A 143,782-nucleotide genomic window follows, 5' to 3' on the forward strand; every position below is an offset into this window, starting at 1 on the left:
CGTGAGGAATTTCTATCTTCTTTTTATTCGAGTCCTAGTATTTTGATAAGATCAGCCCACCCTTATATCGAGATACGGTTCGGGAATCAGTCAGAAGATCTGTGGTCTAGTATTGAAGATCATCACGTGGAGAAGGCGCAAGCAATCGTCGATTCTTTGGAGAATCAAATCGGTAACTCTAAACCGTAGGATTCATGTTTTAGGATTTACTTTTTTTGAGCATGAATTATTTGCGTTCTAGCATGCAATTATCTGTTTAACATGTGAATTGATTAATCCCATAATCGGTCAAATAGATCTTTATCTGATTTATTTGTTTTGTACAAGTCTTCCGCTGTGCAAGGGGCACCAAACCCCAGCACTGGCAGATGTCAGGCTTGATTTGTCACAGAATAATAAACTGAATAGTGTGGCATATGCATATGTACATGAAATTGTTTCTAATATTTGTTGGTTATTGTTATATATATATTGGTCAAAGAATATATTGATATCTGGGATGCGAAATTAAAGGTAAGGTTTATATACACTGAGTAGTGGCTCATATAAACCACTAATATTTTTCAGGAATAAGATATTAGTATACCTTTTGGGTTGACGTGAGTCATTGGAACTCCACATGTTATCAGGATCGGCGGCTGACGCATTGTGGCAACCTTCTCGTCCGCATTATTTTTGCATGTAGATAAAAGTATTAGTATATAGAGTGGTGAGATGGTCTCACTACTGATCAGAATGTTCTGAAATATGTACTTGATGAATGTTGGTTTTTGAAATTATATAATACGTGGATTGCTTATTTTAAAATTTGAATTTATTTACTATAAGTAGTCACGACAGATAGGGTTGGGTGTGACAATTATGGGACAAGGAGAATATATTGTTTAAATATATGTAATCTACGATATATACTCTACTGTCTCCACGAATAGTGATATGGGGCAGACATTACTTAAATGCATAACTAGGAAAAAAATGAATTTAGTTCACTATAAGATCGATTTAGTTCACTATAAAGATCTTTTAATTCACAACCCGAATTTAAAAACACGGAATTAATCAAAACATCATTACAGTGAACTATATATTTTACGGAGTAAATACTTCACTATAAATTATACTCTAGTAAACTAAAATTATTAACTAAATTTGTGTCATGTAGTTATGTATTTAATATCAGTTATACTTCGATAATCTCCTTATACTCCATTAGTTAAAAATTAAACTTTTGAATTTTCAATTTAGACAATTCCTGATAAAATTAATAATTAATTAAATTAAATAGTATTAAATTAATCAATAGATTATCATTAATTTAATTATTTTAGTAGTATAAATTTGACATTGAACATAAGTTTCAAAATGTCGTCTGAAGGCGCATCGCCTCCATCTTCAACTCGAGAGAATTCGGAATAAGGGATTGATTTCGCTGACTTCTCGAAATTTAGGATTAAATTCGCTGACCTTTCGTAATTTGGGATCGTGGCATGCGTATTCTTTAAAACAAGAGATTTCTGATTTTTTCTCCTTTTTCTCTTCTTTTTTAATATTATCCCCCTCCCTCCATTTATCAATTTCCTAAATCACCCCTCAAATATTTTACCTAAATTCTATAAAATTTGTCGTCTCTACAAAATGTGAACAATTGCCTAAATTTGCCTAAATTTGCCGTCTCTACAATATGTATACAAAATTTGTCGTCTCTATAAAATGTGTACAAAATTTGCCATGCTCTACAAAATATTTTACGTGAACTTTAGTCTTTTAAATAATAATTTTGTTCAAGACAATTATCAATTACCATAGCAATCCATAAACATGTATTTATCATATACCATCCAGAAACATCATGTATTTACTTATGAGGATTCTTTTTAAAAAAATCCGAAAAAGTAACCATTAAAACTCCTCCTCTGTGATTACTTCCACAAAACAAACAAATATGTATGTATGTATGTATATTACATATACAGACACATATGTATATGTATTTTTGATTCCTTACAGATTCACGCTGCTTTGAGTTGGAGAGACGGAAGAGGAGGGTGGAGGCGCTGTGAAGGAGGGTGGAGAAGAGAAGCGCTTGGAACAGAAAAAAGGCGGGTGTTTGAAAAAAACGGCGCTGATATTCTAAAATATAGGTATAATATTTGAGGGCTGATTTTGTAGAATTTAGGTAAAATATTTGAGGAGTGATTTAGTCAATTGATAAATGGAGGGAGGGAGATAATATTAAAAAAGAATAGAAAATTGGGAAAAAATCAGAAATCCCTTGTTCTAAAAAATACGCATGCCACGATCCCAAATTACGAAAGGTCAGCGAATTTAATCCTAAATTTCGAGAGGTCAGTGAAATCAATCCTTTATTACGAATTCTCTCCTTCAACTCGAACTCTCTTCCACTAATATAGTACTCTGTGATTGTGAATTTTACCATATGAATAAAGTTAGAATGAGCTTTTTACGTTTGCAGTGAATTTGGAGAGATCTTTTGACCCCCCTTGAGCTACAATCACTAAAAATGGCATAATTACGAATAAATTGAGAAATCTCCACTGCCAGAAATATGTTGCCATTTTAATTTTCAGCCTTCCATTTATCATCCCCACACGATGGCGACTCCGGCCGTGGAAGGCGTAGTAGTGCCGGCGCTGCGGGCGGTGCTTCACCGTGTCCGAATCGCGGCGGAGAGATCCGGCCGCCGCGCCGATGATGTAAGGGTGGTTGCAGTGAGCAAGACCAAACCTCTGTCCCTCATTGACCAACTCTACGCCGTCGGCCATAGATGTTTCGGCGAAAACTATGTCCAGGAAATTATCGAAAAAGCCCCTCAGGTTCATCTCTTTATCTTCAACATACATATAGATTGTGATGTTTGATGATAATTAACGCGTGTTTTATCTGATGATAGCTGCCTGAAGACATTGAGTGGCATTTCGTCGGCCATTTGCAGAGCAACAAAGCGAAAGCGCTGCTGAGTATGACATATTAGCTATGCATAAGTTCGATTATTGTTATTGAGATTGCTTTAATTGAGTTGAATGCCTTATTTTATGTGAAGCTGCTGTTCCCCATCTGGCCATGGTTCAGGGCGTTGACACTGAGAAGGTATAAAAGCAATTAGTTCAGTTGAATAATAAACTTTTGTGATGATATAGTATTTCCTTGAACTCAAGTAAAATAGTTTCATGTGTTCCAGTTTGCATAAATTTCAATTACGAAGAGAGCTTCTGTAAGATTTGCATTGATGTTTCAATGAGATTTTTGATATAAACATTGTTTACCAGCTAAGTTTTGGCATTGTAATCTATAAGTCTAACTCACACCCATTTTGCTTCCTTTTACTATTATCTTAAGTTTTTGAAAAGTTTGCTGAAATGTGGTATGCAAAGAAGAAGATAGAGGAAAAAGTGCTATGTGATGTCTAATCTGATACTCATATGTTGTTGGATTTACGTCTTTCTGCTTGTTCTCCTTTCAAAACTGTAGTACCGTGCAAATTTTGTGCTCTAAATTAGATATGAGTTTTGGTACAGATACAAGGTTTAATTCAGTTTGAGGAACACTAATGGTGTTTAATCTAATAAACAGGTTGCCAATAATCTTGATCGTGTAGTTTCGAGTATTGGAAGGAAGCCCCTGAAGGTCATGGTTCAAGTCAACACAAGCGGAGAAGCATGTGAGTGATGAAATCATCAATTTCAAATTGATGGAATGATTAGTTTGATCTGGGGGGAAATATTGGGCAATTTTGAATTGTTTAAGATGGGTGGGAACTCCCTTTAAGCTGATCTATCATCAGGGAAGAAATCCACCAGAATGAACTATTTGCTTTCTTACCAAGTTTGAGGAGAGGCTCTTTGATGAGTTAGACGATTCAGGAGATACTTAGAGAATGCTATAGCTACAGTTTGAACGAGTCCATTAGCTACCTAAGATGTCTCGTCCAATGAATTAGTTGGTAATGGAAATGTGATAGAAAAAGTGAACGAAAAGCGTAATAAGAACAAAAAGCAAAGTTCCCACTGATGGTATACGTAGTGTAAACGAGCTCTAAGATCACATCAATTCAAGTTTAGTAGCTGACTGTCAACATACCTGTTCGAAAGTCGAAACAATAATAATATACTGTATGTGGCAAGTTGGATGTGCCATTATCATCTGTAACTTGCTTCTAATTATTTAGGCATGCCAGATAATATTAAACAATTTGAGAAAGCTACTCTGTTTTGTTAATCTAAATTTAAGATACCATAAATCTTGGTATATTATTAATGCTTTCATGGACACTGATTCTTTTCTCAATGGATTATGCAGCAAAATCCGGTCTAAATCCATCCGAATGTGTAGAATTTGTGAAGCATGTGAGGCTAGGCTGCCCAAATCTCGTTTTTTCTGGATTAATGACGATTGGGATGCCAGACTACACATCAACCCCTGAGAACTTCAAGGTAATATCATTGTTAATTTCGTTTTGATCTTTTATCAGGCATAAATTTCAATTTTTGCACTTGTGTATCATCATACTTTCTTGTCATCAAATTGATATCAAAGCCTAGATAGTGCTATGCACAACCACTGTTTTATATTTCCTTTAGAGATAAGCGATTTATCTCTAATTTCCTCAGTAGTTTTATGGCATTGATGTCATAGGTTGTTTCACAAATATATATATATGTCTTGATAAGCAGTCATACTCTTTAACATTTTTTTTCTCTTTTTGTGAGTACTCATCTAGAATTCTAATGGATGAGTACCTTCGCAATGCATCAGACTTTATTGAACTGTAGAGCTGAGGTATGCAAAGCCCTTGAAATCACGGAATCCCAGTGTGAGTTATCAATGGGCATGTCTGGTGACTTTGAGCAAGCGGTAAGTTCTGCATTCCACTTTTGATGAGTTGCATACTTATTAGTTTTATAATGACTATTTTTCATAATGTTTGTGGAACTAGATTTTGTTTAGAGATCAAGTGGCTATATTGATATCATATAAGATAAATTTGTTATGTAGTTTAGGATAAACTTGCATACCAGCTTCTACATCTTAAACAGGGCAATGTGTTGATACTTGCTATTCACCTCATTGTCACATTTTAATTATTTTATCATAGTAAACTATAATACTACTATCATTTTTTCTAATAGACCAGGAATAATATGAAATAAATAACAAGGTAAAGTATATTGTAGACTTGCTGATTTGGCAAGCCAGCTTGCAACAGGGTTAGGGCTTAGGACCAATAATTTCTGGCTCAAAGAAAATCGAGCTCGAATTGGCCAAACTATATAGATCAACAAGCTGACGTGATTCACTCGATTGACATCCATGCTAAACTAAATAGTCTAGTTTTACAATTCTTCTTGGAGAGACTGCTAATCATGCTGCTTGTTGAAACTAAACATAGTTCTATTCTTCTAGATAGAGCAGGTTATTATAAGACAAATGTTATATGGATTGCTGCTGCATTGGTCAATTAACTATCTTTGTCTGCTTGCAGATTGAAATGGGTAGTACTAGCGTGAGAATCGGAACAACCATATTTGGGCCAAGGGATTACTCAAAGAAGTAATGCACTTGTTTCTTGGGTAAGCAAAGAGTTGATCTCTTACTTGATTCACTCATATTGATATTGATGTCATCCCAGCAATATACTCATGTTCCTAATCATATCTACTTATGGATGAACAACTTATTGTAGATAATGTCATATATATGGGATGGTGTATTCATTTGTTATTTGATCGTTGGCTCCATATATGTATTCATTTGTTATTTGATCGTTGGCTCCACATATTTTTTTTTTCATTTTTGTTTGAACACATGGTCACTTTATGATTTTAGTTAGAATAGTATGGATTAATTTGATTGTTTCTAACTCCTGAACATTATGAATTTGTTCCATTTTACTCAAATTCGGCGGAGTCATTTAAATGTAACCGTGATTTTAGTTGAATCAGTAACTTAAGCCCTTTAATTAAACCTTGGTCAAAATATTTGTGTCCTAAATATATGACCATTTATGAGTTTTTATAAAGTTATTCTTACTAGCTTTAAGCCCTAGACACTTTGATGATTTGATCTAATTTATTGACAAAAATTGACTGGGCCGTTTAATTTTAACAGTGCTAGAGTTTTATGATGTGGGGTTTTTAAAGCCCATTGCCCAATCTTCAAAACTCGTACGGCCATTAAATCGCAAGTTGGTCGTGAATCTAGTGCGCGTGAATTCGCGCATACGATGACCTTTGTCTTCAAATTTCATTACACTTCAACTAAATAATTATATACTCCTATTCCATAGTAATTGAGGCGTTTCTTTTCGGCATGGAGATTAAGAAATATTGTGTTAGGTGAGTTAAGTAAAGAGAGAGTAAAGTGGAAAATGAAAAAGATAGAGAGATAAAGAGAGAATAAAGTAATTGAGAATAAAGTAGATGTGAAAAAAGAGAAATTTCGAAATATGGGATTAATTTCGCTGACCTTTCGAAATATAGGATTCAATTCGCGGACCTTTCGTAATAAGGGATCGGCATGCCAATTTTTCAGAATGAAGATTTTATTCTTTTTTCTCTTTTTTTTCCTTCTTTTTTTTAATTAAATCCCTCACAAAATGTATGAATTGACCATAATATCCCACATAAGATTTCTTTTTGTAATCGGGGTTTTCAGCTTCCCTTGGCCAATTGTTAATCTTGATAATGAAACCCCAATTTTGAACCTCAAGCTCGCCCATAACATCCTCTCCTTCGCCTTCTCTCTCCCCTTCATTCCCCACCCTCATCTTATTATTGTATGTATTTGTTTGTGCCTATAAACTATATATTGTTGTTATTTATCTGCATATACATATATTATTGTTTTTTGCTTAAGCAGCATAAAGAAACTGAGCAACAACACTATATCCTTACATATCAGTAGGGTTAGTTTTCAAATTCGAAATCTACTTAATTACTATCTAATTGTTAATATTACTTGATGTTGTGGAAAGTAGAAATACTCACTTGATTCTTGGCTTGGAAAGGCAAACGTGAGTTTGGGGGAACTGGGGAGATATGTTAAATTTAATAAATGGGTAGTTTGGTCAATATATATATTTTGTGAGGAAAATAATTAAAAAAGAAGATGAAAAAACAAAAATCCCTCGTTCTGAAAAATTCGCATGCCTCGATCCCATATTACGAAAGGTCCGCGAATTGAATCCTAAATTCCGAAATGTCAGCGAAATGAATCCCATATTCCGAAATTTCTTGTGAAAAAATGTGTTAATTTTACTAAAAAGGAAAATGACTCTATTACTATGGAACGTACAAAAATGATAAAATGACTCTATTACTATGAAACGGAGGGAGTATTATTTTTTTTTAAAATTATAAATTTTTATTGACTTTTTAGATAATATTACTCCCTCCGTCCCACAAAGATTGTCCCATTTTTTCATTTTCGTCCGTCCCACAAAGTTTGTCCCATTTCCTTTTTACCATTTTTGGTAGTGGACCTCATATTCTACTAACTTATTCATACTCACATTTTATTATAAAACTAATACTTTAAAAGTAGGACCCACATCCCACCAACTTTTTCAACTCACTTTTCATTATATTTCTTAAAACCCGTGCCGGGTCAAAGTGGGACTATCTTTGTAGGACGGAGGGAGTATTATTTAATTAATTTTGTGGAGAAACACCATCGCATATTCGCATGCATGAATTCAGGTTTCACCACCAAAATTCTCAGTCGTCGTGTGATTTCATGGTTGGACATGTGAGACATTCCTAACCTAAGGTTTCGTTGCTCTTCGTGGTCGACATCGGCTCACAGTCAATATTAAACAGCTCCATCAATTTTTGTATTAAGAAGAATATAATTTATAATAAACGGAGAATATTATTTATGTCACGTTTACTTATGAATCTTAACACTACAAATATATAATTTTATTTAATGTTCGAAAAACTTGTAATTTTTCTTACACAAAATACCATTTTTTTTTTGCATATCTTAGGAAATCCACAATATGTACCTCTCGTCGTACCTCTAACTTCTACCACATAATTATTCCTCTCAATTTTTGCGTTGATCACAACTCCTACAACCCAATCATACCTCTCCTCATACATTTACTCCAATAATTTTTAATTTATTTCTCATTTTTATACTATCATCCACTTTACAAACTAAATAAATTCATAAATAATAAAATTATTTCATTAAAAATTATAAAGTGAACTATGTTGTATTCATAAATTTTAAAAATTACAGATAAAAAAAATTAAAATTTCTAAAAATTACATTAAGTACACTAAAACTACACAATTTATATTTCTATTTTTTTTTAATTAAAAAGCTATTTAAATAAATTATTTATAACATACTTTTGAACTTAAATTTAAATAATCCTTGCGACGTGGAATGGGTGCCACAACATAAGTCCCTATCCGTGCTGCACCCCCATCCCCCTTCCCGTTACCCCACCTGGCGTCGCCCCCTCTCACGCCCTGCAATGGGTCGAACCGCACCCCACAATTCCAATGGTGTCCCTCTCATATCACGTTATTGATGCCCTTATGAACTTATTTATTAGAGGGAACATCTTTATAAGTCCACGAACTTTGTCAAAGTATTATTTTAGGTCCGTAAACTTTGAAAATATCATTTTAGGACCATCAACTATGGGTTAATATCATTTGAGGTCTTTTGAATTTTTTTGGGACGAAAATGCCCTTAAGACCTTCAAAGGTCAATTCGGACAATTCTTTCGCCAATCATCTTGCGTCAGAGACATAGAATCCAACAATTTTTAACGGCAAATTTTTATATTTAAATTCAATTTAGATGTTAATTGATCTCCATTTTAAAATTCATCTCCGAATGACAATCCAAATTAATAGCTATCTAATTTCAAAACAAATAAACTAAATAGAATTCACTCATCACCTATAGCAAGTTATTAAAATGCAGTTTAGATTGAAAAAATAAAATAAAGTATCAAGTCCCTATTCACTATCATTAAATAATTAGTCATCTAATAGTTGAAAAACTAACACATATTTTTTATGGCATATTTTAATTATATTTAAATTCAATTTGGATGGTAACTGAATTAAATTAGAAAAAAATTGTTGAACTCTAGGTCTTTGACGCAAGATGAGTAGCGAAAGAATTGTCCAAATTGTCATTTGAAGGCCTTAAGGGCATTTTCGTCCGGAAAAAGTTCAAAACACCTCAAATGATATTAACTTGTAGTTCACGGACCTAAAATGATATTTTCAAAGTTCACGGACCTAAAATGATACTTTGCCCAAGTTCGTGGACCTAAAAAGATGTTCCCTCTATTTATTATTTATCAGTTGAAAGTAAACTTTGTGGGTTTTTTCATAATCTTCAAAATTGATGTCTAAATATATGAATGTTAAATATAGTGTGGTCTAAAATTTTCTACGATCTCAATTTACTAATTGAAAATTTAAAGTTTGATTATTAGTGATTCAAATGATGTCATTTTGATTGTCAACTCATCATGTCATTTATTTTGATGTTACAACGTCCATTTTAGGTGCCAACCGTGCCATGCCCATATTTGGATGTCGTTTATTAAGTCATCTATTTTGGTGTCACATCATCTATTTTCGGTGTCATGACATTTTTTGATTTGTCATTTTAGATTGCTCACAAAAAATGTAGGTATTTGATCTTATCAGCATGACCTGGGTCCATCAATGCAAATGAGGTCGTTTGTATCCCACTGATAGCCATCCGCTTTAAAAGAGCAACCAAATCTATGTGCACTCATCCATTGTTTTAATTTTGGTCAGTTTGAAATGATTTAATAAATGATACACTTAGTGTTCTATTTGTCGTTGATAAATTACTAAAATGTTCTTGACCCCATATTCACGTACATTTCTCTTTTATTATCGCAATCATAGTTCGCGCTCATTTTTTTTCGTGAATTACATAATCTCGTCATATCATAGCACACAACACTTGTACTAATTCAGTAGTAACTATTAAAACATCGGAGAAGTGGTATGTCAGTACCTCTGTTTCATTTGGTGAATAATGCTAGAGTGAGATAGCTGTAAATTTGACATGATCTATTAGAAATTATCCGAGAACTCTCAAATAAATTTATGGGATAGTGGGCTAAAATGATCAATGATCCTACTCACCATTTAGGCTTGTTCGCATACAAATGTACATAATATATTTAAAAATGGATATCAATTATTAGCTTCATCCACACAAAAAAAATACTCTATATTTTTCCATTTTGCTCCAATCACTAAAATTAGTTTCTACTCCGTATTTATTTATAATGCAACACACTTTATTAATTTTGCTTTAAAATTTGTGTTGTCTATTATTCAAACTGTTTTTTTCGTATGAATGTAAAGTAAAAATTGATGATCAGAGAAATATGAGTATTTAAGTATTTAACCTAGCACAATTATAAATATATAACTTAAATTATTAAATCTATTACGGCTAGGATTTTCGAACCTATTAAAATTTGTGACAAAGACTATTTATTGAGGATTCGACCCTCCATTACAAGCGCCAAACCACACCACCGCCGTTTAAGCCTTCCAATTTCCATCACCGTCTCTCTCCCCTCTCTTTCTCTCAGAAGGAAGCCGGAACAAAAACATATGTCGAACTTACATCCGTCGCTCAATTACATGAAAGCCGCTCCGTTCGAGGTGCCCGCCACCTCTTCCGCCGCTGCTAACAATGACCGGAATGTTCCATCAGTCGAACAGCTTGTACTTGACCTCTGCAACCCCGATCTCCGCGAAAACGCTCTTCTCGAACTCTCCAAGGTCTTCTCATTCTTCCTCTACTTTATTATTTCTGTTTCGCTTACTGTTTAATTGTTTAGGTTTTGAAGTTTCTGAGTGAGGGAAATCGATATCGATGTTGCGAAATGATTAGGAATCACACGAGTTAGTTCAATTGAAAACTATGAGAAATTGGAAAATCGACGCTCTAACAGCAAAATAATGCTTTCATTTCGAACTATTTAATCATTTATTTCTCTGAATACAGCCGGCTATCCTTTGTGTTATTGTTCATGATCCACAAAGTTGTATTCACCGGGATTTAGTTATCAGCCGTTCATTGTTTTGATTTTTGTTGGTTGTTTTATGTCTTATCGATTTTTCTGGCAACTATTCTAGTAGAAGAGGGAGCTGTTTCAGGATTTGGCTCCGTTGCTGTGGAACTCCTTTGGTACACTTGCTGCTCTTCTACAGGTGTGTCTCTAACACCAGCCAATTTCTACGGTGTCTTCTGTATGTAATTTAAGTAAATTTAGTCAATCATCTTATGTCTCAAAGTGGTTGTAAACATATATATTGCCTGCCTTTTCCAGTTATGTTGTGTATTTACTACTATTATGTTTTACAAGTTTAACTGATTTGTTCTGGAAACAAAACTGTAAAACACTGGGGTTTCCGAGCAATAAAAAATGCTACGAATCTGAAGTGAAGATCTCCTTTATGAAAATCACTGATTCATTGCATTTGCAGAGCCTGCTATATGCAATAGAACCAATTTGTACTAGGTCCAAATACTAATTTGTTCCCAATTTTCTTTATATTTGAATATGGGGATATTTCCTCTGAATGTATGTTTCATCTGGGGTGGAATGTTTATGACTTAGCTTCATATTTGGATAAGAAAATTTGAAAGTTTCAGTATGTTGTTGAGTTTATAATTTAGTAATGTTTGTTTTCTTTTCTTTGGTAATATAACCTGTTCATTTCCCCCATTTTTTTTCTCATGATGTATCTCGTTTCGTTTTTCATATCCATCACCTTTGCTTTAGGCATTCTAGTCCGACATCTTTCATTATTGCAGCTGTCCTTTTCAATGTGTTTTTTTGGACCTCCCACAGGAAATAGTTTCTATTTACCCAGTGTTATCTCCACCAACTCTAACTCCTGGGCAGTCAAACAGGGTTTGCAATGCACTCGCCCTTCTTCAGGTGATATTTTCTCTATATTCTAAATAATTTTTCTGGCTGTACTCAACTAACCATTATTCTCGCCCCTGCCAAATGGTTGCAGAAATATATAATTATGTCCATAGAAAGTTCTGATGAATTTGTGAATACAATTTGTGAATACAAAAGAAGAGTATCACTCCTTTTATGTCTAGTGGTTAATGTGCGTATTTTACTTGTTGCAGTGTGTGGCCTCACATCCAGATACAAGAATGGTGTTCCTCAAAGGTAATATCCCATTTCACATTTGGTTAACATAATCCTCCTTGACAATCCTTCCAGATCCCAATTCAGTAAAAGTGATGCCACTTATTTTTACAATCCCCTTTCGTTGTTTGGTATCCGCATGGGCTAGGATCTGAGCCTATACTATGTGTAGATTAATATGTAATGTTTCTAGTTCTACATTAGGGTGAATGAGTACAGAAGAGGTAAATAGCATTGCCTGTGAACTGATTATTTTGTTGGGCAGTGGTTATTATGCCCATCACTTTTTGGTTTTCTCTGCAGCAGATTGCTTCTGGTGAATGACTATGATATTTTGCTATGTACTTTTGTCCTTAGTCTTTAATTCTTTCTTATTCACTTATTCTTATTATTTACCTTGTATAATCAAGGTATATGTAACTCTTACTATTCTAAATATACATATGGATGGCTGCTCAGTACATCTAAATGGATCTTTCCTTGATGCCTTTTCTGTTGCAGCTCACATTCCTCTGTACCTGTATCCTTTTCTTAATACCACCAGCAAAACTCGCCCTTTTGAGTACTTGAGGCTTACAAGTCTAGGAGTCATTGGTGCTCTGGTGAAGGTATTTCTAATTCTTATTCAGCAATGTAATTTCCTAAATTATGTTTTCTTGCCTTGGTTGCTTAATTCTGCTCCATGCTAATATCACTCCTATGTGTCCATAAAATAAGATCGCTCTATTTCTATTCATTATTTTAGTTGCATAGTCACTAGAAAGAGTAACAATTTCCATAATAGAAATAATAGTCTACGGACTTTTTTCCTCTTATAGTTGTATTTCAGTGTGTTCAGATTTTTCGCTTTGCACGATAATAGAATTAATTGTAGTATACTATTAAAAAAACCAATTACTTGTTGATAGGAAATAGGGTACTACTCATTACATGTTTCCTTTTTAATATCCTCTACTGTCTTCTTCACATCCTAACACATGAGTGTCTGTTTCTAATCTTTTACCAGGTTGATGACACTGACGTTATCAGTTTCCTTCTGTATACTGAAATAATTCCCTTGTGCTTGCGGACAATGGAGATGGGAAGTGAACTATCAAAAACAGTTGAGTTCCTCGAAGCTTTTGGTAACATAATATGTAGGCATCTTTTGTTTTATATGCTCTCATGGCTTGTTTTGTGGACCATGAAATCATTAGATTTTCTGTTTCAGCACTGTTGGTTGCCGTTTGCTTTTGAGGATTAGCCTAGATAGATATAAAAAAGTATAGGGTAATCCCTGTTTCCTATAAGATGGATTGGAACTTTAAGATACCCAAACCCTTGATAATTTCTTTCATTGCAGCTAATTTTTCTTGATCCATAACCCATTGAAAGTGTATGATGGGATAAATTCCAGTAACGAGGTTAAAAATACTCAACCATGTATCATATCAATCATGAAACTAAATGCCCTCTTGGAGATATCTTTTATTGGTCAGTGGATCCTATTTGAATATGAGGGTTTTATTTGCAGGTAGCAACATTTATTGTGCAGAAAATTTTACTTGATGACGTGGGATTGGAATACATATGCGCTACAGCAGAGCGATTCTTTGCTGTAGCTGGGATTCTGTCAAACATGATTATTGCACTTGCTGAACAGCCTTCTGCTCGGCTGTTAAAGCACATCATCAGGTGCTTTCTTCGTTTGTCTGAAAATCTAAGGTTGGTCAACAGTGTGGTTTGGTTACTCAACTCTCTTCAGTCAGATTTGTGCACACCTATACCAATGATTACCATCATTTCTGCAGAGCTTGTGAAGCACTCAAGAATTGTATGCCTGAAATGCTCAAAGATGGAACATTTAGCAACTGCCTTCTTGTGGGTGTAACTATTCCTCATTTTGAGGTCAAAATTCTTTATTTTGATTGATTGATGAATGATCATAATGTTGTATTCTCCAGGAAGATGTAACTACGAGAAGGTGGTTACAACAATTGCTTCATAATGTGCTAGGGCCTCGGGTAGCCATTCAAGCAGGAGGTGGATTTGATATCGTCAATCATGGCTAGATCTAGTTTACTCACCGCTCGTGTGCTTAGCTACAGAGTTACAGGCAGTTTTTGATGATTTGCAGGCAGCTCTTGCTTTGCCTCATACTACAGTACAACCGATTTTTGCTATAATAATACCGGAGAAGTGTCGCTTTGACTAGGAAGTTCGGGTTTAATCTTCGGAGATATCGTCGACCCGTCGTCTTTTGATATTGTTAGTAATGATATATATCTAGAAGACAAATATTGTACCAGATATATAGGGAATGTTGTCTTGTTGTTTTCCTGAAATCATCGTTATAATATAATAGAAACCTCCATTTGGTATCATAGAATTGGAGTTGTGGAAGCAATTTTTTCCAATTCTATGTTTGGTACTGCAGAATACTCCTTGAAATTGGAATTGAATTACAAATCCGATTGTAACTCCTCTAAATTCTATAATTTCAATTCCATATAGAATTGGAATCTTCACACTAAACACACAAGTCACACACACAAATCACATACAGACACAACACACACATACAAACACCCCCCTCCCCTCCCCTCAACCCACACCCCTACACAGAGTCACAAAGTACACGCACACTGTGCAGTCCATGTTACATAAGCAATATGAACAACTAGAAACCATAATGGGAATCACTGCTTGCCCTCAAGCTCTGAACTCCTCAATCACATACAACCCATAACATACCCAAAGAACACAACTTTAGAAGCTAAGACTAACTCAAATTAGATTCATAGTCGAAACCCAACTAGCTATAAAGTAAAATAAGGTAAAATGGGAGAGCTTAGCTAGAAGGAGAGGAGAGTGAACGAGTGTGTGTTGTTTAGTAGGAGAAATTACTGCCACCGATTCCTCCGCCAAAACCACCCGCACCGCCTGCACCATCGAGTCCCTGCCCACTCCTTGGTGCCCCGCCCACATCCACTTTTTATTCCCAATAGAAACTCCAATCAACAAAACCTCTGCCACTAGCTTTTCATTGTAAAACCACTCCAGCAGCCATTCCTCCTACCCACATTCCCTCACGACCCCGTCGAAATCATGGCCAGCAGACTGATTGCAATCTCCTTAAATTGAGTCGAACTAAACTTGGCCATGCACCCAAAACACTTATACACCACAAAATTCGCCTTCTTCGAATCGAGCCACACCACGCATGCGCCCACATCAACACTAGGCTTCTTTCCTCTCTCTCCTCCATCAGCATCAGTGCAGAGCAAAAGAGAGCCTATGTTCCATGCTCATCCTCCCCGAAATATTCCTGTAATGATTAGTGTAGTCGGGCTCAAGCTCGTAGGAGCTATTCATCATGACGCCGTAACAACCCCCCATTTCCTTCATCCTTTCGGGCATCCTTGTTACTGCAGTGGTGGCTGGCACTAATGGCCTTGTGAATTGTTTGAATATTCATATGCTAATTTTTCCTTAATTGGCGTATGATTTTATGATAAAAATATGTAGTAAATTAACATTGTTAGCAAAATGTATTAAACTGAAATCATAATATTACTTGTATCATTTATGTTTAACTTGAAATGCGTAATAATACACATATGATTTATGTTAACTTGAATTTTTTTTTGTATTAGAGTGAAATATTTATGAAATTTTTTGTTCTCCATGTATGGTTTCCCTACAAAAATATCATAATTTTTAAAATTAATTAGTCACTTCATCTTCTTCAACTAGGTTTCTAACCCTAGTCAGTTCTCTGTTAACCGTCACTTCCAAACTGACAATAGAGAGTTGGAGATTGATTTCGTCCAGATTGCTTATGATAAGAGATGTAATCAATTCAAAACCGTAAAATTTTATGCTTCTTCTCACGAAATTTCCATACGATCATTTTGATTTTCTGAAACCTAAGGCAGTATAGCATAAAACGAGATGGAGGCGATGGACATGGATGAGGTTGAAGAAATATCGGACGTTGAAGCATCGGTAGGGGCAGTGGAGAATCTCCTCGGTTATTGTTTCAAGCAGAAGAAGCTTCTGGAAGAGGCCTTGACTCACTCCTCGTGTTCCGATTCCGCCTCCTATCAGCGCCTCGAGTTCGTCGGCGACGCCGCTCTTGGCTTGGCCGTCGCCAACTTCGTTTACCTTTACTATCCCGGCCTCGACCCCGGGAAACTCTCGCTCCTACGCTCCGCCAACACCAGCACTGAGAAGCTTGCGCGCGTCGCCGTCCGCCACCGCCTCTATAAGTACGTACGCCGCAACGCCGCTGTCATTGATGAAAGGGTATCTGCTTCAATTCATTTTTTTCATACTACTCAATTCGCCCCTATTTCTCCCGTTTGTGGCGTTGCTTTCGATTAGGCTTTTACTTTCTGATCCCAATTTTGGTTGTACTTTATTTTTTTTAACCAATAATTGATGTTTATAAAGACAAATGAATGCCTATTGCCAAGTTTGAAGAGAATTTATACAGTGGCATAGTTTGATTCTAGGGGTGTGCAGTGGAAAGAATAGTAATTGATGGCATAATTTGGAGAGAATTTATTCAGTGGCATAATTTGACCGACTCTAGAGGTGTGCAGTGGAAAAAATGTAGTAGTAATTGATTGATATGTCAATGTGTTTGATGGTGAAGTTGGCTTTTGTTATCTAATAAGCACTTTTGAGTCGTGTCAGGGATTAGTGATGGTTAAATGTTCATCAAGTGTATCATTCACTTTCGATTAATTTTGCTGTTATTCATCACTGAAGACGCCTGATCAAGTGCTTCTTAGTAGTAGGCTGAGACAACTCGTTCACTTCACTTTCAACTCTGTCAAGGTCATGTTCAATTTAGGCCCATGTTTTATGTAAGATAATTCATAGTGGCACTACAAGGCAAGGAAGAAAGGGAGATATATATAGGGGTTGTCAAATTTATGCAGTTGCCTGGTTTGTTATTAGAGTTGTCCATTAGAATATGAAGCTAAGCACTCGCACAGTTTCAACTTTGTCAAGATCATTTTCTTTTATGCATATGTTTTAGGTAAGAGAATTTGTAATGGCACTATAAGGGAAGGAAGAAGTAGAGATATATAGGGGTTTTGTCAAATTTCTGCAGTGTCCTGGTTTTTTATTAGAGTTGTCCAGTGGAATATGAAGTAACTGATGCATATTTCAATTTGTGCTACTGTGCTTCATGGATTTGCTGGAGTTGATAAGGTGAAGCTGACTTGGTTATCTGATAAGCACTTTTCAGCAACTCTTGGGTTCTATGGTGGATAAATGTCCATTAAGTGTATGGTGCACTCTTGGTGAGTATTGCAATTACTGTTCACTCAAGATACGTGCTCAATAGGTCGGGGGTTTAAGTCACCAACGGCCATTGGGTGAATAGGGAACCATTATTGATCATTAAAAAAGGCTGAGCCTACTTGTTCACTTTCAACTCTATCAAGTCCTCATTGTTTTATGCATATGTTTCAGGTTACAGAATTTGTAAGGGCCGTAGAAGAGGAGAAGGAATTAGAGATATATGGGGGTTTGGTCAAAGCACCGAAATTTCTTGCGGATATTGTGGAGTCAGTGGTAGCTGCTTTGTATATTGATTGCAATTTTGATTTACATATTACATGGAAGGTTAATTACTTAATTCATATGCGTTTTCTTATGTTGTGTTGTGTCTTTTCCCTTTTCCCATAAGCGCGATTGCCTGTTTGCTAGCGGAATATGAAAAAGACTGCGCCTATGGCTAATTCCTAACAAAATAGGAGGTCTTTTCATTATTAAATAAAGAAGCAATCTGTTTACAAAGTGACCTCAAGAAAAAAAAGTCTTAGCTTGATTTGGTTATATGATTTCTTCCATGTTGTTTCAGATCTTTAGACATCTTCTAGAACCCATTGTAACGCTAAATGATCTGGAGCAACAACCACAACCTGTAACTATGCTCTTTGCGCTATACCAAAAGGATGGAAACCAGGTTCGTATAAGTTACGAGAAGAAAGGAGAGAAAATATTTGCTACTGTTACCGTCAATGGGGAGTTTATTGCCTCTGCTTCTTCCGAGCATAGAGAACTGGCAAAGCTCCTTGCTGCAAAGGATGCTCTTGAAAAGCTGTCTCAGAGATCTTACAACCAATTGAAGGATACCATATTCGATCATATCAGTATGGATGGTGAAATTGAAGAAGCAAAACAGAAGCTGCATGAGCTGTGTGGCAAGAAGAAATGGTCAAAACCAAACTACAAGTAAGCATTTTTCCCATTATTAAGAAATTTGTGTTACTCTAACTATGCTATCATACCCATTTCTTGCTTTTCCAATTTTTATCTGTGAAAGGAAGTAGTTTCTACTTTTAAAATGTAGTGTTCTCCACATATATAACTCTAGGCCTGAACCACATTCAAAGTTCAACGACACATCTCGCTCATCGTTGCTTTACTGATTTGCCAAAGTGCTGTTTTGCAATTCATTGTAAAACATATCCCATATCATAGCCTAAAGATAGAGCTATTTTTCATAAATGTTGAAAAATTGTGACAAGTTATGCAAAGATCTTTGACCCTGCCAATCATGTGCAGAATCATTAAAGAAGCCCGTGTTGCTAATCAGAAGAGATTCACATGCTCTGTTGAAATTGATTTATCAATGGGTTCACTTGTGATGGAGGGGGAAGAGAAGCCAAGAATGAGAGAGGCAGAGAGCTCAGCAGCTTCAGCAATGCTCTTCGGTCTTAAAAACTCAGACTTTATATGATTATTATTATCATGTCCTAAACCTAGGATAGTGTATTTTATTGAAACAGCTAACCACAATAGGAATTAGAGTAGTACTATCAAATTCTTGAGAATCAAGTATTTGAAGGATACTACTTTATTTTGTACATGCACCTAGTTTTGATTGTTGAGAAGTAATCGACTCTGGATTAGACAACAATTATTGTACTATCATTTATTGGGCTAAATTTTATAAATGGGGTGTTCTGCAAAAATCGTTCCACCAATAGGTAGTTTTTTTTTTTTTTTTTTTTTTTTTTTCCTGGAAATGGGTGATACGCATTCTAAGAATGCGCATTTGAAATACGCATTCTTATGCGCAACTAAGCTGAATCGGCAGTCAATCAGAAAAGTCAAAATTCAAACTAAATACGCATTCTTAGAATGCGTATTTCAAATGCGCATTCTTAGAATGCGTATCTCACTTGAATTAAATAAGAACAGAATCGGGCAGAAGCATTCTGCCCTCTGCGCGAACTCCAGCCTCCTTGCCCGCGAATCCCTTCCAAGAATGCCACATTTTCGTCCGATTCTTGCATAAATCGCCCAAATTCATCTAATTGTTTCTCCCTCAAGGTAAGTTACGTGTTTTCTTCTTAATTTAGCATTATATCCATAGTTTATGGTGAAAATTGTGATTCTAGGGTTTGTGGCTAATTTTTTTTTTTTTAAGTTGTTGGTATAAATTGTATGTTCAATGTGTGTTATTAAATACTAAGATTTGGTAAGTAGTGTCTTTTGAATTGTTAATTTGTAAGATTTGGTATATAGTTTATTTTTAATTATTTAAATTTTGAGATAAAGTTGTGTATGTATTGCAGGATTATGAACACAGAATCTATTTGTGTCCTTTTATATTGGGATGGAAGAATAGTACAAATTGGAGGAATTGGTTTGTCTTATGAGCCACCCGTGGCAAATGCATATCTTGTCTTAGATGAGTTTGTTCCATATAATGAGTTGGTTAGCAGAATATGTGATTGCATTGGAATCAATGTGAGTGAGTATATGATTAGTTTGACATGGAAACGTGCAATTCAAGTGGGTAATGGATATCACTTTGTGGGCGTTCGACTTTGCGATGCATATATGAGGAATATGTTTGCAACAGCTATTCAATCAGGTCAAATTGAGTTATTTGTTGACTACCAAGCTAATTTAGCACAACAACGTACTCCACATACGGTCGTTGTCTATCAATCTAGAAGGGGACATCGACAAGTTCAAGATAGAGTACAATATGATGATGAGCCATCTGGACATAATGAAGTTAGTCACGATCCGGCTAATGTTGGGGATGATGGGCATGGTTTTGGGGATGATGGGCCTGGCTTTGGGGAGGGTGGGTCTCGTTTTGGAGATGTGGGACTATCTCCCCATAATGAAGTTAGTGACGATTCTGAATTTGAAGACCTTGTGTCAGAAAAATCAACAACCCCACCTGAATTGAGTGAAGAATCAGAAACAAACCAAGATGCATCCGACAATGAGACATTGAATGTGCCTCGTAGATACGTCCCAGTAGTCCCACCAAGTGAGCAGGAGTATGAGCATCCAGGGTTATCTTATTTTCGTACTCTACCGACGACAGAAGGTAATTACTATGAAAGTAACCATGATGATTCCGAATCTAGCAGTTGGTTTTGGGATGAGAAGAATCCTACACGAATTGGGTTAGGAACCAAATTTGATACCAAGCTACAATTGAAGACTGCTGTTACTTTGTGGCATTTGGAGTCATCCACAAAAGAATACTACGTGGTGGAAAGTAAACCAACAAAGTGGAATGTGGAATGCAAAACTCTGAAGCCACCCAAAGAGTCGGAGAGCACGAGCTCAAATAGGAGACGACACAATCAAACAGGTTGTATTTGGAAACTTCGAGCAACATTGAGGAAGCACGACCGCAAATGGGAAATCAGACAATGGACTGATAGACACACTTGTGTAGGTAATCCCAACTCCAGGGACCACGCCAACGTCTCATCAGATATGGTGGCTTTGTGTGTTAAGCATCATATTCTAAAGGACCACGGGTATACGCCTAATTCCATTATTGAGGATGTGAAGCAAAAGTATCATGTTGAAATATCCTACAAGAAAGCATGGTATGCCCGGAGGATGGCTATAGAGCTTGCTTTTGGTGGATGGGAGTCATCATTCGAAGATTTGCCTAGTTATATGATTGAGTTGCAGAAGCGCACCCGTGGAACAATTGTTGAGTGGCATCATGATGAACGACATAGTACTGAGACACGAAAGTTTTTCAAGTATGTATTTTGGGCATTCGGGCCGTGTGTGGAAGCTTTTCAGCTTTGCAAGCCAGTGCTAGCAGTTGACGGAACTCATTTGCGGGGCAGACTCAAAGGTAAACTTCTTTGCGCTGTTGGATTTGATGCAAACAAGAAGTGTTTACCTGTTGCTTATGCAATTGTTGATAATGAAACAAGTGATAGTTGGAATTGGTTTATGAAGTTAATCAAACTTCATGTTATGAAAGGCGATAGAGATGTTTGCATTATATCTGATAGACACACAGGAATGTTGAATGCAATGGAGTCTGATATATGGGAACAACCACCCCGAGGAATACACCGATTTTGCTTAGTACATGTACGAAAAAATGTGTTGCAGCATCACAAGGGTGTGAGGGTGAAGGGTCTAGTGTGGAAAATGGGGATAGCCACAAAGGTGAGAAAATATTTCAGGAAAAGACGCCACCTAGGGAATGTTAGTCCAGAGGCAGTTGAGTACCTTGGGCGTATTGATGCAGAGCAATGGACAATGGCATACGACAAAGGTCGTAGATGGGGTGAAGCCACGACGAACATGGTGGAGGCATATATAACAACGTCTTGAAAGGAGCCAGAGATCTACCTATTAGGGCTTGTATCGATTTGACATTCTAGAGAACAATTAAATGGTTTCAGACAAGATCAACAGAAGCGACACAATGCCAAACTGAGTTGAGCCCATGGGCGCATGACAAATTGAATGATAATGATGCAAGAGGCCGAAAACATGTGGTAAGACGAGTCAACACCCATGCGGGCAGATATGATGTCTTATCCGAGGCACGATCCAAAGGGAAGGGTGGAAACTCTTATGAGGTCAAGTATTTGAGAAAAATGTGTAGTTGTGGGAAATGGCAGATGTGGAGGTTGCCTTGTTCTCACGCTGCGGCAGTTGCTAGAGATCGAGGAGATAACATTCTACGCCTTGTGAGTAAGAACTATTTGAAGTCAAATTGAGTGAAACAGTATTCTTTTGGTTTTCGTTCACTTAGGCACCAGGACTACTGGGAGATACCACCATGGACATTGGAGTGTTCAGTGGGGCAATTTGTTCCTCGTTCTCGCGGTCAGTATAGAAAAGCAAGAATACAGAACCAGATGGACGAAAATGAACCTGATCAACCCAGGCGACAGAGGAGTTGCAAGATCTGTAGACAAGTAGGGCATGACAGGCATAACTGCACAACGGGGAGCACTGTGTGATTGTTTGTGGTTTGTAGCTGGACATTATTGACTACTATTTTGATTTAGTTGGACATTATTTACTACTATTTTGATTTGGCTTGTAGTTGGACATTATTTACTATCATTTGATGTTGTTGGTTTGTAACTTACATTATTCCACACGGTGTCGTACCAGCATACTTAACCCTATCAACAATCTCGGGACGAATATTGGGTATCCTCTCCCAAGCCCACATCTGTAGAAGGGCCAAAGGGCCACCGATATTCTTCTGCTTTTGACACGAAGCATCACAAATGTAGTGATATAAAGTGGCAAGCGCTGCTGCACCCCAACTAAGTTGTGAACACTGATTCTCGTCATCTAGTAATAGAATGTGGTGGAAGGGAATTTTTCTCCCCGAAGTGTCTGGGAGGATCAAACAACCTAGTAGGAGTAGCACAAATATACGTGCATGCTGCATGTAATAATGCTCGGGTAGATCGTCGTCAAGACGGTGTCTAACAACATCCTTCAGTGTAGTGGCATTAAATCCCCCCAACTTCAATTCAGCCTGACTAGGTTCTATACCCAAAAGCGACAAACACGTATCCACCCAGTTCTCTCTCGTGCGGTTCACTTGTGAAAGGATAACTGGTTCACCATCGACCCTTAAACCCCAAAGCATCTCGATATCTTGGAGGGTCACTGTAGCTTCACCAACTGGAAGGTGAAACGTGTGTGTCTCGGGACACCACCTCTCAATCAATGCCCCAATAAGTGAAGCGTCCAACATCTTCGGCTTTCCACAACGGTACACGCCACCAAAACCCATCCGCTCTATATGCCCCAACACTCGGTCATGCATTGGAGCTTGAAAAATGTTATTATCCAATTTGCATGGTTGGAAGGTGTCGGTATCATTCCCAGAGATTATGCTTTCAGTTATGTGATGCGGTTGCAAGTAAAGTACGCTCGGATCTTCGGGACCACAATACAAAGGATACTCTCCAGTTGATGATGATGCCATTGCTATATATACATTAATTAAATTTGGTCAGCATTGCACTAAGCTAACTATACGAAATAATGAAGTAATGAAGATAAAAAAGAACTTGAACATGCACAAAGACAAAGTTATCAAGTGTCAAGTTATTGTCATTGAACAACTGTTTCAAGAACAAAGAGTCACCAAAGCACTCTACTAATAGTACCCACATTTAATTTTTACAGTAAAAACAACAATAGTCCTATTAAAATTATGTTGGAACATAATGAAATATGAAGACCATGTGGATTGAAAGGATAAATTTGATCTTTGTTGCGTGGTATACTGCTTTTGATTATCTAGTCTGAAACAACTAGGAAGCCACCTATATACAATGAGAGATTTGCAAAATTGCATGCCATTAATTTTTACTCTTTTCAATTCCACCATTAATTTCAATGCAAAATTGTAAAACTGCAAACAATTAAATCCAAAAATTGTTTTTTTTTACTGTTTCCAATTCCACCATCAATTTCATGTATGAAGTGAACTAGCTTCAATTGACATACACATTCTAACGAAGCTTCATCATCAACTTCACAATGCACAATAAAGACAATTACAAATTTAATCTCACAATGCACACATTATTGTTTCAATTCTTCCAAAAAAAAAAAAACCAATTCCAAAAAAAACAAACCCTAGGCAAAGGGGAAACAGGGATAGAGAGAGAGGTACCGTGGGTGGAGGGGGAACGTCGGCGGCGGCAGGTGTGAGCGGCAGCGACGACAGTTCGACGCGCCGAGTTATGCAGAAGAAGCAGTGCCCGATTCTGTTCTGGAATGCCCAATTTAATTCAAGTGAGATACGCATTCTAAGAATGCGTATTTAGTTTGAATTTTGACTTTTCTGGTTGACTGCCGATTCAACTTAGTTGCGCATTCTAAGAATGCGCATTTGAAATACGCATACGAATTCTTAGAATGCGTATTTCAAATGCGCATTCTTAGAATGCGTATCACCCATTTCCAGAAACAAAAAAAAAACCTACCTATTGGTGGAACGATTTTTGCAGAACACCCCATTTATTGTACAGGTTAAGTTTTTGAAGTATTATCATTCTTTTTTACATTTCATATTTTATTCATGAAATTCATATAGTAAAAAAAATAGAAACATAATATAAAGAGTGAAATAATTAATGAAGTTCATTTATTGTACATCTTAAATTCTTGAAGTATTATTTTCGTTTTTTTATTTGGTGAAAAAATAAGTACTTTTGTAACCCATTTCAACACATTATTAGTACGATTAATCCAAAGAATAAAATATTAAAAGGGTAAATTAGTCTTCATTAATTTCATATGAAGACAATAAAACACAAATATATATAAAGAGTGAAATAAATATATTATTATATCAAAATAAAAAATACATAAAAATGTGACTTTTCATGATAAATTTTTTTCTCAACATTCTCTCTCCTTAATATTTCTATCATTCTCTCTCCTTATTTTAATATCCAATTATTTTCTCTCTATACTATTATTATAAACCTCGTCTAAAATCTCATGGTATTTATGAAAATGGTAGTACAGGATCGGATAATACAGCTGAACCGATCAAATCATTGGACCGAACTAAATGACTAATTTTTAATCATCAATTTAACTGATATATGTTTAGTTATTGATTAAACGATAATAAAAAACTAGTTGAGCATCCCTATATATAATCACAGAAAGTTGAAAATATCAACACAAAAATTTAGTACAATTACCTAAAGATAGGACTAAATTTGTTTAAAAGCTAATCTATATATATAAAAGAGGAGATGTTACAAAAAATTCCATTTTAGATTAAAAAATATAATTTAATTATAATTGTTTTCAATTTCAGCCAGCTGTAAATGTAGTTAATGGCAGTTTCATTTTAATTAAATGAACACAAACATGCAATAAAGTTGAAATGAATGTGGTACGTTCTTACTACTATTTATCCATACATTTTATGCATAATTGTATAATAATTACACAAAAAAGAATTAATTACACAAAAATCGATTCCCATCGTTATTGTGCATTAAATAAATGTCATATAATCATCTCAGTTAATATATTTTGGTTCACAAATGTTCACACTCTTAACATCCTAAAACAGAAGCTAATAATGATTATTTCATTATATAAGCTTTAATTTTAAGGAATTTGAAATGGTAATTACAAAAAAAGTATATTTATTTTTAAGGTGATATCCGAAGCCATTATAATTTTTAATAAAATTAGAAAAATGAAAATGTTTTATTTATTTGTGTGATAACTAGAAAAATGAAAAGATTTGATTTATATAAGTATCCACATATTAAATTACGTCTAATAAAGTGTACAAAGAAATTAAGAAAAAATTAAAAAAGATCTCTTGTGGAAATAATGACATGTGTAGTGGAGAATGATCATGGGGGTGGTTTAGATAGACGCATAATTGTATATTAGTTACATAAAAAATTATGTATTAATTACACAAAAATTGATTCCCATCGTTATTGTGAATGAAATAAATGTGTTGCACTCATTCCAAACGTCCATATGTTTTGGTTCAGAAACGTTCACGCTCTTAACATTCCAAAACAGAAGTCGATTAAATCAAGGGATATTGGTATCTAAAATCATAAACTTTGCTCAAATTTTGGTATTTTCCATAAACTTTAAAATTGGTCTAAAAAATCATAAACTTTACATTTTGTTTGTTATTTCCCATGACGGCTCAATCACCGTATCCAACCAACTTCCTTGCATTTTTTTATCCTACCCGTCACACTAATCAACGTGATTTTCTACATAGCTTTTTTATCCTACTTATCGCGAATTTTAAAAGTAATCTAAAATATTATAAACATTTCACGATTGCCACGTATAATAAGATTTTTGCCGAAGATTTCTTATTTAGGCTGCCATGGAAAATAACAAACAAAATGTAAAGTTTGTGATTTTTTAGACCAATTTCAAAGTTCATGGGAAATACCAAAATATGAGCAAAGTTCATGATTTTAGAGACCAATTTTCCTTAAATCATTATATACTCGGGTTTTAAATTTAGGGAGTTTGAAACGGTAATTCAAAAAAAATATAATATTTACTTTTAAGGTGATATCTGAATTACAAGGTGATTTTTTCTTATGATAGAGTAATCAGTAATGTAACTATGTAAGTAGCTAGTACTCCCTCCGTCTCAAATTTATAGTCACATTTAATTATGACACGGGTTTTAAGGAATTGGTGGAGTTTGTAATTAATGAAGTGAGATTGTGGAATGTGTAATAAATGAAGTGAGTTAGTTGAAGGTGAGTCCTTTTTTGACTTTTTGGTTTTTTATTTTTGTTTTAGTTTATTTTAATGTAGATAATAACATTTTGATGTAATTTTGATGAACAATGGGGTAAAATTATATGACTAAATATGGAAAATTCTAAATGTGACTCTAAATGTGGGATGAACTTTTATGGCAAAATGTGACTATAAAACTGGGACGGAAGGAGCATGTATTATTGTAACCTTTTTGAGAGCTTGCAAAGATAATTAATTATTTCTTAAAAAAACAAATTACTTCCAACACTAATACTAAGTGTTAATGTAAAAGTACTTTTACTTTTTAAACTTAAAGGTTTCTTTAATATTATCATAAATGAGGCAAGTGAAAGGTTGTGGAATCGAATTCTAGTTCTTATTCTTGGACTATAAATATATAACATGTGGTAGGTATAACGATGACCGACGTTCGGTAGTTTTGTGGATCTCTTGTGAAGACGAGACGTATGTGAGGACAATGTGCGTGAATTTGGGACTATTTCTGGGTGTGGGAGCGCATATATGCAACCAAGTAGTAGTTTTTATAAGCAAATCGAGATTCGATTTCAATGTTAATGAATGTCGAATTGAATTAATATTTTAATACTAATTGATAAGTACGTAGGAGCTCTGTAGGATAGGAAATGTGATTTGTATGTAAATTAAAATGATTATCAAATTATCGGATTTTGATTAAAATATTTATGAATAACGAGTATATATATATATATATTATAAAATATTGAATATTGTTTCGAATATTATAATTCTATTTTTATTTAAATGCAAATATATGTGGAGTTTCGTAGTGATAGGTTGAGGATAATGGGTGAGAAGTAACTATGCACAATGTGATGTGATGTGATGTGATGGATGCACGATGAGTGTGCAATAGCTACAGAGTCGAGAGCTACCTCAAGCAGGTGATTATGCCCTTAGATATTATTTTGACCAGCCGTGAATGCAATTTGTTATAGGATGAAGCTCACGATTCCAAGGTTATTTTGATTTAAAAATGGTGTCGAGTTGGAATGGATGTAGTGTTCAACCTAGATAATATTGGAGTATGCTTTTATGTACTCCCTCAATCTCTTAAATTTTCTCATATTTGACCAGATACGAATTTTAAAAAATGTAATGGAAAGTGAGTTGAAAAAGTTAATGGAATGTAAGTACTAATTTTAAATATTAATTTTATAATAAAATGTGAGTTAGATTGAGTTAGTGGAATATGATATCTATTATAAAAAAATGGTAAAAATGAAATATGGTAAATTTTATGAAACGGATAGAAATAAAAATATGTGACAAATTTTCAATAACATAGAAAATAATCAAATTGTAAATATGTTTATTGTGATAAATTAACAGCTAAAAAACGAAATCGATTCTATCATTACTTTTATTTTTATCAATAAGACCCAATATGTATAGATAGCTCACGCAGACATGGCCCATGACTGTGTAAAGAATATCACATTCGAAATCCATAAAAAATTGGTATTATTAAAGAGGTATCAGCCAAACCATTTAATATACTCCATAAAAAACTATAAATATGTATATAAAGAATAATAATGATAAGTCATATTGTATTTATTATGGAAATATTGAGTAACTTTCATGTAAAAAGATTTACTTTATTACTCTTTTCAATTAAATTAAATATTTTTGAAATTCACAATATTTAAGCCTAGATTGACAAATCTGGTGACTATTAAGTAATAATTAGTCATTATTTAAATGCTAATTATTTTTAGTTACGATTCTAACTTATTATGCATATTATATGCAATTTTTATTAACATGAGCTATATAATTGATGCGCATTTATGTGGTAATTGTTGGATAAATATCTTTAAATATGCCCTAAATATGTTCACGTTGATATGCATCAGTCGTTACTTAATTAAATCGACATGTATTTTTGCTTATATCAAATTAATTGAATATAAATTTATCTCTATTTATATAAATATATAAATCTCAAATCCATAAAAACATACTCTTGATTTCGAAAATAACTTTAAAATCAAATTACATAAATATCATTCAAATATTAACGACATACCTTAATTTCCATAAAAAAAAATAAATCAGATTCATCTATTTTTAATCAAACAAAATCTTACCATATACTGTAAAAAGGAAATTAACCAAAAATAATCATAGATTTTAAATTTAAATAGCGTCTCCATCTCCTTCTTCAACAAGGTTGAAAAAAGCATAACAGAATTGAAACAGTCAAATCGAGTCTTCTCTGATCACTGCAACTTTCCAAACCGACAATTGAGAATCGGAGATCGGATTTCGTAATTGGAAATCTGTTCTAATCTGATTCGACTTCTTCCCTAAAAACCATATTTTTATGCGTCTTCTCACGAAATTTGCATACCTATTAAAGCCTATGAAAATTTTGATTTTCTGAAACCTAATTGAAGGCAATGGAGGCGACCGGATACGGTGAGGTTGAAGAAATATCGAACATTGATGCATCGGTAGGGGCGGTGGAGAATCTCCTCGGTTATTGTTTCAAGCAGAAGAAGCTTCTGGAAGAGGCCTTGACTCACTCCTCGTGTTCCGATTCCGCCTCCTATCAGCGCCTCGAGTTCGTCGGCGACGCCGCTCTTGGCTTGGCCGTCTCCAATTTCGTTTACCTCCACTATCCCGGCCTCGATCCCGGGAGGCTCTCGCTCCTGCGCGCCGCCAACATCAGCACCGAGAAGCTTGCGCGCGTCGCCGTCCGCCACCGCCTCTATAAATACGTACGCCACAACGTTGCTGTGCTTGAAGAAAAGGTATCTGCTTCAATTCAATTTCTGTAACTGCTCAATTCTCCCCTGTTTCTACCGTTTACGGCGTCGATTTCGTTTAGGCTTTTTCTTTCTGATTCCAATTTCTGATTACAATACTGAGTGTATGATGCACTTTTGATGAATATTTCTGTTACTGTTCACTCGAGATGTGTGCTCAATAGGGAGCCATTATTGATCAAGTTTTGAAAAAAATCTGAGCCTACTTGTTCACTTTCAACTCTATCAAGTCCTTAATGTTTTATTCCTATGTTTCAGGTTAATGATTTTGTGAAAGCAGTACAAGAGGAGGGGGAATTAGAGATATATGGAGGATTGGTCAAAGCCCCGAAAATTCTTGCGGATATTGTGGAGTCAGTGGCAGCTGCTTTGTATGTTGATTGCAATTTTGATTTACATACTACATGGAAGGTTAATTTGTTTCTTCCTTTTCTACTCTGTTGAATATGATTAGTACTAGAATTAATGGCCAAGTAGGAGGTCTTTTTGTTTTAAATATGAGAAGCAATCTGTTTACAACATGTTCTCAACCAAAAAAATGTCTTAGCTTGATTTGGTTATAAGTTTTCTTCCATGTTTTTCAGATCTTTAGACATCTTCTGGAACCCATTGTAATGCTAAATGATCTGGAGCAGCAACCACAACCTGTAACTATGCTCTTTCAGTTATGCCAAAAGGATGGAAACCTGGTTGATATAAGTTACAGGAGGAAAGGAGAGAAAACATTTGCTACTGTTACCATCAATCGGGAGTTTATTGCCTCTGCTTCTTCTGAGCAAAGAGAAATGGCAAAGCTCCTTGCTGCGAAGGCTGCTCTTGAAAAGCTGTCTCATAAATCTTGCAACCCATTGAAGGATACCATATTCAACCAACTCAATATGGATGGTGAAATTGAAGAAGCAAAACAGAAGCTGTATGAGGTGTGTGGCAAGAAGAAATGGCCGAAACCAAACTACAAGTAAGCATTTTTACCATTTTTAAGAACTTTGTGTTATTCTAACTATGCTATTTACAGAGTCTGGATAGAAGTTTTACATCCTTCATCATACCCATTTCTTGCTTTTCCAATTTTTGCTGTGAAAGGAAGTAGTTTCTGCTTTTAAACTGTGGCGATCCCCACATATATTTGGTTCATTGCATGATAATTCTACATTTTAACCACATCTAAAGTTCAATGACACATATCGCTCGCCATTGCTTTACTGTTTCGCTGAAGTGCTGTTCGGCAATTCATTGTAAAACAAATCCCATATGATATCCTAAAGATAGAGCTATTTCTCATAATTGTCTTTAACTTTCCAATGTTGAAAAATTGTGACAAGTTATGTATAGATCTTTGACACTTCCAAGCATGTGCAGAATCCTTAAAGAAGGCGGCGTTGCTCATCAGAAGATATTTACATGCTCGGTTGAAATTGAAATATCAAAAGGTATACTTGTGATGGAGGGGAAAGAGAAGCCAAGAGTGAGAGAGGCAGAGAACTCAGCAGCTTCAGTAATGCTCTTCGGTCTTAGAAACTCAAACTATGTATGATTATGTCCTAAACCTAGGATAGGTGTATTTAGTGAAACAGCTCACCACAATAGGGATTATAGTTGCACTATCAAATTCTTGAGAATCAAGAATTTGACAAAGCCATGGAAATACTTTATTCTCAAGAATTTGACAAGGCAATGAGGATACTTTATTTTTTACTTTCACCTAGTCTTGATTGTTTAGAAGAGTTAATTGACTCTTGATTGTTGACACAATTAATCAATTTCATTTATTATACAGGTTAAGTATTTGAGTATTATATTCCTTTTTTATGGTAAAATTTTTGTACCCCAATTCAACACATTATTATTGTTAACCCAAAAAATGAAATCTTACTGTATAAGGGTGACTTTTAGACATTTCATATTATATTCATTAATTTCATATAAAGTCAATAAAATACTATAAAGAGTGAAATAAATATATCATCATTCAAAATAAATAAATTAATAAAAATGTGATTCTTCATGATAAATTTATCTCTCACTATACTACACTAACGCATGGATAAAAGGTTAGACACCGTTGTAACTAATGGCAACTTGAAAGTTCACGTGATCTTAACAATGAAACGCAATTTAGTCGATAAGATATTTTCCTCCTATCCAATAGACCAGTGATCTGAGTCATTACTAAAGTAAAAGGAAAATTATTATTGATTTTAAGCCATGATCTAGTCTTCCATCTTGAACACGTTTGCATCTTAGATTTTAATTACTCAGTGCAAACATAGTAATTAATTATTGAATAATATGCATTTTTGTATGGTACTGTATCAAATTCCACATTCATGACCATTCACGATAAAAACGTGAATAACTAATCAAGAAAATTATATTTAAGAAAAATAACTTAAAAAGGAAAATGCATGTTGTTACACAACCACAATTGCGTGCATTAATGGGTAATGTAAGGATTAGTGATTGCTTTTCTTGGCCCCTTATTAAATTATCTTTCATAAATCTAACGATTAGCACATAAAACAATTTAGCAGAATAACCTTAAAAAGCTTACGTCAATTATTATTAACATAATGTGACAGCTTAGCCACCGCATTAAAATAGTTGAATACCATGCTCTTGATTATGACATTGGAGTTCAAAACATTTACTAGAATCTAAGAACATTTTTTAATTGATAAACTAAGTAGATAGTAGTACTATGTTTAATTAGAGATCTTTTAGCTTTCTTTGACTGAATTGTATGTTTCGAATTATATTTCTATATCGAATTTAATAAATATCAAAAGTAGTGAATTCACCTGCAAAATTTGATTAATCCGAAACAATACTAAGCGCTTCAACAATGGTCGACCTAAATCGAGCAAGATTGATCTTCACATTTTGTTGATCAATAAAAACAGCTCTGGCAGTCATGTAGCCACCGTCTCGGTACACGGATCCCGGATCGGTCACCACCGAGCTATTCCGGCCGTATAGCTTCACCAGCGAGCTCTCTTCCTCCTCAATCTTGTACCGCAGGTGGTGCAGCCCCATCGCCCGGGCCGTGTCTCCAAACATCACCTTCGAAATCCACTCTGTCCCGAGCGGCTCCACTTGCACGACCACGCCTCCCTTTGCCATGAACACGTCGTTTGCTAGCCCGGCCCCGTGCACGCCCACGATCACGCTGCACGAGTTCACTAGCCGCGCCATCCGTGTCAGATTCGACGCCACTTTCGACCCCCTCACCACCACCACCTCAAACCCTACCTCTTGCATCACGGTGATCATCTCGTCTTCGTTGAGGAACTTCCTCGATTTCGTGCGCGACAGAAGAAGTAGCCTCGGTCTAGAGATTTCCGAGACGTGGGAATACGTTAGACTGAAGATCTCACGGAGGAAAAGCTTGAATTCTGGCATTCCGTACCCTCCTGGGATGTCCGTGGAGTTCACCTGGGATGGAGCCAGGAATTAAACTCAAGAGGGGCAAAAATGTCATAAGCAAATAATTCGAAGAATTGAGAAGGGACATTTAAAAAAAATTCAAATAAATGTGCAAATTTGAAGAAAAATTAGTATAGATGCAAATTTATGAGTGGGGCATTTGCCCCATTAAGAGCCATGTGGCTCCATCCTTGCCTTCAGTATGCCGTGGTATTTCAGCCCGACTACTGAGGCAGGGAAGCAGTGGACGGCGGTGGCATTCGCGGCCGGATTGATCACCTCGTGGGCCGTGAGACGAGTTAGGATGGCGTTGTATTTGGCGACGAAGGAGGGCTTGTAGTCCTCGACGACGAAAGCCACGCGCGTCTGGAAGTGGCGCGTGGTGATGTAGAGGGGGATGATGATCTCGCTCATTTCGTGGTACGTGTTTCCGATGTAGCCGGAGGAAAACACCACGGCGGGGACGCGGTGGCGGAAATCGCACGGCGGAGGAGCTGTGGCGTTGCTGTACTGGATTATCCGGACAGGGGAGATTTCGTTCACGGCGTATCCCTGCCACGGGTAGGGACGGACCACCGTCTCGTTTTCCCACTCGTCGTCGGACGGAACGTAGACCGTCATGTTTCCGGTCTCAATTAGTACGGGTTTAGTCGATACGCAGTGGACGGAGTGGAAGGCTCTGTGGCAGGCAAAGCCTGTATCGTCAAGCTTCCTCCGATCCTCCCCTGTTTTAAAACAGAGCAATTCTTCTTAAAAAATGCAAAAAACAGAGCAATTCTTCTTATAACTGTTGAAGATGCACATACCTCTGACTAGTCTTACTAAATGGAAATTGATGAATTCCTTGTCGTCTACTGTCTTCATCGCAGATCTTACGCCGGAAAAGTTCTGCATCCCTACCATTTGGAGAGAAATTTGATGAGTGATTGAAGAGGAAAATGATAAAAAGGTGAAGATTGTTACATTGATGGAAGGTAATTCTGTTTCCCCAGAGGAAATCGGCACCGACACAGAGAAACGGCAAGGAAAGTAGTAAAAGGAAGGGAGTGACACCAAAAACCATCTTCTTCTGATCTTTCTCCAGCTTCATAGCTGTAAGAGATGATGAACTGAAGACTGAAATGAAACAGTAGTGAGATTAAGGTTTTAGCTTATTAATTAATACTAGTATTATTATTTGTTGGTTTTAGCATATAATAACTCATCCTAAAATATTTTACCAGTACTATTCCGTCTCATAATAATAGATCTCACTATCCACCAATAATAATGTGAGTCCTATATTACTTTAATTCTTGTGCCATTTCAAGTGCATATATTTTTACGGAACAACGGAGTATTAGGAAAACTGGGTAATGTGGAATGTCAAGTTTGAGAATTATTAACCTTAATAAATGTTCAAGAAACTAAAAAAGTTGCAACCAAACTGTAACAAGCAGTGTTTGTCACGCCTAGTACTGAATTAATGCACATGGCGTTTGAGTTGTTAGTCGAAGACCAGATCTACTATGTGTTGTGAATCAAGGAAAATCAATACTTGGAGTAGACCTATCCAAGGTTTACCGAACCGACGGTTAAAACTGAAACCGTAACCGCCGATTACGGTTCCGAACCGAAACTGTGAGAATTTACTCGAACTGAAACCGTCGATTTTTGAACCGTGGTTTGGTTCAGGTTCAAAATTTTTCAAACCAAAACTGTGCCGGAACCGCCGGTTCCGGGCGGTTTCAAACCAGAACCGCAAAAAACCCCCGAAAAACTGTGAAATCAAGCCGGAACCGCAAAAAACCGGTGGTTCAGAACCGTGAAAAACCGTCGGTTCGAAACCGAAATCGAAACCGACGGTTTTGGAACCGTAACCGCGAAACACCCTCACGGTTCGGTTCCGGTTCAACAATTTTCAAAATCGGAACCGGCGGTTCCGAACCGTAACCGTCGGTTCCTGAACCGTGGGCACCTCTAACTTGGAGGAATAGACATCGACATGATTTAATTATTACTATTATTATTAGAAGTATTAATAGTAGTATCAATTTTATATGCAAAAGCAAGCAAGTGATGAAAGCCCCAACTTTTTATTTTACGTTTTCTTCGTTTACTAGCATAGTTCAAGTGCATTTGCTCGCACGCAAGAATATCTTACTTTAGCTCCATAGTTGCTTTATTTATGATATACTACTATATTTTTTGAATTAGGATAGTTTATGTGATCAGTGATCCCCATACTTGAACATCACTCGCATATAGTTGATGTTGTTATAATTTGTTTATTTTGTATATGCATTATGATTCTAATATATCATTGACATCAATAATTCTATAAATTATTTACAAATGGAAGCTTGATTTGTTCATTTTCTATTTAACAAATTGAGTTGATTTTATGTAATTTATAGTAAAATTTATAATATTAATAAGAATTTTAAGGTTATTAAAAAAATGAAATGTATAACATAAAACAAATTAAATTAAAATGAACTGAGAAACCATCTCTAACCATACAACAAATCTCATTTTTGGCATTGAACACTTCTTCAATCCAAATTCATTTTTGAGATTTTCTATGGAACAATATCAAATATGGATGTGTATTGCAGTGCAAAATTTTAAGAGGTAAAAAATAGATGAATACGAAATATTCTTATAGTTTTGTGTTTGGTGTAAAATATTTTTTAAGATAACATACATTTATAAATAGATTTGAATTTAGTGTAAATGGTCGGAGATGACATAATTATCAAATAAGTTATACTCCTACAACATAAACACCTAACTAACATAAACACAAAGTTTATTTTCATTTACACTATGGTAATAATTCATCAGTTTAGCTAAAGAAAGATTAAAGTAAAAGTAAATTAGTTAGGAAAAGGAAAAAGTTCAATCTTCAATGACCCATAGGTGCTTATTTTTGACTGCTCAATGTCTAAAAAAAAGGGTGAAACATAGAATTATTTGCATGTAAATACATAAATATGTATTTTTTCTTATTATTTTTTGGGGTAACTGCTTTTAAAGTCATCAACTTTCCATGAATTCCGATTTTTCCCACAAACTTTAAAAAGTTCGTGTAATGTCACGAACTTTATTGTCGGTTGCCATTTTCCCATGTCAGGTTTTCCAGTCTGATTCAAACTGTTCGTTTACTATTAAGACAATGTCTAAATTCTTTTTCTTACTATCGTTATCTTCGTCTTTGAAATAGCTTCGCGTGGGTACCTTGTACACCTCAATCGGAACTCGGATGAAGAAGTTATGGCCATTTGATGAAGGCTGCGACCTTTGTGCGACCTTGTACCATCATAATGGCCATAACTTCTTCATCCGAGTTCTGATTGAGGCGTACAAGGTACCCACGCGAAACTATTTCAAAGACGAAGATAATGATAGTAAGATAAAAGAATTTGGACATTGTCTTAATAGGAAACGAACAGTTTGAATCAGACTGGAAAACCTGACATGGGAAAATAGCAACCGACAATAAAGTTCGTGACATTACATGAACTTTTTAAAGTTCGTGGGAAAAACCGGAATTCATGGAAAGTTGGTGACTTTAAAAGCAGTTACCCCTTATTTTTTTCCAAACTTTTATTTTTAAGGCTGACATTGATTACATAGGCTATATTACTATCTATATAATGAAACACGGCAAGACAATATGGCAGATTATTTATTTGGAAATATATAAACATTCGACATTTTATGATTTATTTTTAATATTTTTTGAATTTGAAAATACATGAACTCTGAACTTTTTATGATTCATTTCTGAAACTATCATGATGGCGCATTTTATTTTCAGTCCATGTACTCCTTAACTGTCCGGGTTTACCCTTCTCAAAATCTGACATGGAAAACGTTGAACTATTTAGGACAGCTTGACGATATCTTTCTCCTTTAAGAACATTACTCAACCTCTCTGCTAAGAATTTCCTCGTATCTGCTAAGAATTTCCTCGTATCTCTGTTGATGAACTCAGGAAAACCTGTTCCGTTCTGAATTCCACTTCTGTACGATCTTGTAGACTGAGAACGAGGTAAATTCATCCCCTCTGTGAATTGTATGAATTCGCTCATTTAAAATCTACTTAAACATAGGTACATTTGCCAACATTTTATTTTTTTATTTTGTCATTTAATTGGGAATTATATAAAACACAGTGATATTGTGCCTATTACTTTCTCGTTCTATTTTCTATTCTTTACTCAAACAACAAACTTTGTGAACTAAACAAATTACTATTACAATATCTATTTTTGCCTCCCATTCCCAATATGATCGACAACAAGAAAGCAATTTGTCAACCTTATGATTGAAGAATCAATATCAATATCAATAAATTAAACTCGGATTTAACTTGAAATTAAGAATGATAGTTTCCTCTTGGCCTAAGCCAAACTAAATGCTAACTTCAAGATGTATTTCCCCTTCAATGATTTGGGGTATATATACTTGAGACTCCTACTTCAACTACAAATGGAAAAACAAGAGGAAATAATTAATTAAATACAACTCCCTACTAAACAAAATATCTAGACATCCAAATCTTCTTGGATATGTGCTTCGTCCTCTTCATGCTTATCTCGTTCTTCCTTCTAGGAATTTGATTACTCTCCCACACACACCCTCATTGGATTAGACACTTGTTCTAGTGTTGCACATCACTCGGTTAGGTCACGTAACTATCAAACACTTTACACTCTATACTCAACAAAAGTGTGCCTCACACTAAAATTCACTCTACTTTTCATACTCGATGCATGCACGAATGAGAATTTTTAAAATGTCAATTATTTTGCATTCGACGGATTCAGTTACAAACAATAATTTCTTAACTTTAGTTGGCCCACAATTTTGATTGGAGCTATTAAGTGAACAACTTATATAAATACATGCATGCTGTACGTAAATTTTGTCAAAAACAAAGTTAGATTATTAATTAAAAATCCCAAGCAAAAATATTTCTCCAAAGGTCCACATGTTAGATTTTCATCTTAATGAATCTTTATATAAATCTACATATCAACTTCTAATATTCAATCAACAATCACCTTCATGTTAAATAAATAAGAAACAAAATCGAATCACATACACAAGCGATTGACGATGAAAAACGATGTTGGGACTTGATGATTTTCCTAAACCAAAATCTCTTGATTTCTTTAGGAACTATATTAGATGGTTGAAAATCAATGCGTATATGATTTTAGTGTGTTAGGAACCAAAGTCCTACTTTCTAATTTTTGGTATTTGTTTTTTATAAAACTATAGTATAATATAATTGTCTAAGACTAATAGAATATGAGTTTGTTATCATTCAATGCCTAAATCAAGATTACAACAAAGCATCCAATATAATTACTACACTATAAATAAGTCATAAGTTGATTAGAAGTAGTATAATTTTCCAACATCAGCTCCAACCAGTTCTTTTCCATTTCCCCTTCTTCTTTTGGATAACCTCCTCCTTTTTGTAGCCCTCCATTCCTCACTCCCACCTCTATATATATGTACCCTCCCTATTTCTTGCTTCCCTACTAAATCAGCATTCATATATAGAAAACAACTCTTCCATCAAATACACAGAACAATTTCTCATCTTCTCCTTCAAATGGGATCCTTAGAATTATACAAGGTGCTTCATTCATTCACCTTATACTCTCTCTCATGTTAACTCTCATTTTATTTAATTTGTAGGCTAAAAAATTGAAGGAAGAAGAATACACAGGTGATGGAAGTGTTGATTTTGATGGACAGCCGGCTATTCGAGACCGAACTGGGAAATGGTCTGCTGGGACCATCATACTATGTAAGTCTGCCTCTTCTATGAAATCCTGATAGAGTTTAAGTCCAAGTCATCAACAGAGGATATGTTACATTTTTAGTAAGTTGATTTGATGAGTTGTTGTGAGACATTTTGGTGACAAATTTTGTTATTGAATTTGAAATGTAGTGAATCAAGGCCTAGCAACACTAGCATTTTACGGTGTGGAAGTGAATCTGGTGCTGTTTCTAACAAGAGTGCTGCAGCAAGACAATGCCGAAGCAGCCAACACCGTTAGCAAATGGACCGGCACTGTCTACATCTTCTCTCTACTTGGTGCTTTCCTTAGTGACTCTTATTGGGGAAGATACAAAACTTGTGCCATCTTTCAAGCAATCTTTGTAATTGTAAGTTTCACTCTCTCTATTTATTTTCCTCTCTCAGTGTCTAGGCATCACATGATCATAAACATGTATAACTACCATTTTATTCAAGCAGGGTCTAGTGCTCTTGTCACTATCCACACAGGTGTTCTTCCTCAAACCCGGGGGCTGTGGGGACGAGACGACCAAATGCAACATGCATTCCAGTTGGGAGCTGAGGCTCTTCTACTTCTCTATATACATGGTGGCTCTTGGCAACGGCGGCTACCAGCCTAACACAGCCACATTTGGTGCTGATCAATTCGACAAAGGGGATCCGAAAGAGGGCTATTCCAAAGCGGCCTTTTTCAGCTACTTCTACCTTGCATTGAACATTGGCGAACTCTTCTCCAACACTATATTGCTATACTTCGAAGACGAAGGCCTGTGGGCCCTCGGGTTCTGGGCCTCCACCGCCTCTGCCACCCTCGCCCTGCTCCTCTTCCTCGGAGGCACCAAGCGCTACCGCCATTTCAAGCCCAGCGGCAACCCCCTCTCCCGCATTTCCCAAGTCTTGGTTGCCGCCATCAAGAAGTGCAGCGTGAGGATCCCACCGGACGAGGACGCTGCCAACTTGTACGAACCCGAGGGATCCAAGAACGGAGCCCGAAAGATGCTCCACACGCAGGGGATCAAGTAAGTGTGTTACACTTCAATTCAAGTCAAATACAGACTTATACAGTGGTTTCAGTTCTCTCTTTATAACATGAATTTGCGTTGCAGATTCTTGGACAGGGCAGCATTTGTGACAGCGCAGGACGAGGAGGAGCTGAAGAAGAGCGAGCACAAGAACAACCCGTGGCGGCTCTGCTCCATCTCCCAAGTGGAGGAGGTGAAGTGTATACTGAGGCTTCTCCCCATCTGGCTCTGCACCATCATCTACTCCGTCGTGTTCACGCAGATGGCCTCCATCTTCGTTGAGCAGGGCGATGCCATGAACACGCAGATCTCCACCTTCCGGATCCCAGCTGCCAGCATATCATGCTTCAACCTCCTCAGCGTGGCCCTCTTCATAGTCCTGTACAGGAGGGTGGTGGACCCAGCCGTGCGCTTGGTGAGGAAGGACTCCAAGGGGCTTACGGAGCTACAACGGATGGGGATCGGGCTGGTGATCGCGGTGATGGCGATGGTGTCTGCAGGGATAGTGGAGTGGTACAGGCTGAAATACGCGAGGAGAGATTGTAAGCAGTGCCAGGGTTCGAGCACGCTGAGCATATTGTGGCAGGTGCCGCAATACGGGCTGATAGGGGCGTCGGAGGTGTTCATGTACGTAGGGCAGCTGGAGTTCTTCAACGCACAGGCACCAGAGGGGCTGAAGAGCTTCGGGAGCGCGCTGTGCATGACGTCGATATCGCTGGGGAATTACGTGAGCAGCTTGCTGGTGTCGATAGTGATGAAGATATCGACGGAGGACAACGTGCCCGGGTGGATACCGGGGAACCTCAACAGGGGGCATCTGGATAGGTTCTACTTTTTGCTGGCCGGGCTGACGGCGGTAGATCTCGTGATATATGTGGGCTGCGCGTCGTGGTACAAGAACATCAAGTTTAGAGGGGAAGAAGAAGATGATGAAGAGGATTATGATGAGGTGTGAGTAGCTAATCCTCAATCGTTGGATGTGAAACCTACTTAACATTAAAAGTGAATTGAGACTCTTATTATCGGACGGACATAAATAAGAAAACAAAACTCCTAATCGCAAACTAAACCGCAACGGGAAGACAAGACTCCTAATCACGAGCAACCATAATGTATGATATATACAAATATTAAAATTATATGAATTTGTATTTATTTAATCAAATACATATGTTCATGGGGGTGCACTATAATGACCACCATAGATAACAACATAGACAAACAATTTGTGATACATAGGCAAACAATTCGGCATATGGTTGCACTACAGTGACACCATAGTTAAAATGACAATCTAGACAAGCAATCTGTAATACATCGACAAACATTTTGTAATACATAAGCCTTGACTATTTAGCTTAGAAAAAAATAAAATAAAATCCTAAAAATTTGTGTATTAATAAAAACAATATCTTCTTGTATTAAATATCCCCTCCGTCCCACTAGAAAACAATCATTTTATAATTTATCATCATAATACTAGTATACTTTTTTTAGCCCAATGATGAGAACACTAATAGAAAACACCCAAAATTGTGCACCCCTTATGAAACTATGATACGCCTTACATATTCTGGGTCGACAAAGGAAGCTTTGTATAAATGAAATGAAGAAAATTCAACCATTCCTAAAAAAATAATTAATGTTGAACGAGGCTCATGGCCATAGCCATAGTGTGCCTAAACTTGTCAATACTAATATTGACATTTTGTCCATTAAGGTACACTTCCCTTCCTATATGAAGGGGAAATGCACCCGTTGGGTCCGTGATAGCCTTATGGCTTCGCGACCCAAATATCTTCAAGAGCGAGCTCTCTTCCGGCTCGATCTTATATCTCAAGTAATGCACACCCATCCCCCGAGCCGGATCACCGTAGTAATTGGCCGCCGCCCATTCCAACCCGATCAAGTCCACTTGCACCATCACTGCCCCATCGGGGAGGAACACCTCGTTCGTGAGGCCGGCCCCGTGCGCCCCCACGAACACGCTGCACGAGTTTATCATGCGCGAGAACAAGTTGATGTTCGACACGGTTTTCGCTCTCGCCACCACTACTACCCTAAACCCTAAATCCTCCATCATAGCCACAACTTGCTCTTCGTTGATGATCCTCCTCGTCGTCGTCCGCGACAAAAGCATCACCGCCGGCCTCTCGATCTGTGACACGTGGCTGTACTTGAGTTCCAGCGATTCCCGGAGAAACCGCCGGAACATCGGCGTGGTGAGCCCCTTTGGAATCTCATTAGCATTAATTGATAAATGGCCGTGAAACTTAAGCCCGACCACCACCGCCGGAAAGCAATGGACGCTCCGATCGGCGGCGGGGTTCAGGATCGGATGCGACGAGAGGCGATTGAGGATTTTTCCGTATTTCGCGACGAACGAAGGTCTGTAATCCTCCATGATGAAGAGCACGCTCGAGTTGAATAGTTTGGCAGTGATAAACAGAGGGATGATGATTTCGTTGATCTCGTGGAAGACGTTGCCGGCGAATCCGCTGGAGGAGAACACCACGGCGGGGACGCTGTGCCTGTGATCGCAAATCGACGGCGTAGTGTTGCCGCCGTGGATGATCTTCACCGGAGTCACTTTTCTCAGGAGAATTTCATCCTCCTGCCTCGCGTAGGGACGGAGCGACGTCTCCTGCGCGGGACCGTCGGAGGGGATTGAGACGGTCATGGTTGCGGTGTCGATTTGGGATGGTCGGGTTGTGACGCAGTGCTTTGAGTGTATCTGTGCATCGCAGGAGAAGCCGGTGGCTCTGAAATTGCTCTGTTCTTCCCCTGTTTTAGAGAAAAAATCAAATCAAATCTGTGAGTTATAATTTTTAAAGCTGGTGAATAACTAATTTAGGGAGAGACCTTGAACTAATCTGGAGAGGAGAAAATCCAGAGAATTGAAGCTCACTTGAACAGTTTTGTTGGAGTGTGGAGATTGATAGGATTTGCGATCAATTTTGAGAAGATTAGGTTGTTGAAGTTGAATATTGTTGCTCCATATAATTTCAAAGTAGAACAGAGGAATTGCAAGCAAGAAGATCCATGGAGTTAGACGCGAAACCACCTTCTTCTCCATTCTCAATTCACGAATCATGACTACTTGCCGAAGACGCAAGAATTAGAAAATGTGCGAATGATGTATAAGTGCAACGCTACTTTTCCATTACAATGTCACAAGAACATAATAGTAAGGGCCAACAATATCATACTAACGTGAGTTCGGGTACAGGAAGAATCCACAAAAGGGTAGAATAGGCGGCTGATGAGATGTTGCTTTCGTTTTTGCCCTTAATTTGCAGTTTGTTATTCTTTCAAATTATTATCCATCTTATTAATTCGAAGGTAGATATATGAGACTTTTCGTTGTTAAATATTGATCGACGTATTATGACATTTATGCATGGAATCACTTTTTTCAAACTATTGATTTATTTGTAGTTATGCGCAGTTTGAACATACCAAACATGACATGAGTTAAAATGACAATCCCTCTTAAAATAATACCATACCACCATTCTTAGCTAATCATTTGTAAACGTGGACGAATAATCAGCTGCCATGTGACAATCATAAAAAATTCGCAAGGGTAAATTTACGTGGACTGCAACATCCAATACTCTAGACTGCAAGGTGACGCGGCCTGCAATATTGTTGTTTAGCGTTTATACTATTGCAGTCTAGCATATATAATATTGCAGTCTAACGTGGTGTCACAGTATCATTTTGAGAGTGTTGTCATTTTAACACGTTACTATCAAACATAGTTCTTTATTAGTTTGATGAATATTCTTATAATTTATGCGTAACACCAAAACCGCTGCACATATATTCGTACCTGGAAATGCTAATCTACAAATGAATATTGTTAAGAGTTTCATTGTCGAAATTAAGCGCTAGCGTGTACAAACGTTAAACATTAAACATTGAAATGGACAAATTAAATTTTTATTATGGCTTTGACAAGACAACTATGAAATTCATGTTTTTTATTGATATCTGAAAAAAAATTTAAAGATTGTGTTCGGCTCGAATTCGTAACCTTTCACCTCTTGTATTAATATTCTACCACTATACCAACACACAACATCCAGATTCTTCAATTTTCAATTTATTGTGCTTGACATATTAAGGTAGAAAAAAAAGTCATTATTCAACAGTTTTCAAATTAATAAAAGGACCCAATTTTCTATTGTATTTCGAATGTATCGAACTATTCGAAAAGAAGTTGAAGTCTAATTCGACAACAGCCGCATCATCCAAAGTAAGGTGCCGCCTGCTGTGAATTTTTTATGCGAAACTAATTAACAAGTGAATTTGACTGACTCATTTCTCCTAATTTTTGTTCATCACCCTTATTGCTTTTCTTCGTCTCTAATACCAATAATTCATCATCTTGACAATATACTTTGATGGCAACTGCTATTCGATATTACTGTTAATTGAATGATAAAGTGTACGATTACAAAGTTAAAGATAACAGATAATTTCGTTGGATTAATATGGGAGTAGTCAAGTAAGCTACACGTTTCCTTAATTTGCAATCTATTTGTAGGGATGAGGTCAAGTATGTGAATCTACTTTTCCCAAAGTTGAAGCCAAGTGATTCTTGATATTACTTGGTACTAGTATACTCGTATTATCTCTTTAGTTGTGACAACTAAGTTATCAAACAGAAGCATAGCACTAGGTATGAGACGTCATACATCCTAACAATCCGCTAGAGAAAAAAAAATGAGTACTCCCTCCGTCCCGGATAATTTGTGCCACTTTTCCATTTTGATTTTTCCCACATAATTTGTCCCATTTCACTTTTACCATTTTTGGTAGTGGACCCCATATTCCACTAACTCATTCCAACTCATATTTTATTATAAAACTAATATATAAAAGTAGGATACACATTCCACTAACTTTTTCAACTCATTTTTCATTACATTTCTTAAAACCCATGCATGGTCAAAGTGAGACGAATTATCCAGGACGGAGGGAGTAATTTTTAACAAATTAACTTTAATTAAATAAAAATAGTAAAAATGTGACTTTCAAGATGGTGAAAATAAGGGCAAGATTCCTTTTTTATAGCTTTGAGATTCTTCTTCATTAAAAAGCAGACATATATAAATCTAAGGAGGTGATTGGTTGATAATAGACAATGGGAGGAGATGAAATATATATTAGTAAGTTGGTTTAGGGCGAAAATGACAATATTTTTTAATTTTCGGGGCGATGTCAAGGGAAAGGGAGGGGGTGGACATGGTAATCTTACATCCGGATAAGAGGAAATTAGTAGTATGGAGGGAGCGACCGCCCCCTCTTGCCCCCAGATCAAATCAGTGATAATAGACTCGTTCATCCATAATCAAATCATCAAATGGTCAAGAATTCGATCCTTACATTTGGTACGGACCATTAAATCAACTATTACATTTTGCAAGTTTTTTATAAATCAGTACGAGAATAATAGTAATTGCATCGCTGATGAATACCCTTAATCTAATGGCAAAAAAAGCCACATTAAATCATTGATGATCCCTCTTTTTCTAGATATCCATCAATCAATAATTTAAATAATTAAACTGTATTCAATGGAGTATAAGTAAAGTCAAATTTTAGATTAATGGAGGCTTTAATTCCATCTATAATTCGTATACTGTATACAACCTTTGCAAATTGCACCATCGATTAGTGCATGTCAATTTAAACTAATTACTAATTGGTAGTATATAAATTAGCTGACAATAAATATAGTACAGACAGTAGTGGCGGACGCAGGATTTCAACTTTAGGGTCCAATTTACTATTAATAGTTGTACAGTATTTTTCGATATTTGCCTCACCGCAAATAGTTGTGGCATGTTTGGTAGCAAGTTAGAGATAATAGATAAATAAGGAGTAACAAATTATAAAATGATGGTGACAATATCTCCTTTTGTCCCACCAAATGTAAAAACATTTGTTTTTCGACACGTGATTTTATTTAGTGTTATTTTATAAGAAGTAAGAAATAATAAAATAAGAGAGAGAAAAATATTGAGATAGTGTTGTTTCCATATTAATATGGAGTAATAAATAAGGTCAATTTTTTTATTGCAAAGTGTGTGCGAAACAAAAAAAATGAAGTGTGTACACGAGATTTTATTTATTTTTATTTTATAAGTTAAGTAAAGAAATAATAAAGCATGTGAGAGATCATTTTATTAGGGAGGAGTAATAAATAAGGAGATTTTTTTTATTGCCAAGTGTACTAAATTAGTACTCATTTCGTTCCTTCATAGTTGAATCAATTTTCCATTATGAGAAGTTTTCTATAGTTGAGTTATTTTTTAATTTTAGAAAGTTCCCTTATAGTTGAGTCATTTCCATATATAATAGTACTAATAATTAATATTTTTTTTCACCCTTATTTTGCTCTCTTTTATTTTTTTCTCTCTACTTTTTTTCTTTCTCTTACTTTCTTTTTTATCTATCTACTTAACACATAAAACATCTTTTTTTAAAACTCCATATTTAAAAATTCCGCCCGAACTATGAGGGAACAGACAGGGTAGACAGATAGAGTACTTAGAGTTTGGAAAAACAGAATGACCCAGTATCACAATCCAAGATAAATGTGGCCTACGTGGAAAAAGAAAATAGGCGGCCCAATTTAGTAAGAGCATTCCAAAACCCAAAACCTAGTGGTTGGTCATGGAGGAAAATCTCCTTTCTCCCATGTCGCCATTGCTGTACAACTCCTGCCTCTTCTTCTCCGGTTCCGACGTTAAGCAGCACCATGTCCTAGAATTTCATCTTCTCATGCCGCCACCGTTGACTGGTGTCGTGACCTCGCCCCCTCCCTCAATAATTGATTAGCAAACAATAAAATATAAATAATGGGAGGTGATCAAATAAAAATTCTAAATATTGTACAAACTCAAAACTATGATCTGGACCATTGAAAAATGTCAACAGATCACAACAAAGCATCAACAGAAAAATGTCAACAAAATTTCAACGGTAGTCAATGATTGATGCTGTGTTGATACTTTGTTGACATTAAAATCTTGAAATTTTACATTGTGTTGATATTATATTGAAACTGAGTTGAAGCTGTGTTGAGAAGTTTTGAGTTTGTACAATATATAAGTTTGCATTTTATCACTGCCCTATAAATAATACTATAATTAATTATTTTTTATTTGAGCACCACTCCTGTTTGGGCGCACATTTAGTACTGTTTATTTTGATTATAGTTAGTTTGATTTTAATTTTTAATACATTAAAAATTATTATTAAAATTTTTAATTTTACAAAAATTCATAAAAAGTCAAAGCTCGATTAATTAATCAATAACATAAATTTCGATGGGATGAAGGGAGTATAAGTGATACTCCCTCCGTCCCCGATTAATAGTCACATCTTGATTGGGCACGAGTTTTAAGAAATGTAAAAAAAAGTTGGTTGAAAAAGTCAGTGGAATGTGAAACCTATTTTTTTATATTAGTTTTATAATAAATGTGAGTGAATTGAGTTAGTGGAATATGAGACCTACTTACTATTTGTGGTAAAAATAAAGTGTGACTCTTAATTAAGGACGAAGTGAAATGGAAAAGTGTGACTCTTAGTCGGGGACGGAGGAAATACTGCTTTTTTGAATTAATGGGGTTGTCAAGTAAGCTACACGTTTCCATAAATTCATTCAATTTGTTGGGATAAAGTCATGTATGTGAATGTACTTTTCCCAAAGTTGAAGTAAATAGTGATTCTCATTTTGATAGGTATATACTCCCTTCGTCCCACTTAAAATGAAACATTTAGGAATCGGCACGAGATTTTATTTAGTGTTGTTTTGTGAGTTGATGAGGAGAGAGTAAAGTAAGAGAGATGAAAAAGTAGAGATAGAGTTGTTTCTATTTTAGGAAACGTTTCATTTTTATTGGGACAAAAAAAAGGAAAATGTTTCATTTTTAATGGGACAGAGGGAGTATTATTTAATTAGTATTGATAACTGAGTTATCAAACAAAAATTTACATATGGCACAAGGTATGAGATGGCAAACATTCTAACAATCGTTTGGAGAGACAAACAACAACAGTTACTAGACGAGTAATTTTAACTACAGTAGTTAATTTCAATCAAGTAAAAAGACCATTTAAAAATATGACTTTCAAGATGGCGAAAAATAAGAGCAACAATTCCTTTTTATGTTATTGAAGAATAAATTTCTAAGAGGCTTTGAGATTCTTTTCATTAAAAAGCAGCCCTCAACATTTATTACGAGCTAAAATATAAGTAATGGAGTATTATTAACAAGGATGCATATTAGTCTACTTATCCCTCTTTTTCTTCATGTAACCCATCAATTAATAGTGCAATTTATAAAGTAAAGTCAAATTTTAAATGTTTTTCATCTGGATACTACTTGGGACATGGTCCTCTTTAGGAACGTGATTAAATGAAAACCCTAAATATTGTATAAATTCAAAACTATGATCTGGACCATTGAAAAATGTCAACAGATTAAAAAAAAGCATCAACAGAAAAATGTCAATAGAATTTCAACGGTAGTCAATGATTGATGCTGTATTGATATTATGTTGATACTGTTTTGACATTAAAATCTTGAAATTTTACACTGTGTTGATATTGTATTGAAACAGTGTCGAAGAGTTTTGAGTTTGTACCATATATAAGTTTGCATTTTATCACTACCCGTCATCTTTATAACATTATACATAAGTTAATTATGATTATAGAACACCCACAAAATATAATTCGCCTGTAGTTTTAAATGAATTTCTTAAACTTCAATTACTACTATTTCAAATTCTCATATTTATTCGGTGTAACAAATTCAATCAACAATTAATCGTACATGAGAGATTTAAAAAATGTACTGTAGTAGGCCTAACCTCAAATCACGTGATTACCGTCAGAAATCGGTACACTATTGCGTTGAAGACGGAGTATTTTAGTTCAAAAAAATAATAAAAAAAACACGAAAATCAAAGATCATCAAAGTTTGTGTTGGATTAAACAATAGACACAGAACATTCATTTTGTGATTTAAGTGTTAAACTTCTAATTAGTCAAATACAGATGGAGAAGAGTAGGAGAAGGCTAAAGCTATGCAGTGCAGCCCCACTAACAGCCTCACTAATCATCCTTTTCCTAATTCTTCATTTTTATGGTGCAAATATTGTCTCATTTTATCAATGTACGTTGTGTTAATTTCCTTAATTTCTGTAAATCCGCATGTTTAATTCCTCAATTTATAGATGATTAACCAAGTCGTTTGGAAATGACAGGGTCAACAAGATCTCAATTTGAAGACCAAAACTCATTCAATTCACTCATTGCAAGACTCGTTAGAGGTTTGTGGAATCCATTTATCAAAACATTCACCGCTACTTATCTAGTTCGAAGAGTCTTGTGTCAGACAGTCTGATTTTGGTTTGTCGTATACCAGGAGAAGATCGGAGAAAGCTGCAAACGACAGGCTACGCTTGTGATGTCACCGAAAACTCCCTGGTTTGTGTAACAAACCACGGAGTAAGAATCAAGACCAACAAGGATATTATTGCGTACACTGAAAACTCCGGGCGAGAAGCGAGCAGCATGAAGCCGTACGCTCTGCAGAAAGATAAGTACCTTCTACAGTGGATAACGCCAGTAAAGATATTACATGGGGCCAAAAACCCGCCCGCCTGCCATTACAACCACACTGTCCCCGCAGTGATCTTCTCGTCCGGCATATTGGGGAACATATTCCACGAATTCAACGACATTATCATCCCCCTTTTCATCACAACCAGCCATTTCAAATCCGAGGTCCTCTTCATCTTAGAGGACTATGATGCCTGGTTTGTCACCAAGTTCAGCAAGATCCTGTCGCGCCTGTCTCGTTACCATGTGATGAATCCGGCTGCTAATGCAACCGTCCATTGCTTCCCAGGAATGATCCTGGGGCTCAGGTACCACGACAATCTGGCCCTGAACCCCGGGGACATCCCTGGAGGGTACTCCATGCGCGACTTCAGGCAGTTTCTTGCAACAGCATACAGCCTGAAGTTCGCGCATGTTTCCCAGGTGATTGCAGAAGAGCCAACGGTGATGCTGCTATCGCGCGAGAAAACTAGGAAGTTTTTAAATGAAGATGAGATTGTTAGCATGATCCAAGGACTCGGGTTCAGGGTTGTGGTGGCCCGAACCAAGGATGCCATGAATCTTGATGAGTTCGGGAACATGATAAATTCGTGCGCTGTGCTGGTGGGCGCTCATGGGGCCGGGCTTACGAACGAGCTCTTCTTGCCTGCAGGGGCCGTGATGGTGCAAGTGGAGCCGGTGGGAGTAGAGTGGGCGGCTTCGAAATATTATGGCGACCCGGCTGGGGCAATGGGCGTGCACTACCTGCGTTACAAGATCGAACCGGAGGAGAGCTCATTGGTGGAGTTGTACGGGCGGAATGATTCGGTCATCACGGACCCGGAAAGTTTCTATGGCATGGGTTATCGGCTTGCTCGGTCTGTGTATCTTGAGCAGCAGGATATAAGGGTTAATGTAGCAAGATTTAGAAACACAATGGTTCAGGCACTTGAGCTTGTTACAAAATGAAATGGAATTGAGTATTGTTCTTATTGCTTTGTCAAATATTTTATTCCAAGGAATTTGAGGTTACAATTTAATCCCTGTTTTAATGTTCAAGAAGGGAAGTACTTTATCGGTAAATACAATCATGCATAGATAATTTACTTTCCTTATTAGGAATTGAACCAAATTTATTTGTTTTGTTGAGTAGCAACTTAATTACTACACTACAACTAAATCTTTATACTCCCTCCTCCAACCACTATTTAAAATGTTTTTTTTACTTGGCACGAGTTTTAATAAATTATTTGACTTTGTTAAAAAAAAAAGTAAAAAAGAAAAGATTAAAATTTGAGACCCATCTAAAGTAGTATTCCCTCCATATGTTGAAATGATCTCCTTTCATTTTTGATTTGTCTCATCCAACATGATCCAGTACTAAAAAAGAAACATATTTCTCTTACTTTATTCCCCCTCTTATTTTACTCTTTCTATTTCACGTACAAAATAAAGTTAGGATTTAGTTCCGTGCCAACAAAGGAGGTCATCTTCCTTCAAACAAAGAAAGTATTAGTTTTTGTATTAGATTATAAGGATAAAAATTAATGATATATGGAGATCGCATACTAAAATTGAAATAAAGTAAATACTTATATAAATCGTGAAAAATTCAAATACAATCATGATATTTTAATGCTCAGATATTTAGGCTCCATGAATGGTTCAGGCCTTCGGGGTTTAGCTTCTCCCTCACGATCCCCTAAATCCGCCATAAATAGGGCTGAGTAGTTTTATACTATTATTAATTTTATATTAGTCAATTAATTAAGTTGAATTCAATCGAAAGAACTTATTAGTCTAATGGGCGTCGTAGTCGTAATACTTATTTATATCCCTAACCTAGGCTACCATAAAATGTAACTAGTGGGGCCGATCTCTATTTATATTAATTAGGATATTAGACTCTCTTTTACATATTGGAAAATAACTAATAAAAAAAACTAATATGTAGCTTATTATTGTATTCGACTCTCTATCTATTACTCCCTCCGTCCCGGTTAAGATGACACATTGCTTAGCCGGCACGAGATTTTTAGAGTTATTGATTAAAGTGTTTAATCAAAAAGAGAGAAGATGGGTGTAAGTATTAAAGTAGAGAGATAAAGAAAGATGTATATTTTAATAGGAGTGAGAAAAAGTGGTTGAGTGTATTAATTGGAGAGAGAAAGTTACCAAAAAAGGAAATGTGTCATCTTAGTTGGGACAAACTAAAAAGGGAACGTGTCATCTTAAGCGGGACGGAGAGAGTACATTAATTAAAATAATACTAAAATAAATGGATTAGCCCGGAACGTAGTCTTGAAATTGTTATGGAGCCTTCCTCGCACGACGGGCTTGGGCTGATACCCATTGGGCCCACACGCATTCTCATTTGGGTCATCCTCTGTGGACGGATCAGTTCTTATAGTCGTACTTGTATGAATTGTGGTCTCCTCTGAATCCCTGTGCCTTGGTTCATCATGATCAGTTATCTTAGTTGTTTTCGTATTTGATATTCAAAAATAAAATAAACATTTATGGGATAATTTGAATAAATGACTTTCTATTTTTTGATATATGCGAATAATTTAGTACTCTCAATCTGTCCCAAGATAGTTCGAGTTTTATTTTTTTGGATTGTCTAAAGAACGTTGAGTCAATTTTACTCTCTTTAATTTAACATATCAATTTTTTCAATCTTGTGTTAAAAAAATGCCTCAACTAGACAGAAGGAGTGTTATAGTTTTGAAGCAAGTATAATGGAGCATTCATCGAGTGAGACGCCAGTATGAATTAAAAATAAAGAGTTTTATTCTACTAAGAATCACATGATTTGCGGATGAATGATGTTAGATTGATTCTGTACATTGTGTCCTAAGTAAACTCAAATTACTACTCTGTCCCACTTTAATTGTCCTAATTTACCTAATATAAGTGTTCTATTTTAGAAGTTTCGATTAAAATATTTTATAAATAATAATATGCTCTATATTCCACTCACATTTTTAATTTAATTTAATTAATAGAGATTTAAGGATTTGATTAGTATGCATTTGATTTTACAGAATAATCCGTTAGGTTGCATGCTACGTGTTAGTTGTTACACTTTTATTTGAGGTTCATTTAGTGACGGATCCAAGATTTTAATCAAGCCGGTGTTGATATTTAATAAAAGTAATAAAAAGTGAAAATATAATAATAATAGTATTAATAATGTAATAAAAAAGATATTTGATGCTACGTGTAATGTCAATAAAATTTTTATGACACACTAGATAACTTTTTTTTCCAACGAGTCGTCATGTTTGTACAATTTGAAGAATAGTGTCATTTAAAAAAAATATTGAATATTATTCTTGCAACACTTGCAACATTAATTCTTTGTTGGTTCACGGTTGCATTTAGAATTTTAATACTGCTATTATTTGGAGAATTTGAAATTGAATATTTTTTTAAATTTTTTGAGAAAATATCAATAAATAAATGTAATCAATAATTATAAGATTTCCGAAAATAATTTGAAACTAATATGTGGTCTTAAATTGTTAATTTGCCAAGAAAGTAAGAAAATAATTTTATAGTCAATTTTATTATTAATTTATTATATTTTGATTTGATTTATGCATTATAAGATTATGCCAATTAAATTTAGAAAACTGAAACTGATAATTTAGACTTTCAAGGGCTTTATTATACATATACCAAAAAACTAAAAATATATAAAAGCCCAATCACTAAAAATACTAATGGCCCAAAATTAAATAGCCCTAATTGATTCTCCTTCCTCCAATCTTCAAATTAAATAGCCCTGCTGGAGCAGTGGCTTGGCCCTATGTAGATCCATAGTTGGCCGCTCATTAGTTATAGCTTGCAACAATTAATTTTATATTTTAATTATTTATATAATAGTACGCTCTATTTGCTTTATAATTCAAAGTAGTGTTGTATTTTATTTTCTCCTAATGTAAGTCTTCAAAGCTATAATTATGGAGTATTTTAAAAGTAATTTTGAGTGTATTGAGTATTTATTTATTTATTTTAAATGAGGTAGAGCAACGTTTAGTATTATAGACATAAAATAAAAACTCTTCAATTCATTGCATTAACTAATAGAAACGCAAATTATAAAGCGGATTGTTATTGAATTTAATTTTTTTTAATGACATCCTGTTGAGTCTAGGAAAAATATTTTAGGAACTATACAACATTTGGTTTCTAACATTTCTTTAATTTGATTTGGATTGTTTTTATTATGATGTATTAATCTTCAATTAATTTAATTATAATTAATCTTTCCAATTGTATATTGTTGAAACTTAGAATTTAAACTGTAGAATCCCAAGTTGGCATTAATATTACTATAAACATTTCATCGTTTATTATACTATAAATATATTCACATCCGAAATTATTTGGGAATTAACTCCATAAATATGTCCCAAGGATTATTCAAATCCTACTATACAACTTCGATAACTTTTTAATTTTTAGATACAAAACTTATAAGTAGCTTCTAGAATTGATTGAGAATTAAATTCATAAATATGTCCAAATGAATTTTCAAATCTTATTGATATTAACGGATTTTGCACTATTTTAAAATTATTATTTGGCCCGTTTTAAGTGTCAAATTTGCATTACATGTCCATTATTTGCATATTTTATCCATTTTGGTATTTTGACGTATTTTGTGAGAAATGTGTAAAATATCGCTGAAAAAGAGTATAAAAAGGTGAAAATTCGAAAGCAGAAGCTGAAGGCCAACCCAGCGGCCCCCTGCACCCAATGCAGAGGTCGCTGCAATGATTCCATAGCGTTTTGGAGCGTCCAGCGGCCCGCTAACTGGGAAATCGCGGCGCACGATAGCTGTATTCAAACTCAATTTTCTGGCGATTTTGAAATCCGATCAGGGCATTCTAAATATCATTCTCTTCGTCTTCGAAAGTGCTTCGCTTTGGTACCAAGATAACCTCAATCGAAGTTTTATGGAGAAAGTTATGGCCGTTATACCAAAGTCGCGCAAAGCTGTCAACTGCAGTGTAGGCGGAAATTTAAAGAAGGAAATAAGATATTACCTTGTGAAGCCAAATCTTTTCCTTCTACTATGGGGAACGAAAATTCCATCTTTCCTATTGCTTGGAGGAGACTTTTTTACCAAATTTAAATCATTCTCAAGCCTATATATACCCCATAACCTAATTCATATAATTCATCCTTCCATAGCCCCTAAAAAGGGGAGCTTTCATAGCTTCTCCTCCAACCCTAATCTTTCATCCTTCAGCTTTTTGTCAATTAATTCAATAGCATAAATTTGAGAGTTCTTCATTATACAAGGGGTTGAAGAAAGAATCAAGAGAAATAGGAAGGTGACTAATCAGAGGTTGATGAATTTGGAAAGAAACACCGACCTTTTAGAGCAAGGATTGGCAAGTCGTTGCACAAGTAGGAGAATTGAAATACAATATGTGGATTTTGGCCACTACAATAGGGAGGAAAGAAAAAGTGAAGGAATCAACTGACCCCTCTCCAGCCGTTGATCATCCTCAGCGGTCCGCTACACATCTTCACAGCGGTCCGCCAGGAACTTCACAGCCAGCTGAGCCTGACTCGGACACAGATGCTGAGCAACCACCAGCGGCCGCTGCACCACTTTGTAGCGTTCCGCTTCCTGAAAGTCAGTCCCCAGAATTGCAGTTTCCTTACACTGATACCATGCCTCCCCATGAAGATGAAGAAGATGAAACAAACAAAACTGTGGTTAATTTTTTCAAACCCTCTCTCTCTATAATGTTAATTCCTTTTATTGCTGACAAATCTGATTTTGGTGAGGATTTACAATTAAGTCATGCATGGAGGAAAAGTTGGAGCAAAACCGAAAATCCCAAGTTCAAGGTAAGAAGTTGTCCAAAATATTTGTGGTACAATTTGTGTGGGTTTAATCTTATGTGTCCATTGTCACATTCCGTGTTCACAAAATCTTCTGCTGCAACACTTGATAAGCTTCGTAGAGCGTGAGTGAGATATAAAGTTCCATGTTGATTGCTTTCTAGTTTTTGTTAGTTTTCTAGGTTAGTAGTAGTTTTTATTTTTATTTTTTAGTACCCTTCGTTTTAAATTTTCCTTTTTATTATTATAAAAAAAAATTATTATTAAATCTATTTTGGTTTATTTACGTTAAAAAAAACATATTCTGGAGCTGGGTTAGTGAGTTGTTTGCAGCGGCCCGCCGAAAGAAGAGCAGTAAGGACATACCATCCACGGCGGTCCGCTTAACTGCAGTCAGCGACCGCTAAAGCGTGTTAGATGCGAGATTTTCACATAAGGTATGTTTCTTCCTTCTTTCTTCCGTTCTTTTTCTTTCTTACCCTAGCATCCACTTCCCATCTCTCTTTAAATTCTATTTCTCCATATTATTCACACACCCACACTCCAAATTCACATCACTCAATTAAATTCTTTGGATTCTACCAAATTGTTCTTGTGCTCAACCGTCAACCAACGCAAGGTACGTTCTTCTTGTAATTTTTGAGCTTTGATCTTGAATTCTTTCATTGGATGACTTTGTTGTTGGTATATATTTTGGTAGTTTAGATTAGAGTTTGATGGGGGATGATATACTTTTGATCATTTGCTGGTGAATTTGTGAGTTAGATTTATTGGAATTAATTATTGTTGGGTGTACTTGAATTAGCTTCTCGTTGTGGATGAAATTTGAATACCCCGTTGATTTAATTGTTGATACGCATAGTTCATGTTTATAGCATTGTGAGGCTATTTTATCTTGCATGACTTGTGTATATGTTTGAGCTTATATTGTTTTGCATGATCTTGATCTATTGTTGAAAATTCTTGTAATTTAGTGGGGGATAGAGATCTTGATGGGGGATGATTTTTTAATCAAGGTAGATTACTCGGTCTTGCATGTGATTATTTTTATACCTTGATTTGGTTAAAGTTTGGGGGATTGCCAAATATTATGTGTTGTATCCTACTACAATTTTCTTCATTCTACGCTCACATTGCGAATTTGTAGGTACAAAGGCATCCCAAAGGAATTCCTAAGATGGGGGATAACTCATGAGCTTCAAAGAACGTCAAGCTAAAGAATAAAAACAAACGCTTGTTGGGAGACAACCCAACGCATTTTCTTTAAGTTTTTAAAGCTGTTTTTGGTTTATTTCTCGTTTTTAAGTTGATTGAAATATTCACAGGTTCTGGACCATTCCTAGCGACCGCTGCAGAGCTCGCAGCGGTCCACTGGCCACTAACTGGAACGATCTGACATGTTTGCAGCGACTGCTGAGGTCCACCTAGCGACCGCTGCCCAAATACAGTTTCCAGCGCGAATTTTCGGTTTTCTTTGAATTTTCCCCCGTTCAGCCCCTACGCGAAAATTTTCAAGGTATCTTTATTTGCTTTCATAGTTTACTCACCTCCCTACCGACTCTGTACACTTTGTGTAAAATAAGTTTGGGGGGATGAAGTGGTGGACCGTGAGTTTAGGGTTTTTGTTTTAGGTTTTTAGTTTAAGTTTTTTTTTTTGTTTAAAAACCCGAAGGTGATTTTCTTGTAAAATATGTCATGGACTTAGCATGAAGAACTTAGAAACACGCATGCTTGGGGACACGTTAGACCGAGTTGCCGATGATATTTAATTCCGTCCATGGTTGAGTATGGATTGACGTTTTGATTTGCTGGTTTGGTAAAAAGGTGCATAATTAGTGAATTGCTTGTTCGCCTTGAATTATGCTTATACCTTGTGAGATTTGAGTCTAATTTCTTTCTTGTGTGATTTATCTGCATTCATGATGTTTCTACAACTTGCTATTAGTTTGCCTAAGTTTACATAGTGTTTAAGTTGATAAGGGAAGATGTTAGACCATCTTTTCTAGCCTGCTTTTTATCCAAAATTTTTTGACCCTCTCAAAAATTTCATAATTTTTCCCTTTTAGAAACAATTTTGAGCCTTTAAGCCTATTCTTTGAAGGCCAAAATAAACACTACAAAAAATCGCTTTTTACTGGCGGAAATATCCGCCACTAAATAGCATTTTTCCGTCACTAAAGGAGTTAGTGGCGGATTTAGTGGCGGAACAGAACCGCGGCAATATATTCGCCGCTAAAATATCAGTGGCGGGAAATTTTCCGCCACTGCCATGTATTGGCGGATTACACACGGAAAATTGTCCGCCAGAGACATTCTGCCACTAATTAGTGGCGGATTCGGGGCACCATTATCAGTGGCGGAAACTGTTTCCGCCACTGTTCCGCCACTGTTCGGCCACTACATACACTGCTAAATAGTGGCAGAATGCATTCGCCACTAAATTTTTTCACAGATTTTGATTATATTTATTTTGTTATTTTTCCACCCAATTACGATAATTTTTCAACAAATCGATACATTTTTCATAGTAAAAACAACAATAGATACACCATTACTCATATATTACTTTAACACCAACGTTTAATAATATTGAGCATCAATGCAAATTTTAAAACTTAGTGGTGCAAATTCTAATAACAAAATAGTGATGCATGTAGCTTTGGAGTCTACAAAATAGTGGGGTTTTGGCAAATTTATTATCTACAATGTTGTTCCTTCCCAGTCCCATGAACTTCGTCTCTTCCTTTCCAAATCTTGGATCAAAATTATCTGTTCATCTTTAAGCCACCTCCTGAAGCCAGACACATACATTAGCATAAAAACTAGTGTTTGCCAATGATATTAAAGGGTAATTAACCTAAACTTGAATATTTTCGCAAATTAGCTCCATCATAAATCAAACCTAAGAATCCTACAGAGAGCTAGACAAATTCCAACATATTAATCCAACATATTAATCAACCAAAAATCCAACATATTAACTTATATTCCGCCAGTATTACTAGCGGACTTTTTCTGCCACTAATATCCGCTACTAATATAGACATTTTTTGTAGTGAAATGAGGACAATTCCTTGGGTTAGTATAGTTTTTGTTGTCTTTTGCAAATGAATTGGAGAGATAAGGAGGAAAGTATAAAAAATAGTGTGCTTAAATGTAAAGAAATGCAAGTTGTGAAATAGAAAAATTCAAAATATGTACTTGATCTAGAAAGGATGTTTATGAAAAGAAAAGAAAAGAAAAAGTGTGAAAGGTTGTGAAAAGAGACAAGAAAAGAAAAATAAAAGGATTGCAAAGTGAGTTGAAGGAGAAAAATTAAGTGTTAGAAGTGTCTTGAGTTTATTAGAAAAGTGGAGTTTATTTTACTTTGCTTAGGATTTTTATGTTTAAGTCACTTTGTAGCCAAATATTCCTCACCTACCAAAGAGCATACATTACAACAAAAAATAAAGATCTTTTCGGACTTTTGATGCTTAATCACATTGTAGTAGAGGAGGGATTAGACTTTGAGCAAGCCTATGGTAAACTTTGCATGGTGCATGATTTGAGTGCTATACACTTTACCTTTATACACTTTCAGAGTGAGAGAAAGAACACTTCCCATCTTTGGAAGTTTGCCACATGTGAATGAAAGTGCACTAATAAGTCTTGATTGATTTGATTGCATTAATTCATGCTTAATCTATTGTTTTATCCTTTGAGGCAATTACGACGTCTAGTCCTTGTGCATTTCGTGCGTCTATATTTCTGTCTTTATTATTTGTTTGAGGACAAGCAAATATTCAAGTTTGGGGGAGTTGATACGCTCGGATTTTGCACGATTTTAAGGCCATAGTTGGTCCATTTTGAGTGTCAAAGTTGCATTACATGTCCATTATTTGCATATTTTATGCATTTTGGTATTTTGACGTGTTTTGTGAGAAATTTGCAAAATAGCGCTGAAAAAGAGCATAAAAAGGTGAAAATTCGAAAGCAGGAGCTGAAGGACAACCCAGCGGCCCGTTGCACCCAATGCAGCGGTCGCTGCAACGTTTCCAGAGCATTCTGGAGCCGTCCAGCGGCCCGATGGGCCCTTGACAGCGGCAAGCTGGGAAAATGCGGCGCACGACAACTGTGTTCAAACTCAATTTTCCGGCGATCCTGATTTCCGATCAGTGCGTACTACATGTCATTCTCTTCGTCTTCGAAAAAGCTTCTCGTTGGTACCAAGATCACCTCAATCGAAGTTCTATGGAGAAGGTTATGGCCGTTCTACCAAAGTCGCGCAAAGCTGTCAACTACAGTCTAGGCGGAAATTTAAAGAAGGAAATAAGATATTACCTTGTGAAGCCAAATCTTTTCCTTCTACTGTGGGGAACGAAAATTCCATCTTTCCTATTGCTTGGCAGAAACTTTTTACCAAATTTAAATCCTTCTCGTGCCTATATATACCCTATAACCTAATTCATAGAATTCATCCTTCCGTAGCCCCCAAAAGGGGAGCTTTTATAGCTCCTCCTCCAACCCTAATCTTTAACCCTTCAGCTTTTTTCCAATTAATTCCATAACCTAAATTTGAGAGTTTTTCATTGTGCAAGAGGTTGAAGAAGGAATCGAGAGAAGATCAAGGCTACAAGGATTCAACCTTTTGGTTTTATTTGCTTTAGTTCTTATTTTCTTTATGACTTCCCTACAACTCTGTGTTTTTAGCTTATTCTTTCATGTGTAACTAAATTCATAGGATTTTAGGGATGTGTTAGTAACTTTTATTGGTTTATACAATTCCATGTTCTATTTAATATCCGTTTTGTTTTTACTTCGTTCCTTCCCTAAGTTGTTCCGTAATACTTCATGCTTGAGTGACACATTCGATGAAGATTTAATATAACTTGCTACTTAATCGTGAGAGGAGGTTGGCGAGTTAGATCCATTTAGTAGACACTACAGTTAGCTTCCCTTAAAACGACACTGTTAATTGAGAGTGAGGACTTTTCAAGGGTACTAGGAGCTTGTAGGAGTTACGGATCTAGGATTGACAACCCTAGTGTTAGTGATCTACGCTTGTACTGCATGTGCATAAATTATGTGACTCGTTCTATCGAAGTATAAACTGTGTTAGGGTATTGTAGTTGGAATTTGTATAACCATAATTGTGAACGCACATTCCTAGAATTCTCTTATCTCTCAACTTTATCATTGTGATTTAATTGCAATTAGTTGTTTACTTGCTTTTAATTATTTTTATTTTCAAAAATCCAAAAATTCTCTTGTTTCTCTAGATAGTATTTGACGCTTAGGGTTCGTTTGGTTCATTTTATGGGATTTTCCTAAGGAACCCGATTACTCCTTTTTGCAGTGATTATTGATAACTAATACTCCCTCCGTTCCATAAAAGTTGAGACAAAACTTTTGGGTATGGAGATTAAGAATTTATATTAAATAAATAGGAGAGATGAAAAAAGTAGGAAAGATAAGAGAGAGTAAAGTAAATGATGGAATAAAGTAAGAGTGATTAGATGTTTGTCTTTTGTTAAAAAGGGAAATGACTCAACTTTGTTGGGACGGACTAAAAAGGAATACGACTCAACTTTTATGGAACGGAGGGATTACATCTTATACTGGCGTTTGGTAGACTATGTTTTCCCTCTTAATCCTTCATTTGGTAGGCTGTGACATTTTACAGCAAAATGAGAATAAATATTGTGAAGACCAATTTGTCCCTACTTTTTCGACTCAAATGTCTCCTACACCCTTCGTCCTCCTTGCTAGACCTGAACATTGGCGCGGATTGGTTTCCACTTTGGCGCCATCTTCTCCCCTTCCCACCACATAAGCAGATTTAGAGGTCGCTGATGCCGTCGGTGGGGGGGGTTTGGAAGCAGATTAGGAGAAATACCATTACCGGAGATTTGAGAAATACCTCTATTTTTCTCAAGAATCTGGTCAAGAATTAATCGAGCTGAAACTGAAAACAATATTTCTTCTACTTGTTAGCACTCACCACCTCCGCCTCAATAGCATCCTCCGCTGCCCTCCGTGTACATATCTCAAACAAATAAGAAATTGCATTATGAACAATGCATCAAACGTCAATACACAGTATCCAATCTGATGCTACATGAGATGAACTGCAGGAGAGGGGAAACGAATTGGTAACACCCAAATAAATAGAAGCAAATTATCAAACACTTGGTATGCATAATTCTGAAGAAATCCTTACACATCAAATCTCTGCCTAACTCTTCTCAAAATACCCTCCACATCTTCATTCACAGCGGCAATCAGCTTATCCAAAACCAGCAAATTGATTAATTGATACTATGCTCAGTTGAAACAACATCATTACCGAATTAATTGATTCTCCTTTAATTAATGAGATTAATTCGAATTTTACCTGTGGAGTGTGTACGGAGCGCGATTGCGATTGCGTTTTCGGCGGTGGTGGCGTCTCGACTGGAGGAGGAGGAGGAGGGGAAGCTTAAGTCGTTGAGGGCAATTCGGGCACAAAGCTACAAAACACGAAATCGGAGAAACCGAGAATAAATTATACCACAAGTTTCCTCCGATAGTGAAATGCAAGAAATACCGAATCTATTACCTATTTCACTGAGATCCGAGAATTTTGTGCCGGATCCTCAGATAAAATCGAGCCCTACCAAACAGCAGAGAAGATGGGAAACGGAGACATTTTATGGGCTTTTACCAGGTTTTATGACTTTGTAAGAGCTACCAAACACACTCTTAGTACATAATAGTCAGTTACAATTATATTCCTCATGTTCGATATCCCGGTACTGACCTTTAGCTATACCAAATCTACCCTTTATACTTGCAGGTATTTTGAGTGCTAATAAAAAGTGCATCACTTACTATAATTAAAAATTATTAAACAATTAACTTTAAGATTGGTCTTTTTTTAAGGTTTAAATTATAAAATATTTTTGAAATAATAAATAAATAATGGGTCTAAAATTATAAATGTATTTAATGAAAAATGTATGCAATAATGTATACAAAATTAGAAGTTCAGTATAATTTTTGTACAGAGTTTGCATAAAATAATTATATTATATAATCATAGTATTGATAAATGTGCATAAATATAGAAAAAAATATAAATATAGTAAGTTTGAAAATAACTTCTATACATATCCATATTTTTTGATAAATGGTGTATTACCAAATCTTAAATTAAATTATTAATATTTTTCTCCATTAAACATTAAATTGTATTAATAGTTTCTTTGTTTTTTCCATTAAACATTAAATTGTATCCTCCGTTCTACCATAGACATAGTTGAGGGGTTTTCTTTTGGCACAAAATTCAAGAAAAAAATGTTTATTGTGTTAGATGGAGGGCCGGAAGATAAAAGTAAGAGAGAGAAAAAGTAGAAAAAATAAATAAAGTAGAAAGATCAAAGTAAGAGAGAGAATGAAGTTGGAAGGGAAATGTGAGTTAATTATTTCCATTAAGGGAAACAACTCAACTATGAATAAACTTTTCAAAATTAAAAAAATGATTCAACTATGAAGAATCTTTCTAAAAGGTAAAAATGACTCAATTATGGTAAAATAGATGGAGTAATTGACATGTATTTTATGTGCAATTTTTAGTTTTGAAACTTATTTAATTATATGTCCTACAATATTTTGCTATTTCGGGATGTTTTCATGATTTAAAATCTTATTCACCTCTTTCCGTTCTACTATATACCCCACATTCACCTTATGCTCTACACTTACATTCTATTATAATATCAAATATATAAAAGTGACATCCATATTCCACTAACTTATTTTCCTATGATTCTTCCTAAATTCAATTAATTTCTTAAAATTTGTGTTGAGTCAAAATGAGACTACAAATGTCACGACCACCCTTTCTAGGGTTAATAAATATGGGAGGTCGCGACCAATGGGAAGGGAGAATTTTCTAGGGTTTCAATAAAGAGTTTGACAAAGATAATTAATATTCAAATGTCGAGGGAAAAATCATAGTAAATGCTTAGGTTTTAAATCCAAGGTCAACAATTATCATCATTTATAATTCAAGAGTAAAAGGGTTCAAAACATAGTTGTGAAAAATAGTACTCCCTCCGTCCCACATAATTTTACACACTTTGACCCGGCACGAATTTTAAGAAATGTAATGGAAAGTGAATTGAAATAGTTGGTGGGATGTGGGTCCTACTTTTAAAATATTAGTTTTATAATAAATTGTGAGTAGGAATGAGTTAGTGGAATATGAGGTCCACTACAAAAAATGGTAAAAGTGAAATGGGTAAAATTATGTGGGACGACCCAAAATGGAATAATGGGTAAAATTATGTGGGACGGAGGGAGTATTATCTCAGCGGAAGCATCCAAGAGTAAGAGTGACGCTGTGTATGAAGACACGACGACCCTCGGAGTTCAAAATAAAATCCAACAATAATTCAGGTTCGACTCAACACCATCTCAAGCTCGTCGCCGCTCAAAATGCACAAAAGGGAAACATATGCATGGCTGAGTACTATAAAATACTCAGTGGACTCATGCTGAAAACAATTTATCAAAATATTTATTTTTATTTTTATCATGCCATTGTTAGGTCACCATCGGGGTTTTAGCTTTTGAAAGGCCCGAGGCACCAAAATATTCCATTGTTCAAAATCACGACTGCGCAGTCATTTTCCCATAGACGTTTACCATATCTGCTCATACATGACTTGGAATGTGGCCACAAACCAAGTCACTAGACCGACCAACTCGTACGCTGACACACGGTCTACCATAGGTGTATACTAATCCAAGTAGGGTTTGCCATTTAAATAATAAGTGGCAAAGTCATTTCAGATAGACACGTTAAAACAAAAATTATGGCATGATAAACAATTTGCATTTCATTCCCATCAAAAAAATAGTTAGGACATTGTCCTTATTTAAAAAGAGAGCCCACCTCGATCGTTTAATCCGAAATATATTCTTTCCCTTGCGATCACAATTCATTTACAAGATATCACCCTTATAGTTTAAAATAACAAATAAATCAACACAAGCAATCAAATAATTAACTAAGATGCATGCATCCTTAGGCTTCTATTACTTTATCAATAAGATTATAATTTTTCTATTTAGAAACTTGGTTTATTTTGATAATTTCAGCCGCCCAAAGAATTAAAACATCGGCCCAACTCAAAAGTCATAAACTCCCATTTCCAAAACACACGCATGTACTTCCATTTTATTTTAAAACAAACACCAAAAGTTTGGCCCAATATCTAATTAAATACTCCCTCCGTCCCCAATTAAAAGTTACACTTTTCCATTTTGGTCTGTCCCCAATTAAGAATCACACTTTATTTTTACCATAAATAGTAAGTAGGTCCCACGTTCCACTAACTCAATTCACTCACATTTTATTATAAAATCAATATAAAAAAATGAGTCTCACGTTTCACTAACTTTTTCAACCAACTTTTCTTTATATTTCTTAACACTCGTGTCCGGTCTAAGTGTGACTCTTAATCGGGAACGGATGGAGTAGTCAAAATCCAAGGAGATTAAAAGAATTTAAAAAGGACACAATTTACTCCTATTTTACATACAAACACATATACGCCCTTTTCACTTTAAAATATTTAAATAAAAAGAAAAGAAATTTAAAGATGAAGAACACATATTACACTTCTCAAATGAAAATCCTTCTCCATCTCTCACCTTTCTTCCCCAATTTGGGACTCAATCATACACCCTCCAGAAAGAAATTTCTGCCGGCTCTCTCTCAAAATTAACACACCAAAAGCTACGGAAATTAAAGCTCCGTCGCCCAGCACCAAATCGAAGGGTCACCGCCGCTGTGGTGTTCGCACTGTCCAGATCGGCGGGTCCCCCGAAGCAGCCCCGGTTAACCCCGCCGATAAGTTCTAAAATTGATTTCGTGAATTAAAGTTTGATTCTTTAATTCAGTTTGCCTCGATTCATTGGAACAGATTATAGAGTGGTGGAAACGGTAGGGAGATGGTGTAAAAAGAGTAATTTATTTCAAAATTAAATTGGGATTTGACTGATTTTTAATTGGAAATATTTTCTTTCAGATTATGGGAGAGGAGAAAGGCGTGATGATGAAAGAGGAGAAATCTTTCAGATTGCGTGATGATGAAAGAGGAGAAATCTTTGCAGATTTTTATTTATTTAATTTATTGTACCCATCTTGGAATTGAGTCAAATAAATATTCTTCACGAAAATGAATTATATATATTAAAAAATTAATTCCGTCAACACACCTTCAAACCCTAAATCAAATTAGGTCACAAGAATAGCAAATAACCAAAATTTACTCGTCAATTAATTCACGGACGCCACGGCGTTCAAAGCATTAAATGCAAAAATTTTAGAATTCGAAAATTATGATTCAAAAAGTGGGGTGATACAACAAAGGTTTCTCATGATTAGTATATACAAAATGTCAACTTGTATGCGTGATGCGTGCAAAGAGCAACTTTAAATTTTGATCCTCCCAACTAATTTAAAGATTACGCCTATTATACAAAGTTATAGAATGTGGAGTATCTCAATTCCACGCAGCTAGCTTCCCTTATATAAGTGTTGGGGACGATCGGTTTTAGTAAATACATTAGTGAGAGAGAGAGAGAGATGGAGATAGAAAGTAGGGTAATATCGATAGAGACTATCACACCATCTTCTCCAACTCCAAAATCTCTTCAAAAACACCAACTTTCCTTTATTGATCAAGGTATACCTCAATCACTCATTCACTTGGTCTACTTCTACCCACCAAATCCCAAATGTTCCAATTCCGAAAAATCAAAGCAACTAAAGAAATCCCTATCAGAGGTCCTCACCATATACTACCCCCTCGCCGGCCGCATCGTCGGAAACCTCTACGTGGACTGCAACGACGCCGGAATCCCCTTCTCCGAGGCCATAGCCGACTGCGACCTCTCGCAAGTCATCACCACCCGGAACCCTACAAATTTGAAGAAGTTTCTACCTTTGACAACGGATAAGCTTTGCCTGGCCTTTCAAGCCACCTATTTTCGCTGCGGCGGCATGACCGTGGGGATCAGCCTCACACACAAGATCGCCGACGGGATATCTTTTGTGTTGTTCGTCAACACCTGGTCCGCCGTGGCGAGAGGCGTTTGCGGTGGCATGTCGCTCCCGAAATTCGACACGGCCACCTATGCCCCTCCACTGGAAATCCTGAATAACTTCCAGTCCCCTTCTGCAAGAGTATCGGAGGAAGAGGTCACCACCACCTGTACCTTCACGTTCTCGGCGCCAGAGATCGCTGCTCTCCAGGAAAGGTACACAGCGGGGGGAGGGCGTCGTCCGAGCCGGGTCGAGGCACTATCGGCTTTTATATGGACCTCCTACGTGTCGGCAGTCGGCATTACATCGGATCAGGGTCACACCTGCATGGTGTATAATGCGGTAGACTTGAGGAGCCGGGCCGACCCGCCTCTGTCCGTACACCAGTTCGGTAACTTGGTTTCATCTTCAAAGGTGGAGGCGGTGCCCGGGGACAGCGGCGTCCAGCTTGTACGGAAGATGAGGGAAGCTTTGAAGGCGGTGGATGCAGGGTTCGTGGCTGGGCTGAAGAAGAGGGAGATGCAGTTGGAAGTGCTGAGCACTGAAGCCAGTAGAGCCGCCGCGGTGGATACATTCTTCTTCTCAAGTCTGTGCAGGTTTCCTTTTTATGAAGCGGACTATGGGTGGGGAACACCCGACCGGGTCATCAGGTTTGGCATGGCCGTCAAGAATCTGGTCTATTTTATGGATACAAAGAGTGGGGGTGGAATTGAGGCACTCATTAAGTTGACCAAACCAGATATGGACAAGCTTGAACCTCTTTTAATGTTAATGACTAAAGACTGAGTTGTTGTAATCTTCAAATTTCATATACTCCTATATTGCATGTGGTGTGGGAAATCACAATTGTATTGCACTTTATTATACGGTTGTCATTTTCCATGCATATTGTGACCGGATATTATTATTCTTATATACTCATTTCATCTATATCAATAAATATCTTATTTGGACTCGAGGAGTCTTATGAAAATGTAGCAAGATTTAGAAAGACAATGGTTCAGGCACTTGAGCTTGTTACAAAATGAAATAAAATTGAGTATTGTTTTCTCAAATATTTTATTCTCAGGAATTTGATGTTACAATTTGATTCCTTTTTTAATGCTCAAAAAGGGACGCACTTGTATCTGTGAATACAATCATGCATAAATAAAAAACCACACGAAAACCAAAGATCATCAAAGTTTGTGCTGGATTAAAGAACATTCATTTTGAGATTTAAGTGTTAAACTTCTAATTAGTCAATACATATGGAGAAGACTCAGAGGAGTAGGAGAGGGCTGAAGCTATGCAGTGCAGCCTCACTAATCATCCTTCTCCTAATTCTTGATTTTTATGGTCCAAATATTGTCTCCTTTTATCAATGTACGTTGTGTTTGCTTAATTTCTGTAAATCCACATGTTTATTTCCTCAATTTGTAGATGATTAACCAAGTCGTTTGGAACTGAAAGGGTCAACAAGATCTCAATTTGAAGACCAAAAACACATTCAATTCACACATTGCAAGACTCGTTAGAGGTTTGTGGAATTCATTCATCAAAACATTCACCGCTACTTATCTAGTAGTTCGGAGAGTCTTGTATCAGACAGTCTGATTTTGGTTTGTCGTATACAAGGAGAGAACGGAGAAAGATAGAAGCGACAGGCTATGCTTGTGATGTCACCGAAAACTCCCTGGTTTGTGTATCAAACCACGGAGTAAGAATCGAGACCAACAAGAATATTATCGTCTACACTGAAAACTCCGGGCGAGACGCGAGCAGCACGAAGCCGTACGCTCTGCAGAAAGACAAGTACCTTCTACAGTGGATAACGCCAGTAAAGATATTACACGGGGCCAAAGACCCGCCCGCCTGCCATTACAACAACACTGTCCCTGCAGTGATCTTCTCGTCCGGCATACTGGGGAACATATTCCACGAATTCAACGACATTATCATCCCCCTTTTCATCACAACCAGCCATTTCAAATCCGAGGTCCTCTTCATCCTGGAGGACCACGATGCTTGGTTTGTCACCAAGTTCAGCAAGATCCTGTCGCGCCTGTCTCATTACCGGGTGATGAATCCGGCTGCTAACGCAACCGTCCATTGCTTCCCAGGAATGATCCTGGGGATCAGGTACCACGACAATCTGGCCCTGAACCCCAGGGACATCCTTGGAGGGTACTCCATGCGCAACTTCAGGCAGTTTCTTGCAGCAGCATACAACCTGAATTTCGCGCATGTTTCCCAGGTGGTTGTAAAACAACCAATGGTGATGCTGCTATCGCGCGAGAAAACTAGGAAGTTTATAAATGAAGACGAGATTGTTAGCATGATCCAAGGACTCGGGTTCAGGGTTGTGGTGGCCCGAACCAAGGATGCCTTGAATCTTGATAAGTTCGGGAACAAGATTAATTCGTGCGCTGTGCTAGTGGTCTCTCATGGAGCCGGGCTTACTAATGAGCTGTTCTTACCTATAGGGGCCGTGATGGTGCAAGTGGAGCCGGTGGGAGTAGAGTGGGCGGCTTCGAAATATTTTGGCGACCCGGATGGGGCAATGGGCGTGCACTACCTGCGTTACAAGATCGAACCGGAGGAGAGCTCATTGGTGGAGTTGTATGGGCGGAATGATTCGGACATCACAGACCCGGAAAGTTTCTATGGCATGGGTTATCGGCTTGCTCGGTTTGAGCAGCAGGATATAAGAGTCAATGTAGCAAGATTTAGAAACACAATGGTTCAGGCACTTGAGCTTGTTACAAAATGAAATGGAATTGAGTATTGTTTTCTCAAATATTTTATTCTCAGGAATTTGATGTTACAATTTAATTCATGTTTAAATGTTCAAGAAGGGAAGCACTTGTGTCGGTGAATACAATCATGCATAGATAATGTACTCTTCTTAGGAATTGAACCAACGACAATTTACTCTCCTTAGGAATTGTACCAAATTTTTGTTTTAGTGAGTAGCAACTTAATTACTAGACATACGTCCAGATATTTAGGCTCCGTGAATGGTTCGGGGTGATCCCCTAAATCCGCCATAAATAAGGCTGTGTAGTTTCATACTATTAATTTTATAATAGAGTCAATTAATTAAGTTGAATTCAACTGAAAGAAGTAAGTCTAATGGACGACGTGGTCGTAATATCTCATATTCATATCCCTAACCTAGGCTACCATAAAATGTAACTAGTGGGGCCTATCCCTATTTATATATTATCTAGGATCATATGGTTGTTTCAACACTCTTTTGTATATATCTCAAAAAGAACTAACAAAAAAAACTCGACATATAGCTTATAGTTCCGCTCAAATATCTACTTATTAAATTAATTAAAATAATAAAATAAATGGGTTAGCCCGAAACAAAGTCTTGAAATCGATATGGGGCCTTCCTCGCTCGACGGGGCTTGGGCTCATAGCCATAGGGCCTGTGCACATTCTCTTTTGGGTCGTCCTTTATAGTATCATGTGGATTAGTTATTGACTTATTGTAGTCGCACTTGTATGAACCGTGGTCTCCTCCTAATCTTCGTGCCCTGGCTCCTCGTGATCGGTTATCGTAGTTGTCTCCGTATCAGATATTAAAAAAAAAATTAATCAACATTTATGGGATAATTTTAATAATTTAGTACTCCATCTGTCCCAAGATAGTTGAGTTTATTTTTTTGGGGTTGTTTAAAGGTAGTTGAGTTGTATTTTTTTTAGATTGTCTCAAGGTAGCTCTCTAACTTTACTCTCTCCAATTTAACATTTTATTAAAAATAAAGAGTTTTACTTTAACTAAGAATCACATGATTTGCGGATGAATGATGTTAGATTGATTCTTGATTGCTAACAAACATTGTGTCCTAAAAGTAAACTTAAATTAAGTATAAATATCACCCCATAACTAAAATTCCCCACCTAATCACAACATGTTGCGTGTCGCAGCCTAGTAAAAATTAAAACATGCACTTCAGCATATTGTCCTATATAGAATGTCAAACTTTTATGCGTGCATGAACCAACGTTGTACTTTGTCCCTCCTGACCTATTCAAGGATTACATTTTTTTTGTTAAAAGTTGCATAATTTCAGTGTAGTTGAATTTTAAGTACAGTGTAGCTAGCTTCCCTTTATAAGTACTGGGAATAAAGAAAATAGAGAGATTAAGAGAAGCAATGGATATAGAAAGTAGGGTAATCTCATAGAGACTCTCACACCATCTACTCCAACTCCAAAATATCAGCAAAAATACCAACTTTCATTTCTTGATCAAGGCATTCATCCATCATTCAGTCCCTTTGTCTACTTCTACTCATCAAAATCAAATCCCAAATTTTCAAACTCAGATAAATCAAACCTAATAAAGAAATCCCTATCGGATGTCCTCTCCATATACTACCCCCTAGCCGGCCGCATCGTTGGCAACCTCTACGTCGACTGCAATGACGCTGGCATTCCTTTCTCCGAAGCCGAAGCAGACTGCGATCTCTCGCACTCGCAAGTCATCGCCAACCAAAACCCTAAAAATTTGAAGAAATTCTACCTTTTAAAACGGATGATTCCAAAGAACTTTGCTTGGCGGTTCGAACCACGTATTTCCGGTGCGGTGGCCTGGCCGTTGGGATCCTCCTGTCACACAAGATCGCCGACGCTGTATCTTTTATCTTGTTCGTGAACGCCTGGTCCGCCATCGCCAGAAACAGCGGCGGTGGCGTGTCACTGCCCAAGTTCGACACGGCCACCTATGTTCCGCCGCTGGACATCCTAATCAACCTCCAACTAACTTCAGGATTAGTGGAGGAAGACAACGCAGCCAGAGTCTTTGTGTTTTCAGCTTCGGAGATCTCAGCTCTCCAGGAAAGGTGATAGAAAATAAAAGATGCAAAGAATCCCTTTGTAGCTTATTAGTATTTCTTTTTTGGTTATCCCACTATAGCTTTATTATTTCTTTTTTCGGCAAAAAATAATTTATTTTATTCGTTCTACTTTATTCTCTATTCATCTTTTTGCCTCCTTCATTATTTCTTAAATTACATACCGAAATGAAACACCTCTATTATAGAGGGATGTAGGGAGTACATAATATTATATCCCTCCGTCCCGCTTTAGCAGTCTCATTGACTTTTTTGCCCTCTTTTTGTAAAAATAATAAAAAATAGTTAAAGTTGAGAAATGGTAAAATAAGAGAGACAATAATGTAGATAAGACTCTTCTCTATTTTATTCTCTCTTTTAATTTACCATTTCTCCTCTTTAACTATTTTTATCATTTTTATAAAAAGAGGGCAGAAAAGTTAATGAAACTGGACGGAGGGAGTACTTCCAATGTGCCACTATATGTGACACCTTTATTTTGGGTACAAGTTTTTAGACCACCTTCAACCATACACCAAATCTCATTTTTGTATAAAAAGTTCTCCAACCATGCATCATATCCAAGCCCCTTTTTAGGGTTTTTAATGAAACGACACCAAATTTAGAGTAAACGCCAGAAATGAGTAGCTACTGCAAAAAATTATTGCATATCCGTCCTTATTATTTTGAGATGTTGAATTAACCAATATTCCCATATTTTGTAGTACATTTTAATTTTACTTTTTGTGTTAATGGTACATCTAATTTTAATTTTTTTTGCCATTAATTTGTTTTTTTTTTCAAGAGGTTAGTGTTGTAGTAAATATGTTTACACATAATTTTTTCTTGTGAATAATACACAACTTTCGGGTTTTGAATTTTATCTATTTATTTTATTTCTATCGTGATATGGTTTATGTAGTTGCGATTTTGAATTTTATTATAGTATGTTTAGTGTATTTTGTATAGTATAATTTTTAAAATATGAAGTACTCCCTCCGTTCCCTCATAGTTGAGGTGGAACTTTTCGGTATGGAGTTTAAGAAATGAATGTTGAGTGTGTTAAATATATAGATAAAAAAGCAAGAAAGAGAAAAAAGTAGAGAAAATAAAGTAAAAAGTAAATAAAGTAGAGAGAATAAAGTAAGAGAGAGTAAAGTAAGAGATGGGAAAAAATTACTATAAATGGAAATGACTCAACTATGAGTGAACTTCCCAAAATAAAAAAATGACTCAACTAAGAAGGAACGGAGGGAGTATATTTCATACTTATATATTAATAAGAAAATTTTGCATAATTATTTAATTTATATAAAATTATTAATAAAATACTCTGATATTAATATGTAGTTAAATAAGTACTATATAAGTATAATTGGAAAAGTATAAAAAGTATGTAAAAATGGAATACTTTTTTGGGTTTGAGTTTGGTGTAAATGGTTGGAGATGAATAGTAATGTCCAATGGTCAAATGAAAAGAGAATAGAGTAGATTTGAAGAAAAAGTAGAGAGAAAACGGAGGAGTGAGGACAGAGTACGAGAGAGATTGTTGTTTTTTTCCATAAATAAAACGCTTTGCTTATAGTGGCATGAACAAAAAAGAAATATTACGTCTCATTTACGGTGAAACAAATCAACTCTGTTACATCCAACTCTTTATATGGAGTTCAACTCTATTAATACGGAAATAAATAATCTATTTTTAATTGGTTTAGCATTTTATTCCATTCAATCACACGTATTTTCTTCATTCCAACAAAAGGTACACCGCCGGCGGGCATCGTCCAAGCCGGGTTGAGGCACTATCGGCTTTTACATGGGGACTGTACATAGGAATTAGATCCGACCCGGGTAAGATCTGCGTAGTGCATAATGCGGTAAACTTACGGAACCGGGCCGACCCGCCTCTATCCCAATACCAGTTCGGTAACTTGGTTGTATCTTCGAGGTTGGAGGCGGCAGCTGGGGTGGGCGGTGCTGAGCTTATTTGGAAGGTGCGTGAAGCCTTGAAGGCGGTCGATGCCGGGTACGTGGGTCGGCTGAAGAAGAGGGAGATGCAATTGAAACTGATAAAGGCTGGAGCTGGTAAATCCATGGTGGATAGATTCTTCTTCTCAAGTCTCTGCAAGTTTCCTTTATACGAAGCGGATTTTGGGTGGGGTAGACCCGACCGGGTCATGTTTGGTGGATTTCCTTACAAGAATTTGGCAACATTTATGGATACAAGGTGTGGGGGAGGGATAGAGACGTTGATTCAGTTGACCAAACAAGATATGGACAAACTTGAAGCTCATTTCTTGTTAAGGAGTTATTTGTAAACAAAAACTAAAAAGATGAATTTATTATGGTCACATATCATAATTCATGTCCCATAATAATAGACATATTTTGTTATTTTTATCCTTCCCTTAAAGATTGATGATTCTAAATTGGAAATTTTTTTCTTTCTAATAATATGGACTTCACTAATATTAGTACTGTGAACACCCTTCTACTAAGAATAGTTTCACTATCTTTATTAATTTTTTCAATGACACATTAAAATCAGACTATTTTTATAAGAAAGAAGGAGCAATATTCCATTTATTTCACAACTATACATGTATACCATAGGAAATGATAAATTGTACGTCCTGGTATATCAATTACAAACTTTCTTAAGTTGCTAACTCATCAATGTAGTGCATTAAAAATGTTAATACAATGACATTAACATGTCAACACATAATTTTGTTGACATTTCAATATACTATGTTGACATCTTGTGTAGATATTTTAATGTTATCGTATTGACATTTTTAATACACTGTATTGATGAGTTACCAATTAAGAAAGTTAGCAAAATGTACATCATTTAGTGTTGGACGGATATAATATTTATAAGGGTCCTGTTAGGTAGAGATTTTTGGGCCTAATTGAGAACTAAGATGCATTTTCAGCCACTCATTCATAATTTTCGCGCGATGCCAACTACGGAGACATTATGTCAACTAGGGGGCATAATTGTCATTTTCGCACGATGTCAACTACAAAGATATTATGTCAACTACGATGTCAACAACAAACGTTATTTATGTCAACTATTATGTCAACATCAGCATTTTACAAATAATTAATGTCAATGACAAATATTTTCATGTCAACAACCTATATTATTTATGTCAACAACAACGTTTTACATATTATATATGTAGATATATGTATGTAGTTGACATGGATTATATATGTAATTGACATGAATTGTACACATAATTGACATTATATTAGTTGACATTATATGTGTGTAGTTTACATGAATTGTATATGTAGTTGACAGATTATATATGCAGTTGACATTATATGTGCGTAGTTGACATTAAAAAAGGGAGATAGCTAAATCTTGAATATAACTCTTAGCAACTAATTCCCAACTGGGGAATATCACCAAACACCTAAAGTGCATTATGATTAAACTTGATTTCCCAATCCAGCTCACATCCAACACAATTGATAACCCAAACACTAAAACTTCCAATTCCATAAACGAATCAATAATTAAGCTTGCAAAAAGTTCAAATCTCATAACAAAAGCAAATTTTGAAAAATCAATCTCTCAAGTCAGTTCACATCCAACACATTATTCACACATAGTAATCAGAAGAGATTGTTTGATCACCGTTAAAGTAGTACTAGTATTCATTGCAATCACACACATTATGAGAATGAGAAACCGTAGCAACTAGAGAGAGAAAGTACCAGAGATTCCAACAAGCTTGCAAAGCGACTGCCATTTCAGTCAGTTGCGAAATTAACCGATTCATTTTGAAAATTCACACCAAGATGGAGACGGAGACCAGGTCTGATTGGTTGAGGGTAGGAGAATCACGCTGGCGACACAACGATGGAGAGAGAAATTGACGAAGGAAATAGGGAAAGCGAGAAAAGTTAGGGCGGCTATGAGTAATCGAGGCAGTAATCAACGACGTCGGGGCGGCCCTGGCAAGGGGCTGACGGCTTCAGCGGATTTGACGACGACGACGAATGGGAGGGGAGAAGTTGCTGTTCTTTGTTTTCAATTGGGGTTTGTTTTCATTTGTTTTCAATTGAAATTACCGTTATGCCCTTTTATAATTAATTAATCCTAAAATAAATTCTATGTGGCGAATTCTGGACCACTCATTTAATAAAAATGAGTGACTGATAATGCATTTTAGTTCTGAATTAGGCCCCAAAAATCTCAATTGATCACAACCCTATATATATCACATATTTATTAATTCAATTTGTTATTCCGATAAATTTGTAATATATCAAACCAAGCCAAAAATTAATACTCCTATTTTGTTTGAAATATAAAAACAAGCTATCCTAAATGTCAAAAAATCAAAAATTAAGTTCAACGATGTATTAGATCGAAATACATTTATAAAAAGGGGTATTAGAATAAAAACTAAGTTAGTTGTTGTAATTTTATTATTTGGTTTTTAATTTGATGTTGTGTATTTTAAATAGTAAGTGATTCAATTTTTTTTTTAATTTGATGTTATTATATACTAGTAACCAGTGGCAGATCCAACATTTCCAATCTTGGAGTGCGATAAAAAGTTATAACGATTTAGAATTCCAAAATTTAACCGATGTTTTAATAATTTTATAGCTTTTTCCGATAATAAGTTTCATTATATATTAAAATGAGAATATTTATAGTATTATATAAATGATTTATTTGAAGTTTAGCAAAATATATATTATTTTTATGAAGAAATCATATTTTCAATTTTCTAAGTAAAATTTAGTCATTTTTCAAAATAGAAAAAATAAAAGTTTAAAAACTTTGGCAAGAGTAAAATATTTAAAAATATATTAAATAAATTAAATTATTTTACAAATGATTGAAAAATTATAAAGATAAAATAAATGTATGATAAGGGAATCAAACCATGTTTATAAGAAAAAAAATAAATTAATTAATTAGAAGTTTTTGAGTGTATAATAACAAAAAGATAAACAAAATTAAATGCATTCAAAACATTAAAATACTTTACAAGACAAAAGATGAAAAATTTAATTCATTAGCAAAAGTATCGTATGATAGAAGAGAGAAAAAAGACACTAAATAAAATAAGAGGTGAAGGAGGCATCCCGTGGGATTCGAACCTGGGTCACCAGCATAGCAAGGTACTCCCTCCGTCTTCGAATAAGAGTTACCAATTTCCATTTTAGTCCGTCCCCAATTAAGAGTAGCACTTCACTTTTACCATAAATGGTAAGTAGGTCCCACATTCCACTAACTCATTTCACTCCCATTTTATTATAAAATCAATATAAAAAAGTGGATTCCACATCCCACTAACTTTTTCAACCAACTTTTCTTTACATTTCTTAAAGCCCGTGCCCGGTCAAAGTGCTACTCCTAATAAGAGACGGATGGAGTAATATGTTTACCACCGCACTACTACTACTAGCATTTTGTTTTGCGCCCAGACTCGTACCAATCTGTCCTCATGCTCATGCTAGTAACATAAATTAGATCCGCTCATGCTAGTAACATAAATTAGATGAATCCAATTAAATATAATAAGATAATAGTTAAATAAAATCATGTAATTATTTTATTTCTCAAAACCAAACTCTGTCCATTAACTTTTCAAACATTAACTTTTCAAATAGTAATGAGTTAATGAACCAAATCATGTACTCCATTTCTTTTCAAATAGTAATGAGTTAATGAACCAAATCATGTACTCATTTTAAATTGGGTCATTTGACCAAATTAATCAAAAGTCAAAACCCATTTAAAAGCAGGGCCCAATTGTACAAAACCTAAAAACGGTGTCGTATCTTCTTTCTTCCTCCCATCTGCAATTTTTCCCTTTCTTCTTCGCCGATGCAAGTTTTGTTTCTCTCTAATCTCAAAATACAACAAAAATTTAAATATAAATGGGTCCAGTGCCGCCGTGCCGGCTAAGCCCCCGCTGGACCAGTGGCTTGGCCAACACTATCTCCGTCCCTGCATAACTAGAATACTAATAGGAATTAAGTAGCTTAGAGCATCCCCATCCATACTCTTAAATAAGAGCACTGAGGTGGGCCCAGACCCACTTTTACTCCTTGTCCTTAGGCAAGAGCACAACACCCAAGCTCAAGAGTCCCACCATTCTATTATTCAATTTAAATATTTCAATTACTAAAAACATTTCTACAGTATAAAAATACATTAAAATATAAAAATTACATAATTAAAATCCTCAAAATTAAAAATTACATAATTAAATATCTAAAATTAAAAATATATAATTAAAATCCTAGAAAATAAAAAAATACATAATTAAAATCCTACAAATTAAAAAATACATAATTAAAGACTAAAAAATACCTCCGTGGAAGACTAGTCATCTATTCCCAATGTTCTTCGGAGACACCGTATAATTGGGTAAATTGAAAAATAAATTAAAAGTGTGTAGAAAAAGGATATAATTTATTGGGAAGTGAAAAATTATTATTATTTATTTAAAAACGATTTTTTTAATTAATTTCGATTTTTAAAAAAAAAATAGAAAAAAACAAAATCTATGTCGTTGGCCAATCGCAGCTAGCCACGTAAGTCTGCTCAGCGGCAAAGACGTGCTCTTATTTAAGAGCACCGCCCTACCGCTGGCAAGGACGAACAACGTGCATTGGTGAGCAGCGGCGTCCTTGCCGCTGGCAAGGACGGACAACCCTACCAATGTCGATGCTCTTATTATATCATAAAACATGAAATATCGTAAGTTTAGAGACGAAATAGAATATTAAAATCCAATAATAATGGAAGAAATCATATATTGAGAATCCAATAATCTGTTCACCATAGAATTAGGAATTAAGTTACTTGCCATATCATAAAACGTAACGTGAAGGGCATAAATTTAGGAAGAGCAAAAAACTGACTGAAATACACCAATTATAACCATCCCCTATATATTTCAATTTTTTTAATAGGTTTTGGATGGTGATGTGGCATAATCATGACCATCAATTTCACCGATTGGGTGGACGAAAATGGTAGGGTGTTATATTTCCAAAATGTAATATTTTTGAAATACATCCCTCGATATACATATCCATATTTTTTAATAAATGGAATATTACCAAAACTTGAATTAAATTATTAATATTTTTTTCCATTAAACGTTAAATTGTATTAATAGTTTGCTTTTTTCATTAAACATTAAATTGTATCCTCCGTTGGCCATGGAGTTGAGGTGTTTCTTGTTGACACAAAATTCAAGAAAAAATGTGTATTGTATTAGATGGAGGGAGAGAAAAATAAGAGAAAGAAAAAGTAGAAAAAATAAATAAAGTAGAAAGATCAAATTAAGGGAGAGAATGAAGTTAATTATTTCCATTTAGGGAAATGACTCAGAATAAACTTTTCAAAATAAAATAAATGACTCAACTAAGAAGAAACTTCCTAAAAGGAAAAAGTGACTCAACTATGGTAGAATGGATGTAGTAATTGACATGTATGTTGTGTGCAACTTTTAGTTTTGAAACTTATTTAATTATATATTTTTTACTTGAATAATAAAATCGTGTATATATTTTTGAGTTTCAAACTTGATATACTACCACTGTTCTTACTTCACAAATGTGAATTCACAATTTCAAATTAATTAGTATGGATAGAATATTAATTTGCACGGATGTGATAGTAGTGTACATAAAAAGTAAAAACCATAAATCCCAACTTTTATAAAGGGGAGATATCTAGAATGGGATGAGAATAAGTAGATTAACAATCTGGCTGTTTTAATTTTTAAAGTGGCACGCATATAAGTTGACGTTTGTATTGAATAATATACAAAGATAGAGGAATTAGTTTATATTAAGAAAAGTTGAAAAGCGAACGTGTGAGGCACGATTATTTTTTAAGTTGGACCATATATAGAAAGGCAATTATTAATTTTTAATTAAGAAGAGTTGAGATATTACTTACAATAGTTAATTTCTAAATTGGATGTTTTAATTTTAATTAAGAAGAGGGCGTGCGAGGCGAGATTATAATTATATGGAATAAATCTAAGTTGTCTAGAACAATTAAAACCAATTTTTTTTTTAAAGTTGGACCATATATAGAAAGGCAATTATTAATTTTTAATTAAGAAGAGTTGAGATATTACAATAGTTAATTTCTAAATTGGATGTTTTAATTTTAACTAAGAAGAGAGCGTGCGAGGCGAGATTATAATTATATGGAATAAATCTAGGTTGTCTAGAACAATTAAAACCAAAAGAAAATAATATTGATATATACACTTCTATCATATGGAGATGTCAATCTTTTCTTTTTTCTTTGTCCCACTCAATATATCCACTCAAGATGTCTATCTGGATTTATTCCATATAATTATAATCTTGTATCGCACGTTCTCTGTCCGTGAAACAATGTCCTACAGTATTTTGCTATTCCGGGATGTTCGTGATTTAAAATCTTATTCACCTCTTTCCGTTCTACTATAGATCCTGTCATTCACCTAATGCATTACACTCACATTCTATTATAACTAGTATCTCTCCCGTGCGTTGCACGGCTTACTCAAAAATAAAATTGTATACAATTACAATAAAAAACAAAAAAATAAAATAGCTTCTCATATTATCTTATAGATTATTTTTAATAATATTGAAAATTAAGTATAGTATTTATATCCAATAATTTCATTAATTGAAATTGATTAACAATAGACCATTAATCAGCTCCATTTATAAAAAACAATTGATCAGAATTCAACCAAGAAATGAAAAATATAGAAAATGGATTCCAGAATCGCCTATGCTTACGCGGCTCTACGCCACCACCCATCGGCTTCCATCTATCTCCAAAAGCCTCCATCTTCTCCGCTCATCGTCTCAAGCACTTTAGTGATTAGTCGTCCTGCGTCAACATCATCTTCTCCATCAAGCCAGCTTGCCCCATCTGTATGTGAATGCAAACACAAGTTTGTGTTTATATTGGTGAAATTCGTAATCCGCAAGAGTTCATGATTATGAAATTTCACAAAAATACTCACCAAATTCAAATCAAATCGTCAAGGTGAATGCTTCCATGATTTCAAAATTTGACTGGTTAAGTTATGGTAGGTCGTAGATCATTGAGAAAGTTGAATTCCATTTCCATGGTGTCAACTTTCTTCCTCTGGTAAGAACACAGACAATAAATATTAGTAACATAATAATCGCATAAAAAATGTACCTATAAAAGGAAAAAACAAATAATTGAATCTACTAATTCTCTATATGTAAGAACCCTATAGCAAAAACCATACAAAAGCAATTTTTTTTTGAGAAAATTTGGTGGTACAATAGGAGAAGGTGGTGAATAATCGAGTTACAAACAGACAAATGACCTATATTTATAGCCATGGATTTAAATTGGATTATTAATTCTGCATATGTAACTGCACTAACGTGAAATGGTGCAATAAATAAATTAATTGTTAGGAAAGTAATAGTAATTAAATAAAAAATTGTCATATGAAATCTTAAAAGTAATATAACATTGACTCATGGTTCACGATTTTACATGAATGATGATTTATATCAATATTGATTATACATTTAATTATTCACAAATGAAGATAATTTAATTGGTTTATAAATCTAAATATTTTCCATACTAATATGCGGTTACAATACTCCATGGCCATGGAACGGTTACAATTTACATGATTAATAATCTATATGAATTTGATGCAAGATTAAGATATATATTTAATTTTTATTGATTTCCCCCACCACAACAGTCGGTTACATCCTTTTTAGTTATAATGAGCAGTTACAAAAAACAAATTGATGGGAAAATTTTATAATATTTATAATTATCACCCAAAATTTATAAATATTTAAATTTATACCCAAAACTTATAAAATTTAAAATTAAGGCCAAAACTCGCCTTTTATATATGTATAGATATCAATATAGTATAAGATCAAAGTAAGAGAAAGATTGAAGTTGGAAAGGAAATGGTTAATTATTTCCATCTAAGGAAATGACTCAACTATGAATGAACTTCTAAAAAAAAATGACTCAATCATGAAGGGTCTTTCTAAAATGGAAAAAATGATTCCATTTTGGTAGAATGGATGGAGTAATTCACATGTATTTTGTGTGCAATTTTTAGTTTTAAAACTTATTTAACTATATACTTTTACTTGTATAGTACTCCTTCCATCCCTCAAATTTTGTTACATTTTCTCATTTTCATCCGGCCCATAAAACTTGTCACCATTTCACTTTTTACCAGTAGTGGATCCCACTCCACTAACCTATTCCCACACACATTTATTATAAAACTAATACTTTAAAATTAGGACCCACATCCTACCAAATTTTTCAACCCACTTTCAATTACATTTCTTAAAACTTCTGTCCGGTCAAACTATGACAATTAAGGGACGGAGGAAGTAATAAATTGTTATTGTGTATATATTTGTGAGTTTCAAACATGATTTACTACCACCATTCTTACATCACAAATGTCAATTCACAATTTCAAATAAATTTCTTAAAACTTATGTCCGGTCAAACTATGACAATTAAGGGACGGAGGAAAGTAATAAATTGTTATTGTGTATATATTTGTGAGTTTCAAACATGATTTACTACCACCATTCTTACATCACAAATGTCAATTCACAATTTCAAATTAATTAGTATGAATAGAATATTAATTGGATCGTGTAAAACACGGATGTGATACCAGTGTACGTAAAAAGTAAAAACCATAAATCCCAACATTTATATGAATAATATACAAAGATAGAGGAATAAATTTATATTAAGAAAAGTTGAAAAGCGAACGTGTGAGGCGTGATTATTTTTTAAGTTGGATATATAATGAAATGCACCATTAATTTTAAATTAAGAAGAGTTGAGATATTATAATAGTTAATTTCTAAATTGGATGTTTTAATTTTAATTAAGAAGAGAGCGTGGGATGCGAGATTATAATTATATGGAATAAATCCAGGTTGTCTAGAACAATTAAAACTAAAAGAAACTATTGATATATATACTCCATCACATGGAGATGTCAATTTTTTTTTTCCGTCCCACTCAACATGTCTACTTTTTACGTCTAGAAACAAATTTCTGTCTCTTCATTAAAATATTCAATCACTTTTTTCATTCTACTTTATCATACTCACCTACTTATCTAAAATCTCGTTCTATTCAAGAATGTGGACTTCTTGAATGATACGGAGAGAGTAGTAATTATTAAAATTATGCATCGTAATACTCCCTCCGGTCTTCATTAAATTTCCCACATTTTCTTATTCAGAGGGTCCCTTATAAAGTCTCATTTCACTTTTACCATTTTAAAAGTGGATTCTACATTCCGCTAACTCATTTTCACTCATATTTCATTATAAAGCTAATATAAAAAAGTAGTACCCACATTCCACTAACAAAATCAATTATTTTTTTTAAATCGTACTGGTCAAATATGTGACATTTAAAGAAGGTCGGAGGGAATAACGAAAATAATACTTCTGTTGTCCCAAGTAAGTAGGAGCACAACTTTTGGACTCGTAGATTAAGGAATTGTGTTTAGTAGATTAAAATAAAAATAAAAACAAAATAAAATAAATAGGAGAGAGGAATAAAGTAAAAAAAATAAGAAAAAAATAAAGTGGATGATGAAATAAAATAACAATAACTTAGTTGGAACGGATGGAGTACTAATTTTGTCTGAAAAATAAACAATATCTATATATTGGGATGTCAGTGCAGCCTGCTAAATTTAGAGGGTTAAGGTTGGAAATTTCTAGCCCGATAAATTTATAACTGGATTAGCCCGCAACCCAAACAGGGCAAACCCGAAGGGCTGACCTGAAAACTTGATAAAATGTCTATTGCTTTGTTTGTTATACTTTTAATTGACACTTCATGATTATTTTTATAATATAAATAACTAAACAAAATAACCTTTATTTTTGTACTCAAATATGCATATCAGTCCCTCTGTACCACAATAAGAGTTACATTTTGTCATTTCAGTTCGTCCCACAATAAGAATCTTACTCCCATTGTTCCAAAAGAGTGAACATTTGGTTCGGCATGAGTTTTAATACATGATTAGAAAAGTAAGAGAGAGATAGAAAGAAAATTTTTTAAAGTATTGTTAGTGAAGAGGGTCCCACTTCACTAGAGAGAAAGAAGTTTCTAAAATTAGAAATTTCATACTTTTCAGAGATGGTCTAAAAAGGAAATAGTTCATACTTTTCAGGGAGGAAGAGAGTATTTCACTTTTTCATAAATGGTAAGTAGGACTCACATTCCATTAATTCACTTTACTCACATTTATTATAAAATAAATATAAAAAAGTGGATCCCATATTCCACGAACATTTCCAACTCACTATTCTCATATTTCTCGAAACCCTTGCCCACACCAAATATGACTCCTATTGTTAGGGCTGGGTTGATACGGTATATTGTCTCAAAATTTTTTTATCGCTATTGTATCGAAAATATCGATATGAAAGAATTTTATATCGTTACCGTATCAAAAGTTTCAGTATACCGAAATATCAGTATGGATAATATCTATATTGTTACCGTTTCGAAATTCCGGTATATCATACTGAATTTCGGTGTACTGTTCTAAACAGTATATCAAAATTAAATGGATATCTATTTATAATTTTAGGGTTTCAAATAAATATTTTTTTGAATATAAAAAAAAATTAATTGGATATCTATTTATGACTGTAAACTTTTAATCTTAGAAATTAAATTATATTATTATTATTATAACGGTATAAACGGTATGTATCGATAATGCAATACGTATTGATTTTCGATATATTTCGGTACACCGATAATATCGTTATATGTTGTATATTCGATATAAAACGGTATACTGCGGTATAAGAAAATTCATGCCGTTATTGTATCAAAAACTTACGATTCGGTATTGTATCGTACTGAAAATTTCGGTATACCGAAAATTCGATATTTTGTGATTATTTTTAGTACAATACGATCGATATACCATTTTTTCAGTATATTTACCCAGCCTTACCTATTGTTAGACCCATGGAGTATATGTTAATATTTAAAGATAATAATAGATAAATAAATTAGAAACTTCAAATTCACTAGAAAACTATTTAAATTTATAAACATGCTTTAAAAAATTTTGAAATACGTTTATGTTTTATTTTATTTAAACAGATCGTAAATTTAGTCTTTGATCATGTTTGAGTTTAAGCCTATATCTCAATTTTATCATGATTAAATGTTTTACATCTCAATTTTATCATTATTAAATGTTTTTCATCATTATGTATTTGATTGATCATATGTTAATTTTATCGGCAGTCACCCGATCTTTTAGGGCTACGGTAGAACTTTTATAACATGATTAGCCCACACCAATTGACCCGCAATCCGAGTAGAATTGGTCTGAAACCCGTTGGAGTAACCCGATTTACATCCCTATTATATATCTTCAAGCTCGTAACTAAAAGTGTGTATAATATTGTAATGGTACATTACTATTTTTTTACTCCCTCTATCCATGAAATAATGTCCTACAACATTTTGCTATTTCAGAATGTTTGTGATTTAAAATCTTATTCACCTCTTTCCGTTCTATTATAGATCCTTTCATTCACCTAATGCATTGCACTCACATTCTATTATAATATCAATATAAGTATAAAAATGACATCCATACAAAATCTTATTCACCTCTTTCCTATGATTCTTCCTAAATTCAATTAATTTCTTTAAACTCGTGTTGATTCAAAACGAGACTATAAATGTTTCCCATGATTAGTATATACAAAATGTCAACTTGTATGCGTGCAAAGAGCAACTTTAAATTTTGATCCTCCCAACTAATTTAAAGACCACGCAGCTAGCTTCCCTTATATAAGTGTTGGGGACGATCGGTTTTAGTAAATACATAAGTGAGAGAGAGAGAGAGATGGAGATAGAAAGTAGGGTAATATCGATAGAGACTATCACACCATCTTCTTCAACTCCAAAATCTCTTCAAAAATACCAATTCTCATTTTTTGATCAAATAGCGATTCCATCATTGGTTCACGTGGTCTACTTGTACCCATCGAATCCCAAAATTTCCAATTCCGAAAAATCAAAGCAACTAAAGAAATCCCTATCAGAGGTCCTCACCATATACTACCCCCTCGCCGGCCGCATCGGCGGAAATCTCTACGTCGACTGCAACGACGCTGGAATACCCTTCTCCGAGGCCGAAGCCGACTGCGACCTCTCGGAAGTCATCACCACCCGAAACCCTATAAATTTGAAGAAGAAGTTTCTACCTTTGACAACGGATAATGATCTTTGCCTGGCCGTTCAAGCCACCTATCTCCGCTGCGGCGGCCTCGCCGTGGGGATCAGCATCACACACAAGATCGCCGACGGGATATCTATTATCTTGTTCGTCAACACCTGGTCCGCCCTAGCGAGAGACGCGCCGGCGTCGCTGGTGAAGTTGGACTCGGCCACCTATGCTCCGCCGCTGGACATTATTCTCGAGTCCCCTTGTGCAAGACTATTGGACGAAGAGGTGACCGCCAGTAACTTGTTGTTCTCGGCGCCAGAGATCGCTGCTCTCCAGGAAAGGTACACCGCGGGGGGAGGGCGTCGTCCGAGCCGGGTCGAGGCACTAACGGCTTTTATATGGACCTCCTACGTGTCGGCAGTCGGCATTAGGGGTCACACCTGCATAGTGTCCAATGCGGTAAGCTTGAGGAGCCGGGCCGACCCGCCTCTGTCCGCCCACCAGTTCGGTAACTTTGTTGTTCCTTCCACGGTGGAGGCGGTGCCCGGGGACAGCGGCGTCCAGCTTATACGGAAGATGAGGGAAGCTTTGAAGGCGGTCGATGCCGAGTTCGTGGCTGGGCTGAAGAAGAGGGAGATGCAGTTGGAAGTGCTGAGCTCTGAAGCCAGCAGAGCTGCCGCGGTGGATACATTCTTCTTCTCGAGTCTGTGCAGGTTTCCTTATTACGAAGCTGACTATGGGTGGGGAACACCCGACCGGGTCATCAGGTTTGGCATGGCCGTCAAGAATGCGGTCTATTTTATGGATACAAAGAGTGGGGGTGGAATTGAGGCACTCATTAAGATGACCAAACCAGATATGGACAAGCTTGAACCTCTTTTAATGTTAAAGAGTGAGTTGCTGTAATGTTCTAATTTCATATGTATTGCATGTGGTGGGGGAAATCACAATTGTGTTGCACTAGTTTGTAATGTTAAAGCGTGAGTTGTAATGTTCAAATTTCATATATATATTGCATGTGGTGTGGGAAATCACAATTGTATTGCACTTGTTTGTTACCAACTCTTTGTACTTAATTGTGTACTCATTTCATCCATATCAATAAATTTCTTATTTAAACTCTAGGAGTTTTATGAAAATATAAACGAAATTAGATACAAATTAAAGTTAACTATTCAAATAGTAATGTAGATTTCTTAACTCATACACAAAATAGTAATGTAGATTATGTATTTTTTGACCAAAAAATTATTTTAGTTAGTTACCAAAATTTGTGTACATTTATAGGCAATCAAATTAATAGTATTAAATAAATAGATGGATCTCCTACACTATAAGGTGATTTTTACCACATGAATCCCGTGGTTTGCATCCAGCTATATGGAACCCATGATTTTTACCAATTTAACCTTAGTTTTGAGTTTTCATATGTTCAATATAGATGTGCAAGTAGATACATATAGTTAATATATATATGTAAAAAATGAATTTCTATTTTAGCATTTCAGTTTGTTCCATGATAAAAGAAGTGGCTTATACTCTCCCGTCCCATAATAAGAATCACATTTTAGCATTTTAATTTGTTCCACAATAAGAATCACATTTTATTTTACCATAAGGCCATGTTTGGTTGGCGGGAAAGTAAAGTTTGCAAGAAAAATGATTCCTGGGAAAATGAATCCCGAGAATATGATTCCTAGTAACTTTACTTTCCTGTGTTTGGAAAATATCAAGATTTTAAATTTATATTTAATTTAAACACCAAACTAAAAATATAGTTATTATTATTTTATTTAAAAAAATAATAATATTGTAAAAATTTTAATAAATTATTAATTATAAATAATAATAATTATATTATTATACTTATTATTATGATAAATAGTTTAAATATGGATTATCCATAGTTATAATTATGATAATTTTAATTATAGTTATTTATTATAGTGAAATTAAGTATATGATTTATAATTTTAAATTATTTTTAAAACATTGTCATTAATAATAATAATAATAATAATAATAATAATAATAATAATAATAATAACTATACTGTGTTGCTTAAATATGTAAGAATCCTAGAACTGAGAAAAAGAATACCTAAGAAAAGTTAGGATTTAAAATCCTAGAAAGTTGTATAAACTTTCTTTGTTCTCGGATTCTGATTTCTTTTCCAGTTTGATTAAAAACCGAAACAAACACAGAAATATAAAATTTAAGGAATCATATTACTTTCCTAGACAAAATCCTGGCAACCAAACATGACCATGATAAATAGGTTCAAATTCCACATTTCACTAACTTAATTTACTCACATTTTATTATTAAACTAATATAAAAAAGTAGACCACGTATTCTACTGACATTCTCCTTCACAAGTGTATGCTAGTTTCCTTCTTTATGAAACGGATTTTGTGTGGGGCAAACCTGATCGGGTCATGAATGGCGGGTTTCCTTTAAAACATGTGGCATATTTTATCGCTACAAAGAATAGGGGTGGAAATAGAGTTGTTGATTCAGTAGACCAAATCAGATAATTGACAAACTTGTTAGGAATAAAAAGATGAATTTACTATCATGTGAATTGATAATTGTACTTGTTTGTATTGTTCCAATTCTCAGCTTGTCAAGTAGATCCTATCATTTACATTATATCTTTATTTCAAAGTCATGTATCACATTTACGATGATCATATTAAAATAAATATATAGTGGAGTACTCAATTAATTCTAAGTATGAGTACATGTCATCTCCTATTCATTATACATCTATCCAATGTTTTAAAAATTGGATCGGCCGGCGAACCGACATCGTTACTGATTCACTGGTCGAACCATTAATTGAACCGAAATACTGTTTATATATATATATATATATATATATATAGGGGTGTATTCAGATTAATGTGCATAAAACTGTTAAAAACTAAAACTAATCTAATCCATTGATTCTTGTCATCTAATGGTATTTATTTGTGCCACATGGAATTAATTTAAACATTAAAAAAAACGAAAAGGGTAGTAAAGTAAGTTAACATTTTGAGTAGTTATTCTCATTCCATAATTCACGCCTATCGTGATTTAGTAGTTATTTTGCATTGATTTGTTTTCCTTTCTCAATTTTAAATATTTTAGTTAACTATCTTATTGATTTTGCTGCATCTTTATACACAAATATTGTTTAAATTAAGCATATTTTCGTCATTAGCTTGAATGTGTCGAATATCATATAATAATGTACGTAATTGTATAATAATGTACGAAAATGATATAATAATGTACGTAAGAAGTAGTTCAATGTTTTGCAGCACGTTGAATCCATACCATTTGGGTTTAACAATCCATTGGGCTAGGTTGTAGTATCGGCTCACTAAAAAAACCTTCACCAAGGGTAGGGAGATAAATCCTTTCACATTGGATTTAGTAATCCATTGGGCTAGGGCATATTACCAATGCTTGTTTACAATTTCTGTTTTTATTGTTGTTTCTGATGTACGTAACCGGTTCAATAATGTACGAAAGCGGTATAATAATGCACGTACGAACTAGTTTAATGTCTTGCAGCACGTTGAATCTATACCATTGGGATTTAGCAATCCATTGGACTAGGTTGTATTACCGATTCACTAACGAAACATTCACCAAGGGTATAGAAATAAATCATTTCCCCTAGGGTTTAGTAATCCATCGGGCTAGGGCATATAACCAACGCTTGTCTATAATTTATGTTTTTATTGTTTGTTTTTATTACGTAAACGATGTAATAATACGAAAACGTTATAATAATGTACGTAAGAAGTAGTTTAATGTCTTGCAGCACGTTCAATCCATACCATTGGGGTTTAGCAATCCATTAGGCTAGGTTGTAGTACCGACTCACTAAGGAAACATTCACCAAGGGTAGGGAAATAAATCATTTCCACAAGGGTTTAGTAACCCATTGGGCTAATATTACCAACGCTTGTTTATAATTTCTGTTTTTATTGTTTGTTTTTTATGTACGTAAACGGAATAATAATGTACGAAAACGTTATAATAATGTACGTAAGAAGTATTTTAATGTCGTCTTGTAATGTATGAACCCTACACATTAATGTACAATTACTACTACACCAAACAATAAATAATTGAAACCTATGAGAACGACTCTAACTCCTTGCCAGTAGTGAACGTTGTGCTACTGGTTGGTACGACACCCTAGCCCATAGACTACTTAACCCTTGGGGAATGGATATAACTTCTGCTCATCATCAAACAAATTTTAATCTACATTACTCAGTAGGTGACATATACATTAAAATATAATTTTTGTACATGACATACGACAACACAATAATAATGTAGCACATCTTTGAAAATCTTTAATGTCAGTCGTTGCACTAATACAATGGGCATGTCGTTGGCCATGACGTCCTCGTAATCGATTCTTGCACTCGTTGAACCTATTCAGAAACACATACAATGCAATATCAATTAATGTACATCTATGGCTAAATAATATAATGGAACATGATGTACATATGTAACTAAATGATGTAACATAACATGATGCATAAAATCAGGCTTAATTGATGTATAAAACTATCTAAATGATGTTTCTAAATCATATACAAGTATACATGTGTAATGTAGAATTTTACACACTAATGTACATATTTTTTGTATACAAAATATGTATATAACGTCTAATATATCATGTCATTTTATAACAAAAAAAAAACACAAATGATGTAACATCAAAGTGAAATAATGTACCAATTTTTGGGAATAATGTATACAACCTGAAAATAATGTACAACATCAGAATGAAGTGATAATGAACAATTTTCGAATCAATGTTGAACAAAAGAAAAAAAAAACGCCAAAAATCTACGAAATCAAAACGAAAATTGCAGAAAAACACTAACTACCAGCAGCCCAATCATGAGTAGCGAAATCAAGATTCACGGAACAAGCGGCAGACTGAAAATCGAGAAATTGAGTGAGTGATTAGAGTGAAAATTACCTGCTTTCGTTGTCTACAGAAAATTCTGGACGATTGTTCGTTCGTCGTCACAAAAAAAAATCATAAACCGACGAGATATCAGAGACTACGGCCTACTGTGTATTTCACTTCGTCTTGACGGCGCCAAATGGAGGAGAAAACTGTTTTTCTTCGCGAATTTAGGGCGGCTAGGGTTTTGGTGGAGAGTAGAATTGAGGGAGACGTGAGAGATGAAATGGGGGAGAGAGAATGATGTCAATTGATATTAAGAATCAGAATCATAATTTATGCTGAAATCATGGAGCTGCAATTTTAAAACTGAATTATATAATTGTTTATCCACTTTTGCCCTTTGATGTACGAAACTAGTATCATAATGTACCGATTGACATTTAATTAAAGCCATTAGATTAATAAATCCAAAGGATTATATTAGTCCTATGTTTTATACTAGGGGATGATAAGGAGGGTAATGTTATATATATATATATATATATATATATATATATATATATATATATTCTTGACTAAATTAATGCTAATCAAGACATTATTGTATATAATTATCTCAATTTCTTAATAGCAACACATCAATAGGAAACATATATACTGGTCAATAATAAAAATGATATTCACTCCGTCCCGGAGTATTAGACTCACTTCTTTTGGGCACATGATTTAAGGAATTGATATTTAAATAGTTAAAGTGGAGAGAGTAACGTATGAAAGAGGGAAAAAGTAGGGGAGAGAAGAGAGAAAAAAGTAGGTGAAGAATAAAATAAGATAAATGCTTTTTGCTAAAAAAGGAAATGAGTCTAATATGTTGGGACATCCCAAAAAGGAAAGTTGGTCTAATACCTTGGGACGGAGGGAGTAATAAATAGTTAAAGTGGAGAAATAGTAAAGTAAGAGAGAGAATAATGTAAAGAAAAGTTTTCTCTACATTATTCTCTCTCTTACTTTACTATTTCTCCACTTTAACTATTTATTATCATTTTTATAAAACGGGTGCAGAAATGGAAGTGTAACTCCTAATGTAACACCCCAAGTTTTCGTGTAAAGATTTTGGAGTATAAAAAAAAAAATTGGACAAAGAGACAGATTGGAAATAAAGTGCAAAGAATTTTATATTTCAAGGATAAAAGTAAAGGCTATACTTCTATTGGATAAATACTTGGAGGAATCAAATACAAGTAGTACATGCTTACAAGAGAAGATTTCCTACATACATACATTTTAGAAGAAAGAAATTCAAAGCTACTATTCTAGGACTTTCAAGTCTACAATTGGGATATTAGCTACTTTGGGAAAGAGATAATAGAGATGACATGAGATAGATCTTCCTCCATCCTTCTCGATTCCACCTCCACAAGCTCCAAGAATGCCTCCATGTACCTACAAAGTTTACACCAAATTGGGGTTAGAAATTTACACACAAGTAAAGAGGGAGGGAAGCACAAGCTAAATAAGAGATGGAGCAAGTAGGTGAATAGTGCGGCTAAAAGAGCTACAAGATAGAGCACGAGGTAAGCCAATTTTTGTCACCACTTCATCTAACATCAAAAGAGATTCAAGACAAAGAAGGCATAGGAGAAAGAGCTCCTACACAAGCCCAAAAGTAGAAGATGAGACAAACTCTCATCTCCCCGTCGATCAAGGCCGAGTAATCAGCCACCATCACCAAAACGGCAAGAATCTCACAATCATCAAGCTCGAAAGTGAGAGAGCTAGCAAGCCCAAAATAGGAGCCTTTGGCTCCAAGTCTCAAACCTAGCTTCCAATAGCTTAGCACTATATAGGAGCCATCTCCCTCACCTCCTCCACCATCACTTTCATCATCACAATTCCACACAACACCATAGGGAGAGCAGCGAAGGAGGAGGGAGAGGGGCAGCGAGTGGTGACGGCAAGGACAACCACCACCGAGGAGGATTCAACTACGTTAAGGTAATCCCAACAACCTCAACAACCATCTCCATCGCATCATGTAGATCAACCACAATAGATAGCCAAGAACTTAGAATCATAGCAGCTCTAAATGAAACTTAGAAACATAACTCATAACAATAACAGCTATTCCAGTAGCTACATTCTTTCTCGAATCCCTCTCAAATGCAAATAGACTCCCCATATTAAGTGATGAATCAACAATAACAGTCTGCCCAAGATCAAAGCTTTAGTAATTCTAAACTAAAAAGGGGCTAAGGGATTGGGGACTTAGCTTTGGAGTGAGGAGTACTCGGCAGAGCTGCCGGCGATGGTCGAGCGGCGACGGAAACACCGGAGAACCGAGAAGAGCGGCGGCTCTGCTCGTTGAGCAGCCGGGATGAGGTCGGCGCCGCTGGACGCCGAAAGGAAAGAGAGCAGCGTGCGTGGCGGACTTCGGCAGCCGCGATGACGTGCCTGCCGTCGCGAGTGGGAGGCGACGGAGGCGTGAGCGACGGACGGGCAGCGACGAGCTCCGGGAGGCCCGGCTGAACGGAGACGCTGCTGGAGCAGCAGAGTAAGGCGGCGGCTGGTGTCGGCGCCGTCGAGGGAAGGTCGAGAAAGGGCTGGGGTCGCTGCCTCGTGGAGGGCTCGACGGCGAGAACCGATGCAGAGCGCTGGCAGCAGCGACGGAGAGCCGGCGACGCAGAGGAGCGGCGGACGGCGAGTGACGTCGGCAGCGGCAGTGCTGTGAGCTCGCCGAGTGACAGAGAGAGAAGCGTGACGGAGGGCGTACGCGTCGGCGGGACCCTGAGATCCCCGTCGAAAAGCGGCGATTTCGCCGGAGAGGGAAAAGCTGCCGCCTTTGACTTTGAATTTATGGATTTGTTTTGGAGATAAGAGATAGAGAGAAAGAAAAGGGAAGAAGGAGATTCAGCGGAGGAGTGGACAAACTCTGGCGAAGCCGGAGATGGCGATCCGCCGGAGAGGTCGCGAGGGAGGAGGGAGAACCGCCGCTGTTCTCGTCTCATTCGAGAATCCCTAATCTGGAAATTTGAGAGATAGGAATGTGAGAAGGGAGAAGTCACGATGGAGGAGATGAGTAAATGGGTCTCTGCTTTGGGCCTAAGGCAAATTAAGTGGCTGGATGAAATTTAAATCAATTGGGCTAAGCCCCATAGGAATTTATTTGAGAGTATATTTTTGTGATGGGCTATTTTAGCTTGGGCCTGCATGAATTAAATGGAGTGATGGGGAATTACTTTTTAATTAGTGGGCCAATGGATTTACTGTTTGGGCCGAGAACTCTTAATTTTGGACTTAAGAAGTTATTTGTTGGATGTGATTAATTTAAGGACTTGAGTTGGAGCTCAATTGATTAATTCCCGAATAATTTGCTAAGTTTCCGAAGATAGAAGATATTTAACTGCGAGATGCAAAGGGCCGACCGGCGTCGCCCCGCAACGCCTCGGACGGCCGCTAAGGAAATAGGAGGAAAGAGAGACGACGTTCTCGAGCCACGAAAATAATTAAGTTTAATAAAGAAGTGCTATTAATTAAATTTCCCGATTTAATTAATATGCGAGTTTCTAAAAATTTCCTAGAAGTGAACGAAGGATAAGAGAATTAATTAGGGGCATGCATTCCTATAAGTATGAGAACTTCTTGAGTCTTATTAGTACGTTGTTTGCTTTCAAAAGGCTATATCTGCGAGTAAAGACGGAGTGAGGAAAAATCAATTTAAGGAGTTTTAAGCGAACGAGGTGGGCTTTCTATTTAAGATACGATTGTTGCCTTCATGTTTAAAGTATGGTTTTTATGAAGAGTGCCAAGGTGATATGAAAAGTACAGTTTATGTTTACAGTTTCATGAACAATATTTTATGATGAGTGCTATTTACATCAAGTGAAAGTGATGTTATTTATTTTATGTGACATTATGTGTTGCTTTACGGGTGCTTGTGAACTGTCAGCCTTCGTTGATATTTTGTTCGGCTTTGACCGATAGAAATGAGTTTAGTCGAAAATGTTTATGAGGAAAGGAAGTTTTTGAAAGTTATGTCAAGCCATGTCTTGTTTCGAACTTTGCCTATCTGATTGTCTAGCAAGGGCGATGTCCCTACTAGACCAGGAGTTTGTGAATTTATTTCACCAGGAGTTGTGAATTAGTTTCACCAGGAGTTTGTGAATTCGTTTCACCAGGAGTTGTGAATTAGTTTCACCAGGAGTTTGTGAATTCATTTCACCAGGAAGTTTTTGAAAGTTATGTCAAGCCATGTCTTGTTTTAAACTTTGCCTATCTGATTGTCTAGCAAGGGCGATGTCCCTACTAGACCAGGAGTTTGTGAATTAGTTTCACCAGGAGTTTGTGAATTCGTTTCACCAGGACTTGTGAATTAGTTTCACCAGGAGTTTGTGAATTCGTTTCACCAGGAGTTGTGAATTAGTTTCACCAGGAGTTTGTGAATTGGTTTCACCAGGAGTTGTGAATTGGTTTCACCAGGAGTTGTGAATTTGTTTCACCAGGAGTTTGTGAATTTATTTCACCAGGAGTTGTGACTTCGTTTCACCAGGAGTTAGTTCAGATATGACATAAGTTCCAGGAAAATAGAACAGCAGATCGCTTTTGATAATGACAAGGAAAATGATTTAGTTTTCTCGGATCTTTTACTTAAAATCCCGAGTTTACTTAGGAGTGGTTTGACAAAATCAGTTTTTAGTGAAATATATTTCGGCACGTGTCCACTGAGTACACCAAGTACTCAGTCCTGCATATGTTTTAAAAATGTGCAGGTTGAGCAGTGATGACGGCGGGCGGTGTTGAGCATAGACGATGAAGATCATTCGATAGAATAGTACTTGGATGCGTCGTGTCTCCATACACGATGTCATCTGCTCTTGACTCTTCCGCTGCAATGTAAAAGTCGAGATTTCATTCTCTTGTACCATGCACTCTGAATTTTATATATATTCCAAGTTATTTCAGTTCAAGTTCAGGTGTGCCACAGTTTTCCCCTTTCTTCCCCGCTTCTTTCATCCTCCCCTAGTCACGGTCAATCGGGCTTTCTATCCTTAGAAAGTGCGGTCGTGACACCTAATGGGGGACGGAGGGATTACTAATTAGGGGACGTCCCATTTAAATCAATATACTAAACTGATAGCTAATTAATTAGGGAAAAATGTGTCTTACCAAGTTAATGTATTATATTAAAAATCCAATTTTATTTAGATTCTATCACATGTCACACATGTGAGACATAAAAGTTACATTCTCCCACTTGGGAAACATGTGGGACACAAAGTTTTCGATTCTCTCACTTGTCACACATGACAGAGCCACAGTAAAATAGAAATAATGAACATAAGGTGCGCATAATATTGGACTTTATAAATACTTTCATCATTGACAAACATAAGTATTATATTAGTGAGACTACTAATGTGGGTCGCTGATGCACTTTTTATTAGCACTAAATAAACCTGCAAGTATACAGAGTATATATAGTATAGCTAAAAGTCAGTACCAGATATCAAACACGGGGAATAGAATCACAGACTGTCTACCTTCTACTAAGCTTCTTTCACTATTTGGAGAAACGAGAGTTTTGAAAATTTTGAAAACAAGAAAAATTTGAAAGCAATAAAACAACTAATTTCAACAAATTAAAGAGGTAAAAATATGAGAGATAAGAGAATTTCAGGGATGTGCGTTCACAGTTATGGTTATACAACTTCCAACTACAATACACTAGCACAGTTTATACTTCGATAGAACGAGTCACATAAATTATGGCCATGTCACTAGGGTTATAAATCCTAGATTCGTAACTCCTAAAAGCTCCTAAGACCCTTGAAAAGTCCTCACTCTCAATTAACAGTGACGTTTTAAGGGAAGCTAATTGTAGTGCATACTAAGTGGATCTAACTCGTCAACCTCCTCTCACGATTATGTAGCAAGTTATGTAAAATCTTCATCGAATGTGTCACTCAAACATGAAGTATTACAGAACAACTTAGGGAAGAAACGAAGTAAAAACAAAACGGATATTAAATAGAAAACGGAATTGTATAACCAAAGTCGTTACTAACACATCCCTAGAATCCTATGAGTTTAGTTACACATAATTGAATAAGCTATAAACATAGAATGTAGGGAAAACAAAGTGAACATAAGAACTAAAACAATAAAACCCAAAGGTTGAATCCTTGTAGCTTTGATCTTCTCTTGATTCCTTCTTCAACCTCTTGCACAATGAAGAACTCTCTCAATTTTATGCTCTAGAATTATGAGGCAAAAAGAAGATCCTAATGATAAACTGTGCTAGGGTATTGTAGTTGGAACTTGTATAACCATAACTGTGAACGCACATCCCTGAAATTCTCTTATCTCTCATATCATCTTTTAGCCAATTAAATCCATAGCATAAATTTGAGAGTTCTTCATTGTGCAAGGGGTTGGAGAAAGAAGCAAGAGATCATCAAAGAGCTACAAGGATTTAACCTTTGGGTTTTATTTGCTTTAGCACTTATGTTCATTTTGTCTTCACTTCAATCTATGTTTTTAGCTTATTCATTTATGTTTAACTAAATTTATAGGATTCTTAGGATGTGTTAGTAACGACTCTGGTTATACAATTTCGTTTTCTATTCAATATCCATTTTATTTTTACTTCGTTTCTTCCCTAAGTTGTTCCGTAATACTTCATGTTTGAGTGACACATTCTGTGATGATTTAATATAACTTGCCACATAATCGTGAGAGATGTTGGTGAGTTAGATCCACTTAGTAGACACTACAATTAGCTTCCCTTAAAACGGAACTGTTAATTGAGAGTGAGGACTTTTCAAGGGTCTTAGGAGCTTTTAGAAGTTATGGATCTAGGATTGACAACCCTAGAGTTAGTAATCTATGCTTGTACCGCATGGGCATAAATTATGTGACTCGTTCTATTGAAGTATAAACTGTGATAGGGTATTGTAGTTGGAATTTGTATACCATAACTGTGAACGCACATCCCTAGAATTTTCTTATCTCTCATACTTTATCTTTTTTATTTAATTGCATTTAGTTGTTTACTTGCTTTTAATTGTTTTTATTTTCAAAAATCCAAAATTCTCTTGTTTCTCTAGATAGTATTTGACGCTTAGTACATAATAGTTAGTTGCAATTATATTCCCCGTGTTTGATATCCGATACTGATCTTTTGCTATACTAGATCTATCATGTATACTTGCAGGTATTTTTAGAGCTAATAAAAAGTGCATCAACTACTAATAACAATCTTTTGATTCCCAACTTCTTTACTCTACAACCTGTAGCCCTTCACTCCATCTTGATATCCCAAGAAAATGCACTTTAAAGCTCTTGCTTCAAGATTTCCTTGCTTTATGTGAGTGAAAGCTCTATAACAAAAAATTCTCAATCTCTGATAGCCTTCATGATTACCATACCATCTGTTATCTGCAGTGTCATGCTTTATGGCTGAACTGGGACATTTGTTGATCAGCTTTGCAGCAGTGTAAATTGCCTCTGCCTAGAACCTCTTAGGGACCCCTGATATGAGCATCATGCACCTTACTCTTTCTAGCAAGGTCCTATTCTTACGCTCTGCTGTCCCATTTTGCTGTGGATTCCCTGGTGCAGTCATATGCCTCTTTATTCCTTTCATCTTGCAGAAAGCGTCAAAGTCATTTGATAAGAACTCCAGCCCATTGTCTGTTCTTAGGCATTTTAAACCATACCCTCTTTCAACTTTTATAGCTCTGCACCATGTTTTAAACTTATCAAAAGTTTATGATTTTTCCTTAGTATCCAGACCCAGACGTTCATGCTAAAATCATCTATTATACTTAGAAAATATCTTCCACCCCCTATAGAATTATATGGACTATGGCCCCAAAGATCACTATGGCAGTAATCTAGTGGTCTTTTGGAGCTATGTTTTCGTGATCCACATGGTAACTTCTTTCTCTTTCTTAGCAAACAAGATTCACACAACTTTATTGTTGTTTCCTGATCATTACAGTTGAAAACCCCTTTCTTTATCAATTCTCTAAATCCTTCTCACCAACATGCCCCAATCTTTTAAACCATAGATTCAAGCTATCATCGGCAGTTACACAAGAGCTCCCAACAATAACTAGAGCTTCAAGACAATATAGTCTATTTCTTCTAGAGGTTGTTATAACAGTAGCATTGCCAATCATAACTTTCATACACCCATTTATTTAAACACAAAGGAACATCCAACTCTGACATACCAAGAGATATTAGATTTCTCTTTATGGTGGGTATATATCTAACTCAAGTCAACAATGCAACAGAGCCATCATATACTTTAAAACAAATATTTCCAATTCCCTTAATAGCACATACCTGATTGTTGCCCAATAATACAAATCCATCAGCTTCAATGAGACCTTCAAACCATGCCTTGTGAGAACATATGTGAAAAGAACACCCGAAATCCATGATCCAGGAATCTGCTATTTTCTTCTCTGTCTCATTCATGATTCGAGCAACCTCCACATTAGCTGTACAATCAGCCGTATTCAGATCATGTCCCATACTAGTGCGTTTCTGAAGCTCCTTTCGCCTTCAAAACGCAGTGAACTTCTACCAGAGTGATAGCTTTCTCCCTTCCATACAAGATGGCATCCTTTAGATGATCAAAGGATTTGGGAAGTGCATTCAAAAGTAGTATCGCCTTGTCTTCATCTTCAATGTTTTCAAGATCGTCGGTTGCCTTATTGAACTCATCAAGTTGCTCTTCGACCGGCTTCAATTCATTGAATCTATACGAGTACAGGCGTTGCTTCATGTAGAGACGATTGGCGAGGGCCTCTAACTTAGCCAACATCTGCAGCGGTTGTCTCCTTCGTGACCTCCATCGGCACTTTATCTCCAAGACACATAACAATGGCACTATGCGCCTTTTCAAACATCTGTCGCTTCTTGGCCGAAACTTTCTCATCTTTATGGTATCAAAATTGTGGCATCTCTAACATGGTGGGTCATTAATCGAGTTTGGGGTGTTACATTAAGATCGATATTTTAAGGTTTGGTACTTTTGGGTTTAGGTGTAGGGATTAGGTCACCATCCATTTTGTTTATATTAAATTATGAAATATTTTTAAAATAATAAATAAATCATTATATGGGTCTAAAATTATAAATGTATTTTAATAAAAATTGTACTTCTTCCGTCCCGGCCTTAGCTAGATATTTCTATTTAGGCACAAGAATTTAGGTAGTGGTGTTTAGTGAATTAAATTATTAATAATAAAGTAATAGAGAGAGTAAAATAAGCAAGAGAAAGAGAGAGGCTAAACTAAAAAGAGAAAGAGATAATAAAGTAAGAGAGATGATAAAGTAAGAGAGATAAAAGGATAACGTAGGAGAGAAGAGTGAGTTGATTGTTGCCAAATACTATGAACATCTCATTTAGGTTGTGTGTGAGGTTATTTGTTGAGAATTTAGTTTATTTCAACAAATAACCTCACTTACGAAGAAAGTAATTGACATGTGTTGCAATTTTAGTTTCGACCTATTTAATTATATATCTTTATTTGTATAATAAATTGTTATCGCGTATATATTTGTAAGTTTCAAACTTGATATATCACCATTACTCTTAATTTGAATTCTCAATTTCAAATTAATTTGTGTGAATAGAAAATTAATTGGATCTTGCATATGTGAACAAGTATACATAAAAATTAAAAACCATATTCCCAACATCTATAAAGGGGAGATATGTAGATTAGGATGAGAATAAGTAGATTAACAATCTGGCTATTTTAATTATAAAAAAATGGAATCATATAAGTTGACGTTTCGTATTGAATAATATACCACGATAGAGTAATAATTTAATTAAGAAAAGTTGAGGAGCGAACGTGTGAGGTGCGTGATTATTTTTTAAGTTGGACAATGCATCATTAATTTTTAATTAAGAAGAGTTGACATATTACAATTAAGACGAGAACGTCTGATGATGCGAGATTATAATTATATGGTGTAAATCCAGGTTGTCTGGAACAATTAACACCAAAAGAAAATATTGATATACTAGTTATTAAAATTATGCATCTTGATGTAAATTCTCCATTAAATGTCTCATATTTTCTTATTTGAATACACAGATAAATGTCTCATTTTAATTTTATCATTTTTTATAGTGAACTCTATATTTCACTAAGTTATTATCATTCACATTTTATTATAAAATATATATACAAAAGTATAACCTACGTTCTTCTAACTTTTTCTATTAACAAAGTCAATTAATTTTTCAAAAACCGTACCAGTTAATTGTGAGACATTTAAAGCAGGCCGTAGGGAGTAATAAAAATAATACTTCCATTGTCTCAACTAAGTTAGAGCATAACTTTTGAGTACGAAGATTAAAAAATTGTGATTATTGGTAAATGAAAATATAATAAAGAGAAGAATAAAATAATACTTCCTCCATTCCATAATAATAGAGTTATTTTGCCATTTTGGTATGTTCCATAGTAGTAGAGTCATTTCCCATTTTAGTAAAAGTCAACACTTTTCTTTCCATTTACTTTGCTCTCTCTTACTTTATTCTATCTTCATCTCTCTACCATTTTCTTTTACTTAACTCACTTAACACGAGTTTTCTTAATCTCTGTGCCGGAAAGAAATGCCTCCATTACTATGGAACGGAGGGAGTACAAAGTACACCCGTCTCATTCAAGATGGTCACCTTTCTTTTTTTGTTTGTCCCAATCAAGATGGTCACTTTCTAATTTTGAAAATAACCTCCGCTCTCATCTCTCCTCATTAAAATATTGAACTACTTTTTTCCTCTCTATTTTATTCCACCCAACAACACTTCCTAAAATCCCGTCTCACTCAAAAATGTGGCCATCTTGAATGGGATGGATGAGTAAGAAAGAGTAAAGTTGTTATGACAAATAGGGCAGTTGTGAATCGAGAAACAAAAGAACGTAAATAGACACAGAATTTACGTGGTTCACCAATGTTGTGTTGGCTACGTCCACGGGAAAGAATGAAGAACAAATTGTATTATGACTGCAGTTTTCAGATACAGATTGCAGAATTATGAGCTCTACTCTCATATATATATGCACACATTAGACAGACTGAGCCTAGAAAACATAATCTTATCCCAATTAGGAAACCTAATCCTATACAAATTCAAGGCATATTAACAAAAGTATATGATGAAATAAAATAACACTAACTTAGTTGGAATGGATGGAGTAATAATTTTGTCTGACAAATAAACAAGCCATATATATAGGGATGTCAGTGCAGCCTGCAACTCGTAGGCTGGCCCGAATAGCCAGCTACATTTAGGGGGTTAGGGTTGGAAATTTCTAGCCCAATAAAATTGTAACCCGATCAGCCCGCAACTGAATAGGACTAACCCGAATAGCTGGCCCGAAAACCTGATAAAATTTTCAGTGTTTTGTTTGTTTGACTCCTAATTGACATTTCATTGATTATTTTTATAATATAAATAACTAAAAAATAATCTTTATTTTGGTACTTAAATATACACATTACTCCCTCTGTACCACAATAAGAGTCATATTTTTCCCTTTCATTCCATCCTACGATAAGAATCATACCATCTTTTATCATAAATGGTAACTAGGTTCCATTTTATATTAACTCACTTCACTCACATTTTATTATAAAATCAATATAAAAAAGTGATGTCCATATTTCACTAATTTTTTTTCTCATGATTCTTTCTAAAGTTAAACAATTTCTTAAAATTTGTGTCGAATCAAAATTAGACATAGTTGGTGGGAATAGTATATATGACTATCCAATACAAAATGACAACTTGTATTCGTGCAAAGAGCAACTTCAAATTTTGATCCTCCCAACTAATTTGAAGATTGCATATACAAAGTCATAAAATGTGGATTTGTAGAGTACTAGTATATATAGTTGAGTTTTTATCACAATTCACGCAGCTCGGTTTTAGTAAATACATAGTGTACGTATAAGTGGGAGAGAGAGAGATGGAAATAGAAAGTAGGCTAATCTCGATAGAGACTATCACACCATCTTCTCCAACTCCAAAATCTCTTCAAAAACACCAACTTTCATTTTTTGATCAAACTACGCTTCCCTCATTCAGTCACTTTGTCTACTTGTACTCATCAAATCCCAAATTTTCCAATTCCCGAAAATCAAAGCAGCTAAAGAAATCCCTATCAGAGGCCCTCTCCATATACTACCCCCTCGCCGGCCGAATCGTCGGAAACCTCTACGTCGACTGCAACGACGCCGGAATCCCCTTCTCGGAGGCCGAAGCCGACTGCGACCTCCGGCAAGTCATAACCACCCAAAACCGTACAAATTTGAAGAAGTTTCTACCTTTGACAACGGATGATCTTTGCCTGGCCGTTCAAGCCACCTATCTCCGCTGCGGCGGCCTCGCCGTGGGGATCAGCCTCGCACACAAGATCTCCGACGCGTTATCTTTTGTCTTGTTCGTCAACACCTGGTCCGCCCTCGCGAGAGACGGTGGTGCGCCGGCGCCGCTCGTGAAGTTGGACACGGCCACCTATGCTCCGCCGCTGGACATTCTCCAGTCCCCTTCTGCAAAACTATTGGAGGAAGAGGTCACCGCCAGTACCTTCTTGTTCTCGGCCCCAGAGATCGCTGCTCTCCAGGAAAGGTACACCGCGGCGGGAGGGCATCGTCCGAGCCGGGTCGAGGCACTATCGGCTTTTATATGGACCTCCTACGTGTCGGCAGTCGGCGTTAGGTCCGACCAGGGTTACACCTGCGTAGTGTACAATTCGATAAACTTGAGGAGCCGGGCCCACCCGCCTCTGTCCGTACACCAGTTCGGTAACTTGATTGTTCCTTCCACGGTGGAGGCGGTGCCCGGGGACAGCGGCGTCCAGCTTATACGGAAGATGAGGGAAGCTTCGATGGCGGTCAATGCCGGGTACGTGGCTGGGCTGAAGAAGAGGGAGATGCAGTTGGAAGTGCTGCGCAATACAAGTAGAGCCGCGGTGGATAGATTCTTCTTCTCAAGTGTGTGCAGGATTCCTTTGTATGAAGCGGACTTTGGGTGGGGAACACCCGACCGGGTCATCAACGTTGGCATGCCTGTCAAGAATGTGGTATATTTTATGGATACAAAGAGTGGGGGTGGAATTGAGACAAAAATTCAGTTGACCAAAGCAGATATGGAAAAACTTGAAGCTCTTCTGATGATAAAGAGTAAGTTGTAATGTTAAAATTTCATAACTACTACTATTATATACTCTCTCCGTCCTATTAAATATGCAGTGTTTGGGTATCGACACAAGTTTTTATATAGTGTTGTTTTGTGAGTTAAGAAGAGAGAGTAAAGTAAGAGAGATGAAAAAGTAGAGATAGAGATGTTTTCATTTTAGAAAACGTTTCATTTTTAATGGAATAAACAAAAAAGGAAAACGTTTCATTTCTAATGGAACAGGAGGAGTATATTGCATGTGGTGCGGGAAGTATTTCACTTGTTTGTACTTAATTATACGTTTGTACCAACTCTTTGTACTTATGTACTCATTTCATCCATATCAATAAATTTCTTATTTAAACTGGAGGAGTTTTATGAAAATATAAACGAAATTTGAGTAAGATCCAAATTCATTTATGTATTTTTTGACCAATAAATCATTTTAGTTAGTTACCAAAATTTGTGTACATTTCGTGAATTTATATGCAATCAAATTAATAGTATTAAATAAAATAGATGGATCTCCTACACTATAAGGTGATTTTTACCACATGAATCCCGTGGGTTGCATCGGGCTATATGAAACCCATGATTTTTACCAATTTAACCTTAGTTTTGAGTTTTGATATGTTCCATACTATATGTGCAAGTAGATATATAGTTTATATGTATGTATAAAATGAATTTTGATTTTATAAATAAGGTCAAATATGAACCATGATAAAAGAAGTGACATATACTCCCCCGTCTAATAATAAGAGTCACATTTTAGCATTTCAGTTTGTTCCACAATTAAAATCACATTTCACTTTTATTATAAATGATAAATAGGTTTCACATGCCACTAACTCACTTCACTCACATTTTATTATAAAACTAATATAAAAAATTAAACCATGTATTTCATTAACAATCTCCTTTTTTATTATAAAACTAATATAAAAAAGTAAACCACAAATTTCATTAACATTCTCCTTTTTTATTATAAAACTAATATAAAAAAGTAAATCACGTATTTCATTAATATTCTCCTTTTTTATTATAAAACTAATATAGAAAAGTAAACCACAAATTTCATTAACATTCTCCTTCACAAGTGTGTGCTTGTTTCCTTTTTAAGAAGCGGATTTTGGGTGGGGCGAACCTGACCGGGTCATAAATGGCAGGTTTTCTTTAAAAAATGTGGCATATTTTATCGATACAAATTGTACTTGTTTGTACTGTACCAACTCTATGCTTGTCAAGTAGATCCTATCATTTACATTATATCTTTCTTTCAAAGTCATGTATCACACTTACTGTGATCATATTAAAATAAATATATAGTACGCAATTAATTCTAAGTATGAGTACATGTCATCTCCTATTCATAGGGTAATTTTCACATGTATCTAGTAGCAGCCCAAATAATTACTAATTTTTCATCTTAAATTGGGCCGATCATTAAATCTACTGTGGACGCCAAACCTGTAATGTCTGATGGAGTTAGTGGTCCAGGAACCGGCTTGGCCAGTGCTGGGTCCGTCACTGAGAATAAAACATCATCCCCAAACTAAATATTCATTATATTTATGGGTATTGATAGGAAATATCATCAACCTTTTTATGAAATTGAACTTTTTTTGCAAATTTTTAAAGTGGATGTAAAATTATTATTTTTTAGATTATGTTGATTTCTCAACTCGACGCGATTTTTATATTTCCGATGATTTAAACTGACGTGGCCCAAATGGCTGCATGGGGTCATATTTTTATGGACAAAATTGAGGAAATAGTGGAGACAGAATCAGCTTCGTGACTTGATATAAAGGTTGACCAATCCATGAGAGGGCTTACTTAAAATTTTCTGATTCAGGTTGGTTATCCTGGTAATTATTAACTAGAATGGGCTTTAATTTGGGCCCAGTATTCGTAAAGCTAAAAATCGACACTACTAAGAATGTGCCTCTATAATAGGCCCACGTTCACGGCCCATATGTATGTAATCGATTCACGAAATTAAATTATTCGCATCTTATCCACAATTTAATATCACGTGACGCATTGGTCAAATTTTAAATTACTGAATTTACGTAAAATGATCACTTAACACATAAATTTTATGCTCGTGCAATTACGGAAAAAAATTAAGAAACAAATAATTATCGGGCTTGTTTAATACTCCCTCCATTTCAAGATAAGCGATTCACATTCCTTTCTGAAACGTATCAAGATAAATGAGTCATTTTCTTTTTTGGCTTTCTCTCTCTTACTTTTTCTCTCTTTTTTATTAACTCTCTTACTTTATTCACTATCCACTTTACTAACAAAACCTCATTTTCTTAAATCTCGTACCGAAAAGTTTGTGCTCATTTATCTTGGGACGGAGGAAGTATTTTAATAGGCTCCTATTTATATTTTTAAACATTAATTTAATTCGACATATATTTTTAAATATAGTTAACAAATATTAGTGGGTGCATTTTTAGTAGGTAAATAATACTCCCTCTGTCCCATTAAAAATGAAACGTTTTCCTTTTTTGTTTGTCTCATTAAAAATGAAACGTTTCCTAAAATGGAAACAACTCTATCTCTACTTTTTCATCTCTCTTACTTTACTCTCTCCTCATCAACTCACAAAACAACACTACATAAAATCCCGTGTCAATTCCCAAATGTTTCATTTTAAGTGGGACGGGGGGAGTATATTACTAAGATTATTAATAATATATTTAATTGCCTCGGACGCGGCTCTACTGCAACCGGCATTTTGGGGAGGAGACTGCAAATTCAGCAACACGTACTATCTCTATTGCAGCACTCGCGGCCACTGCATGTCTCTTATAATTTTTTTTTACTTTACAAAAATTGATTTTTTATTTATAAAACATGTGGTGTTATTCTTGAAATCAAATTTCGGTTTATTTCGGCATTGAGTTTATCTAAGGCCACATTCAAAAATTTAAAGAGTGTACAATGATTGAGGTTTTAAAAAATAAACAAAACTTCAAACTATTTTTGAAATAATAGATGTAATTTAGGCTTAATGTAACACCACGGAGTTGGAGCCAAAACTTCAAATCATTTTTTGAAATAATAGATGTAATTTGGGCTTAATATAACACCACGGACTTGGATCCCCTGCTGTGCTTCAACCACAGCAGCCCCTGCTGCCACACACAAATATTTTACTCCCTTCGTCCCTCATTAGGAGTCACACTTCCGTTTCGGCACTCATTTTATAAAAATGATAATAAATAGTTAAAGTGGAGAAATAGTAAAGTAAGAGCGAGAATAATGTAGATAAGACTTTTCTCTACATTATTATCTCTCTTACTTTACCATTTCTCCACTTTAATTATCTATTATCATTTTTATAAAATGAGTGCAGAAACGGAAGTGTAACTCCTAATAGGGGACAGAAGGAGTATTAATAAAAGAAAATTAAAAAAAAAATTAATATTAAAATATTGTGATGAGTGAGGCACAGCAAGGGGATCCAACTCCATAACACCACATGACCCTTGAAATAAAACTGATGGACAGCAATTCGAACAGTACAAGGCTTGAATTGCTCTTTCTCAACTCCAATAGTAAATAGTTCTCTAGTACTAGATCTTACTATTATCCATACAATGTAAGCCTCGACCGATATTCGTTGATAATTTGTTGAAGAACATGAGCTAACATTATTGGACTAATTACACAATGCTGCATGTCTATCAACCTTCTAAAAACTGAGTCATCCGACCTAAACTTTCCTATGCATGCGATGCGAGTTTGGGCACCCGTCCGATTCCACCGTATCTATGAATATATAATCCAGGGGGTCGAGAAAAAATTAGGAATTTTTTATAGTTTTGAATTATTTCATTATTTTGATTTAAATTATTGTAATTTTCTAAATTTATGTAATACTCCCTCCGTCAACCATTTAAAGAACCATTTTACCATCTTGGCTGTCCTATCCATAATTTATAGAACCATTTACTTTATTCCACTTTTAGTATGCGGACCTAACGTTCCAGATTCCATCAACTTTTTACTCTCACATTTCAATATAAACTAATACTTTAAGGTGGTGTTCGGTTTCCTAGATAAAATAATACCAAGATACAATCTAGGATTGAATTGTGAGATTATTTTAGTCATCGGGATTAGCTATGACTAATTATCCCATGATTATCTATCTAGGATGAATTGTGGGATTGAATCTCATGAACCAAACACACTACATATTTAATCCATAATACAATCTTGCAAATCGAACACTCCCTAAATGGACTCCACATTCCATTCACTTTATCCCTTTACAAAGTCAAATAATTTTTTAAAACTCGTGCCAAGTCATAAAGGCTCTTTAAATAGTGGACGGATGGAGTAGTATTAAGTAGTTTCTGTATTATAAAATGGTAAAATTGTCAAATTCAGTTGTGACTGCAAAAATAAAAGCTAACACAGATGATAGTTTGGAATTTCCTACTATAATGTAGCTTTAATAACAAACTAAGCATGTGGTTTTAAAGATTATAGATAACATACCATCAATTGAAACACCACAAATAAACATGAGAAACCAAGAAAAACATTGTTGCAAAATGGTTGTGTTCTAAACTTCAATTCAAACAGACCTTTAAGGGTCTCGTGCATCAAATAAAAAAAGTTTTGTTTTTTGTAAATAAGATATGCTCATGACTTTGAGAGTGAAATAGAGTGGGAGGACATAGGCTTAAAACTTTTTTAAAAAGAGTCCGTGGATGAATGAATTAGTAAAAAGATTCCGTGGATGTAGATGTTATAATTAATGGCTTAAATTTGTTCAATACATTTTAGATATAGTACTTATTTGTGAATGAAAGAAGTACTAAAAAAAAGACAAGTGTGTTATTTTCGTTCAGTACATTTTGATGCGAAGGATCTTGTCTTGGATACCAAATAAGCTTGGCCCGGGCCCGGGCCGGGGCCCGAAGAAATGTGCACCAAAGAATGTGGAGGTTCCAATTTGCCAAGTCCCAATTATATCCAAAATAAAGTACCCTTTTTGATATATCGAAAGGACATGGGTCTCTGAAAAGGTCCAGATAGCAATAGCAGTAACATGTTCATGTTCCCTTCCATTGGACCACTATTATTAAGTTTTCATTTCCTTCTCATCATAATTTTTGTTAGGGCATCCCCAATGGATGCCCTAGTGGAAGCCCCAGTGAGAGCCCTAGTGGTTGCCACGTCAGCATGCCCTATCTTTCTGCAATGGTGAAGCCCTAGTGGATGATGCCCTATCTCTTATCCACTTTTCATTTCAATTTTAATGTTATTTTTTTATATTTTCACATATTATAATAGAAAAATTAAATACTAAATTAAATGAAAATCATGCATTACTTAATTTAAAAAAAAATTATAAATTATATATTTAATTTTAATTAAATAAAAAATAGCAAAATATAAATACAATATTATAGAACACAATAAATTTAAATAAAACACTTGCATTAATCGAATAAAATGAGTAAAGTATAATAAAGGTCAAAATAAAAAAAGTATGTTGAGTTTGGGACTTGAACACACATTCTCTATAATTTTCCCATATACATTTACCATTTGGCTAAATATAGATTATACATTGAAATCAAACAAATTTTTACATAAAGCAACAAAAAACTCTCTTTTAAGTGTAAAACTAATTGTCCCACATCGAAATCACAAAGAAATTTGGAGTTGAAAACCTATCTATAAAATTGTCATTTGTCCCACATCGAAGTCACAATGAAAGTTGGAGTTGAAAACCTATCTATAAAAGGTTTACTCAAGTAATGCAAAACTTGCTCATTTAGTGTGAAGGATTATATTCTATAAATATATTCTTTCACTAATTCACGGATCCTTCTTTTAGTATGGATCGTTGTGAAATTACAGTTTTTATTTCAAGTTAAAAAATGATTTTTTAATTTAAAAATTGATTTTTTTGAAGTAAAAATCGGTTTTTATAATTAAAAATCAATTTTTAAATTTTTTTTTTTAAGATCGGGCTCGGGCGTTTGGTCGCAATGGGCGCCCGATCTCGCGCCCGATCGATCGGGCTCGGGATCGGGCGCGACCGAGGGCTACAATGGATGCCCGACCGCGCCCGAGCCCGATCTCGGCCGATCGGGCGCGCGATCGAGCATCCATATTGTGGATGCTCTTATGTTCTTATTTTCTTCTCAGATCATTATATATAGTGTTTATTTGCTAGCGGTGATTGATAGTTCATGTTGCTATCCATGCTTTTGCTTTTTCAAATTTTATTTTTTTATTGAACATTACACCGTACGTATCCAATACAATGTGTATAGTTAGATCCAATCAATTATATCAAGGTTTTTAAATAGGTTGGTTTGTTTATTATCCTATTAATTATAGATATATTACTGCCTATATAAGATGAAGACAAGTATTTGAGATTTGAACACAATAGAACCACAAAATCAATCCAGCAAAAACATTCAACTTTTAGAGTGCATAAGAAGGATGTACTGATCTATACAAAGAGGTAGTACTCCCCCCTTTACTATATGTTGTTCACATTTGTCATTTTGACTGTTCATAAAATATTATCTATTAATCTACTTATTTTATATTTTTTATTTTGTTTTAGGTGAATCTCAATTTTTTACAAATTCATTACGCTCATATTCTATTATAAAACTAAAGATTATATGAGACGTTTTTATGCATCTTTTAGTGGACTCACCCCAACAAAGTTCCATTATTGAACAAAGGATTAAAGAGCTCAAATTTTGATGCAATCTATTGATGGCCCAATTACATGTGATTACAAGTTAGGAATCACAAATTTTTATATAATACTCTTAGATAATTACTCATATATCAGATCTGAATATATAATAGTACTTTATTGTTTTTGTCTTTTTGATCGAGTACTCTTTTGATCTTTTTCTCCACAAGTATTTTTCATCGAATTTCCCCTTGTATATTTTAACATGGATTAGGCCAGGGTAATTCCTAGTGGGCCTTGGTATTAAGTTTACATTTCTTTCTATACAGAGACTTTGACATGTAACAATAAGATGACTTTTGATATTTATTGACTAGAGGTGGCCAAACCCAACCGGACTGGCGGTTAACCGCCGGTTCCCAACCGGCGGGTCGGAACCGGACGACGGTTCCGGTTCGAAATCCGATTTAGGGTTTATAACGGGCCGATTACGGTTCAAAAAATATGAAACCGGAACCGTCGGTTAACCGGGAAAATGTAGCCGTTGCCGGTAGGTTTCTAGGGTTGCAGGCGTAGGGCTGAAAACGGTCGGAAAACCGCCGGTTTGTGTTGGAAAACCGCCGGTTTCTGACACAAAACCGCTGATTCCCGACGGTTCAGGGCTAGGGTTGCAGACGTAGGCGTAGGGTTGCAGCGTAGGGTCTGAAAAGGTGTCGGAAACCGCCAGTTTTCGGTCAGAAGGCGGTTCGGTCAGAAAACCGCCGGTTTTCGACCGTTTTCAAAATCTCTTTGGATTTTACTATAGAATTTAAAAGTTTTAACTATAAGATTTAAATAAAAAAAAAAATAAGAACCGGAACCGCTGAAAAACCGACGGTTAGTAACCAGAACCGAAACCGGCGGTAACCGGCGGATAAACCGGAATCGGATAACCGGTATCCGGGCCGGTTACGGTTCAAGCATTCGACGAACCGGAACCGGCGGTTTTTGAACCGTGGCCATGTCTAATTTATTCTATTGTTCTAGCAGTTATTAACACTCAAATTCTATAATTCAAACTTCTTACTTCCTTCCTTCTTCCTACTTAGCTTGGTTTCCCACTTGCTTTAACTATCACCCTTGTACTAAAACATGCTAATTTATGGTATATACTATTGTTGAGTTTGTAACCATTTTATTTATTTCTCTTAAATAAAAGTGGCCATTTTTCATTATTGATTTTATGAAATGTTTTAAAAATTGAATATGACCTATTCAGTCGCGAACCGCTACTTGATCCAAAGTTGAGCTTAGCAGTTGAAAGGTAAATAGGTTGTGAGCTTTTGAGTTTCTATTTTACTACTAGTATTTCTTACTTTGCTTGTTCAACCTAACTTTTGCAGAAAGATTTAGGATATGCCTCTTTTCTCTTTTACCTAGTCAGTTCAGAAAATGTACATATGATTTTTATAATTTTTAAAATGGAAAAGCAAATGAAAATTGATAAGTAACCTCACTTTCTGGTTATATTTCTAATTGGTATTAATCACATTAATTTTCAGATAAAAGATCTGCCTTCAGTTTCCATGTTAGTTCGCTTCTGAAATACAATCTCTTGGTGCAGCAACATTCTTTTACTTCCTTTCAAAATGGTATCCATGCACATATAATAAATGTCAATTTGAAAATTGGGTTTTAATTTAGAAATTTTGCCGAATTTCAATATTTTTATAAAACACATTTACCCGTAGTCAAACTTATGTGGATCCAATCGATTAAACCATGAATCAATAGCTTCGTGATTCGTTTACTAGCCCATCTTTGTAAAACATTGACCATATTCACAAATATCTTAACGTAATTATTAGAAAATAAGAAATTCCTTTCTTTTTAAATTTGAACTCTTTTTGAAACTTTGACCATATCCCTCATTTATTAAATGATCAAAATATCTAAAGGTAATTATTAGAAAATAAGAAATCCGTTTCTTTTAAAAACTGAGATATATATTAATATAAACTCATCATCAAGAAAATTTATAAAGTTTCAATAAACAATGTTAACTAAATTATCTTACTATGAAGATTCCAATTAAACGAACACACGTGATGTCTAAGTTCCAACCCCCTCGGAAAATTCTTCACCTACTATATTGGCATATTATATTTTATTTTATTTAATTTTCTGATGGGAGATGCATCTTGCTTATGTAATTAGGATTAGGTGCATAAGTTGCTCAAATCAATTATACAATCATACAATGATTGCACCACTTTTTTATTGGCACCTAATTTGACCAGAAATTTGCAAAGTGATTGCATCATCGTTGGTACGAATATTAGTAAAGTGTACATGTGAAAGGGATCCTTATTAGAAAATGAAACAATAGTTAGTCATCTATAGTTGCATGTATATATAATCGAATTATTTATAGCGAGTATATTCTACGTATGTGAACGGGATCTTTATTAGGAAATCAAAACAATTAGTATTCCATATCAAGTTGCATGTAAATATAATAAATTCCAATAGTTGAATTGTTTTCTTGCATATTGTTTATGCTTAGATTTCAATCAGATGCGATTGCGATCCTTATATTTTAGAAAAATACTAATAAAAACAAGGAATCTTTAATTTGAAAGTAGGATGTAAACTTTTACATCACTCTTTAATTAAAAATAGATTTGATCCTTTGGAGAAATTCTTGTCACAATCCAATCTCTATGCATATGTGTAATTTTAATTATGATTAGTTGCCTGCAAATATACAAACAGAGTTTACATTTAACTTTTTAAAAATCTAAATGCATGAAATTGGTGATTTCATTATTTTTCCTTCGACGAGCAATTCCAACCTACTTAAAATAAAGAGAATATAATAATAGAGAGAAAAAAAAGCAGATACAATAATGTTTTTATTTTTAAAAATGTAGTAACATTTTGAGTGGGACATCCAAAAATGAAAATGATTCGAAAATAGCAGTTAAAATGGATTCACATACACGTAACGTGTTACGGGAGTTACGTGTCAAAAACAAACACTAAGCACGAAAAATAGTACTAGGAGTACTATTGTTTGGAAAATAGTTTAGGGTGAAATTCAAAAGGACACTTAGTGTATTTAGATTTTTTAAATTGCAAGAAATTAAAAATTCATAGTAATTAAATTATAATAAGCGGAATGAGTGAATTTCAAAACTATAAAATTTAATTTCACTAACGTTTTTTTATATAGAGTAAAGTGCTATTTTGGTCCTAGACTTATATGACCGAAATATAAAGTTGGTCCAAAACATTTAATTTTTGAAAATGGAGTCCTAAACTAGGGGTGGGAATACGGATATTGGGTATTGGGTTTACCCGTACTTGACCCGATATCCGACGGGTATTGGATACCCAATATCCAATTTTATGGGATTGGGTATGAGATTGAGTATTGAAATTTAAGATAAATCGGGTATCGGATAATCCGAATGGATATCGGATATTACCCGAATATCCAATTTATTATTTAAAGCATTTTTTAAATTAGGTTTAGTCATTTTTAGGCTTCAAGAGCTAGGCGAATTTAATTACTAATTACAACTTATTAGGTTAACTTTCTCTAAACTTATATAAGTAAGTCAATCTCTTTTACTCTAAGTGCTTCTCCAAACTCTCAAGTTTTACGTATTGCATAACCAACTCATGTGGTTTTTATATTTTAGTTAAGTATTTTGACTTTTGAATTATATTATTGGTTGCTTCTACAGTTTAATTAAATGCAAAACTTTTAGTATTATTTTACTTACATATTGCATAACCAATCCCCATAAATAATATAATCATCATATACTTTAAAATAAAAGTGACCCCTTTTTTTATAGTTTTATACTACAAAATAAATGCAACGTTAAAGATATTAGTCAATTTAAATATTTCTATATTTATATTAATATATAAAATTTTTTTTATTAGTTATTAATAAATATAAAGAGTCGGGTATTTGGGTACCCGATACATCGGGTATGGATACCCGGGGCGGGTATTGGAGTATCCGGAAATATATCGGGTCGGGTTTTGGATAGACATTTAGATGATTTTCGGGTTTGGATACCCGATTTTTTCGGGTCAAATATCCACGGATACCCATATTCTCACCCCCCTAAACAAATGAAATCGTCGTCGGACCGGTCCTTATTTTACGGCTCCTTTAAAAACTAACGGTTAGGATGATTAGTGAAATTAACTAAATTAAAATATTAATCCAGGATCAATTAACATAAAATAAAATAGAAAATCAAAAAAACGCGATCTATGGAATTATTTTCTTGATTATGAAAATTATACACATCAGAGTTAATAATTCTATATGAAAATTCTAGGTAGGTGACAACTCAGCTCAAGTCAATTGTAATTAGCACACGATTTCTTATAATTTTATGAAACCCGATTGACTCATAAACCAAACAAAGAGTGCATATTATAAGTAGTCACTAAATATATATTTTTCAATTTTTTTCTATTTATAGATAAATCAATATCTACAAAAAATTGAGAAAACAAAATCATCATATAATTTTACAGTTTTACAATTCTTTGTATCTAAACACAATTCCAAATTTTTGCGTGAATACCTTATATAGTTTATATTACTACTATCAAGTACCTTATAATATTATTTATTTTGCCCAAAGTTGTAGAACCTTCTTTGTCTCCATTATTGGTATCGACAATAATTTCTTTTCCTTATATCCGAATATTGCAATATTCAACGAATTTTGAATATTCCAGAATGTGTTTCTATTTAATTTCTCTTTTAGAAATTATTAGAACCGAATTATGTGTGGGGATAGTAACCCAAATCTAGGCCGAACATCAAACTAGTTTAGTGAAGTTCATTTTCAAAGAAAACTTAGCTTCAAAATAATACTCATAATAATTACTACTCCTATTATTTTTATAATTAGATGGATTCTTTTTTAAAATAATAATATTTCTATCAATTTCTCTCTATTTTTTCTCTTATATATGCATCGACAATAATAATTTTTCTATCAATTTCTCTCTATTTTTTCTCTTATATTATGCATCCACGTGAACTTATTGAATATGCATGGACGTGAACTTAGTTTCAATTATGATACAATACTAAATCTTAGAATCCAATTCGTTACTCCAATGTATGTTCATGCATGAGATGGGGGATTGAATCTGTCTCGCAAGTTATTTTTTTTGTCATTTTGCTGTTCATAGGAGTTCCTATCACTTATACTATAAACAATAGACATCATATAAGTATCATTTCAACTTTTATAATTCATATTTTTCACCTTTCTTAAAATTTATGGTACAAAAGAGTACTGCTAATTGTAGACTTACTATTTTTATATGATAATATAAATGAAATTTTTTTAAATAAATCACAAAAAATAGTCAAATTCTAGCTCATCCCATATTTTTAAAAATCTAAAAAATAAATCACAAAGTTTGAGGTTTTCGTAATTATCTCATAATTTCCTTTTTCGGCGAACTATACGCTGATGTGATAACCAGTTTAAAACACGTGGATAAAAAGTTGTTGGACAAAATAACGTCTAAACAAGTTTGAAATGACACTTTGTCCATGTCTCTTAAAACGACGACCATGTCAGCGTGAGTAATTTGCTGAAATTGAAAATTGATGAGATAACTATTAAAGGGATATTGACATCTAATATCACGAAACTTTCAAAAAGTTAGTTTTTTCCCACGAACTTTAAATTTGGCAAATAATATCACGTACTTTACCCCCAGTTTGTTTTTTCCCACGAATGAAAATATTCACACAAATAATATTATGATACGGATTTGTTTTCGTAATTTCTCGACAACAATTTTAAGAGCTTCAAGTTTTTCAATCTTTGAAGATAATTTTTCTTGAAGCACACCCTCCAAAATTGTTCTTCAATCTATTAAAATAATATGAATTTTTTCATTCGTGGGAAAAAATAAACCGGGGGTAAAGTTCGTGATATTATTTGCCAATTTTAAAGTTCATGGGAAAAAACTAACCTTTTTTGAAAGTTTCGTGATATTAGATGCCAATATCCCATTATTAAAATGCCAAACTTTAAGATGTATTATTCACATTTTGAAAATTTTGAACAAACCAAAAATTTAACCAACGATTCATAATTTATTTAACAATTTACCATAAGTATTAATTAAATTTATACTCCCTCCATTCTTCATTAATTGGAACCGGTTGACTTGACACGATATTTAAGAAATGTAGTGAAAAGTTGATAGAAAAAGTTAATCAAATGTGGGTCATATTTTAATATTATAATTTTATAGTATTCCCTCCGTCCCATAAAAGTTGAGACAAAACTTTTGGTCACGAAGGTTAAGAATTTATATTAAATAAATAGGAGAGATGAAAAAAGTAGGAAAGATAAGAGAGAGTAAAATAAATGATGGAATTAAAAAAGAATGATTAGATGTTTTGTCTTTTGTTAAAAAAGAAAATGACTCAACTTTGTTGGAACGAAAGAAATACGATTCAACTTTTTTGGGACAGAGAGAGTAATAAATTGTAAGTGAAATATGAGTCAATTAAGAAAAATGATAAAAGTATCAATTAATTGAGGACGAAAAATAAGAAAATTGATATCAATTAATGGGAAATAGAGGTAGATGCTGCCAAATCGTGCGTGTTGGGTCGTTATCGTGTCAACCCATTATCGACCCAATCCAATCGTGTCCCAACCCAACCCAACCCGAAATCATCGGTTCTTATCGTGTCCCGACCTAACGGATTCGTGTCGGGTTCGTGCGTGTTATCGTGTACCCAAAAAAAAGTCAACTCTATGTTAATGATAGTAAGTTAGCTTGACACGGCACGATAACGACTAAAACATGATGTTATTATACGAATTAAACATGATATTACACGATAAAATAAAGAAATTATCAAATTAAAATAATTATTTTCTTAATCAAAATAATAAAAATTAAATTACAGTAATATTAAATCTATATAATAAAATTAAATAATTAAAAAATATTACTCCATCCGTCCTACTTTAGGAGTCTCGGTTGAGTTCGGCACGGGTATTAAGAAATGTAAAGGAAAGTTGGTGAAAAAAAATAGTAGAATGTGAGTCATACCTTTTTATATTAGTTATATAATAATATGTGAGTGGAAAAAGGTTAGTGGAATGTGAGACCTAATACCATTTATGGAATATTCCAACCGGGACTCCTAAAGTGGGACACCCAAAAATGGTAAACCAGGACTCCTAAAGTGGGACAGAGGGAGTAATTTTTAATAAAATCTAAGCATAATATTTTCTTAAAATTAATTAATTAGTATTTTTTAATTAATAAAATGAAAGTATAATATTTTTTAATTAATTAAAATTAAAGTATAATATTTTTTTAATTAATTAAAACTAAAGTATAATATTTTTAATCAACAAAAATAACTAAAAATTAAAGTTTAATAATTTTTAACTTAATAAAAATAATTTTTTTTTCTTAACGTGTAACCCAAACCCGACCCAAACACGACTCGACCCAACCCGTTATCTTCGTGTTCTTATTGGGTCGACCCTATAAGGACCCAAATCCTGAACGTGCGTATTCGTGTCGTATTAATTTCGTGCGGGTGCGTGTCATGTTAACATGTCGTATCAAAAATTGGCAGACCTAGTATCAGTTACATTGGTCTACCTACATTGTGTTACTCTACTTTTCGAAGCTTTCCATTTTCACGATTATTAACCACTTTTAACTACTCTTAACTAGTATCTCACGATTTCCTTCTGCGTATGAATCAATGTCATATCAATATGCCATAATTAAACAAGAGTTAGATTCTTGATTGCCTTTTAAGCATGTACTCAAAAATGGAAAAAAGAGAGATGCATGCAATCCCGGCAGTGGATAGGAAATTTCCAGGCAGCTTCCCTTCAATAGCCAACAAGCCAATCAAAAGCCGCCACCTGTCACCATGTTATCCATTCACACCAGTCCCCTTCCCTGCAGGAAAACAGTATCTACCCCCGATTCTATTACAAATTCAACAATCCAATTTTCAGATTTTACAATTTCAAAACCATTCACACCTTTCTCTCTACCAAATCACCTCTTCCTCTTTAAAAAATTCCCAATTGTGAGAAGCAGCCCTGGATTTCAAGTAACAATTAGGCTTGTTTAGCAGTGGGGTAAAACCCTGGGGTAACACGTTGTCGACAATCACGGCTTTACTAAGAGGAAACCGCGGCGTCACCCATGCCCGGGCACTCCGACGCAAGGGTTGTGTGACTGAGACTAACCCTTCGCCCCACGGTGGTCGCGGCGCTCTCCCCTCCGAAGGCGGCAGCCCCTCCGACCTCCTCTTCCTCGCCGGCGGCGGTCACTAGCTTCACCCCCCTATTATTATAGTATTACATCTACTAAAACTGCTTGTATATCTATTCTTATTCTTCTGCTATTATTCTTGGATCCACAAGCTGCCTTCTGTCTGTGGCAACAACAAATTAAAGATTGTATTTTTAACTAAGATATTAGAAATATGATGCTAAGAATTAAGAGGGTCCCTACCGTTGTTTCCAATTACCAAAGGGAAGAGGCGGAGGAGGGCGGATGTGGCCGGAACTGCCTCAGGAGTTGCTGCCTTCCTGGTAATTTTAAAAATTCAAGATTGTGTTTTTAAAGTTGTTTTTTTTTTTTCATGTTTTTATTTGACCTTGATCTGGGCTCAATTAGGGGCTAAGCTGCCGTTATATGCTTTTAAGAAGGCGAGTAAAGCTGTATCTCAGCATACTCCACTCGACAGCGAGCTTGGAATCGACTTCTTGGACTCCCTTGTTCTTGGGGAGGTAAACTCTAAATTTACTCCAAAGGGTAACTTTTTCTTTTTTTTAACTGTAATTGTGTTGTTATCTAAAATTGTGGTGTTTGGTGATGATGTTAGTGGGAGGAGCGTATGCAGAGAGGACTCTTCCGCTATGATGTCACTGCTTGCGAAACCAAGGTTTGTCTTTTCTTCTTGACTCAAAATGTTAGGCATGTTGTGGAATTTCCTGCCTAGTTATGATGTCATCCATGTGTTTGAAGTTAGGAGATGAGAAGGAATCATGTGTGTGGCCTCTTGTGTTTAATTTGGAGTGATTATGGTGTGTAGGTGATTCCTGGGAAGTATGGGTTTATTGCACAGCTGAATGAGGGGAGGCATCTCAAGAAGAGGCCCACCGAGTTTCGTGTTGATAAGGTTCTGCAGCCCTTCGACGAGAGCAAGTTCAACTTCACTAAGGTCGGCCAAGAGGAGGTGCTGTTTCAGTTTGGTGCCAGTGAGGACAATGATGTCCATTTCAACCCATATGCACCCATTGATGTTGATAATTCGCCAAGCGTCGTTGCCATCAACGTACGTTGTCCCGGTTTTGTTGTTTGGTATGTGTAAATTGTGTTTGATTAGCTAGTAGTAACTTACTGTGTTGAGAGTGGTGTAAACAGGTTAGCCCCATTGAATATGGACATGTGCTGCTGATCCCTCGAATCTTTGAGTGCTTGCCTCAGAGGATTGACCGCGAGAGCTTCCTCCTTGCTCTCCACATGGCTGAGGAAGCCGGGAATCCCTACTTCCGCGTTGGCTACAACAGCTTGGGCGCGTTTGCCACCATCAACCACCTCCATTTCCAAGCCTACTACTTGGCAACACCCTTCCCAATTGAAAGGGCCCCTTCCAAGAAGATAACCATTACTAGTGGTGGAGTGAAGATCTCGTACATACTGAACTATCCCGTGAGGGGACTTGTCTTTGAAGGTGGGGATAGCCTTAAAGATCTCTCTGATGTCGTCTCAGACGCCTGCATCTGCTTGCAAGAGAACAACATTCCCTATAATGTCCTCATAACCGACTCTGGAAAGCGCGTTTTCCTCTTCCCTCAGGTCAGGACTCTGCTATCAATCTCATTGCAGATGATGATTGTTTCTAACTAACTAACTAATTCATCTCGATGTGTATAAAAACAGTGCTACGCCGAGAAGCAGGCTCTTGGAGAAGTGAGCCCGGAGCTCCTGGACACTCAAGTGAATCCTGCAGTGTGGGAGATTAGTGGACATATGGTGCTGAAAAGGAAGGAGGACTACGAGGGAGCGACTGAGGAGAACGCGTGGAGGCTCCTCGCGGAGGTTTCCCTCTCGGAGGAGAGGCTTGAGGAAGTGAAGGAGCTCATACTGGAAGCCATCAGCAGCTGCTGCGTGGGTGAGGTTGTTGGAATGGCTCCGGCTGAGGAGTCGGTTTCAAGCGGCCCTTCTCATGAGGACGCCGATGAATCCATCAAAGGCTCCCACCCTGCAATGGTGCCTGTTTAACAGAATCCATTGATGAAAAGTGGAGTTTTATGTGCAGATTTCCCTAAATAAACGCAAACTATGTTTTGCTGGTTGTGTTGGACTTATTATCTTATGCATGTAATGTAAAGTTTGTGGATTGGTTGTGGATTTATGTGTGTGATTGAAATGTTGCTATCTTGAGTGAATGATTGATGTTTATATTTGACGCCATTATCTGCTCTGTTGCTTCATATGAAGTACTAACACTTATTGTGTATTTTCAACGGCAGTTGCTTTATTTTTCCGCAAAGTGCTACACAATGTATCTGATTTTCATACTCTAGGCTGGAATTTTCTGTATGATGATGTGGCCATTATGATATTCTATCGTATATATATTCTTACATGGATACAAGGATATTAATTAGTTTTAAATTCACGAGCTACCTACTGGTCATTTTTTTTGTTTTCTCCCTGAAATTCATGGTGTTTATTTGGCAAAGATTCATGTCTAATGAAGAATTATCTCATTCATAAGAGTGAAATTAGGGGTGGCGAAACTGGTTACCCGTCGGTACCCGCACCCGACAAGTCGGGTACCCGTATCCGATTTTAGCCATACTTGTTGTCCCAATATCCGCCCCGCGACATACCGAGACTACACGATACCCGTGTCGGGTATCCCTTACCCGATCCAAAATCCTAATAAAAAATTTGAAAACCATTATAGCCGTCAATGTTCCCTAATTTACTTTAATAATATCGATGGCAATCTTTAAATAGATTGAGAATAAAAGTGATGGGACACTATAGATGTCACACTTGGAAGATGGCACGAGATTTTAGGAGATGTTATTTTGTGTGTTAAGTGGTGAGAGAAAATATAATTTTATAATTGACGTGAGAGGGAACTTTTTCCAAAAGAAGAAATGTGACATCTACTGTGGGACAAACTAAAAAGGAAAGTGTGACATCTACCTTGAGAGGGACGCCCGAGAGCTAGGGTAAGGCTGAGCCGGGACATCGCCTTTTGCGAGCCGACCATCAAGTCGAGCTGATTTTTTTTTAGTATCATGAGAATATCCAAATTTTCATACAACCCATTAATACATTATAATATATCTACCTATACAAGAAGAATTTTAGAAAAAAATGCATTTATGAATATTAAATATTATAATGAAATAAAATAAAAATGAATTAACGATATAAGAAATTAAACGGTTTTGGTTCTCAGTCAATCCTAATTAGCATATTAATGAACTCTTTATTCTACAACAAATGCTAATTAACCATTCTCTTTAATTTTCTCTTCCTAAATTCACATTGGCAAAATAATTTTTTTACTCAAAAGTTCAACAATGAAAAACACCGGCACAAGAAGATGGCTTTTAAAACAAAGAAACTCCATATTTGGGGTTACACTGTTTACTAATGCATTTTATTTTATTTTTTCTATAATTGTATTCGAAATGTTAATATTTTGTTTTATTTTGAAAATATAGAAAGTGTTTATATTTATTCCAGGAAATAATATAGAAAAAGAAGGGAAGAAAAAGAAACCAATATAGAAGAACGACAGAAGCACTTCCAGATGATTTGATAGTGAATATTTTTTGTTGGCAATTGTATGAGAACATAAAGAGAAGATGGAGGACGGCATAGATAGAAGAGGGAACAGGCTTCATAATGTTTATTTTATATCATTTCATTGACTATCATAATTTAAGGATATAATAAGGGTAAGATAATTTTAAAATAACTGATGAATCTAGGAAATGAAAAAATTATATGCAAAATCGTTCTAAAGATATTTTTCATATGGTTTATAATTGTTTAGTATAATATCTATATGTCACACTCTTTTTGTCCTCAAAAAGTATGAACTTTGGGTTTGACACGGGTTTTAATGGATTATTGATAAAGTAATAATTCATTCGGTCAATATTCTTATAATGGCCATAATTTCTTTACCGAACTCCGATTGAGGCGTGCTGGATACTCACGTGAAGCTCTTTCAAAGACGAAGAGATTGATTTGAATTAGGGCTGATTGGACTACAAAATATCTAGTAAAAATTGTCTCAAACCAAGGTTGTTGCACATCTACATATTTTGTACATTTTTCTACACATTTTAACAAAATGGTCAACCTACCAACATAATAGAGAAGTAAATATAAGCACGCTCAATAATAGACAAAATATGATCAAAGTCATACAAAACTGCCCTCTAAAACCATGTGAAATCTAAGTATGTCAATGTCATACTTGGGAGATGACACGAGATTTTAGGAGATGTTATTTTGTGTGTTAAGTGGTGAGAGAAAATATAATTTTATAATTGATGTGAGAGAGAAGTTTTTCTAAAAGAGGAAATGTGACATCTTTTGTGAGACAAACTAAAAGGGAAAGTGTGACATCTATTATGAGACACAGTAGAGATGTCAATCGGGCCAGCCCACCGGGTTTTGGGCCAACCCTATTCGGGTTGCAGATCAATCTGGTGCGGGCTAATCAGGTTGTGATTTTTCTGGTTATAAATGTTCAACCCTAACCCTAAAAGCTCGGATTTTGGGCTAGCCCAACGGGTTAATCGGGTTGCTACCGATAAAATTAACATGCGATCAATCCAATAAATAATGATGAAAATTAGTAATATTTATAAACTGTAAAATATTAAATTATGATGAATTTGCGATATATGCTAAAACTCAAACATAAACATGATCAAACACTAATATTTGAGATTTATGCAAAATAAAACATAAACATCAAGAAATTTTAAATCATTTTTTAGAAATTTAAATATATTTTTTAGTGAATTTGAAATTTCTAATTTATTTATCTATTATTATGCTAATAAAAATTTAATATATAATTTATATATTAATATATAAAATTGAAAGTTACTAAATTAACCAATGAAGTGGTGAATTAGAGTCAAACAAATAGAACGATAGAAATTTTATCGGGTTTCTATGTCAGCCCATTGGATTTCCCTAACGGGTTGCAGGCCAATCAGGCTTTAATTTTATCGAGTTTGAATTTTCAGACCTAACCCTAAAAATTTGGCAGGCAATTCTGTCTGGCCCACGAGTTGCGGACTACATTGACATCCCTAGGACGGAGGGAGTATTAATTAATTATTCTCTAACAACTTATATTTAATATATTTAGATTTATTGTAAAAGTATATGGGTCTTCAGTTAATGTTTGATTATGCCTGCAGTTTTTAATTAGTTAGGTGAGGGATCCAAGGAACGCGTTCAATTGTCAACCTCTAAAAATGTACTCCCTCCGTCCACGAATAAGAGTCCCGTTTTTCCATTTTAGTCCGTCCACGAATAAGAGTCCCGGTTCATAATTATCATAAATGATAAAGAGACCCCACATTCCACTAACTCATTCCTCTCACATATCATTTAAAACTAATATATACAAGTGGGACCCCTATTCCACTAACTTTCTTCCACCCACTTTTCTTAACATTTCTTAAAACCCGCACCATTTAGAAATGAGACTATTAATCGTGGACGGAGGGAATATAATGTTAATCAAGATGCGCCAAAATATAAATTGTTAATATATAAATTTATTGTATTTAAGAGTACTATGGGCGTAGTATAATGTGTAAGTAACGTACGATATAGTTTTAAAAAGGAAGTTGACAAACACTCCATACTACCTTTGAGTATATTTTTAATGGCATGTAAGTGGAGATTAGAACCAACTTGTAAAAATATGACCTAATTAAACAGTAATTAAGTTGTATAAATAGAGTACAAAGATATATGAATCGTACAAGTTGGGCTTCTGAAATTGGAAATGGCTGGATCTATATCTACATGTCCAAAACTAAACATGCCACGTACACACCACTTTAACTTCCTCGACAAATAAGACAGTGACTTGACACACACACCTGCCCATCTAGCGAGATCTCTCGCCACTATACTTTGCAAAAGGGAAGAGAAAGGGAGGTGAGCTTAAGCTCGTAGTGTAACCGCATTCCCAAATATATTCCCTAAGATTTCCATCGACAACACTATCACAAAGTGATAGCTTTGTTACCTGGAAAGTCGTTCAACATCTATTTATATTAAATCTCAATCTCCCAATCTGGTATCAATCAAAAATATCATTCCATATACTATTGATTCTATAAAATCATATATCAAACATAATCCTATAAATAAAACTGTACTCTCAACGTTAGTATACTAGCAACCTGTTAACCAAATCATATTTTCCACCAAATAAATCTGTCGGATCATAGGAGTGATTGAACAAGTATAACTGTATAAACAAATAGGTTGCACTTTGAAATAATAATATGATACTGGTCAACCACAATGATCTTAACAATCAAACTATACTCTCGACAACATGTTACATGTTACCTGTCAGATTCATCATCATATAACATATCATCCTCGTCACTTTATCACTTTCTCTCATTAATCAATAGAGAATATAACCCGAGTCATTCATAACATATTGATAATTTCTTTAGCACATATAGCACGATATAACACATAATCTTGTCCCTGTCACTTTCTTTCACCAGTCAAGGCAATATACATACTTTGAAACAATCATAATCATCTAATAAATGTGAAAGCACAACTATCATTTCTCAAATAGATAACACATTTTAGCCCCAAGTTATGCTTAGTGATGGACACGGGTACACAGACACTATAGATAGCCCGATGTGGGCATTTGTCATATACATCTGTATGAGGTACTATCAGATGCTATCTGTATGAGGTACTATCATATGTTGTACCTCTCCCATATGGCCTATCATAAGGCATCTGTCACATATTACCCGTATAGGGCACATATCATCTGTCAACATATCTTGTGGATCATCGCTTCGGTTATCCATAAGACGAATGATCAAACATGTGTGTAGTACTGCTGTCCTATGGCATGCCCACTATGTTGAAATAATTAAATGAACAATTATATAAAGCTCTCTATGATGATTAGCCGAGAACGACGGAGAAGGAGCACAACAGAAGAGCGGAAGCGTACCTTGATCAATAATGAATTGAAAGGCGGAATTGCTTTGCAGCGGCTATGGATCTTCCAAACGACCAGAGACATTCTTCGCAATAGTCTGCTGAGAATACAGAGATATTGAATGTTCTTCTGACGTTTGGGGACCATAACCCTAGCTTATATTTATATTAAATATAAACCCCTTTATTTTCTATTCGGTCCCTCATCAAATAGAAAATCACTTTATGGTATCTACACTTATTTCCATAACAAATAAATACACTTTAAGCCCAAATTTAATCTTTATTGAATCACTTTAATTGGGTAACTGAAAGATAGCCATACACATTAAATTAGTCATGTGGAAGCCCAAATTTCTAACACACTATACCCTGTGACTCACTAAAGCAATAGGGCATAACGCATATATTCACTTCTTTTATCACACCACTCAACGCATAAAAGCATTTAAATTGCTTTGCATATCATAGGCATATTCACAATTTCAATCTATGAAACCAACAATCTCACCATCTTACCTTTCAATATACCGTTCATGTTCCTGTCATATCCACATTAAATTATACAGTCCACAAAAACTTTGATCACTATTCAACTATTCCACAATATCACATAGACTTAGAGAAGTCTCATATATTTCAAATACTTCCTTAAATTCAAGCGCACAAAATAGAATACCGATCACCTAAACACACGTGGTAATATATATATCAAGTTAAAGTCAATAAATTATGAATACACATACACTACCTGTACACATCAATAAAACTCCATGTATTTATTCATTTACTCCATGATCTTGTCATCTCCTTTGTTACTTGCACTGAAACCTGGTTCTCCTCTAATTTCAACTATTTTGGAAGCTAAGTGGAGGTGGGTTTGCAACTTAAGCTCCAAAATTAAGAGAAAGTAGGGGAAATTGAGAGCTGTGATTGGTGGTGTGTGCTACTCGTATCATAGTGGAGGGGCCGGAGTTGTCATGGTGACTGATCGGAGGGAGTAGAGGAGTTATCAAATTTTTACAGAGAGGGGGGCAGTTAGCGTGAGAGAGAGCCAAAGATAGAGAAAAGGATGGTTTTTTTTTTTTTTTTTTTCAAATCCACCTCTAAACCTTTTCTCTTTTCTTTATCCTTTTTCTTCCTCTTAAATTTTCCATGTGACACGTTTTTTTTTCCAACTTAGTCATCAACTTTCCATTTTTTCTTTATCTCCTTTTCTAATTTTCTATTTTCCTAATTCTAACATATGACTAATAAAAGACCCACTATTTATTAAATTCTAACTAAAAAAAAATAAATTAACTTAGAGATATTACAAATCTTCCTTTATTTTATTTCTCCTATACTTAACTATTACCTTTCTTCTTTTCCACATGTTGACATTCATATGCACGTAAAGATACACACAAGAAAAACATATACTAAATCTTAGATTTCCCAATTCTATTTCTAATTTAACTCTGGGGTATTACAAATACGTTTGCTCTTCATATTGTGAAATTTTCCGTCTATTTGTCGAATAATTTTCATATCGAATTATTTGAAAAGAAATCCTGATTCCTTGATTTTCTAAAAAAAAATCAATTTTCATCTAGGGTCATTTTTTTGAGATGTTACATTAGACTTCAAAATCTCTAGTAAAAATTGTCTCAAACCAAGGTTGTTGCACATCTACATATTTTATACCTTTTTCTACACATTTTTAACAAAATGGTCAACATACCAACATAATAGAGAAGTAGATATAAGCACGCTCAATAATAGACAAAATATGATCAAATTCATACAAAACCGCCCTCTAAAACCATGTGAAATCTAAGTATGTCAATGTCATACTTGGGAGATGACACGAGATTTTAGGAGATGTTATTTTGTGTTAAGTGGTGAGAGAAATATAATTTTATAATTGATGTGAGAGAGAACTTTTTCTAAAAGAGGAAATGAGACATCTTTTGTGGGACAAACTAAAACTGAAAGTGTGACATCTATTATGAGATAGAGTAGGGATGTCAATTGGGCCAGCCCACCGGATTTCGGGCCAACCCTATTCGGGTTGCGGTTCAATCGGGTGTGGGCTAATCGGGTTGTGATTTTTTCAGGTTATAAATGTTCAACCCTAACCCTAAAAGCTCGGGTTCCGGGCTAACCCAACGGGTTAATCGGGTTGCTACCGATAAAATTAACATGCGATTAATTCAATAAATAATGATGAAAATTAGTAATATTTGTAAAATGTAAAATATTAAATTATTATAAATTTACGATACATGCTAAAACTCAAACATAAACATGATAAAACATAAACATCAAGAAATTTTAAATCATTTTTTAGAAATTTAAATATATTTTTTAGTGAATTTGAAATTTCTAATTTATTTATCTATTATTATGCTAATAAAAATTTAATATATAATTTATATATTAATATATAAATTGAAAGTTACTAAGTTAACCAATGAAGTGTTGAATTAGAGTCAAATACATAGAACGATATAAATTTTATCGGGTTTCTGTTTCAGCCCATTGAATTTTCGGGTCTGGCTTTAACGGGTTGCAGGCCAATCGGGCTGTAATTTTATCGAGTTTGAAATTTTCAGACCTAACCCTAAAAATTTGGCGGACAATTCTGTCTGGCCCACGGATTGCGGACCACATTGGCATCCCTAGGACGGAGGGAGTATTACTTAATTATTCTCTAACAACTTATATTTAATATTTAGATTTATTGTAAAAGTATATGGGTCTTCAGTTAATGGTTGACTATGCGTTATGCATAATGCAGGTCTTTGTTTATGCCTGCAGTTTTTAATTAGTTAGGTGAGGGATCCAAGGAACGCGTTCAATTGTCAACTTCTTAAAATGTACAGTATAATGCTTATCAAGATGCGCCAAAATATAAATTGTTAATATTTAGATTTATTGTATTCAAGAGTACTATGGGCGTAGTATAATGCGTAAGTAACGTACGATATAGTTTTAAAAAGGAAGTTGGCAAACACTCCGTACTACTTTTGAGTATATTTTTAATGGCATGTAAGTGGAGATTAGAACCAACTTGTAAAAATATGACCTAATTAAACAGTAATTAAGTTGTATAAATAGAGTACAAAGATATATGAATCGTACAAGTTGGGCTTCTGAAATTGGAAATGGCTGGATCTATATCTCCGATGAATGGCGGTAGCGGCACACATAGTTACGCTAGAAACTCCACTTGGCAGGTTCAGTCGAATTCCATTATTTAGTTGATTTATAGTAATAGTATGATTATGAATTACAGTAATTTGTTTGTTAAAACTACATACAGAGAAGTGGGGCAGCTGCTGTAGAGGATGCATTGAAAGAGGCAGTGATGGAGAACCTTGATCTACAAAAGGTGTTGTGTGATTCCAAATCCAACACATTCGTCGTCGCCGACCTCGGGTGTTCGGTGGGGCCCAACTCATTCCACGCCATGGAAACCATCATCAAAGCCGTGCAACGCAAGTGTGACAAAATTAGCCTCGAATTCCAAGTTGCGTTCAACGATCGAATAGGCAATGATTTCAACACTCTATTCGCCTCTCTTCCTGAGCATGGGAGGAGGAACTACTTCGCGATGGCCGTGGCTGGCTCCTTTTACGGCAACCTATTCCCTTCCTCTTCCGTCCACATCGCCTACTCCTCAGCCTCACTCAACTGGCTCTCCAAGGTGCCCGTGGGGTTGACCGCGGAAGGCTCTCCTGCATGGAATGCCGCGAAGATCCACTACAGTGGCGCCCCTGATGCGGTGGCCAGAGCTTACGAAGAGCAGTTCGAGGAAGACATGGACATATATTTTAGATGTAGAGCTCGGGAGATTGCGGCCGGAGGGCTGATACTGATCACCATGGCCGCTGTTCCTAATAGAGACGTGCAACATCGTATGGCTCACACGCTTACTTTTATTGAGCCCGTCCTCATCGACATGGTCAAAGAGGTAATCAATTTTGTCGTGAGAATTGATTTACCATCACTTTATCATTACATGAATATGAATTTGTGTGCACTGCAGGGAGTATTAGCGCAAGAGCGAGTGGATTTGTTCAACATTCCTATCATATTTCCTTGCATAGAGGAAATAAGGAGATTGGTTGAGAAAAATAAATGCTTTGAGATTGTGAAAATGGAGAGGTTGGAAGTGGAGGGGGATGCTAAGAATGCAGTAATGCACATTAGAGCGGCACTGGAAGGGTCTTTGAACAATCACTTTGGAAATGAGATTGTGGAACAAGTTTTTGAGAGAGCCATCCAACACCAACACAAGCTCCATTCCGCTCTAATGAACACAACCTCCACCGGTATCTTTGCTGTGCTCAGGCGCAATTAATGAAATTATGCTCGCTTCAATCTATCACTTCCTAAGTATTTTGTTGCAAATAAAACTTTTTTTTTCTTTAAAAAGGTATGCAAGAGCTCAAAAAATGTACTGATTACATCGATATTTAAATATATATAAATGGGTTCCTTATTTATTCCATCTAACTCATTAACTATTTTTATTTTTGTCATAGTCGCGATTGATATTATTACGCATCAATTATGATATTTAATTGTTACTCCGTCCGTCCCTTATAATTTGTCACAATTTGATCATGCGGGTTTTGAGAAATGTAACGGAAAGTGGTTGAAAAAGTTAGTGGCATGTGGATTCTACATTTATATATTAGTTTTATAATAAAATGTGAATGTGAATAAGTTAGTGGAATATAGGTTCATTATCAAAAATGGTAAAAAAAGTGAAAGGTGATGAATTTTTAGGGACGGACGATAATAGAAATAAGTGATAAATTTTCAGGGACAGAGGGAGTATCATTTTTGGGGTATTTAGGGAAATCTTCAAAAAGATTGTGAAGCATATTCTCACGATGTGAAATAAAGGAGAGAAGAAGTAGAGATAGGGCAGACGATATCACTCATTTATATTTACCACATCTCCTGCGGATACTCCAATTTTTTCCATCTTCCTATTGTGTTTCAGTTATTATTAGAACTATAACATAATGCATGTCTTTATCATTTAGCAGAGTAAGTGTATTACTAGGTTCCAATAAAAGTTCAATAGTCAACATCTACAAATTATGTTAATTAAATGCGTGAAAAATCGTTTAGGGGTGGCGAAACGGGTTACTCACGGGTACCGGCTCTCGACAAGTCGGGTATCCGTACTCGATTTTAGCCAAATTTGTTGTCCCAATACCCGCCCCTCGAGATATCGAGATTACCCGATACCCGTGTCGAGTATCTCGTACCCGACCCAAAATCCTAATATAAAAGTTGAAAACCATAATAACCGTCAATGTTCCCTAATTTACTTTATTAATATCGATGGTAAACTTTAAATAGATTAAGAATAAAAGTGAGGGGACTCTCTATAGCTAGTTCCTGTGAGTTTTCAATAGTATGTTCGTTGGAATATAAAAATGTTTCAAAAGAACTCTTAGACTACATAAAGTACTCCCACTCTTACGCCTTAATAAAGACATTTAATTTTTTTTACTAATTTTGGAAAAATAATACTCCCTCCGTCCCTAATAATTCGTCACCATTTGACCCGGCACGGGTTTTAAGAAATGTAATAGAAAGTGAGTTGAAAAAGTTGGTGGCATGTGGGTCCTACTTTTATATATTAGTTTTATAATAAAATGTGAGTGTAAATGAGTTAGTGAAACGTAGGGACCACTACAAAAAATGGTAAAAATGAAAGATGACAAATTTTTAGAGACAGACAAAAAAGGAAATAGATGACAAATTTTCAGGGACGGAGGGAGTAATATAATACTCTTGTCTACATTATCATTTGTCTTACTTTATTTTTTTTCATTCTAACTATTTATTTTTTATTTTTCAAAATGAGTGCGTATATGACTATTATTATTTAACTATTTACTTTTTTTTCTCCACTTTAACTATTTGAAACGCCTCTATTAATATGGAACAGATGGAGTATTAAAAGATGGTAAATGGCTAATACTAATAATAACAGGTATTACCGGGACTAACGGATATACCCGCGCGGGTGGTGGGTATACCCGCTACCCGCATAACTCTAAAACATACTATCCGATCCCGCCCCATTTCTCGTTATCATCGGGTAGCGGGTACCCGATACCCAGCAGATAGCGGGTCGAAATGAAAATTATCCATTACCCACTGCCCATTTTGCCACCCTTAAAATCATTAATAAGAATAGATTACTTTTATTATTCTAATAAGAATAGATCACTCTAAAAGCAACTTGACAGTTGACACTTGACAATAACTACTTATATATTCTTACTATTTTAGCTTCAAATTTATACCTCACTCGTATTATAAATAGGAGAGCTTGTTATCATTTTAATCAATCAATGAATCAATAAAATACTTTTCCTAAACTTGTCTTGAGCAACAAGAAGATTATCTTTCGTTCCTAATTGTTGTATGTCGGAGAACGTTCGAGCAATTCGTGGTCTATCTTTCGAGAACGTCGAAGGTTCGATCACCTTATCCCTCCGAGAAGTTAGTTAACCATCCTCGTTACGGAGCACGTCTGTAACAAGAGCCCAGAGCTCCCCGACACTCAAGTGAATCCTGCAGTGTGGGAGATTAGTGGACATATGGTGCTGAAAAGGAAGGAGGGCTACAAGGGAGCGACTGAGGAGAATGCGTGGAGGCTCCTCGCGGAGGTTTCCCTCTCGGAGGAGAGGCTTGAGGAAGTGAAGGAGCTCATACTGGAAGCCATCAGCAGCTGTTGCGTGGGTGAGGTTGTTGCAATGGCTCCGGCTGAGGATTCGGTTTCCAGCGGCCACGCTCATGAGGACGCCGACGAATCCATCAAAGGCTCCCACCCTGCAATGGTGCCTGTTTAGCAGAATCCTGCATTGAAGCTGAAAACGTGGAGTTTGTTGTGCAGATTTCCCTGAATAAATGCAAACTATGTTTTGCTGCTTTGTGTTGTGTTGTGGTTTGTTGGACTTATTATTATATTATTAAGCATGTAATGTAAAGTTTGTTGTTTGGTTGTCGATTTATGTGTGATTGAAATGTTGCCATCTTGAGTGAATGATTGATGTTTGTATTGGACGCCATTACTTTATTGTAAGTTATAACGTTGATAGAATCATCTTCTCTGCTGCTTCACATGGAGTAACAATTGATGCCTATTTTCAACGGCAGTTACTTAATTTTGACTGTTTCCGCAATATGCAACAGAATACTTGATGATGTGGCTGTTATTCTCCGACCATCAAGAATTTAATAAATTATAGTACTCTTTCCATCCAAGTATTTTTTATTCGGAACATCGCAACAAAATAGAGAAATTTTAATTTTTGATAAAAAATGAAATATTTAATCACTTTTAATTTACTCCTATCACCTGCTCTACTTTCTTATATCTCTCCTAATTTTTTCCTCTCTTGTATTTTATTTTATTAATATCATGTTAACTTATCCATGCAATTTCATGAGCTACTAAATAAACAAAAAACATAACAAAACAAAATCATGAGCTACTTATCATTTTCTTAGAGCATACGCAAAGTAGCCATTTTTTCCGGCCTCATCTCTTCTTAGCGAGACGGGTTGAGGGGAGACGTGTTGCAAGCATCTCCTCTGTAAACTCTTGCGTAGATTGGAAGAGGGTGGGCTATCTCACCCCTTAATAAAAATCCAAATTTCAAACTCAAGTTTTGTTTTTGGTATTTGCAAACTTATGTTAAGTGTTGTATATATTAAAAGTCATATTCTTAAAAATTATTCACTCATTGGCGGATGCATATAGTACCTACCAATTAATTTTTTTATTCATATAATATTGTCGAAAATTTTAGTCATTTCGTCACGCAGACACTAAAAAACAGTAAATTTACTTAGCACCAAAATGCTTCGTAACATGCATGCAGGCTAAAGTGCTCGAAAAATACGGAGCACTTTCCGAGCATAAATGGTGCTTGGTATATGCTTCCCCACAATGTTGCCAAGCACTTTCCCAAGCACAACACTTAGACTTTCCAATCACTTTCACGTGCTTGAATCAAGTGGTCAGTACTTAAACGAACATTTCCGAGTACCAATAAGTGCTTGGGGTTTCCGAGCACCCATCTATGCTCACATCTATTCCACAATTCCAAGGACTTTTTATGTGCTCGGAGTTGCGAGAACTTGTGTATGCTCAAACTCTGCGATCACCAATGGGTGCCTGGAGTTATCTATAAAATATATAAAAGGGGAGTTTTGGATAAATTTATAAGATTGTCATTTAATTTAAAAAATTATATTAAATTAAATATATATTAATTGAATTTAGATTCTCCACGACCAAAATATTCCTTCACTGCCTAAATAACCGCTTCCCACTTTTCCACATGTGTTTGCATTTTTGTAAATATCCAAAACATTTTAATCAACGTTTATGTGCTAATTTCAAAATGGTTTATTCACGTAGATTTTTTATTTATAGTTTTCATAAAATGGTATTGTTTCTAATTTTATTTAATTAATTAATTTATAATTATCAAATCAATATTTTAAAATATATTAGTCCGTGCATAGCACGGGGGGTGATACTAGTTGAATATTAATTTCCGAGCACATTTTGGTGCTCGGAAGTTTTAAATCGACCATGTTATGTTCCAAACACATCAGCGCTTGACATTTTGCATATTTTTTCATATTATTCATTATATTGTTATTATTTATTATCATTGTATTTTTTTCTAAATTGTTAGTATTAAATACAAGAATAAAGTAAACAAAATTAAATTCCCATTGAAATAAGGGAAAACTGCCTTAAAAGTCACGAACTTTTTTCATTTTCCGGTTTGCCCATGAACAAAAAAATTGGCGTATAAAGTCATAAACTTTACCGGGTTGCTGGAATTTCCCATTTGACCCGACCCTGGAGTTTTCCAGTCGAAATCTTGCACACGTGGCAAGCCTGAAATCTAATGTGGAAAACGACGAAAATTCATTAACCCTAAAAGTTACAAACTTTTCCCATTTTCAGGTTTCTCCCACGAACTTTTCTCATTTTGTCGTCGCGATTTCTTCTTCCTCCTGCCGCGATTTCTGCTGTAATCCAATTTTGATTTTTTCCCGTTTTAAACAATTGAATATTGGTCAATTTCGGTTGAATGTGCGATTTTTCGATTTGTTTGAATTCAGTCAATTTTCTGTTTTGAATGTGTGGTTTCGATTTTATTAATTTTTTTAGAATAATCGCTTTAGCTCAGATTAGCTCCCAAATCTGGCTAACACCGCCGGTGGAGCTGCGAGTGGCGGCGGCGGAGGGAAGAAGAAGCTCTCTAGCAGCTATTGCGGGAATTGCAATTTGATATGTTCTAGGGTTGTTTCTCCTGCTATAACTATTATTTATCCTGTGTAGGAAGCAGAGCCGGAAGAAGTTGCGGTCAGTCGACGTGGCGGTGTTTAAGAATCAGGAAAGTGACTCCTCCGCCTCCATGCAGAAGCCCCTTACCGCAGCCATGCTCATCTTCGTCCGCACCGATTTGAGAGTTAGGTGAAGGTAAATTGAGGGTGTGTATTTAGGGTAAAAAATGGAGAGAATTAGGAGTGAATTAGGGTAAATTTGGGGATTCTGTGGGTTAAAGTACGAGTCAGCATAATTTTAACACGCCAGTACACACTCGACAACCACGTCAGCTTAAAAGGACACGCCAACTAGATAATTTTTAGTTCGTGGAAAAAATCGAAAAATGAGAATATTTTGTGACTTTTAGGGCAGTTTGAACGTCAGCAGCCACATCAACTTATACACTCAGCAACCACGTCAGCTTAAAAAGACATCTCAGATTGCTTCATGGCAGGAAAACCCGTCATGGGAAAACGGTGACCGAATGTAAAGTTCATGACATTATATGCCAATCTTTTAGTTCCTAGGAGAAACTGAAAAATGGAAAAAGTTTATGATTTTTAAGGCAGTTTGCCCTTAAAATAACTAAAATTATATTACAATTCATTTGAATCTAAAATGCTTAAAATCTATCATCCACTTCTTTACAATGGTTAAAATCTGGTTCTTTACAATGCTTAAAATCTGGTTCTTTACAATGCTTAAAATATGGTCCATCAACATCCTCATATGCTTATCTGAAGATGAAATTACAATACTTTTGCGATTTCCTCCTACATCTTGTAATTAATCTCGATCATCATCTCAATGCTCACAAGGTTCGGGTCGAACAGAATTTTCAAGTTTTTGCTACATATGCTTGACGCAACACTAGAAGATACAAACTGCACGTCAACATATAATTGGTAATTTCATATTATAACAAGCAATGTTTTTAAAACTAGAATGGTGAGGGAATCGGGAAAGCTACTGGTTCATGATTCAACCAGTCTGATCGGGTAAACCACTGGTCGTACCGTTGTACTATTACAAATTATATACTGTAATATACAAAAGGTATATCCAATTTAATGAATGATAAAATAAACTACATATATAACAAATTTAGTTAAATATACAAATTAGTACTCCCTTCGTCCCACTTAAAATGAAATATTTGGGAATCGGCACGAAATTTTATGTAGTGTTGTTTTGTGAGTTAATGAAGAGAGAGTAAAGTAAGATAGATGAAAAAGTAGAGATAGAGTTGTTTCCAGTTTAAGAAACGTTTCATTTCTAATGGGACAACCTAAAAAGGAAAACGTTTCATTTTTAATCGGACAGAAGGAGTATAAGTTAGTATGGATAAATTTTTTAATATTTTAGATATGAAAATAGATAAGTTCATATTAATTAAAAAAAAGTACTTCCTTCGTCCACCATTAAGAGTCTCATTTCTTGGCGGCATGAATTTTAAGAAATATTAAGAAAAGTGAGTGGAAAAAAAGTTAAATATGGTCCCACTTGTATATGTCTCCTTCGTCCTATAAAAATATGGGCAATGGATATGGCACTGTAATTAAAACAAAAATGGTAAAGTAAAAGAGAGGAGGAGAATGACAGTTAAAATAGTAATAATGGATAATGAAACCTTCATTATTAAATTGATATAACTTTCAAAGATAGAATGCACATATTTTTGTGGGACGAAGAAAATGGAAAGTGCACATATTTTTATGGAACGTTGGGAGTATTAGTTTTAAATAAAATATGAGTGGAATGAGATAGTGGAATGTGAGACCCTATAACCATTTATGGTAAAGTGAACCGGAACTCCTATTTGTGGATGAGCTAAAATAGAAAAACGAGACTCCTATTCGTGGACGGAGAGAATATATTATACAAATACTAATAATTAAAATTAGTAAAGAGTAAAATTTAATAGTAGATGATAAATATATTATCATATTAATAACTACTCATTTGAATAAAAATTTAAACATGAATTATTAGTTTGAGTAGATAAAAAAGTTATTTTGTTTAAGAAAAATGTGGTGGAGTGGTAATGGTCCTGGTGTCTTGACAATGAGGTCACGAGTTCGACCCCACCAAACTCATATTTTACAAATTTTTTAAAACAAAAAAGCCAAAAAAAAAAAACGGTTTCTGGTTCCCAGCCAGACCGGTCTGGCCAGCCGGTTTCGCCGGTTCATGGCGGTCTAACGTGCCAATGATTTATAAGGACAAACCGGACCAAACTACGTACCGGTTTGCGATCGAACCGTCCAATCTTGTCCCGATTTTTGAAACACTAATAACAAGTGATATGATTATGATCACGAACAATGACCCCTGAAGCGTGTGATTTTGCAGCCTATTGCATCATTCGTAAATGCATCTTGTCATATAAAAAATGAAACTAACAATGGTTTTGCTTTTTAAAAATAGTAATACTACCTCTTTCTCAAATAAAAAATGAAACAATATAAAAAATGAAACTAACGATGATTGTTGCTTATTTGAAATAGTAATACTCCCTCTGTCCTACTTTAGTAGTCCATTGACTTTTCTGCTTTTTTGTGTGAAAATGATAAAAAAAACAGTTAAAGAAGAGTAATGGTAAATTAAGAGAGAGAATAATATAGAGAAGAGTCTTATCTACATTATTGTCTCTCTTACTTTTACCATTTCTCCACTTTAACTATTTTTATCATTTTTACAAAAAGATGACAGAAAAGTCAATGGGACTGCTAAAGCGAGACGGAGGGAGTATTATCTTTGTCCACATAAAAATAGACCATTTTTACTATTTTGGATCGTCCATCAAAATAATTTTTAACCATGGGAAAATTTTAAACATTTAAATACTACTAATATTGTGGACTCCACAAATTCACTAACATTATTTCTCTTTTATTTTTTCCCCTGTCTCTTATTTTACCAATTACTACATATTAACACACGTGTTAAACACAATTATATCTATTTTTGGTGAATGGAGGTAGTAATTTATTTGCAAATAAATACTTTTCATTCTTTGAAGATAGTTTTTCTTGAAGCACAGTCTCCAAAATTGTTCTTCAATCTATTAATATAGCCGAAATTTTTTCATGGGTGGAAAATAACAAACTCAGGGTAAAGTTCGTGATATTATTTACCAATTTCAAAGTTCGTGGAAAAAACCCAACTTTTTGAAAGTTACATGATATTAGGTGCCAACAATCCCTTAATTATTTGTGGTCAATGTTGAACCCTTCTTAAAGACTTAAGAAGACCGAATTAGAGACTAAATTAGAGCCCTTCATTTTCTTAATCTTGTGGTTAGGATTAATTTATAATTAATTTAATATTTTATTTAATAAATATTTTTTTAAAAATTAAGAAAAATATTGATATTTTTTAATTTAATAAAAACTTGTTGGAGTAAATAATGAACTATATTCACTAAATAATGAATTAAATGAACGTATGTTATGAAGTAATTTTTCGCATTCATTACATACCTAATTTACTTACTCTGAAAGATAATTATGTCATAACACATTATGAAGTAATACACTAATGGAATGAAGTAATAACATGACTGAATGAAGTAATAAACTAATAGAATGAAGTAATATCATGACTGAATGAAGTAATAAATTCATTACTACTGCTTGGCGTTTAATACAGTTAATATTGTATTTCAATAAAATGTCATATTTACTTCATTACCAATGTTCATTTGGTTCATTATTTATTGAATATGATTCATTACTACCGCTTAACGTTTAACACTAAAATTTTTTGTATCATTAATGTATTTCAATAACATGTCAAAATTACTTCATAACATATGTTCATTTAATTCATTATTTAGTGAATATAGTTCATTATTTACTCCGACAAGTTTTTATTGAATTAAAAAAACAAAAAAAAATTAAAAAATTAAAAAAATTTATTGAATAAAATATTAAATTAATTATAAATTAATCATAACCACAATATTAAGAAAATGAAGTACCCTAATTTGATTTCAAAGTTCGGTCTTGAAGACTGCATTTTGTGAATAATTAGACTCTAGTTGGGATAGTAGGTGAGGAATCAAACAAAGTTGAATTGTCAAGATCAATATACACATTACGTTAATTAAGACGGCCAAAAATTGTTAATAAGAAGATAATGTTAGTATTAAAGAGGAATTAGTCAACAACAACTACTTCGAATACTAGTAGTATATTTTTAATGACAATTTGACATAATTAATCACTATTTGAATTGTATAAAAAGAATACGAAGATATCTGAATCGTACAAATTGAGCTTCTGAAATCAATAGCATAATTGATAATGGGTGAATCAATATCTCCTATGAATGGCGGCAGCGGCACATACAGTTACGCTAGAAACTCCACTTGGCAGGTTCACCTAAATTCCAATTTCTAGATTTTTTATACTATGATTCAATTTAATTACTATTTTGTTTCTTAAACTACATATATACAGAAAAATGGGGCAGCTGCTATGGAGAATGCATTGAAAGAGGCAGTGATGGAGAGCCTTGATCTACAAAACGTGTTGTGTGATTCCAACACATTCATCGTCGCCGATCTCGGATGCTCGGTGGGGCCCAACACATTCTACGCCATGGACACCATCATCGAAGCCGTTCAACGCAAGTGTAACAAAAGTAGCCTCGAATTCCAAGTTACTTTCATCGATAGAATTGGCAACGATTTCAACACTCTCTTCGCCTCTCTTCCTGAGCATGGGAGGAACAGGAACTACTTTGCGGCGGCCGTCCTTGGCTCCTTCTACGGCAGCCTGTTCCCCTCCTCTTCGGTCCACATCGCCTACTCCTCGTCCGCGCTCAACTGGCTGTCCAAGATGCCCGAGGGCTCTAATGCTACTAAAATCCATTACAATGGGGCCCCCGATGCGGTGGTGAGAGCTTATGAAACACAGTTCGAGGAAGACATGGAGGTGTTCTTCAGATGCAGAGCTCGGGAGATTGCGGCCGGAGGGCTGATGCTGTTTAACATGGCCGCTGCGCCTAGCAGAGACGTGCAACATCATGTAGCTTCGATGCTTACTTTTATCGAGTCCATCCTCATCGACATGGTAAAAGAGGTATATATTGTTTTTGCTTTAAGAAAAATGTAAACGAAGGGTTAGAAAATGTTAGCAGAATATGGACTCTTAATCGGAGATGGAGGGAGTATCAATTTTGTAATAGTCCATTAATTAGTGTAAGTGTATGAATATGATGTGTGCAGGGAGTATTAGAGCAAGAGGGAGTGAATTCGTTCAACATTCCTATTGATACTCAGTGGAGGAAATAAGGAGATTGGTTGAGAAAAATAAATGTTTTGAAATTGTGAAAATGGAAAAGGTGGAAAGTGCAGTGGCGGGGGAAACTAAGATTTCAGTAATGCACCTTAGAGCTGGATTGGAAGGGACTCTGACCAATCACTTTGGAAATGAGATTGTGGAACAAGTTTTTGAGAGGGCCATGCAACAACACCACAAGCTCCAATCCACTCAAATTCACACAAGCTCCACCGGTATCTTTGTTGTGCTCAGGCGCAATTAAATATATGCACGCTTTAATCCATATTTACACGTTTTGAGATGTAGACAAATGGAACCGAAGCCATGACGGTCGAGAGTAATTCTCTTATGTAATGCACTATATTTACAAAATAATAAACGAAGGATAGTGATGATCCAATTATCTCCTTTTAATGAAGTACATGATTTAGTTCAATATTGTAATAGTATGGCCCTTATAAGTCCCAATCTGCTCCACCAGTAACCAACCCATGTTTCATTTGGGCTTGAGCCCAAACTCCAGTGACGCCCTACATGTGGCAGATTGTGGTGGTGAGTTGGGGCTGAGTCTTTTATATACTAGAACCTTCTCCCTTCCTCCTCACTTTTGACTCTACCTCTTTTTTTTTTTTTTTTTTTTCTCTCGGTTGTGAGTGTTGAAAACTAGGGTTTGCTACCTTCTTCTCCGGTGTTCACTCTGTGCTATGAGCTTGAGAGTCTGGTCTCTCCTCTTCTATTCTGCGTGTGTATACACTTGGTGTGTGAGGAAGTGGAGTGTTGGAGAAACCTCTGGTTTCTGGTCAGATGCACTTGACCGTGTGAAGAGGTTTCTTGTGGATCTGGAGGATTAGGTAACTAGTGTTTGGCCGTGGCTTGAATCTTAGATTGTCTCTGCAACGAGGTGGTTGCTGGATCTAGGGTTTATGTGGATACGGTGGAGTAGATTGGTTATCTGCTAGGGTTTCTCCATTGAGGGGCAAATTAATTGATGACCAAGGAATTGAGAGTCGAATTCATAGGCCTGTGCAGTTGTACCTAGTGCAACTTGAGCCTATAACTTGTAGTTGATCTTCTGTTTGTTTCTTGGGTGTTTCTCTAATAGTTTACTTCGTACATTTAGAGGTGAACACATTTGATTCGTGTGTTAAGTGTTTTAGGTGAAGAGCACATGAAGATGATGGCTGTAGATCTAGTAGTGTAGTAGCTAGATCTTGTATTCTCTGTTGTATTACTTGTAATCTTGGCTGATATACACCTTACAAATATTAACAAGTTATCTGCCGTGTGGAGTAATTCTCTTACATAATGAACTATATTCGTTATTAAGATGAAATAATTCAAATGAATAATCCTTTTGTTGTTAAACGTGTTGATGGATTTTTATTAATTCGCATACAATGAATATTAGTGATGAACTAGTTATCTCCTTTTAATGAAGCAATACAATTCATTCTCCTTGCTTTGCATTTCACAACAACCATTCTCTGTGCTTTGCGATTTCTAAGTACGCTTCTGCTGCTAATTGGAGAAGTCATATATTGTGCGTGCAACATAAAAATTTTGAGTCATATGTCAGTGAATATATTTGAACTTCAAGTCATGCTCTCATAATGAGACATTCATGTTATATATTACTAGTATCACACCTGTGCGATGTGCGATGCACACATTAAAATATTTTAAAACATTGATTTTAGATGGTAAACAATACATGAATGGGGACATTTGAAACAATGACGGACCCAGGTGGGGTCGAGTGGGGTCGACCGACCTCACCGTCATCCGACGAGCACTGCCAGAAACTCCATTCATGGAGTTCCGAACAAAGGATTTCAACCACAATCCTTCATCCTTCTGGAAATAAAAGGAAAGATAGAGAATGTTGTGGGAAGAATAGTTGAGAGATTGGAGAGGGCAGAGTCAGTGTTCAGATCTACTGGAAAAAGACGAGTAATTAGTTGATAAAATGGGCTAAATATTGGGCCTACTATTAAAAATAGAATCTTTTACTACATAAATTGTGATGGGTAGACTTATTCAATTGAAATACTCATTGATTAACATAATACAATTACGTGGAGTGATCAATTGCTAACTAATTAGCAATCCCAAATTAAGACTAAATCTTAGCCATTAGATTAGAAGATCTAGTGGTTGAAATAATGCCACGTGTATTATATTTTTAATTAAGAAAATTAATAAATAAAATTAGAGGGTATTAATGTCAATTCCCTTTCATTAAAATCATCTTAAAACTTTAAATTTAAGTAACTCTCTCGATTTAAATTATTTTTTTGCAAAAAAATATATCAAATTAAAGATAATTTTATAAGGATTCTAACGAGATCTCAATTGTAGATGTTCCGACGACGTTCGGATGATGAAATTTGATATTTTTTTTTAGTTTTCGTAAATGTTGATAACCAGATTTTTATCAACAAATACATCAAAAAATCTCAATAAAACCATGTAAAAATCTCAATAAATATGTGTTGATATTTTCTTGTACTAGTGTTGATATTCTTATGTCATATTGTTGATATTTGTAATACACTATGTTGATATAAAAAAACATTCACAAAAATTATCATATGATAACATAATGACGATATTACCCTTTTGTTGATATTTTGTCTACTTTATTGAGATTCGTAAGATTTAATCTCATCCACTCATTTTAAAATCTAAGGGTGGAGATTTGGTCTTGATTTTAGATTAGGGTGCCATAAGCATTAGAACATGACCTATACAATTATATTTATAATTTTTTATTGATGATAATATCATTTTAACGTAATACCTCGTTATTATTTTTTTCTAATTTATCAATAAACATTAAAGTGATTATTTAAAGGAATATTTTAATACAACTTAAAAATAAATATAGTACTAAATAGAAAATAAACTATTTAAATTATAATATATTTTATTAAATAATTAATTAAATATTATATTTCATTATTTTGTAGTCATATATTCGACTCCATGAGTGTCAATTCCTGGATCCGTCATTAATTTGAAACATCATTTGATTAAGTTCTAAAAAGAAAAAATGAATCAACTTAAAGATTCCAATTATAATGGTTACAACATTAATTTAATGCTTGAATAAATATAACATAATAATAAAAAATAATACTCATATTAGAATTAGTTGTATAATGTAAATAAATATGTTTTAAATTAATATTAGACCAAATCGGATAAACTTATGACTATTGTGTTATACACAACACACTTAATAACAACACATTTAAAAAATAGGCATGCAAATAAATAATAAAAAATAACTAAACGATTTAGATAATATTAAAGTAACAAAATTAAATTTGAAGAATTGAGAATATAAACATACATTATTATTATATACTCATAAATTATGATGTAAAAAACGAAATTCATATTAAACTAATGTTGATTGAGAGTCAAGAGTACCTAAAATTTGATCAAATCTCTGCAAA

The 143,782-nt window shown here is 35.1% G+C and overlaps 15 protein-coding genes, 3 long non-coding RNA genes and 2 pseudogenes across 20 annotated transcripts; 16 read left to right on the plus strand and 4 right to left on the minus strand.

Annotated features, from left to right (window-relative positions):
- The first annotated feature begins 2,546 nt into the window (after positions 1-2,546).
- Positions 2,547-5,780, plus strand: LOC125218148 (uncharacterized). Its single transcript, XM_089070244.1, has 7 exons — positions 2,547-2,834; positions 2,912-2,978; positions 3,062-3,108; positions 3,592-3,679; positions 4,318-4,451; positions 4,774-4,872; positions 5,501-5,780. Exons 1-7 carry the CDS (start codon positions 2,613-2,615, stop codon positions 5,570-5,572), a joined length of 729 nt encoding a protein of 242 aa, XP_088926370.1. The 5' UTR covers positions 2,547-2,612; the 3' UTR covers positions 5,573-5,780.
- A 4,763-nt stretch (positions 5,781-10,543) lies between these two features.
- Positions 10,544-14,582, plus strand: LOC125224577 (uncharacterized). The gene is made up of 9 exons (XM_089070249.1): positions 10,544-10,823; positions 11,184-11,255; positions 11,900-11,989; positions 12,193-12,235; positions 12,716-12,822; positions 13,221-13,316; positions 13,728-13,918; positions 14,005-14,074; positions 14,158-14,582. Exons 1-9 carry the CDS (start codon positions 10,653-10,655, stop codon positions 14,263-14,265), a joined length of 948 nt encoding a protein of 315 aa, XP_088926375.1. The 5' UTR covers positions 10,544-10,652; the 3' UTR covers positions 14,266-14,582.
- A 1,337-nt stretch (positions 14,583-15,919) lies between these two features.
- Positions 15,920-19,150, plus strand: LOC125222117 (ribonuclease 3-like protein 2). 2 transcript variants are annotated; one of them, XM_048124574.2, is made up of 4 exons: positions 15,920-16,501; positions 17,684-17,785; positions 18,075-18,448; positions 18,782-19,150. In XM_048124574.2, exons 1-4 carry the CDS (start codon positions 16,148-16,150, stop codon positions 18,954-18,956), a joined length of 1,005 nt encoding a protein of 334 aa, XP_047980531.1. In that variant the 5' UTR covers positions 15,920-16,147; the 3' UTR covers positions 18,957-19,150. The 2 variants fall into 2 exon arrangements, with proteins under 2 accessions (XP_047980531.1, XP_088926383.1); XM_089070257.1 differs by having other exon boundaries at positions 15,923-16,501; positions 17,684-17,836.
- Positions 19,151-19,801: 651 nt separating this feature from the next.
- Positions 19,802-22,246, plus strand: LOC148934424 (uncharacterized; annotated as a pseudogene).
- Positions 22,247-28,972: 6,726 nt separating this feature from the next.
- On the plus strand, positions 28,973-31,373 carry LOC125222116 (ribonuclease 3-like protein 2). Its single transcript, XM_048124571.2, has 4 exons — positions 28,973-29,562; positions 29,836-29,988; positions 30,162-30,535; positions 30,937-31,373. The coding sequence occupies exons 1-4, from the start codon at positions 29,209-29,211 to the stop codon at positions 31,109-31,111; spliced, it is 1,056 nt and encodes a 351-aa protein (XP_047980528.1). The 5' UTR covers positions 28,973-29,208; the 3' UTR covers positions 31,112-31,373.
- A 997-nt stretch (positions 31,374-32,370) lies between these two features.
- On the minus strand, positions 32,371-34,159 carry LOC125224312 (alpha-1,3-arabinosyltransferase XAT3-like). The gene is made up of 4 exons (XM_048127695.2): positions 33,964-34,159; positions 33,807-33,896; positions 33,196-33,725; positions 32,371-33,009 (listed from the first exon to the last, which is right to left on the minus strand). Exons 1-4 carry the CDS (start codon positions 34,088-34,090, stop codon positions 32,389-32,391), a joined length of 1,368 nt encoding a protein of 455 aa, XP_047983652.1. The 5' UTR covers positions 34,091-34,159; the 3' UTR covers positions 32,371-32,388.
- Positions 34,160-38,498: 4,339 nt separating this feature from the next.
- Positions 38,499-40,847, plus strand: LOC125185159 (protein NRT1/ PTR FAMILY 7.3-like). Its single transcript, XM_048081652.2, has 5 exons — positions 38,499-38,635; positions 38,698-38,809; positions 38,954-39,171; positions 39,263-39,822; positions 39,910-40,847. Exons 1-5 carry the CDS (start codon positions 38,612-38,614, stop codon positions 40,778-40,780), a joined length of 1,785 nt encoding a protein of 594 aa, XP_047937609.1. The 5' UTR covers positions 38,499-38,611; the 3' UTR covers positions 40,781-40,847.
- A 225-nt stretch (positions 40,848-41,072) lies between these two features.
- Positions 41,073-43,054, minus strand: LOC125185272 (alpha-1,3-arabinosyltransferase XAT3-like). The gene is made up of 2 exons (XM_048081782.2): positions 42,688-43,054; positions 41,073-42,609 (listed from the first exon to the last, which is right to left on the minus strand). Exons 1-2 carry the CDS (start codon positions 42,917-42,919, stop codon positions 41,465-41,467), a joined length of 1,377 nt encoding a protein of 458 aa, XP_047937739.1. The 5' UTR covers positions 42,920-43,054; the 3' UTR covers positions 41,073-41,464.
- Positions 43,055-48,904: 5,850 nt separating this feature from the next.
- LOC125218129 (alpha-1,3-arabinosyltransferase XAT3-like) lies at positions 48,905-50,483 on the plus strand. The gene is made up of 3 exons (XM_048119732.2): positions 48,905-49,022; positions 49,114-49,179; positions 49,275-50,483. The coding sequence occupies exons 1-3, from the start codon at positions 48,905-48,907 to the stop codon at positions 50,417-50,419; spliced, it is 1,329 nt and encodes a 442-aa protein (XP_047975689.1). The 3' UTR covers positions 50,420-50,483.
- Positions 50,484-58,115: 7,632 nt separating this feature from the next.
- LOC125224167 (uncharacterized) lies at positions 58,116-62,023 on the minus strand. The gene is made up of 4 exons (XR_007176831.2): positions 61,896-62,023; positions 61,692-61,806; positions 61,518-61,582; positions 58,116-61,425 (listed from the first exon to the last, which is right to left on the minus strand). It is a non-coding gene; the product is annotated as an uncharacterized LOC125224167 (long non-coding RNA).
- Positions 62,024-64,960: 2,937 nt separating this feature from the next.
- LOC148934425 (uncharacterized) lies at positions 64,961-65,590 on the plus strand. Its single transcript, XR_016134753.1, has 2 exons — positions 64,961-65,288; positions 65,374-65,590. It is a non-coding gene; the product is annotated as an uncharacterized LOC148934425 (long non-coding RNA).
- Positions 65,591-65,933: 343 nt separating this feature from the next.
- LOC148934426 (stemmadenine O-acetyltransferase-like) lies at positions 65,934-67,178 on the plus strand. Its single transcript, XM_089062297.1, has one exon. The coding sequence runs from the start codon at positions 65,934-65,936 to the stop codon at positions 67,176-67,178; it is 1,245 nt and encodes a 414-aa protein (XP_088918423.1).
- A 209-nt stretch (positions 67,179-67,387) lies between these two features.
- LOC148934427 (alpha-1,3-arabinosyltransferase XAT3-like) lies at positions 67,388-69,144 on the plus strand. Its single transcript, XM_089062298.1, has 2 exons — positions 67,388-67,396; positions 67,960-69,144. Exons 1-2 carry the CDS (start codon positions 67,388-67,390, stop codon positions 69,142-69,144), a joined length of 1,194 nt encoding a protein of 397 aa, XP_088918424.1.
- A 1,398-nt stretch (positions 69,145-70,542) lies between these two features.
- On the plus strand, positions 70,543-73,601 carry LOC125218116 (stemmadenine O-acetyltransferase-like; annotated as a pseudogene).
- An 11,577-nt stretch (positions 73,602-85,178) lies between these two features.
- On the plus strand, positions 85,179-86,408 carry LOC125218112 (stemmadenine O-acetyltransferase-like). Its single transcript, XM_048119712.1, has one exon. The coding sequence runs from the start codon at positions 85,179-85,181 to the stop codon at positions 86,406-86,408; it is 1,230 nt and encodes a 409-aa protein (XP_047975669.1).
- A 15,997-nt stretch (positions 86,409-102,405) lies between these two features.
- Positions 102,406-104,012, plus strand: LOC125224371 (stemmadenine O-acetyltransferase-like). The gene has a single exon (XM_048127763.2). It carries the CDS (start codon positions 102,438-102,440, stop codon positions 103,662-103,664), a length of 1,227 nt encoding a protein of 408 aa, XP_047983720.1. The 5' UTR covers positions 102,406-102,437; the 3' UTR covers positions 103,665-104,012.
- Positions 104,013-118,373: 14,361 nt separating this feature from the next.
- On the plus strand, positions 118,374-120,863 carry LOC125217512 (GDP-L-galactose phosphorylase 2-like). The gene is made up of 6 exons (XM_048119029.2): positions 118,374-118,975; positions 119,061-119,173; positions 119,269-119,328; positions 119,479-119,721; positions 119,811-120,245; positions 120,330-120,863. Exons 1-6 carry the CDS (start codon positions 118,867-118,869, stop codon positions 120,669-120,671), a joined length of 1,302 nt encoding a protein of 433 aa, XP_047974986.1. The 5' UTR covers positions 118,374-118,866; the 3' UTR covers positions 120,672-120,863.
- A 3,517-nt stretch (positions 120,864-124,380) lies between these two features.
- Positions 124,381-126,754, minus strand: LOC125217514 (uncharacterized). 2 transcript variants are annotated; one of them, XR_016130824.1, is made up of 3 exons: positions 126,412-126,754; positions 125,674-125,758; positions 124,381-124,704 (listed from the first exon to the last, which is right to left on the minus strand). It is a non-coding gene; the product is annotated as an uncharacterized LOC125217514 (long non-coding RNA). The 2 variants fall into 2 exon arrangements; XR_007175739.2 differs by lacking the exon at positions 124,381-124,704 and adding an exon at positions 125,163-125,575.
- Positions 126,755-128,791: 2,037 nt separating this feature from the next.
- Positions 128,792-130,153, plus strand: LOC125217513 (loganic acid O-methyltransferase-like). Its single transcript, XM_048119030.2, has 3 exons — positions 128,792-128,881; positions 128,968-129,618; positions 129,694-130,153. Exons 1-3 carry the CDS (start codon positions 128,810-128,812, stop codon positions 130,006-130,008), a joined length of 1,038 nt encoding a protein of 345 aa, XP_047974987.1. The 5' UTR covers positions 128,792-128,809; the 3' UTR covers positions 130,009-130,153.
- A 9,187-nt stretch (positions 130,154-139,340) lies between these two features.
- On the plus strand, positions 139,341-140,200 carry LOC125218084 (loganic acid O-methyltransferase-like). The gene is made up of 2 exons (XM_048119684.2): positions 139,341-139,412; positions 139,497-140,200. The coding sequence occupies exons 1-2, from the start codon at positions 139,341-139,343 to the stop codon at positions 140,151-140,153; spliced, it is 729 nt and encodes a 242-aa protein (XP_047975641.1). The 3' UTR covers positions 140,154-140,200.
- Positions 140,201-143,782: the final 3,582 nt, after the last annotated feature.

Source organism: Salvia hispanica, chromosome 1 (assembly GCF_029641045.1).
Source record: "Salvia hispanica isolate PSC_SH4W2 chromosome 1, Shi_PSC_v1, whole genome shotgun sequence".
Taxonomy (NCBI): Eukaryota; Viridiplantae; Streptophyta; class Magnoliopsida; order Lamiales; family Lamiaceae; genus Salvia; species Salvia hispanica.

Bases quoted from the DNA above. Each gene is read 5' to 3' on its own strand.
- LOC125218148 (XM_089070244.1), top strand. From the start codon at position 2,613: ATGGCGACTCCGGCCGTGGAAGGCGTAGTAGTGCCGGCGCTGCGGGCG. The intron at 2,979-3,061 runs GTATGACATATT...TTTTATGTGAAG, and splicing joins CAAAGCGAAAGCGCTGCTGA to CTGCTGTTCCCCATCTGGCC. The intron at 4,452-4,773 runs GTAATATCATTG...GCAATGCATCAG, and splicing joins CAACCCCTGAGAACTTCAAG to ACTTTATTGAACTGTAGAGC.
- LOC125224577 (XM_089070249.1), top strand. From the start codon at position 10,653: ATGTCGAACTTACATCCGTCGCTCAATTACATGAAAGCCGCTCCGTTC. The intron at 12,236-12,715 runs GTAATATCCCAT...TTTCTGTTGCAG, and splicing joins AAGAATGGTGTTCCTCAAAG to CTCACATTCCTCTGTACCTG. The intron at 13,317-13,727 runs GTTGAGTTCCTC...TTTTATTTGCAG, and splicing joins GAAGTGAACTATCAAAAACA to GTAGCAACATTTATTGTGCA.
- LOC125222117 (XM_089070257.1), top strand. From the start codon at position 16,148: ATGGAGGCGATGGACATGGATGAGGTTGAAGAAATATCGGACGTTGAA. The intron at 16,502-17,683 runs GTATCTGCTTCA...CATATGTTTCAG, and splicing joins CCGCTGTCATTGATGAAAGG to GTTACAGAATTTGTAAGGGC. The intron at 18,449-18,781 runs GTAAGCATTTTT...AATCATGTGCAG, and splicing joins TGGTCAAAACCAAACTACAA to AATCATTAAAGAAGCCCGTG.
- LOC125222116 (XM_048124571.2), top strand. From the start codon at position 29,209: ATGGAGGCGACCGGATACGGTGAGGTTGAAGAAATATCGAACATTGAT. The intron at 29,989-30,161 runs GTTAATTTGTTT...CATGTTTTTCAG, and splicing joins ATTTACATACTACATGGAAG to ATCTTTAGACATCTTCTGGA. The intron at 30,536-30,936 runs GTAAGCATTTTT...AAGCATGTGCAG, and splicing joins TGGCCGAAACCAAACTACAA to AATCCTTAAAGAAGGCGGCG.
- LOC125224312 (XM_048127695.2), bottom strand. From the start codon at position 34,090: ATGAAGCTGGAGAAAGATCAGAAGAAGATGGTTTTTGGTGTCACTCCC. The intron at 33,897-33,963 runs GTAACAATCTTC...TCCAAATGGTAG, and splicing joins CAGAATTACCTTCCATCAAT to GGATGCAGAACTTTTCCGGC. The intron at 33,010-33,195 runs GCAAGGATGGAG...GCTCCATCCCAG, and splicing joins AATACCACGGCATACTGAAG to GTGAACTCCACGGACATCCC.
- LOC125185159 (XM_048081652.2), top strand. From the start codon at position 38,612: ATGGGATCCTTAGAATTATACAAG. The intron at 39,172-39,262 runs GTAAGTTTCACT...TTATTCAAGCAG, and splicing joins TTCAAGCAATCTTTGTAATT to GGTCTAGTGCTCTTGTCACT. The intron at 39,823-39,909 runs GTAAGTGTGTTA...TTTGCGTTGCAG, and splicing joins CTCCACACGCAGGGGATCAA to ATTCTTGGACAGGGCAGCAT.
- LOC125185272 (XM_048081782.2), bottom strand. From the start codon at position 42,919: ATGATTCGTGAATTGAGAATGGAGAAGAAGGTGGTTTCGCGTCTAACT. The intron at 42,610-42,687 runs GTCTCTCCCTAA...TCTCTAAAACAG, and splicing joins CCTCTCCAGATTAGTTCAAG to GGGAAGAACAGAGCAATTTC.
- LOC125218129 (XM_048119732.2), top strand. From the start codon at position 48,905: ATGGAGAAGAGTAGGAGAAGGCTAAAGCTATGCAGTGCAGCCCCACTA. The intron at 49,023-49,113 runs GTACGTTGTGTT...TGGAAATGACAG, and splicing joins TATTGTCTCATTTTATCAAT to GGTCAACAAGATCTCAATTT. The intron at 49,180-49,274 runs GTTTGTGGAATC...GTCGTATACCAG, and splicing joins CATTGCAAGACTCGTTAGAG to GAGAAGATCGGAGAAAGCTG.
- LOC148934426 (XM_089062297.1), top strand. From the start codon at position 65,934: ATGGAGATAGAAAGTAGGGTAATATCGATAGAGACTATCACACCATCT.
- LOC125218112 (XM_048119712.1), top strand. From the start codon at position 85,179: ATGGAGATAGAAAGTAGGGTAATATCGATAGAGACTATCACACCATCT.
- LOC125224371 (XM_048127763.2), top strand. From the start codon at position 102,438: ATGGAAATAGAAAGTAGGCTAATCTCGATAGAGACTATCACACCATCT.
- LOC125217512 (XM_048119029.2), top strand. From the start codon at position 118,867: ATGATGCTAAGAATTAAGAGGGTCCCTACCGTTGTTTCCAATTACCAA. The intron at 118,976-119,060 runs GTAATTTTAAAA...GGGCTCAATTAG, and splicing joins CAGGAGTTGCTGCCTTCCTG to GGGCTAAGCTGCCGTTATAT. The intron at 119,722-119,810 runs GTACGTTGTCCC...TGGTGTAAACAG, and splicing joins CAAGCGTCGTTGCCATCAAC to GTTAGCCCCATTGAATATGG.
- LOC125217513 (XM_048119030.2), top strand. From the start codon at position 128,810: ATGGCTGGATCTATATCTCCGATGAATGGCGGTAGCGGCACACATAGT. The intron at 128,882-128,967 runs GTTCAGTCGAAT...AACTACATACAG, and splicing joins CTAGAAACTCCACTTGGCAG to AGAAGTGGGGCAGCTGCTGT. The intron at 129,619-129,693 runs GTAATCAATTTT...TGTGCACTGCAG, and splicing joins TCATCGACATGGTCAAAGAG to GGAGTATTAGCGCAAGAGCG.
- LOC125218084 (XM_048119684.2), top strand. From the start codon at position 139,341: ATGGGTGAATCAATATCTCCTATGAATGGCGGCAGCGGCACATACAGT. The intron at 139,413-139,496 runs GTTCACCTAAAT...ACATATATACAG, and splicing joins CTAGAAACTCCACTTGGCAG to AAAAATGGGGCAGCTGCTAT.